This window comes from Cricetulus griseus, chromosome 4 (assembly GCF_003668045.3).
Source record: "Cricetulus griseus strain 17A/GY chromosome 4, alternate assembly CriGri-PICRH-1.0, whole genome shotgun sequence".
Lineage (NCBI taxonomy): Eukaryota > Metazoa > Chordata > Mammalia > Rodentia > Cricetidae > Cricetulus > Cricetulus griseus.
The window spans coordinates 122024058-122148155 of record NC_048597.1 but is presented as its reverse complement, the minus strand read 5'-3'; the positions used below and the strand labels follow the sequence as shown (position 1 = coordinate 122148155).

Sequence of the window (124098 nt, the reverse complement as noted above, 5' to 3'; positions counted from 1 at the left end):
GTACTGACGCAATCTAACCTTATGTCTTTAAGCAGTCCAATCCTAGGTACAGCTAGGATTACAGCACATGCCTGTAATCCTAGCACTTAGGAGATAGAGGCAGGAGGATTTTTGCAAGTTCAAGGCCATTCTGAGCTATAGAGTGAGTTCCAGGCCAGGCTGAGCTGGATATATAGTGAGACCCTGTCTCAACCAAACCAGCCAGGAATGGAGGCACAGTCCTGTAATCCTATCACTGGGATTTGAGGCCAGCCTGGACTACATCAGATCCTAACTCAATAAACCAAACAAAAAATTATAAAATGAACAAAATAAAACATAAAACTCCTTGTAACTTCTATGAATTTGCCTAGTTTGCTATGGCACACATTCCCATAGCAATGCCATTCTCAGCATTATTCTTTGGGGACTCGGTGACTTCTTTTAAACAGAAGTTGACACTTCTTTTATACAAGATACCTACTGACCTTTTCTTCTATACAGTTTTTACTGCTCTCTCCAGAACATGTTCAACCATCTGGGCTGGGCACAGTGCTCCAATCCTCCTCCTCATCCCTTCTAAGGATCTCAAGAGCTACCAAAGTATCAATAATGAACAAGCTAGCTCCTCCTCACAGCTGATACTTCTGCTGTGAGTCTTTTGCTTCATGAGATGGCTTACAAACTACTTCCTGAATGTTTGGCATATAATGGATATAGCATATGGTGTTTATAGTCTAGTGGCAAGATAAACAGACCCCAATGAGGGGGCTAAAAGTGAGTTGGGGTTATTGAGATGGCTCAGTCAGTGAAGTGTCTACCGTGCAAGCATGAGGACCCAAATTCAATGCTCAATGTTCATGTAAAAACTGGGCATTATGACAGGTCCCTATAACTCTCTAATGCTAGGAGGGGAAGACACAGGTGCTTCCCCGCAGCTTGCTGACTGGGCAACCAGCATGTTGCTAGTTCATGGGGACACTGTCTCAAAATAAGTAACTAGACAGCAGAGATTGAGAGGAAGACACTGAACATCTGGCCTCCGCAGACATGTGCACATGCACTTTCAATGCACACAAACACATGTACACTATATGTACATACAAAGTGACTTAGTTTCTATTTATAAAGAAGGTGGAAAGGGAACCTAGTAAATTCATTTCCTTCACACCTACATCATGGTTTACTTTATAAAATCCTAGTATTTTAATCATCAATAAATGTAAAAATATAGGCTATTGTGGTGATATATTGTTTGTGATCTAATAAAGCCACTGGGGAGCAAAATACAAAGCTAGTCACAGGCATAGAGGCCAGGCAGTGGTGGTACCTTTAATCCCAGGACTCAGGAGACAGAAGATGATGGATCTCTGTGAGTTCAAGGCCACCCAGGGCTACACAAGAGTGAATCAGTCTAAAAGAATAACAGAGCTCACACCTTTAATTCCAGCTCTAGAGAGGTATAAAAAGAAGAAACAAAGTGTCTCATGTGAGATTTAGTTTCCAGACAGGGAGAGCATTTGTCTCTGAGGATTTGTGGAGACAGGATTGGAATTTCAGCTGGGTAGAGGTAAGACCTAGTGGCTGGTTGCTTTACTTCTCTGATCTTCAGCTTGAACCCCAATATCTGTCTCTGGGTTTATATTATTCATGCTACACAGGAGCTCAGGGTCTCATTCAGATATTCATCATTCAGTTTCGAGCATAGTGAGGACAGGATTACGTCAGTCTAAGGTAGAGGTAAGAGCTAGTAACAGACTGTTCTGCTTTTCTGATCTTCAGCTTGAACCCCAATATCTGTCTCTGGGCTTTTATTATTGATACATCAAGCTATAGTTGCAGGAGATTCTCAAAAATAATGATTCCATATACTTTACTTTCTTGATATATATTTTTTTCAGATTTTTTATTTGAAATAGAAACAAGATTGTTTTACATGACAATCCCAGTTCCTGTCTCCCTCCCGTCCTCCCCTACCACTCCCCCAACTAAAACCCTACCTATCACATATCCTTTCTGCTCCCCCTGGATGGTGAAGCCTTCCATAGGGGTCACCAGAGTCTATTATATCCTTTGGGATAGGGCCTAGGCCCACTCCCATGTGTCTTGGCTCAGGGAGTATTCCTCTATGTGGAATGGGCTCCCAAAGTCCACACCTATGCTAGGGATAAGTGTGAACTACTATAGGAGGTCCTGTAGATTTCCAAGGTTTCCTCAATGAAATCCATGTTCCTGGGGTCTGGCTCAGTGCCATGCTGGTATCCCAGCTATCAGTCTGGGGAGCAAGAGTTCCCCGATGTTCAGGTCAGCTGTTTCTGTGGGTTTTACCAGTCTGGTCTGGATCCCTTTGCTCTTCACTCGTCCTTCTCTGCATCTGGATTCCAGTTCAGTTCAGTGATAAATTGTGGGTGTCTGCTTCTACTTCCACAAGCTGCTGGATGAAGGCTATAGGATGGCATATAAGTTAGTCATCAATTGCATTATCAGGGGAGGGCATTTAAGGTAGCCTCTCCTCTGTTGCTTAGATTGTTAGCTGGTGCCATCTTGATATATTTTTAAGTAATGAAATATTTCATTGCTTTCAATAAGCATGTTACTGGGTATAAATTGGTATACATTTGTTCTATTTAAATATAAAAGAGAGGCCAGGCAGTGTTGGCACATGCCTGTAATCTCAGCTCTACACAGCTGTCTTCTGCCTGCATGTGCACGCCCCTGATCATAAATTAAAAATTGAAATCACAATAAATACCAATAATCCCGAAGGGCCAGACATGAATTGCTTTCCATATAGGAGCAGCAGAGGCTGCTCTTATGAAGACTGTACAAAAGACGCAAGATTTTATGTTTTCTCAGCAAAACTTTCTTAGTTGCTTGTCTCAGCACCATGACAAAAGTACTGAATGAAAGCAACTTAAAGAAGGCTGTACTTTGGCTCACAGTATGAGGGGCATAGTCTATCATGTAGGGAAGGCAGCTGGTTACCTGTTCTCAGTCAGAAAGCAGAAAGGTGAAGATTGGTCCATTTTAACTTTGATTCAGTCCAGGGTGGTTCCATGCCTCAGGATGGGTCTACCTTCCTCATTTAAACCCTCAGGAAATGCCCTCAGTAGACATGCCTACAGGTGTATACCTCCTAAGTGGTCCTAAGTCCAGTTGGCAATAAGACTAACCATCATACTGGCTTAAAGATTCACATGGTAAATTTTTATTTAAAAAGAAACAGGCGCTGGGTTTGGGGTCTGCATGCCTGTAATCACAGCACTCAGGAGGGTCAGGCTTCTGAGGCTACCCTTGGCTACATACTTTGAGGATAGCCAGACTACATGAGAAAGAGAAATAATGGAGCAGATGCTCGAGAAGGGCCCATCTGGTCTGCATTCTACGGATAGTTATAGCTATGAGCCAATAGGACTTTTTGATAAACTAATATTTGCATGATGAAAGAATCAGCTGGCCTGGCTTTGAGACTGTGATGGCTAGTAATTAGGCAAAGCTGTGGAAAGATCTAACAAAAGACTGTAGATTGGCCTGGGTCCATTTCCATGTCTCTGCCAAGTGCCTGGCAGCTTCCATTTTAGCAGACTGAGTGACAGCTTCGATAAACTATTACCAAGTCTTAAAATGAAAGCCCACTTACCCATTTCTTCCCTCTGCATTCTAAAATTCCAGTTTTCCTTATACCTTCTCCTCTCATCTTTTAGTTCAGTCTTCCTCAGAGTAACAATTGCAGCCAATGTGCATATAGTTAATTAATCAAAAAGAATTGCATATCATTTTTGTTTGACATTGTTTAATATTTTAGAGAGAAAGAGTAAAAGGGAAGTAAAATGAGCTAGAAACAAAGACAAAACAAAAATAAGCAAAAAAAAAAAAAAGCCAATACAGTTGGACTTTCCACTTCTAATACTGAGATCAGGAAAGAATTCTGGGAGCCACACATAGTGGTGCTGACTGCAAATCCAGGGCATAAAGGCAGTTACATGAAGATGGCTGCAAGTTTGAGGCCAGTTGGATCACATAGCAAGTCCCAGGCCAGCCAGGAATACTTAGCAAGACCCTGTTTCAAAAACACAAAAATAAGTAAAAGTTCTGAGCGGATTGAAGTTCTAAAGGGATGGCCTCTAAAAGAGGGAGGGACTATGGAGTTCTGCTCAGGGGTAGTGTTATAGGGCTCTTAGATCTACTAACCCACCACTTCCTAAAGGAAGCTAGAAAGCAAATGGATAAAGGAAAATTCAAGGGCTCTCTAGAGGCTCAGCCATTAAGAGACTTGCTGTTTGATTGTGAAGACTGGGGTTGGGATCCTGGAACCTGTACTGACTGGCATACACATCCCCAGTAGAGCATACACACACACACACACACACACACACACACACACACACACACACACACCATACCACACACCAATTAAAAAAGGAGGATGGATTCATTTACACTTTGGCCAAGTTACAGCAAAGGAGAATTTTGGTGTCTGTCTGCATCCATTGTAGCACTATTAACAATGTTCTAGAAAAGATGAAATAAAAGCCAGGAAAAAGACATATGCTCACTTAAGAACTGTGTAAAATCTCTTGGGGGGGTGGGTGGGGCAAGTTCCTTCTTTGCTGTCACCAAGGTCCCCGTCTTTCCTTTGCCTCAGCGTGAGACTCTGGAGGATGTTTTCAAATTCTCTGAAGTCCATACTTTCAACAGCCTGACAGACAATTGGAGGGGCACAAGTGTCCTGGCAAAGGCAGCTGCAGAAGACACCTAGTGTGTTCCCCCTTCCTGTCGCTGTGATTAAATACCAGGCAAAGCTGGCTCCACAGAAACAGACCTCACTTTTGCTCACAGTTTCAGATTACGATCTGCACTGGCAGAGGAAGTCACAGCAGCAGGTATGTGACATGGCTGGTCACATTGCATCTGTAGGACAAGAGAGAGACAAATGTAGTGAATTCTTGAAGTCAGTTCACTTTCTCCATCTGATATGATACAATCCAGGATCCCTGCCCAAGGAATTGTCCCACCCGAAATTAAGATGGGTCTTCCCCCAGGGTTGGAGAGATTGTTCAGTGGTTAAGGGTACTGACTGTTCCTCAAGGGGACATGCTCAATTTCCAGTACCCATATATCAGGTACACAACTGTAACTCCAGTCCCAGGAGATCTGATGCCTCAGGGAGCACCAGGCATGTAGGTAGTATATAGGCATACATGCAAACAAAGCATCCATACACATAAATATTTAAAATATTATGGGTCTTCCCACCACCAGTTATAATCTCCCACAGGCATGCCCATAGGTCGATCTCCTAGGTGATTTTAGATCATCACCTTGACATGGACACTAACAATCGTATTTAGATGCTAGATTTGGTCTCTGGCACTGGAACAGAAAAATGTTGGGAATCTGTGTCTGAATGCAAAGAATTTACTGCCTGGAAGGTCACTCTGGGGTGTTTGTCTTAGCAGAGGGAGAGACTTCCAAGTTTTGGGTGGTTGTGGGAAAAGCCCCAGGGACTTTCTATTGTTAAGTCCCTGGCTATTACCTCTCCCTTTCTTCTTTGCAGGAGGTAAAAGGGACGAGCCCAGTTTTCTATCTTGCTATCTTTCTAGTCTGTCCTTAGAGATTCTTGTTTCTTCAACAAGTTAAATAAAAGCCCTTGTGTCATTCTGTCAATGAGGGACACACGTTGCCAGCACCCTCCCCGGTGGCCTGTGCCACCTTATCTTAGGCCAAACCAGGATTTGTGGCTTTGGTATAGAAAAGAATTTCAGATCTAGCCAGTGAGGTGAAAGCAGTTGGAGATTTTTTGGAGGTTCAGAGAAGGAGAAACACTTAAGAAAAGAGCAAGATGTATCCAAGTGTAGGCACAGGCTCCTTAAGGGACAGTCACAATGAATTGTTTCAGCATTATCCATTTTAGTGGCTCTCAAATTGCACTCGGGAGGCAGAGGCAGGATCTCTGTGAGTACGAGGCCAGCAAGTTCTACAAAGTGAGTTCCAGGACAGCCAAGGCTACATAGAGAAACCCTGACTTGAAAAAACAAAACAACCCTCCCCTCCCCCCACATTTTGTTGTGTTTTGTTTACTTATATGTGTATGTGGTGTATGTATTTCTGTATGTGGACACAAACATGCCACAGCTCACGTGTGGAGGTCAGAGATAGAGAACTTGAGGGAGTCATTTCTTTCCTTCTACTGTGTAGGTCCTGGGGATCATCAGGTCACTGGCAAAGTGCCTTTGGTCACTGAGTCATATTGCCAGGCCCCTTTTACATCTCTTTTGATGAGTGGCTCTGAGGTGCCTTAGGTGGAACTACAATCCAACAGTGTGAACCCAGAGTCCACCAGTGTTGTTGCATAAAGGTTCAGAAAGTGCCCTTTCTCCACAAGTGGAGTGTTGTGAGGTATCCAGCAGAGAACTTGGACACAGGTTTAATCCAACAGGAAGTCTTCATAACTGGCCAGCAACTACATGTTTGGGACCCCAGTATAGCCCTAAGCCTTTCACGGGGTAACCTTTTAAGCACAAAACCATGTTCTGGGTTGACATACTTCAGTTAAGAACAGTTTGCCAAAGTGGAACTACAGAAGCCAAAAAGCAAGGATAGTACAGGTAGAGACTTCCCCAGAACTATGGATTTGGATGGATTAGGCCTTTGTTTTTGTTTTGGCAGGCAGTGCTGTCTGCGTGCTGAGTTTTACAGCCTGATTGGAATGGAGTCAGTTGTGCTACGTCTGGGGGAGCCTATGACAGGAGTTTCTGGTGAGTCCTAGGACTGCAGTGGAGTGGAGGAAGGAGGCAGCCTTGGGCATCTTGTTAGTGGTGCTGGAGTTCTAGTTTCTCTGCCCCTAAAAAGCTTTACTTGGTTTCTTGGGTCAGGGCCTGCGTTTTCTTTTCATGTCTTGTATTCTTTTTTCCTGCTCCAATTATTCATTGCATGAACATTTTTCACAGCCAGGGTTTCAGAAGCAAATGTTTCAGGTGGCAGAAAAAGATGAAATAGCTAGTGTGGAAGTTTTTAAAAGAGGAAATGAAGCTGCTAGAGATTTCGTTCCTGCTTAGTATCTGGTGCTCTCATCTGGGCCATAGACAGTGAATAGGGCTCACTATTTGCTCAACAAAAGTTTGAGCAGCTGAAAATAAACACACACACACACACACACACACACACACACACACACACACACGCACGCACGCACGCACGCACGCACGCACACACACACACACACACACACTAAAAATAGCAACCATGATGTGTTGGGGAAGTGTTAGGTACTTCAGAATAAATGGTTAGGGACTTCTGCTGTAGGAGCATGGAGACCTTGAAAACCCGGTCACTACAGTGCCAGCTGTGTGGGAGGGACAGAACAAGCGCCTGCATGTCTGGGGCTTACTGAGCAAGGGCAGCAAGATGCTTAGGCTGTGGGAGTTTTCACATGAGGAACCGAAACATTTACAAAAATAATAGGGGGCTGGGAGTATGGCTCAGTGGTTGGTGCCTACTTAGCATTGATGGAGCTCATGGACCCAGACCCAGACTACTGCAAACATTTAAAAAGAAGTATGGTGCTAGGCGGTGGTGGCACACACCTTTAGTCAGGAGGCAGAGGCAGGCAGATCTCTGTGAGTTTGAGGCCAGCCTGGTCTACAGAGCAAGTTTCAGGATAGCCAAGGAGACACAGAGAAACTCTGTATCAATCTCCCTATCGCCCTCCCCAAACAAAACAAAACAAAATATGGCAAGTGATTCAAGCACTGCTAAGTGAGGTTATGACTTACTATTATTTAGTTTTATTTATTTAGTTTTATTTCATTTTTCTTAAAACAAAACAACAGGGGCTGGCTCCATAACCTAGGTGGTTTGGTACTTTCTGCACAGCCCAGGCTGTCCTCAGACCCATGCAACTCTCCTGCTTACCTTCTGGGATTATAAGCGTGCATCACCATGCCCAGCCTGGGCAGTGACTAAGAGGTGGACTGCTTGCTTTTCTCATTGTTGTGACAAAATTATTGACAGAAGCAACTGCATGAAGGATTTATGGCTCACAGTTTGACGATTCCATCATCATAGCAGGGAAGTCATGGCTGTAAGCATTACGGCTAAGATGGAAAGGGATTCTGGTGCTCAGGAGCCAAAGAACACTTAAGTGTTACATCTCGGATGGAAACGTATTCTGGAAATCCGGAGCCAAGGAATACCACAGATCACAGTAAGAGTAACAGCTTACAGCCTTGTTCCAGGGAAAGCCTTCCCCCAATATAACAGCTCTGCTCTGGCAGAGGAGGGAAGCTAACAACTGTAAGTAGTTATAGTTCTTTCTGCTCTGGTCCTCAGGAGTATTAACAGCTCTGCTTTACTAGGGGAAAGTTTCCCCAGTGAAAGTGTTGTAAACCTGCTCTGCTCTGCTCAGCTGTGCCCAGGCTTTGTCTCTTCTCCGGGAAAATAAGGTCTTCACCCAAACCTCATTCAAGAGATTTATTGGGAGGGAAGAATCTAGGAGAGTGGCTGCCTCTGCCAGGGTGGAAGGAGACAATAGCAAAATGAACAGCACAGGCCTTTATAGGGCTTCTTAGGGGTGGAATTTTTTCAGGGAGATTTCCAAGGTGGGGATTGGTCAGATTTCAGTCCCTTGAGCTCAGATCGGCTAAATCTCATGCTCAGGGACCGGTTGGTTTTCTGCTCAGGGATTGGTTGTTTGGTTTTCCCTACTCGGGGACTAGTTGGTTTTCTGCTTAGTTGGTCAGGGGCAGATTTGACTCTGGTTTCAGGGCCAAAGTGCGTTTCTTTCACTGACCCTGTTTAGCCTTTTGGCTCTAATTTCGGGACCAGGGTATATTTCTTTCACTAGCTTTGATTCTAGGGCCAAAGTATTTCTTTTGGCTCTGGTTGCAGAGCCAAAGTATGTTTCTTTGGTTGGCCCTTTTTCCCTACAGTGGTCCCAGGTGCTTGAGTCAGCTGGTCACATGACATCACAGCAGACAGCAGAGGTAGATGAATGCAGACGTACAGCTTATACTCAGTCTGGTACCCAAGCTCATGGAACAGGTGAAACCTACATTCAGAGTGGGCCTTCCCTCCCTGGAAAACCCTCACATACATTGCAAGAGGAGTGTTTCCATGGTGATTCTAAGTGCAGGTAACTGGACAGTGAAAATGAGCCTTCACAGGAGGAGGTGTGGGGCTCTGAACTAGAGTGGAAGTAATGGAAATGGCAGAAATGTATTTAGGGTGTGTACTCAAAGTAAATCCAATTTTGGATATGGTGGCTGGGGGAGAGAAATTAAGAGGCCTCTTTGTGTTTGGGCATCCTAGTGTTAGCTCCAGACCCCATGTCCTAAAGTAGCCATGCTTTTGAGATCCTACCTTCATCACTTCTGGGTCTATTATGAAGCCCCCCCCCTTGCATGCATATAAAGATGTGCAGTATTGCCCAGAGGGAAACTGAGGTTCCCTCTTCAGGTTCCTAGACTTAGTAATATAATAACTTAGAACCAGACTCAGGAGGAAGCTCTTGAAACAATTTTCTTATAGAGTCTTGGAGAAAAACTACAGGGTGAATCCAATTTTGCTAGTGCCCACATGGGCCAGCTCACAACTGCCTGTTACCGTAGCTCTAGAGGCATTCAAGGGTTCCAGCCTCCACAGGCACCAGCATTCATGTGCATAGACACATCATTAAAAATAAAATCCTTAAAGAATACGAAAGCCAGTATCATAGTGAAGGAAAAGTACCAGCATTGCAGAGGAGAAGGAGGCTTCAGAGGATGAGAAATCCAGAGTGTCTGGAAAGCATGCCAACACTTTGATCAGCACCTGAAAGAAAAGGAGATAGAAAGAGGAAAGCAGGAAAAGTAGCTGAGTAACCCAGAAAAGCAGACAGGCCACAGTGCTGTGATGGAAGTTCAGTCAGTGTTACACAGGAGACAGGCCACAGTGCTGTGATGGAAGTTCAGTCAGTGTTGCACAGGAGACAACCACGGTGTAGTAAATAGTATTGCCAGGTGTGTGACTTTTGTTTATGCTGCATTTGTTTTTAACTCTGTGAAGCTGTGTGACTGTCTAAAACACCTGTTGGTTCTAATAAAGAGCTGAACAGCCAATAGCAAGGCAGAAACAAGGATAGATGGAGCTGGCAGGCAGAGAGTATAAATAGAAGGAGAAACTGAGAGAAAAAGGAGAGGACGACTTTAGGGAACAGCCACCTAGCCACCCAGCCACCCATGGAGTAAGAAGGAAAGTAAGATATACAGAAGTAAGATAAAAGCCCAAAGGGAAAAGGTAGATGGGATAATCAAAGATAAGAAAAGCTGTCTAGAAACAAGCAAAACCAATGCAGGACATTCATGACTAAGAATAAGCCTCTGTGTGATTCATCTGGGAGCTGGGTGGTAGGTCCCCCAAAAGAGAAGAAAACATCTTACCATACTACAGTTCTGTGGCAGAAGCTATGCCAGGGTTGCCCAGGAGAGGGGTTTCTAATAAGGATCTATGCACTATCTCATTAAGGGGATAGTTATTCCTCCCCATCTCCTTATCATGGTTTTAGGTGAGTCAGTCTTCCTGAGGAGTAGTCTTCTGTCCAAGAGATTGACAGGTCCCAGAAAGAGTGATTCTTACAGGAACAAAAAAATAGCCTGTAATGTTCTTACTTTGGAGCAGATCACATGTGATGTCTGCTCCCAAGGCCAGAGGCAGCTCCTACTTACTTCACTGGGAAATAGTGTTCCCTGAATGGGAGTCTATCTTCAAGTGCCACTGAACTGTGTAGCTCCAAAGCTACTGTGATCCCACCACCTCCTGAGGTGTAATCATTTTTCACATCTTTAAGCTTTAAGGGAGAGTATGGAACAGCAGCTGTGCCCCAAGTCTACTATGAGCCAGCAATAAAGTGTGGGTATTGCTTGGACTGAGAGAAGGGAAAATAAGAAATAGTGAGAAAAAGGAACCTGGGTTTGGAGGGTCGTAATAGTGACACGGGCTTTTGAAGCCACTTTTGCTGAAAAGCGTTGGCTCCTCAGGCCCACAATAACAGTAAGAAGGATCAATGTCTGCCATCTCCATTTATATTCTGAATCTATCTTTTTGACTTTGGTTCAGATGCCTCTTAACTCTGCATGGGCACATGAACCACTGTATCTGTTTACCTAGCCTTTCCCTTTCAAGGCTGAAAGCACAAACATAAAGCCATTGTCCTGAGTCTGCAGTCCCTTGGATTCCAGGGAGAGCAAAGCCTTTGAGAACAAACCCTTTCTCAGGTGAGAGCAATTATCCAGAGGGTGACACTTCACAAGATCAGAAGTCGCCAACTTGTAAGGGGTCAGATTGGCACCTTTGAAATGTGATAGTGATTAACAGATTAATAGTTGATTGGACTACAGCAGATGGCAACTCAGACAATGATGAGTTGATGATGGATGGACCATACCTTCAGCAGGAACTTGCTCTCTGGTCTGTTGAGATGCTAAGGAGGTAAGGTGTGGCTCTCTCCTTCTCTAAACCCAAGCATGTTGGTTAAAGTGAAACTTAATATCTCTGTCTCATGTCAGAAGCACCATCTGATATGGAACGGAAGAAAAATATTTAGGACTATTGTATATTGCTACTAATTTCATAATTTTTGTCATGATATTAATGGTCATATAGAGTACTAACCAATTCTAGAAAATGTTTTGTCTACCTTCATGTATATGGTTTCTGGTTTAGTCTCTATCAGTTTTCTACAGTGAACCATGACCACACCTAACAGTGACCTTTGAAGTCTCCAAAAGGAGGATGGGGCCCCACAATAACAATTTCACCAGGACTATGACAACACCATTTTCCTGAACAACACCAACTAAAGACAGCTTTGGACTACAAACCGTTCATAACAATTTCAAGGTGACTTGCTGAGATGATTTAGCCTCACAGACACTGCTAGGAATAATTTTGAGGTGGCCAGCTGAGGTGATCCAGCCTCACAGACTACATTAGCCAGGACTTGAGACAAGCCCTACACTTTTTCATTATGCAGAGACTGGACAACAAATATACAGCTTGACAATTAATCCAAACTTTATTTTCTGGATCCCCTAAAGATGCCATCACCCTCACACAGCAGGAAGTAACTTGAAGAACACAATACCCATATTACCAAGAGGCAAATGAGACACATCTGCTCCTGGTAGCACCAATCTATACTCGAGAAGATGATGGGCCTCGAAGAAACTCCACATGGAGTTCTTTGTAGCAAATGTAAGCCATTGGGCAAGAAAGTACCCTTGCCTCAACTGCTGACAGTATGCTGTCCAAACTGGACAAACAGGACACCAAAAAGAGTGACTGCAAACCTTGACAATACAAGGCAGTCCAGTCCTTCAGATTATTCTGGTTCACATAAATGTCTGTCAGATGTGCTAGGTCTATAAGCTGGAGATGGATGCTCAAACATTGCAGAGTGTCCTTGGATAACTGTCCAGGCAGCCAGCTGTTTCTGTCATTTTTCACATTTTTTTTGGAAGCTGCTTGCTTGCACTTCCTGTTTACTCAGTAAATATTATTTCCTTCTCGGGTCTCTGAGGGACTTGAACACTAGATAGTATAGTTATGGTTTTCCTTTTTTTACCAGATTCAGTAAAGAAAATCACTAAAGATGTGTTAAATGTAATAGGTTTGAAAGACATTAAAATAATTTGATAATGCAAATTAGAATAGAAAGTAAATTAGGCAGAAGACTTTGGACTCATCAAGAAAGAATAGAAAATGGAGTATTTTCTCTGAATTTGTCAAATGCTAATGGACTAGACATTGGTGATGTGTTTATTGCCTGTATAAATTATATATAGTTATTATACTTACTGTATATAATTTTTCTTATATTTGTTATAACTGTTTTAAAATTTTTAGACAAAAAAGGAGATATGTGATGATATCTTGCTTGTGCAAACACAGCCTGTTTGAAGGTCAGAAAATGGAGTTTGCTAGTAGCTAACCATAGAAGTCTGGAGGTCTGTACAGACAGACAGGAAGTGAGGTAACTGGGCAGAAATAGGATATAAGCAGGGAGAAACAGGAAATCACTCTCTTCTCTGTAGAGATGCTTAGGAGGTAAGGTGTACTGTGGTTTGCTCCTTCTCTCTGATCTCTCAGCATTTTCCTCTATATGTGACTCTGGGTTTTTATTACTTAGACCAATTAAGACTTCCATTTACAACTACCCCTGTTCTCTCCTCTCTTTAAAATTCTCAGATACTGATCCAATGCCTGTCTGCCATGTCTCCATGATGATAACAGAGTTAGCCTCTGAAACTGTAAGCCAGCCTCCAGTTAAATGCTTCCTTTTCTAAGAGTTGCTTGGTCATGGTTTCTCTTCACAGGAACAGAACAGTGACTAAGACAGTAAGGGAAAATAAAGGTTTTTTTTTTTTAATTCTAATCTTAATTACTAATACCAATTCTCAGATTACACCCTTTATACCACACAGTGTGTTTATTACATATAATCTTAGTTTCTTTTCCATATTCTGTCATAAGATATCCTGGCAAAAGCCACTTAAGGAAGAAAAGAAAAGCAGTTGGTAACAGCACACTCACAACCTTGATGAAGAGGGATAAATGCAGACTTTTGCTCCATTAACATCCTGCATTTATATAGCCCAGGGCCACAGTCACCCCTCAGTGCCACAGGGGAGTGGGCAGGTTTCTCATTTAAGTCAGTGTGCCCCCAGAACACCCATCTGCAGAATTGAATTCAGCTTGGTGCAAGTCCTTAACCACCAAGCTACTTCTCAGACCTCGAATGACTTCTTAAAGATTAATTTTTATTTTTACTTAAGTGTATGTGTTGGTATTTATGTGTATGCCAGGTATGTGCAGATGTCTGTAGGGACCAGAAGGATATAAGATGTCCTGGAGGTGGAGTTACAGTGGTTGAGCCCCTGATGTGGGAGCTGGGAACTGAACTAGGGTCCTCTGCACAGCAATACCTGTTCTTAACTGCTGAGCCATCTCTTGAGACACTCAAATGGATTTTAAGTTGTGTTTTATTTCAAACTTAGTTTCTTTTTTCTTTAATAAAAATTTTATTTATGTGAATGTGTGTGCATGTGTGCACACATATGTATATATAAGTATGAGTACATACCATACCTGTGTGAACATCAGAGGACAACTTTCCAGTTAGTTCTGCCCATCTTACTGTAGGTGCTGGGATTACAAATGTGTACACTGTGTCAAGCTTTTTACACAGGTTTTTTTTCTGGGGTGGGGGAATGTAGAGCTCAGGCTAGCAGGCTTGCAGGCTAGTTTTTTGAATCACTGAAGTTGTCTGCCTGGCCCTGAAGCAAGTTTCTTGGAAACCAAAACTGCTCTGAGATCCAGCCCCCCAGACTCTGTGACATGGAGTTGGGAAAACTATCTTCAAGTTCTTTGCTGAGCCCTTACTGTCTATGTTTGGTCTTGTTTGTCAGTGTGACACAAACTAGACTCACCAGGGAAGAGGGAATCTCAACTGAGAAAATGCCTCAGACTGGTCTCTAGCCAAGGCCAGGGGTGGGTGAGAAGGTGGGGGTGGGAGTGAAGGAGTGTCAGGGGTGTCTTGATTAGTGATTCATGTGGTAGGGCTCAGCCCACAGTGGGTGGTGCCTGGGCAGGTGGGCTGAGGGATGGCGAGATGGCTCAGCTGTTAAAGAGTAGGCTCACTGTGGTAGAGAACATCTTTAATGCCAGCACTCCGGAGGCGAAGGCAGGCCAATCTCTGAGAGTTTGAGGCCAGCCTGGTGAGTTCCAGGACAGCCAGAGAAACCCTGTCTCAAAAAACAAAACAGAGGAAAAGGCTCACAATCAAGAAGGAAGTAGGCTGAGCAGACCATTGAGCAGCATTCATCCCCAGTCTCTGCTTTAGCTCTGGCCTCCAGGTTCCTGCCCAGAGTTCTTCCCTGGGTTTGCTTTACAAGCTGTAACCTGGAAGTCAGGGAAACTCTGTCCTCTGGAGTCACTTTCTGTTGTCATCAGAAAGAAACTAGGACGGTGTGCAGCACCATAAGAAGCGAGGAAGCTCTCACATCTAGATAGACAATGCATTTTCTACACAGACAGCATCACAAAGGACCGTCACAAGACAAGGCCTTTAGCTGGACAGGGAGGAGAAATGAATGTGTCTGGATGCTCTTCTAGGACTTGTCCTTGGCATCAAGGTGAGTGAAATGAGGACTTGACCACGCCCAGGTCTGGATGAGGAGGTATGAGGGAGAGTCCAGACTGAACCAGGCCATGAAAAGAGAGAGGAAGAGAGCTGGAGAAGGAAGAGGGAAGAAGAAGAGGGCCAAGAGGGAGGGAGGGAGCAGAAACAAAGGGCAAAAAGAGAAAATGGTGGCGGTGGTGGGGGGTGGGGGGGCGATGGGCATAGAGGGAAGAGAAGCTGGGGGGAGGGAAGTGAAGCCTCTGGGCTGCAGAGGTTTAGGGTAGGGGGCAGGGTGGGAAGAACTGAAGGGAGCCATGGGTACTGTATGAGCCTGGTGGCTAGTGAGTGGGTTGTTTGTCTGTCTGTTTGGTATGCTAATAGGCACCACAGTCAGCATTTGACCCTGCCATTTGACTAAGGTACTTGGTATCTGTTATCTGCTACATCATTGACCATCTGGGGAAAAGGTCTAACTATGTAACTGGATCCCCTTTTGGTTTATTCATTTTAAAAATAAGGAATTGCCAGGTGTGGTGGCTGATGCCTTAATCCCAGTACTTGGGTGATGGGGCAGGAGAATCAGAAGTCTAAATCCAGCCTAGATACATTATAAGAGACAAAGTTATGTTCTAAGTTTTAGTTACTATGCCTAAGAGAGCCAAGAAACAAAAATGCCTCTGACATATAAGCCCCTTGCCCAAGGACAAATACTTCCTGAAATTCTGGTGGCTAGTGTTTATGGGAGATAACAAGCCACATGTTTTCACTTTCAGCTATACCAGATGTACTTGATCACATGTGGGCAGGAGGTATGTAGGCAGGAAATGTGTCAGGATGTATGCTTGCCCCTGATTGGACCTGATGGGAAATGCAGTGAATTGTGGGTTTTGCCTTTTTAATCGATCCCGCCGCCCCCACCTCTGGCAAGCCCATGACTTAAGGCCATTTCCCTGGGAACCTGGGTATGGACCTGGTCAGAGTCCATCAACCTGGCTAATATTTAATTACAGCTTGCTTCAAATTTGACACTAAATTGTGGTAGTGGTCTTATTCTTGACCAGTGGGATTAACAACATGAGGCCTTGTCTTGAGAAAGCAACAAATAAAGAACAATAATAAAAAGACCTGTTTGCACATATTGCTGACATGAATGTGAAATAATGTAGTCACTATGGAAACTCGTTTGGTTGTTAAGTACACAAGTATCATGTTGCCCAGTAATTCCACTTCTGGATACATACTCAAAGGATAGAAACAAGGACCAGAGGCTTAAAATGACTAAAATGTGAATGTCCTCAGCAACACTGGCAATATTCAAACAGTGGAGAAAACCCAAGTGTCTGTCAACAAGGGAATGAAGAAACACAAGGTGGTATTCACACATATGGACTACTTAGTTGTAAACAAGAATGGGAGTTCTTATATACACTCAACAAGAATAAAACTTGAAAGTGCTATCTAAGTGAAATAAGCCACACACAAAAAGAAACCACTCTTCACTCTGTTTACAGGAGGTATCCAAAGCGCATGAGCCAGAGACAAATAGCAGTTTAGATGTTTGTAGTCTGCATTGTATTGGTGATGTTTGCATACTGTTTGAGCTCACTGGAAGTGGACTCCGGGTATGTTTACTTCAAGCGTTCCCCAAAGGTCCCTTTCCTAGGGCATGCCAGTAGGCTAACTGTGCCAGGGAGAAAGGAAAATAACCAAGAGTTAGGTATTAAAATAGTGTGTCCTCAAGAACAGGAAGAAGGCAAACCATCACCACCGGCGGTAACTATTGTTTATTTCATGATCTAAAAATGTCTGTGGTGGGGTGCCAGGGAGAGCGCTCAGTGGGTAAAGCACTTGCCACAAAAGCTTGCTGACTTGAGTTTGATCCTCAGAACTGAGAAATGACTCCATAAAGTTGTTCTCTGACCTTCACACACATGCTTTGTTACACTTGTGTGTACTTACACACACACACACACACACACACACACACACACACACACACACTCACACAGAGAGACAGACACACACACACAGATAAACACACACACACACCAAGAGAGACAGACAGACAGACAGACAGACACACACACCAAGAGAGACAGACAGACACACACTCACACAGAGAGACAGACAGACACACACACACCAAGAGACAGACAGACAGACAGACAGACACACACACACACACACACTCACACAGAGAGATAGACACACACACATACCAAGAGAGACAGACAGACAGACATAGACACACACACTCACACAGAGAGATAGACACACACACACACAGAGAAAGACACACACACACACACACACAAAGAGATAGACACACACACAGAGATAGACACACACACACACACACACACACACACACACACACACCAAGAGAGACAGACAGACACACACTCACACAGAGAGACAGACACACACACAGAAATAAACACACACACACTCCAGAGACAGACAGACAGACAGACAGAAAGACACACACACACACACACACACACACACACAGACAGACACACACACAGATAAACACACACACACACACCAAGAGAGACAGACAGACAGACATAGACACACACACACACCAAGAGAGACAGACAGACACACACTCACACAGAGAGACAGACACACACACACACACCAAGAGAGACAGACAGACAGACAGACAGACAGACAGACACACACACACACACACTCACACAGAGAGATAGGCACACACACAGAAATAAACAAACACACACTCCAGAGACAGACAGACAGACAGACAGAAAGACACACACACACACACACACACAGATAAACACACACACACACACACACACCAAGAGAGACAGACAGACAGACATAGACACACACACACACCAAGAGAGACAGACAGACACACACTCACACAGAGAGACAGACACACACACACACACCAAGAGAGACAGACAGACAGACAGACAGACACACAGACAGACACACACACACACACACTCAAACAGAGAGATAGACACACACAGAGAAATAAACACACACACACTCCAGAGACAGACAGACAGACAGACAGACAGACAGACAGACAGACAGACAGACACACACACACACACACACACACACACACACACACACACACACACACACGGGGGGGAGGAAGGGAGAGAGAGAGAGAGAGAGAGAGAGAGAGAGAGAGAGAGAGAGAGAGAGAGAGAGAGACATTGAGTTGAAAAAATACCTGCAGTGGGAATGAAAACCTGGAAACTTGTTGAAGGAGTCCCAGAGTGGCGGTTTCTTCCCCAGCTGATTTCTCAGGTTGTTGTTAGGACGCAGTTTGATGTTACCTTTGTTTCCTCACTATGTGAGGCTACTCCAGTCATCTCCACTTGTGGTTTTAAGCACCTGATTTGGTGATGTTTTGCTACCTGCTATTTGCTTTTTACTTCTGCTGGCTACATACATAATACACTGAATGCAGAGCTATAGCTCCTTTCCACTGTACAGAACAAAATTACAAGGACTTGGGTGTGGGAAGGGGATTGCATGTTAAAACCTATCAGTTAAAGAGCCTTTGGTGGAGCCATGGAAGTTTTTAGGAATAGAACTATTGGTGATGGTCAAACGCACTGTGACTGTAATTAATTCATTGAATTAAACTTAAAATTGGCTAAAATGACAAAATATAATTTTAACATTTCCAAACAATAAATTGAATAGATATAATTAGGTACTAAGATATTCTCAAATGCCTTGGGCAAAGGGAGAGTGAACATTAGTGAGGAAGTAGACAGACAGACAGACCCTGTGCACCCTCTATTTCCCAGACACCATCTGGAATAGAACAACATGTTGACCTTGTCCAGCATGAAGAGCCAGCAGTACTCCGTGTAGATGGCATGGGTGGTGATTGGTCACACACTTTATAGGCTGTACAGTCAGTAGTCAAGATGAGAAACATAGTTCTACATCGGACAAGACTCAGGTTCTCCTATGAGAGGACCTTCTGTGCTGGAAAGGAAGTTGTGCTTTACAACTGAATAAGCATAGAGCCCACAGTGAAAAATAAGTGGGGCTCACCTGAGCACAGAATAAGGAAGTGGATGGAACAGCTGTCCCCGATGAGATATGCACTCACACACACTTGTACACACAGCACCCTTCCCTTCGCTGCTGAACCTGCCTGTAGATATTTATTTATTTATTTACTCATTCATTCATTCATTCTTTATATGATCTGTAGTGGTATGTCTCAGAATTGGCTACATAGCTGAGGAATTCCTCTTATCTCCATCCCAAGTGCTGGAATTACAATGTGAGCCACCGTTCCTGGCTTCAAGTTCCTTTTTTGTCTGGTTTTAGGCAGGCATTGTACCAGGCCATGTGTCTGTTTTTACACTGTCTTATCTGTAGTACTTGCTATGACTTCATGTGCTTATAACCTTAGCACTCAGAAGCTGAGATGGAAGGATCAGTAGTTCAAGGCTAGTTCGAGCTACTTAGTAAGTTTGAGGCCAGTCTGGGTTTCATGAGATCCTGTCTAAATAAAATAAAAACAAAAAAAATTCTTTTGTATAGGAGACCAAGAATCTGTAAAGGGTGCCCAGTGTCGTGTTGACCAAAGGCTAATGGAAGGCGTGGGACTAGTCCAGGTCTTGAAACGTGTTAGTATTTCTACTCAAACTTTGTGAACGTCCACTGATAGGTTACATTTGGCTTTGTACCATTCATAAGTAGAACAGTTAGGATATTGAAAAACTAGTTGGAATAGTAATTCAGAAGTCCAAATGTCAGTTTATTTTGAAATATTAAAAGATTAGATGGTATGGGACTTTGGCACAACACTGTGTGTGTATGTGTGTGTGTGTGTGTGTGTGTTTCTTATGCAGTACTGGGGATGGAAGCCTGAGCCTCACTCAGCCATGCAGGTTTTTTTTTTTTTTTCCTGAGATAGACTTTTATTGTGTGCCTTGGCTGTCCTGTAACTCACTCTGTAGACCAGGTTGGCCCCGAACTCACAAAGATCCTCCTGCCCCTGCCTCCTGAGTGCTGGGATTAAAGGTGTGCAGCCGAACTGCCCAGCATCTTTTTACTTTTTGAAATGTAGTATTTTACATTTACTCCTTGAGAATTTTAAACATATGTACAGTGTATCTCAATCATATCCATTCCCTACCCTCCAGCTCTTCCTAGATTCCCCTTAATGTCCTCCTCCCAGCTTTGTGGGCTCTTTTTTTTTTTTTTTTTTTTTTTTTTTTTTTTTTTTTTTTTTTTTAACCCACTGAGTCCAATTAATGCTGCCTAAATAATGCATTTGGTGGAGCATGGGCAGCTCTCATGGACCACACCTCTAAGGAAAACTGATTTCCCCTCCCTTACCAGCTGTTGATTGACTTACTCTCAGCTACCTCATTAATTTCTGGAAGTTGTGTTTGAATTTGTGAGCTCTGTATAGAACTATGACCAGGTAAGTTGCTTCTGAAAGCCCTATTACTGGCTTCTCAATTACTTTAACATGCCTACCACCCCACCCCCACCGGTTCCTTTCTTACATCATCTGTAACATGAAAATAACTGTTGCTGCACAGGGCACCAGGGTTTCTGAGATTTCTGTGTAACTGGTATAGACACGTATGAGCAATTTTGTGAGCCTGATGTTCTAAGGAATACTTAGAGATCATTCATGCATGCAGTTCCTGAAGACCCCATTTCCTGTACTCTGTAAACATCTACAGCTACTTCAATTTTTTTCATTCCAAAGGAGTCAAAATTATTAAATTAGTGTTAAAATTTTAAATATGATACAGAAATATGCAATGCTGTGGGATGATCCTTCTGTACACTGTGAATATGCATTACTCTCATTGGTTAATAATAAAAGCTGTTCACTCAATAACCAGGCAGGATAAGATCAGGTGGAACAATCAAACTGAGAATTCAGATGAGGAGGAGGAGACATGAGTCAGTCACCCAAGAAGCGAGATGCCAGACAACCCATAAAGCCACGGCCCTGTGGCAATGCATAGATTAATAGAAATGGGTTAATGTAAATGTAAGAGCAAGTTAGTAATAGGTCTGAGCTATCAGCCAAATATTTATATTAATTTGGGAAGCAGCTGCTGGGGATTTGGAAACAGGCAGGCGGGAGACAAGGCACCATTTACAGGCAGGTAGGACAGAGAAAACTCTGTTTACATTGTAGAATTAAAATTTAAAAAGTGCTTTGTTTTTCCTCATCATGGTTAGCATTTAGGTGGTTTTCTTTGCAGGTCTTTCTGCTCTATGTTCCTGTGTGTACATTCTCATAGGAAGTTGACACTAAGGCCCACAGATGCTTGTGTGGGTTAGCACAAGGCCCCAGGTCAACCCCAGCATTTTCTTTGAAATGATTGTGAATATAGTATCATATACACATATCTTCTTTCCCAATATAGAAATATTCTGCCCTTACTGCCTGACAAATTCTAAAAAACAGACTATCTTGGTCTGGAGAGATGGCCTTATAGTTATGACCACTGGCTTCTCTTCCAAACGATCAAGTCTCAGCACCTACAAGGCAGCTCACAAACATTTGTAACTCCACTTCCAGGGGACCCGACACCCTCTTCTGGCCTCTGTGGGCACTATACACCCATGGTACACAGACATACATGGAGGAAAAATGCCTGTACACATAAAATATTTAGACATAAGGGTATCTTTTATCTATTCTGTGACAATTTCACACATGTACCCCAGCTCCCCAGGAACCATGACTCTTCCCTCCTAATGCCCCCAGGCACTCCTAATCCCCTCTAATCACATACTCTCCCTTTTCAGTTAATAACCCATTGAATCCAGTTAGTGCTGCCTGTTGGAATGGCACCCCGCCCCCCTGTAACCATAGCTACAGTGAGTGGAGGAGTGCAATGACCATGGCATATCCTAAAGACAGGATTTCACAGCACCCCTGCCTATCTTCTGCCTCTCACATTCTTACTCCTCCAAGATGACCACTGAACCTTGGGGAAGGGCAGAGTGGACACAGATGTCCCATTTTGGGTTGAATACTCAATAGACATTTATTTTAGAACTTTGACCAGCCTCTAGTCTCTGGCTTTAACTGCTGACCACAGCAGAGATGCTTCTGCGTCTCTGGCCAAGGCTGAGGCCAGCACTCCTCTGTGGGGGTAAGCATAAATATTTGGCAACATGTGGTTTAGCAAAACAAAGTTCCTCAGTGTCAGGCCTGCATTCCTTCTTGTGGAGCAGGCTTCAAATCCAAGGCAAAAACAGTTGGTCACCCCTATACTGTTATGCTGCAACTGAACCTTTACAAACTCTTGGGAAGTATATCACAGCCATTTTCTGTGTTTTACAGATGGATTTTTCATTGTTATGCTTATCCAGCATTCAATGTAGATGTAATGGACTTAGAACTCCTCCTTTTGGCAACGATTTAGGTTATACCTGATTTCTACAAATATAAACTTAATAGCACTGTAGACATATGAGAGTCAGTGCTCAAGCTGGCATCTAAGGCATACTGCTGAATAGGAGATTGCTAAGAAAGGGCAGTTCATTCCAGGAGCATATGCTTTAATGTTCAATTCATCTAGGTGTGATGGCTCATGCCTGGGAGGCTGAAACAGGCAGACTGCCATTAGCTCAGGTCAGCCTGGGCTATAGAGTGAGTTACAGGATGGCCTGGGCTACAGAATGAGACCCTGTCTCAAAAAAAAAAAAAAAAAAAAAAAAGGATTTGGACCCATGTAACAAAGTGTCTGTTAAAATTCATGCCCTTCCTCTTGCTGTCCACAACCAGCATCTGTCTTTGCTCCTGCCATGGTGACTGCGATGTCTTGTTTAGTAGCATCTCCCTTCTTTTTAACTGCAATGGCATGCTCTGCCTGTGTCCCTTAGCCATCTGTATCTCCTCTTCCAGGAGTCATCTGCTTACATTCTCAGTTGTTTTAACGCCCACTCTTGGCCCTGGGCATGACACTATGTGGTCAGGAGAGCTGTGTGTCTTTAGACTAAGGGACCCTTTGGCTCTGCCTCCTGTGTTGGAGGGCACGGTTTTGCCCCTCCTGTAAAAGTTTCCTCTGGGCTCAGACTCACTGTCTAACAATGGTGTATGGACTTAAGCTTCTTATGCTCCCTCCACCTGTGAGTTCCAGGATTTGGGGCATGTGTCACCATGTGGTGCTGGGACCCAGGCTTTGTACATGCTAGGAAGCACTATCCAACTGTGCTACACTCCCAGCCCCTGTAAGGTTCCTGTTTTATGGCTCATAGACATCCCAATCATCAGACCGTCACCAGCAACAACGCCAGAGACAAGAATTCCAGGACTAATGAGAGGGGCACAAGGTGAGTTTATTAAGAAAAATTGGTGCACACTCGAGGAAAGGCAAGTTTAGGCATTAAGAGAGAAATCCAACCAGTGTTTGGCACATGCTTGGGATCCCAGTGCCCAGAGAGCTGATTTGAGGGGGTTGATGCAAATTCAAGGCTGGCCAGAGTGGTATGGTAAGTAATAGCCATCCAGGGCCTCTCTCCAAACAAAATCCCAAACCAAGAGAGGACTGTGCCCGAGAGCCTCAGAAGAGCAGCGCGAATCATGTGGGCTTTTGGAGCCAGCTTTCTCTGAGGAGGTGGCTAAAATCAAGGCTTTGGGAAGGAAAAAAAAATGTGCAGCTTTGTCATTTCCTTATTGACAGACATTTAAAGGCCAGGATTTGGGTGCCCTTGTTAACAAGACCGCAATGCTGTGGGTGGGTAAAGGGCCTGGGGATGAACCTCTCCGGAGAAGATTTCAGGGAACAGCGTCTGCTTTATTGTACGTGAACAACTGTTTATATAGCGGAAGCCTATCGACTATGACTGATTAGCATTACCCCGGACTGGACAGTGAGCGCTCACACCAGCAGGGTCTCCACGTGGAAGAAGCAGATAAAAGGAGGCGTGGAGAGTGGAGCCAGCCAGCTCCTCTCACTACTTCAGAATTCAGGGGTCTGACTTTGATAACACCCGGAAGCACCGTGTGCCGGCAGCACGGCGTGCCATCCTCCTTATTTAGAGGCACAGTGTGCCCGGTAGGCTGATTGCCAGCTCATGCCTGAGTTTCTCCTATAGTCGGGGGCTCTCACGCAGTCCAGGCTAGGCTCTGCCTTGCAGTGTGTAGCTGAGGATGATACTGAATTTCTGATTGTTCTGCTTCTGTGCCACCTCCTGAGCCTGGGAATCCAGGCGTGTGCTACCATGCCCTGGGTCTGTGGTGCTGGGCTTGGACCTAGGGCTCGATGCATCCCAGGCATGTTAGAAAGGTAGTGTGGATCTGCTGCTGGTGGCATTACACTGAGACCTAATGAGACACTTCATTTAACTGGATTTTGTCTTAGGGTTACGGTCACTGTGATAAAACACCATGACCAAAGCAACTTGGGAAGGAAAGGGTTTATTTGGCTTCCTCTTCTCTGTTCATCACTGAAGGAAGTCAGGACAGTAACCTGGAGGCAGGAGCTGATGTGGAGGCTGTGGAGGGTTGCTACTTACTGGCTTGTTCCTCTAGTTTGTTCAGCCTGCTTTCTTACAGAACCCAGGACCACCAGCCCAGGTATGGCACTACCCACCATGGGTGGGACCCTCCCCATCAGTCACTAATTGAGAAAAATGCCCTACAGCTAGATCTTGTGGAGGCCTTTCCTCAGCTGAGGCCCTTCCTCTCTGATGATTCTAGCTTGTGTCAAGTCATAAAACCAGCCAGCACAGCTTTCTTTTGTTATCTTGTTTTCCTGTTTCTTGTAGACTACAAATGTAATAATAATGAACTGACCTTGGAGAGAACACTTTTCAACTTGCTGGATTTCTGTGGATAAAACAATAGTTTGCCCATGTCAGTGAACTGGGTTTTCTTAGTACAGACCAGACATCTGACTCTAGGACTAGGAAGTACACAATGGGAGAGGGCCCGTATCTGTGGGCAGTGGGCAGCATTTTTTTTTTTTCAGGTCCAGGGTTCAATTCCCCAGAAAACAAACCAAACAAAACTCCCAAACAAATATTTATCGAGGGAGATAACTGGGGAGGTGAAAGCATTGCCATGCAAGCCTCATGACCCATCCCAGGGACCCACATCAAAGGTGGGAGGTGAGAACCAGCTGTACAGAGTTCTCCCTTGACCACCACGTGTGTACTGTGGCATAATGCCCCTCCCCTGTCATGCATACACAGGTCTGACTCACACACAAACCAATAGTAAATAAAATGTTAAAAGTCTCCTTCAGGATGAAGGAAGATGGGAAGCCCAGTAGTTAAGCACTGTTGGTAAGGTAAGGGTTGAAAGGAAGGGAATCTGGTCTCATTTCTTCCACTTCTATTTGTGAAGCACAAGCCACACATGTAAGAGCTCCAGTGTTCTCTGAGCAACATAGGAGGCTTCATTCAAAGAATGAGTGATTCATGTCCCAGGAAACTTCCCCAGATAGTAACAGCAACCCCAGAGCCAGCTCAGGAGACACGGTGTGCACGCCAGGGACGCATGGCTGCCCACCTTCCTATAAACACTCTGCTGCTGCTGCACAGGCTGACTTGATCTGTAAGTCTAAGTAAGCCATTTAACGTCTTAGAAATTCCATTTCACCAACTGGAAGGTGAAGGCCATAATGGTTCCTTGGTTGTAGGGATTCCTGACTGCACAGCAAGCATCCAGTAAATAGCAGGCCCATTTGGTTTTGTTTGTTGAGGTAAGGTCTCACTTAGCTGAGGCTGTTCCTGAAATCACAGCTATTGTCCTGCCTCAGCCTCCCAAGTATTAGGAATGGGTTTCTAGGATGAGCTACCACTCCTTAACAGCTTAATGTGAGTTCTTTAAACACACATCCTAGGTCTAGTTTCCCTCAGGTTCAGGGCTTTCACCGTTTCCCCAGAGACAGAGGAACAAACCTCTATGATGGTTTGAAAAGCAAAGGCTTCTTATACCAATCATGAGTGGCAGGTAGAAACTAAGATTTCAGCAACTCCATTATCATTACAATTTTAATTATATAAACTCTGTATCACTCTAACCTTTGGAGAGGCATATTCTAAGAATAATACTGCTAAGGAGTAGCAATATAGATGAGGAAGGTCAAGGTATAGGACACATAGGACACATAGATAGTTGAACCCAGGCAGCGTGAATCCGAAATTTGTGCTCCTCACTATTCTGCCTTATGAATCAACTTTTTTTTTTTTTCTGTTTTGGTTTGTGGATGTGGGTGTTTGTTGTGTCCATTTGCAAGGATGTGAGTACAGATGTGTGCACCCACATACGAATTTCAAAAATCACATCTGGTGTCTTTCCTTGAATGTTCCACCTTTAGTGTTTAAGACCAGATCTCTCACAGAATCCAAAGCTCATCCAGTGGATGAGGCTGTTGGCCGATGAGCTTCAGGGACCCATCTGTCTCTACCCCTATCTCGCTCCTCAAGGCTGGAGTTGCTGGCACACACCCAGCTTTTTTCTTGGGTTCTGGGGATCCTAATTTAGTTCCTCACATTTCTGTAGTAGGCACTTTAGCCCCTGCCCATCTCTGGGCCTTACTAAGTACTTGTATATATTTCTAAGTATGTACTTAACCAGAGCTTTGAACATTTGAAGACCTTTGAAACTTTAGAACAGTAACCATAAGACTTAAGAAAAACCAGATAAACAAATACATCTAAATATTTTACAACGGCTGAATGGTAGAGCATTTGGCTAGCAAGCGTGAGGTCCTGAGTTCAATTCCCAGTAGTCTTCCACCCCTAATCCACACAAATGAGAATAGAAAGAAAACATTAAATAAAGAAAACAGCTTAAAAATCACTCTGAAAAGGGACACAGCAGCCAGCCACTGACATGCTGCTGGCAGACCCAGCCTTGGTGAGCATGCACTGTGAGCAGGGAAACCCCAGCAGTGCTGGTGGAAGAACAGAAGATCATTGGGTAGTAAGATGTCCAGAAAATTGGTGAGGAAGTTGGGATTTTTCAGAGCTAAGTGAAAGCAGAAATAAAAAATGTCAGTAAAGGTGACTTTCACCGTGGGGATATTTGATGACAAATCAGCCTTTGGCTTTCATAGTCTTGGTTTTTATCAGGCTTATTTTTCTGAGAGTTTTGGGTGGCTTATGCTGGCCTTAAACTTGATATGAAGCCAAGGATGAATTTAAATGTCTTTTTTTTTTAGTTTAAATTTCTAAGAGATATTTGTCATTTAAAAGAATCTTGAAATGGCTTTCTTGTTGGATCCTAGCCTAGAGAGATTTTGTTTATTTTTACATTGGCATTTTTTAAAATTTATATTTATTTTTTTAATTCTTCTCTATACATTACATCCTGACCAAAATTTCCACTCTTTGCACTCCTTCCAACCCCTGTCCCACCTCCTCTCTTCCCCCAATCCACTCCTCCTCCATTCTCTTCAGAAAAGAGCAGGCCTCCCAGCAGTATCAACACAAACATGGCATAGCAAGTTACAATGTAACTATGTACAAACCCTCCTATCAAGACTGGACAAGGCAACCCAGTAGGACGATAAGAACCCCAAGACAAGGTGAAAGAGTCAGAGACAACCCCACTCCCACTGTTAGGGGACACACAAGAACAGCAAGCTACACAGACATAACATATAGGTAGAGGACCTGGGCCAGACCCATGCAGGTTCAGTGAGTGTTGCCTCAGTCTCTGTGAGTCCCTGTGAGCCCTGCTTAGTTGATTCTGTGGGCTGTGTTCTTGTGATACCCTTGACCCCTCTGGCTCCTACAATCCTTTCTCCCTGTCTTCCATCATGGTCTCTCAAGCTCTGCTTGATGTTTGACTGTGGGTCTCTGCATCTGCTGCCATAGGTTGGTAGATGAAGCCTGATGACTCCAGTTTGTGAGTATAGCAGAGCATCATTAGGAATCATTTCATTGATCTTTCTCTTCCTTTTCCTCTTCTTCTTCACCAGTCATATTTGGTTCTAACCCCTGGTTCCTGGCCATCCAAGCAGTGTCTGACATGGGCTCCCTTTCGTGGCATGGGCCTCAGGTTAGACCAGTCATTGGGTGGACACTTCCACAAGCTCTGAGCCACCATTGCCCCAATATATCTTGCAGGCAGGACAAACTGTAGGTTGAAGGTTTTGTGGCTGGGTTGATGTCCCAGTCCCATCATTGAAAGCCTTACCTGGTTATAGAAGGTGGCTGGTTCAGGCTCCCTATTCCCCATTACCAGAAGTCCTTGCTAGGGTCAACCTCATACATTTCATGGAGTTACCACTGCACTAGGTTTCCACACCAACCTCTAAATGCTCCCAGTTCCAGTCATTTTTCCCAGTATGCTTGGCCTCCATCCCACAACCTTACTTTATCCCTACCTGTCCTCAGTCCACCCTTGAAATCTATTCTATTTCCTCTTCCCAGGAAGATCCAAGCATCCTCCCCTCCTTGGAGCTTCCTTGTTACTTAGCCTCTCTGGGTCTGTGAATTGTAGCATGATTTTCTGTTACTTCACAGTTAATATCCACTTATACGAAAGTACATACCATATTTGTCTTTCCAGGTCTGATTTTTTTCTAGAACTGTCCATTTGCCTGCAAATTTCATGATGTCATTTTTTAAAACATCTGAGTAATGCTCCATTGTATAAATGTACCACAGTTTCTTTATCCATTCCTAAATTGAGGGATATCCAAGTTGTTCCCAGTTTCTGGCTGTTATGAATAAAGCTGCTATGAACATAGTTGAACAAATGTCCTTTTGGTAGGATGGAATGTTCTTTGGGTATGTGATATGCCCAAGAGTGGTATAGCTGGGTCTTGAGGTAGATTGAGTCCCAGTTTTCTGAGAAATTGCCATACTGGTTTCCAAAGTGGCTGTAGAAGTTTCTGCTCCCTCCAGCAGTGGAGGAGTGTTCCCCTTGCTCCACATCCTTGTCAACATGAGAGTTACTTGTGTTTTTTATTTTAGCTATTCTAACAGGTGTAAGATGGAATCTCAAAGTAGTTTTGATTTGCATTTCCCTGATGGCTAAGGATGTTGAACATTTCTTTAAGTGTTTCTTGGCCATTTGAGATTCCTGTATTGAGAATTCACTGTTTAGATCTGTACCCCACTTTTAAATTCAATTATTTGGCTTGTTGATGTCTTTGTTGATGTTTCTTGAAGTCTTTATATATTTTGGATATCAGCCCTCTGTCAGATATAGGATTGGTGAAAAAAATCCTTTCCCGTTCTGTTTTTATCCTATTGATAGTGTTCTTTGCCTTATAGAAGCTTCTCCATTTCATTAGGTCTCATTTATTAGTTGTTGAACTTAGTGCCTGTGCTATTGGTGTTGTGTTCAGGAAACTGTTTTGTAGGGAGCCGTCCCTGCATTCTCCATTACAAGATGGCGCCTGCATCCGGCAGGCACTGAATGTAAACAAGTTATTGCGCAGGCGCTGGGTAACTTTCCATTCCTTGATCTCTGCCTCTTCTGTGGCGTCATATGGTCCGATGAGCTGCAGCCAATCATGGGGTGACACGTCCGAGGCGGCAGTTGCCAGCCTTTATTAGGGGACGGGATTCTTGGCTCGGGGTCTCCGCTTTTGTAAGCTTATGCTCTCTCTCTCAAGATGCATAAAAGCTTTACTGCAGAAGGATCCGAGTGTCCTCTGTTGTTCTTGCTGGCGAGACAATCGCGAGGGACACTGTTTTCTGTGTTAATTCTGTGCTCAAGGCTATTTCCTACTTTCTCTTCCATCAGGTTCAATGTACGTAGTTGGTGAGGCCTTTGTTCCCCTTGACCTTGAGTTTTGTGTAGGGTGATAGATATAGATCTATTTGCATTCTTCTACATGCTGACATCCAGTTATACCAGCACCATTTTTTCATTGTATAATTTTGGTTTATTTATAAAAAATTGGATGTCTAAAGGTGTGTGGGTCTTTGATTCAATTCCGTTGATTAACCTGCTTGTTTTTATGCCAATATCATGCAGAATTTTTACTACAGCTCTGTAGTACAGCTTGAAATTAGGGATAGTGATACACCCAGAAGTTTTTCTATTTTACAGTTTTGTTTTAGCTATCCTGGTATTTTTTTCCATATGAAGTTGAATAGTGTCCTTTCAATGTCTGTAAAGAATTGTGTTGGGATTTTGATGGGGATTGCATTGAATCTGTAGACTGCTTTTGGTAAAATGGCAATTTTTACTATGTTGATCCTTCTTATGCAAAAACATGGGAGATCTTTCCATTTTCTGATACCTTCTTCAATTTCTTTCTTTAAAGACTTGAAGTTCTTGTCATAAAAGTCTTTCACTTGCTTGGTTAGAGTTACACCAAGATATTTTATATCATTTGTGGCTATTGTGAAGGGTGTTGTTTCCCTTTCTCAGCCCATTTGTCATTTGTATATAGGAGGGTTACTGATTACTTTTGAGTTATTCTTTTATCCTGCCACTTTGCTGAAAGTGTTTATCAGCTGTAGGAGTTCCCTGGTAGAATTTAGGGGGTTATTTATGTATGCTATCATATCATCTCCAAATAGCTATGCTTTGACTTCTTCCTTCCCAATTTGTATTCTCTTGATCTCTTTTAGTTGTCATATTATTTTAACTAGAACTTCAAGTTCTATACTGAATAGATATGGAGAGAGTGGACAGCCTTATCTTGTTCCTGATTTTAGCAGAATTGCTTTGTGTTTCTCTCCATTTAATTTGATGTTGGTTATAGGCTTGCTGTATATTGCCTTTATTATGTTTAGGTACGTTCCTTGTATACCTGATCTCTCCAATATTTTTGTCATGAAAGGGTATTCATTGATTTTTTGTATTGTTCTCTTGTTTCTATTTTATTGATTTCAGCTCTCAGTTTGATTATTTCCTGTTATCTACTGCTCTTGGGTGTGTTAGCTTCTTTTTGTTCTAGAGCTTTCAGGTGTGCTGTTAAGTTGCTAGTATGAGATTGCTCCAAATTCTTTATGAAGGCACTTAATACTACGAACTTTCCTCGTAGCACTGATTTTATTGTATCTCATAAGTTTGGGTATGTTGTGCATTTATTTTCATTAAATTTTAGGAAGTCTTTAATTTTTTTTTCTTTATTTCTTCCTTGACTCTGGTAATTCAGTAGAAAGTTATTCAGTTTCCATGAGTTTGTAGGCTTTGTGTTGTTTCTCTCATTGTTGAAATTCAGCTTCAGTCTATGGTGGTTTGATAGGATGGATGCAGTGGGTTATTTCAATTGCCTTGTATCTATGAGACTTGCTTTGTGATGAAGTATGTGGTCAATTTTGGAGAAAGTTCTAGGAGATGCTGAGAAGAAGGTGTATTCTTTGGTATTTGGGTGAAATGTTCTATAAATATCTATTAGGGACATTTGGTTTATAATGTCTGTTAGCTTCATTATTTCTCTGTTTAGTTTTTGCTGGATGACCTGTCAATTGGTGATAGTGGGGTGTTGAAGTCTCCTGCTATCAATGTGTTAGGGTCAGTATGTGATTTCAGCTTTAATAATGTTTCTTTTACAAACATAGGTACCCTTGCACTTGGGGCATATAAGTTAAGAATTGGATGCCATCTTGGAGGATTTTTCCTTTGATGAGTATGAAGTATCCTTCCCCATCTTTTTTGATTAATTTTGGTTTGAAGTCTATTTTGTGAGATATTGGAATGACTATTCTGGCTTGCTTCTTAGTTCCATTTGCTTGGAAAATATTTTTCCAATCCTTTACTCTGAGGTAATGTCTGTCTTTGATGTTGAGGTGTGTTTCTTGTATGCAGCAAAGGATGGATCCTGTTTTCTAATCCATTATATTAGTCTATACTTTTTATTGGGGAATTTAGCCCATTGATATTGAGAGATATCAATGACCAGTGATGGTTAATTCCCATTATTTTGTTGTTGTTGGTAGTAATGGTATGCATGTGTACTTTGTTTCTTTTGGTTTTTCTGGAATTAAATTATTTATTTCTTGTGTTTACATGGGTGTAGTTAACCTCCTTGGGTTGGAGTTTTCTTTTTAGTATCTCTGTAGGGATAGGTTTATAGGTAGATATTGTTTGAATTTGACATTATCATGGAATATCTTGTTTTCTCCATGTTTTGTTGGGTATAGTAGTCTGGGCTGGCATTTTTGTTCTATTGGAGTCTACAGGACATCCGATAAGGCCCTTCTGGCTTTTAGAGTTTCCATTGAGAAGTCTGGTATAATTCTATGCTTTCATATATTTCTTGGCCTTTTTCATTTACAGCTTTTTAATATTGTTCCTTTGTTCTGTGTTTTTAATATTTTGGTTATTATGTGGCAAGGGGCCTTTCTTTTCTGATCCAATCTATTTGGTTTCCTGTAAGCTTCTTGTACCATTATAGGCAGCTCCTTCTTTAGGTTAGTGTTCTGATCGTCTCGCCAGCAAGAACGACACAGGACACTCGGATCCTTCTGCAGTAAAGCTTTAATGCATCTTGAGAGACAGATGATCAGCTTCCGATTAGGGAGACCCCGAGCCAAGAATCCTGTCCCCTTATAAAGGCTCATAAGCTCCAAGCAGTGCGTGTACAGCTGGGATATGTGGAGGACTCATCACCCTATATGACGCAAGACTAGGCAACTGGGCACATGCGCACCAACGTTGTTTACTTGATCCGGCAGCGGATGTCAGCGCCATCTTGTAATGGCGAATGTGAGTGCGGCTCCTCACAGGTTAGGAACATTTTTTCTATGATTTTGTTGAAAATATTTTCTGGGCCTTTGAGCTGGTGTTATTCTCCTTCATCTATTTCTATTATTCTTAGGTTTGGTCTTTTCACAATGTCCTAGATTTCTTGGATATTTTGTGTCAGGAATTTTTTATATTTAATATTTTCTTTGACCAATGTATCTATTTTTTCTATTATATATTCAATGCCCGAGATTCTCTCTTCCAACTCTTGTATTCTGTTGGTGATGTTTATGTCTGTAGATCCTGTTCACTTGCCTAGATTTTCCATTTCCAGAATTCCCTCAGTTTGTGTTTTCTTTATTGCTTCTATTTCTATTTTCAGGTCTTGAACCATTTTATTAGTTTTCTTCATCTGTTTTTTCCCCTTGGCTTTCTTGAAGGGATTTATTATTTTCTCCATTTTTTGTTTGTCTTTCCTCACTTTCTTTAAGGTATTTATTCTCTTTTTCTTTAAGGACATCTGCCATATTCATAAAGTTGATTTTAAGTTTTTTTTTTTCTTGTGCTGCAGTTTCATTGGAATATTTAGGACTTGTTGTAGGATATCTGCGCTCTGGTGGTGACACATTGCCCTGGCTCTGTTGATTGTTACTCTGACATCTAGGCATCTGGGTTTGGTATGATTATAGGTCTAGGTGACGATTTCTGAGTTTGTTTTTGTTGGGTGGTGTTTTGTTCCTTGGTTTTTGTTTGCGCTCTGGTCTTTGGGTTTGTGTGGTCTGTGGTTGAGCAGGGGTTTTCTATCCCAGTTGGGGGGCTGGACTTCTGGTGGCTGGCATGGCCTCTGGTTCAGTAGGGAGTAGGCATCTGAGTTGGGGGCTGGGGGCTGGGGCCTGGGAGCTGAGACAAGGTGATAGGAAGGGAAGGGGGATCAGGGATAGAGAGGACACTCTGAGAAAGTGGGATAGGCCTATGGACTGCTGGCTTATCTGGAGTTCTGTCAGCTTGTTGTAGCCTCTGGTCCAGCAGTGAATGTCCACTTGTGTTTGCCACATGTTCTTCCAGCTGGTGTGGCTGCACTTGAGCAGGTGTGATGTCTACCTGAGTTGGGGGTGGGGACAAGACAGTGGGGGATTGGGATGGAGGAATGGTGGAGGATCTTGTCCATGGGAACTGTGGGAATGGGAGAGCTCTGCAGGCAGGTGGCCTACCTACCTGTTTTTTCTGGCTGGCATGGCCTGCCTTTTTTGTTGTTGTTGTTGTTGTTATTTTTAAAGGTTTATTTTTTTAAGTGTATATGTGTGGGTTTGTTGTGCCCCTGGAGGCCAGAAGAGGATGTCAGATCCCCTAGAGCTGGAGCTATAGGCAGTTATGGGTGATGGAAACCCAGGTTCCCTAGAAGAACAGCAAATGTGCTTAATCCAGTCCTAATATTTATGTATTTTTAAAACTTTGTGTGTGTTGTGAGGGGAGGTACACCAACACATGTGTGCCATGTACACTCATGGAGGTCAGAAGACAATTTTTGTTGGTCCTTTCCTTTCACTGTGGTTTTGGACTCCATGCTCTGATCTGAACTTCCTATCCTCCTGTCTCCACTTCCCAAGTACTGGGCTCATCATGCTCAGTGTATCCAGTGCTGGGGATAATAACCCTGGCTTGGTGCATGCTAGGCAGGTACTCTACCACCTAAGCTTTAGCCCCAGCCTCCATTTTTCAAATGCTTGAGGGCACCAGGGACCATGACGCCAGGCTCACTCTAGATAAAGGGCTGAAGAGCAGAGTCCCATCAAATCTGGAAGACTCAAAGATTGGAAACATTGGCATTCTTCTAAGAGGTCATTTCCTCCTCTCTAAGCCAATTATTTACCATGACCCATTTGTTTTCCAGGTATTTGTGGTGCAGGCTGTAACTCTTGAGCTCTTGACCTTGTCATTAGTGATCCATTGCAGTTTGAATTTCCTAGCAGTCTGATAGTTCTTCCTCCACCAGTCAGCAACTTCCAGTCTCTCTCCATATCCTCGGCTGTGGGCCCTCCTCTTTGTCTCCCTCTGCCATTTTAGGTGGATGGACTCATCTGTGTCTCTGAGAGTGAGCTTCTGCTGCGCCTGACTGTGATTGCCACAATACTCCTGTCCTTCAGGTTCTCCTCACACATCACCTCTTCTACAATGCTCCTCCTACTTAAATTGTTTATCCTTCTTTGTTTGTAGTTTTGAGACAGGCTCTTGCTCTGTAGCCCAGCTAACCTCTGTGACACCAAAGCCTGCAACATCATTGAATTGTTAAGCACTAACAAGCTATTGTTAATATGGTTTATGATCAGAGCCTGGGCCTTGGCAGCCATGGCAAGCTAGGCTCAGTCACCCTTTCTCAGTGGGCCAATTAGAGTCAAGCAATAGAGAAAAGTCGAGAAGGGTAAGAGGCACGTGGAGCTGAAGAGTCCTTCCTGGTCTGCTTGTCTATCCTTCAAGGTGAGCTGACCTGTGAGAACAGTGTGAGGTCACTTCCTGTCTGTCCTGCAAGGTGAGCTGACCTGTGAGAAGGGTGTGAGGTCTTTCCGGGCAGACAAGTTCTTCCTCTGGCTGGTGTCAGACTGTGGATGAACAGATGGCTAGTGAGCGAATTCTTTCTTCCCATGAAGAACAAAGAACTCTGCCTCCCACCTACTGAGCACTGCAGTCCATACCACTCACTGTTCTACCAGGAAGAGAGCAGGTGGAATAAAGGGCCTATTCCCAGCCAGCCTTGAGGTAGATGGAACTTCTCTGCCTCAGATCTCAACCAAGGGCTTTAGCAAGAAGATGTTCCAGAGAACAGGAGATGTGGCTGGAGAGTGGGTAGGAGGTCAGTACCTACAACTGTTAAATGTTGGGGACATAACGGGAAGACATGTTTCCTGCCCTCCTAACACTTGATTGTTTTAGTCCATTTCCAAACAAGTCACTGATGCTGAGAGGGCTGGGTAATTACCAATCACAACATTACTAGGTGTGGAATCTGCTTCCGTCTTCAGCCCTTGCTGGACCACTCTACAATGTTTAGTCAATATTTGGACCAGCTTTTGTGTTGCACGAGATAGAAATGGAATTCCATTTCCGTGGTCACGGAAGGGTTAATGAGAAGTCCCAACACCTTTCATGGTGGTAAATATTACCCAAAGAGCAAATGTTAAGTTTAGTGCAATGTCCTTGTATCAGTACTTACTGATAAACAGATCACACCCCAATTTTCAATTACTGTCTTGAGCACAGACATATATGCAGCCAAACATTTCATACACATTAAATGAATCTTTAAAATAACAGTAGTGTTCTCAAACTGTTGGTCTTTAAATCTCCATTCTTCTTCCCTCTTCTTCCCTCCCTTCTACACAGTTAGGAAATACCAGAAAACAAAATTAGAAAAATTGGCTCTAGCACTGTGTTCTGCAGAAAGATTCAGGCCTTTTGGGTTCTGTATTGCTAGAAAGTTATCTCAAAGTGGGGTATGGTATTACAGGCTTTGATGGGACAGCCGTTTGGCTGATGAGGACTCCTGGCCCTGAAAGGGGAGAGGGACACTGTCAAGCCCTCTAAACTGTAGCAGCTTTTTCTATTAAATCAATTAATAATTTAGACTCTGAAGGTGATATATGACTGGTCCTCTTTGTTTTTCTTGTACCTTTAAAAATTCACATGAAGTCTATTCTTAGTTCCAGGGTGATATAAAACTAGGCTGTAGGCCAGACAGGCAAGGGGCTGGTTTGCACATCTTCTGTAAACTGAATGAGGAGAGTCGAGGCAGTCACTAAAGTCATTAAGATTAGTGGCAGTCACTTTGTGATTATAAAGATCATTGTTGTCTAGGGAAGTGTAGTGGAACAGGACAAGTTCAAAGACTGTTTGAGGAAGTCCAGGCTGAATCAGAAGCAAGGAGACTAGAGGTCAAGAAGAATATTTAAAGGAATTGGTGACATTTGGCACTGAGCCATTGGACGGCAGCTACTATGCTTATACTTTTTGGCACCTGAACTTGTGCATAGGTCATACAAAAGCATGTTAAGTAGGCTGTCATAAGTATGAGCTGCTAATGTATCCTGAGAGCATGGCTGGCTGGTCCTAAGCAGATAACTGATGGCTTCTCTGTGTCTGTATATTTGCTAAGAATGTATACACATATGCGTTTGTACATATAGAGGAATCATGCATGTTCCCAAGGAGCCACCCTTTTTGTTGTTTTGAGAAAGGGTCTCTCATTGGCCTGTAGCTCTCCCATTGGGCCAGGCTGGCTGGCTAGGGAGTCCCCAGAAGCCCTCTGTCTCTGTCTCTTCCATACTGGGACCATAAGCAGGTGCTACCATCTCAGCTCTCTTACTAGGATTCTGAAGACCAAACTCTTCATGCTTCCTGTCACGTTCTTCATTGGCTGAACCGCTTTTCCAGCTCAAGCCTGCCAGAGACCTCACTTTTCTTTGTCATGATCCACCTCATTTTGACTTCTAGTTGCCAGTCTACTGGGAGGAACATGACTGTAAACATTTTGACAGCTCTGAAGCCCCACCCCAGTCACAAGCTCTGCCTGCACCAGGATTCTGCCTGTATCACATTTTTAGTCATCTCCACCCAGTGATCTTCCCAACACCTGGATCTGCACCATCCAGCCAGTTTGGCAGCTTGTAGCAGTTTCCATGACCCATTTAGTATACACCCAGTGCCCAGGGCACTGTAGCTTAGATGACCCAACTACCTCTGTCTGAAGTCTTACTGATTGCCAGGGAAATGTGGGGGGCAGAGCCTGGCTCCCTCCCCTTTTTATACTCTCAGATCTTGTCCCCAACACCTGCAAAGTGCCTCTAGTCTGGGCAAACATTTCTCCCTCTTGCTCTTTCACCCCATGTTTTCCGTCCAGGGTTCCTCAGATCCATTACCTGAAAATCATGTTCCTCTTTGCTCCAGGGAAGGGAGGAAAAAGTCTTCAAAGAGGAGGGAAGACATTTGCATTTCATTTCCCAGCTCATCAAAGAAAGGAGGTGAAATGGAAAGTTTCAATGACCTACTGAAATGGAGTGAGTATTTGTGCCCTGCTCCATTGTGCTGGAGAGGAAGATTAGCAAGAGGGTGGAAGAACCAGGGTGTCGTCATAGGACAGGCAATTCGGATGAGTAGTGGCTGAAGGTGGCATCATTGGACTTGGGCTTCCCAGATTTTCCATGTAGAGCTTGGAGTCGCCTTGCAGACAGAATGGACATTGGACTGGCTGCCTGGAGATGAAAGGCCCTGGACATTGCCAAGAATGAGATGTCAGGTTTGATGTATGTTCGGGAGATATACTTGTCCTCCAAGCCATTGAAGTGTACTTGATTTGCTAGCTGTCTACACATGACTGTGGAGACTGCTGTCCTCATTGAGACTCTGGTGGCCCTGGGTGTTGAGGTGCAGTGGTCCAACTGCAACATCTTCTCTACTTAGGACCAGTGCTGCCATTGTCAAGGCTGGCATCCAGGGTGAGACAGATGACAAGGACCTGTGGTGCACTGAGCAGATGTTCTGCTTCAAAGATGGACCCCTCAACCCTATTCTGGAGGATTGTGGTGACCCTACTAACCCCATTCACACCAAATACCCACGAATTCTGTCAGATATCCAACGCATCTCTGAGAAGACCATGACTGGGGGCCACAACCTCTATAAGATGGTGGCCAATGGGACACTGAAGGTGCCCACCATCAAGTCATCAGTGTCAATGACACTGTCACCAAGAGCAAGTTTGACAACCTCTATGGCTGCTGGGAATCTCTCACAGATGGCATCAAATGGGCCGTAAATGTGATTAATTTCAGGGAAGGTAGAGGTGGTAGCAGGCTATATGGTGAAGTGGGCAATGGCTGTGCCCAGTTTCAGGGCCTGAGTCATCATCACCGAGACTGAACCCATTAATGCATTGCAAGCTGCCATGGAGGGCTATGAGGTGACCACCATGGACAAGGTCTGTAAGAAGGGCAACATCTTTGTCACCATCACAGGCTGCATTGATATCATCCCTGGCCAGCACTTTGAACATAAGAAGGAAATGCCATTGTATATAACCCTGAACACTTAAATCTGAAGTAGCTCAAAGAGAATGTTATGGAGAAGGTGAACAGAAGGTGGACCACTACTGGCTGAAGAATGGGTGTTGCATCATTCTACTGACGGAAGGCAAGCTGGCCAGCCTGGGTTGTGCCATGCATGGGCCACCTTAGCTTTGTGATGAACAACTCCTTCATAAGCCAGGTGATGGCTCAGATTGAGTTGTGGACCACCCAGATAAATATCTCATTGGGGTTCACTTCTTGCCTAAGAATCTGGAGGAGGCAGTGTCTGAAGCCCACTTGGGCAAGCTGAACACGAAGCTGACCAAGCTGACTGAGAAGCAGACCCAGTATCTGGGCAAGTCAGTAATGGCTCTTTCAAGCCTGATCACTCCTGCTCCTGAGAGCTGGGCTGCCCTTCACCTTCCAACTGCCATCCTTGCTCCAGGATCTACCTTTCTTTCCCAAGAGCTAATGTCACCAGCTTTGTGATTGCTTTGCCATTGTTTGCCCTGCTGGGGCTATCATTCTATCTTTGGCCTCTGTTGTATCCCTCATACTGCTCAGCTGTGCCTAGGGGAACCAAGAGTCCCCAGTCAAGAGGTACATGGGAGCCATCCACAGGAGATGAGCTCAGGAGTCTTGGAAGTCCTGAGGCTGAATGTGGCTAGTGCTGGTCACAAGCCCTTGTTTACTGTCCGGATCCGTGTGCTTGGTTTCTCAGCCCGGAGGAGCCATTGGCGTTGAAAACTCCTCAGAACTTGGCTTTGTTACTCTTGGTCCATCTCTTAAATCTCAAAGTACTGAGGTTGGCACTTTTGATCCCTATTCCACAGGGGTTAGAATAGATTAAGAGATAACCAAGAAAGGAAAAGGTACAGCTAGAGATTGAAAAGGACCAGAAAAACAAGTAGACAAAGGTCCGTCACTGTTTTATACTTGATAGTCCTATCAAAGCCTGGGTCATAATGAGATTAATTTGGTTTATAATGCAAAAGAACAATCTTAAGCTGCAAGATGGTGAGGATGCTCCATGGAGACTCCTGAGACCATCATGGACATTCTGAAACTCTACCCAAGGGCACAGAGAGAAAGCTGATAGGTAATAACGGACATTTCCTTCATCATCGGGGAAGTAGAACTTACTCTGTTCCCAGTGTAGACATCCAGTGTCTCACAACCACTGTGACTCCAGTGGGACCTGATGCCTTTTTGGCCTCCGTGGGCATCTTCGTACATGAGGCATACACATAAGATACATATAAGTAAAACAAACAAACAAACAAACAGACAAATATTAAAAAACCCAAGCTGATAATTGTTTTCCCTTAATTTACTATCTACTTAAAATTTGGTGTGTGTGTGTGTGTGTGTGTGTGTGTGTGTGTGTGTGTGTGTGCTATACCCCATAGCACATGTGCAGAGGTCGGAGAACTTTTGAGAGTTGGTTTTCTCCTACACCACATCAGTCTAGGGATTGAACTCAGGCAGTCAGGCTTGGTGGTAAGTATCTTTTCTTGCTGAGCTGCCTCCTCTGGACCTCCCTCCAAGGTCAATGCAGCTCTAACTACAGAACTGGGAAGGTCTGAACAGTCTTACCTTGAGTGAGTTTGGTAGAAGGCAGTACCCTGTTTTCCTCTGTGGATATGGGAGAGGGGCCAGTTGCCTCTGACCCTCTGAAAGGGAAGATAATGCAAAACAAACAAACAAACAAACAAACAAAGAAACCTACTCTGTGGTTTTGCTTTTTTGTGGTTAAATGTGGTCTAAACATATTAAATGAAAAATTCTGGAAAGAAAGAATGTCTAAGCTAAATTACTTTTATTATAGCATTTTGTTATAGTCCTTCTACTTTAAGACTTATTGTTCTTTTTAAAAAAAGATTATTTATTTTTAAGGTTGTGTCTGAGTGTGTCTCTGAGTGTGTGTGTGTGTGTGTGTGTGTGTGTGTGTGTGTGTGTGTGTGTGTGCAGAAATCTATGGATACCAGAAGAGTCAGATCCCTTTGGAGCTAGAGTTATAGGCAATTGTGAGCTCCTAATGTGGGTGCGTGGGATCCAACTTGCCTGTGTACAAGAACTATATGTACTCTTAACTGCCGCGCTCTCTCTCCAGCCCCAACTTCTGCTGTAAAAAAAATCCAGGGCCCCAGACATGGTGGCAGTCAGTTTGCCTCTGGCTCACCCTCAACCTGTTAATATCTTACTGAGCCTAATTTTTAAATTTAATGTTACTATTGTGTATGTGTAAAATTACAGTATATATTAGGGTTTAATGCTATGTGCAGACCCAACTGTCTCCAGAGGATAAGGAGGCGACAAACGTGATCTACTTTTAAGAAAATTATTTATTATTTATTGTGTGTGTGTGTGTTTATTATACTGTGTGTGTTATGTATGTGTGAGTGTGGACAGGCATGTGGAGGTCAGAGGACACCTTTCCATACTTGACTATCATTCCTCCTGTTTACCCCTCAAGTCTTGCCATAGAAGGGCTGGGATTACAGACTTGTACCACTCACTAGTCTGGCTTCTTACGTGGATTCCAGGGCTGGGATTCAGGCTGTCAGGGTTACAAGGCATGACTTCTATACACTGAGTCATTTCCCTGGTTCATGTGTAATCTTAATCCAGATGTAAAATGTGCCTGTGCAGGACTCTGAATCTTGTATGTGGTATGTGGCGAAAGTTCTGAAGAATTCCTTGCAGGGCAGTGTCACTCACACAGAACACCAATCTTGCTTTCTGCACCGCATCCTAGCTCAGTTCTGTTTCGAGGTCCCCTCGGGACCTCATATTTTGAGCCTGCTTTTCTGGTCTTTTCTCTGATTCTGGGAATTCTGGTACATTTTCTAAGAAATTTCACTTCTTCATTAGGTTAGAATCTGTTACTGTGTCTTACAATCAAGCAATGGAAACTGGGAGAATTGACGATGTAGCTCAGTTGGGGTAATATTTGTCTAACATGTACAGAACCTGGGCCCCATCTCCAGTATCTCATAAACCAGGTGCATGCTGGTCATAGCACCCTGGAGGTGGGAGAAAGAGGGCCAGGAACTCAAGGTCCTCATTTCATAGTGAGTTTGAGGCCAGCCTGGGCCACATGAGATGCTACTTCATTGCACAGCAGAAACTTGGTGTTCCCCACCATTAATGCCTGGGATGGTGAATCTTCCTTCTTCACCAAGTCAAAACTGACTAATCCTTGTGATGGTGACTTGGCAAAGGACAACAAATTTTAAAAGACTGTTGTAAACCAGGTGTGGTGGAGTAAGACTTTATTTAACCTCTGCACTTGGAAGGCAGAGGCAGGCAACCTGATCTACAAAGTCAGTTCGAGGCCAGCCAAGGCTATACAGTGAGACCCTGTCTCATACAAACAAGACTATTCTCTTGCTGGGGGGGGGAATCAAACTCTGTTGGGGCCCACATAATATTTTAGAAATATGCTCTACTCACCCACAGTGCTGAGAGCTCAGAACTTTTATTGTCTTTTAGATATTTACTGATTACCTCCAGATACCTGGCCTCAGTGGGAAATTGCTCCTATTTCTGTATAGCAAAAGACCTGGGCCAGGGAGAGTCTACACCCGTAGGGGCACACCAATTATGTCAGAAAGGAGTATGGGCATTGAAGAAACTCGTTATGGAGTTTGCTTTCAACGTGGCAAGATTAGCCATTTAGGCAAGAAACTGCTCTTGCCTGGACTGTTTGTTGCTGTATAAACTGGACATGCAGGACCCACAAGAAAGTGACTGCTGAACTTACAAAACATGACATGAAGGGTTCCTGTTAAAATGGAGAAGTGTGCCAGACACACTGTGGCCTATAGGCTGAAGATGGATGCCCCAACGTTACAGAGGAACTTCGGGTGACTGTCCAGGTAGCGAGATGTCCTGTCAATTCTAGAGTTTATATATTATCCTTCTGTGGTCTTTGATAGAGTTGAAGACAGATAGTTATGGTTATAGTTTTCTTCAGTTATTATAAAATATAAGTTATCCTTTTTATTTAGACAGAAAAGAGGAGATGATGGGGGAAGTGCTTCTGTGTATGTGTTTGTCTTACTGGATGATAAATAAAATACTGTTTGGCCAATGAGACAGCAAGTTAGACAGGACTAGGATTCTGGGAAATGTAGTAGAGAAGTGATGATCCAGGCAGGAAGTGACATAGCAAGGAGACTCATATTTAAGCAAGGGGAAACAGGAAGGGTCTTTTTTCCCTCCGCTCTTCCTCCAGTGGCACCATGTGAGCTACCGGCAAGAAGGCATCCTCTATAAGACATAAAATATATAGATTTATGATAATTAAGACTGAGCTAACAGATGAGAATCCTAGTCATTGGCCAAACAGATTTTGTACCTAATATAAATCTGTGTATTATTTTGTCCATCCACGTGGCGGTAGAACTCGGGCGGCTTTTGGCGGAAAGATTTATTGTAACATACACCCACCCTGAGGTTTAGTGAGTACAAGCTGCTTAGAAGTGTCTCTAGGATTAAGGGAAATATTTGATTCCAGCCCTTTATACATGATAATAGATGTCTTCTGCCATTGCCCCCACCTTTGGATGATTACTTAAGATGATGCAACAATAAACTGTGGCCTTCACTATTGGGAGCCCTCCTGATATAACCAGATGTCTCTGACTCATCCTTAACATTGTCGGGTAGCTAGGCCCTCCCTCATCCACACTCCCCCACTCAGGGTTGGACCCAGGATTGTTCAGTTGGTCCCAATCACAGCCCCAAAGGCACCAGTCTGGAATAGATGGCCCCCGAAGTGTAGGTATAATACAGACAGGACTATGATATAGTGGGGCATCAATGAGGGGTAGACATAGATGGCACCGTAAAAGCTTGGTGACTTGAGTATGGTAGGTGGTCTGCCAGCAAGCCACATGCCTAGCTGTGCTGTTCTTTAAGCACTTAACACATCAGTTAATAATTAATTATTAAACCTTTTTCGTGGAGGGAATCAAACTCACAGGCTCACACCATAGGCAAATACTTTACCCTCAAGCTACATTTCCAGCTGTTGCTAAAATTCTTTCCCTGTGGGAGATGTAAACAATGTCTGCCTCTCCTCTGGAGGACCAACATGCTGAGGTGCGATTCCACCAAGTTTACCCTGGGGAACCTTACAGAGCAATGAGACAGGGAACAGGCAGGAACATGGGTGGCCTAAAAGCAGCTCTGCACCCAGCATGGATGATGGCTCCCAGCACTGAGGTAGACATAGCCTTCTCCCCTAGGGCTTCCTCCTCTATATACTTTAGGTACTTTCTAAGACCATGTGCAATCAGAGTAGAATTGCACACAGCTGGTTGGGAGGGGCTGCTAGATACTCAGGCGAGGGTCCCATGATCCTTTCTGTTTCCTCCTTCTATGAGGGAATTGTAACATCAACCTGGCTGTGATGGTTGCTTTAGAGGAGGGACACCTGAACTCCTGAAGATGGTGGTAGTTTGGCTGGAAGAATAGTCCTACACACACAGCCCATAACTCCATGCCTCTTTTTTTACCAATTGAAGTTTCAGCTGGCACCAGCAGATCATTGCTGACCCTTAGACAGAGGTCAGGCCAGAGTTCATGGTGCATGAACATATGCTTGCTGGTACCCAGAGGAGTTGCTGTTTCACACACTCCAAGTGATCAGCGAATCCCTGGCCAGGGCTCTTGTCTTATGACAGCCTTCTACACTTGCAGAAAAATAAGAAATGTACCACCAACAAAACTGCACTGTCTCCCTTCATAAGGGTTGTGGCCTAGAGACTTATCAGGACATTCTCATCAGCACCAAGTCCCTGTCCTTTTCTGGCATTGACAGCTGGGCCACAATGACAAATGATGGCACAAATGTCTGTTGCAGCCAGTATGCTTTGAGTTAGAATTAACATCTTGGTTTAGAAAATGCCTCTAGGTTTAAATAAATGGCAGGCATTTTCATAAGTGGAAGGGTGACCCCGTGTGGCTGTTTGGAGCATCACTATGAATTCCTTGGCTTTTCCTAATTCAAACTGAAGTGTGGACCACTCCCTTGTATTTCTGGATGTGTCTGATGTTCTAACTGGACTGTGGACCAGCTCCTTTAAATTCCAGACATGTCTGCTGTTTCTTTTACCATCAGAGTATGGCAGTGGTGGTGATGTGTGAAGGCAAAGGCACATCCAAAGAGATATCAAAATTAAATCATGATTGCTGGGGCTGGAGAGATAGTTTAGTGGTTAGAGCACAACTTGCTCCTGCAGAGGACCTAGGTTCAATTACTAGTGCCCACATGCTGTCTCACAGTCATCTCTAACTCCAGTTCCACGTGATCTGATGCCCTCCGCTTCTATGGATATCAGGAACACATGTGGTGCATGAACATATTTGCAGGCCAAACATTAATAAACAAACAAGCAAATAAATAAATATTTTTAAAAATGCTTGTATGTCAAAGATGCCACACACAGGCACTGTGGTTGACAGTCCCAGTTGAGCCCAGCTTTTCAGTTTCCTACTGGCAGAGAAGACACATGAGTGAAGCTCAGGAATCTTCCAATGCAAGCTGTCTGCTTTCCTGACCAGAAGGACCACCCCTGGGCCTGAGCTCCCAAGCCTCAGAACCTTGGGACATAACGCATGGCTGTTCTCAGGAGCCACTCTTGAGAGTTGTTTTTATTCAATAACAGAAAACTGAACACTTCTGGTGTCAGCTCTGGTCTTCTAACACTGACACCAAGATAGGGTTAGATTTGTTGGAGATCTAGGGGAGGCTGGTGAGATGGTGCAGAAGTAGAGACTCTTGCTTCAAGCCTGATGGCCAGGAGTCTCTGCTCACTCTGCTTTTCTCCCTTCTGAGGTATCTGGCTCTGTAGGGAGCCGTCCCTGCATTCTCCATTACAAGATGGCGCCTGCATCTGGCAGGCACCGAATGTAAACAAGACTATTGCGCAGGCGCTGGGTAATTTTCCATTCCTTGATCTCTGCCTATTCCGTGGCATCATATGGCCTGATGAGCTGTAGCCAATCATAGGGTGACACGTCCCAGGCGGCGGCTGCCAGCCTTTATTAGGGGACGGGATTCTTGGCTCAGGGTCTCCGCTCTGGGAAGCTTATGCTCTTTCACTCTCAAGATGCATTAAAGCTTGTCTGCAGAAGGATCCGAGTGTCCTGCGTATGATTTCTTGCTGGCGAGAAATACAGAGCGTGCGCGGGACATATGGTGCCGAAACCTGGGAACATATGAACATCTCCAGCACCGCGGAGACCCCTTGGCTACAAGGCGGATTCAGAACTGCAGGATGGTAAATTCGGAGAGGTATGTTTTTTCTGGACTTTGGCTTGGGAATGTTGCTATTGTGGGAGGTTAATATAGAGGCTTCTATGCTTTTACTAGGAGCTATTTTGACTTTTCTCACTGTTGTAACAATCTTAAAGAAGTCCAGAATTACATATCAGAAACCGAATGTGGTGAGAGATGGGGCGCGCCTAACAATAAAATATAAGAAAAAAGGACCTCCCGGAATGCCTAATGACAAGGGAGTGAATAATTTGTTAAGAAAAACAACAATAAATAAGAAAAAAGGACCTCCTGGAATGTCTACTGACAAGGGAGTAAATAATTTGTTAGATGATTCTGTAAATAAGTTTAAAGCTTTAAATCTTAATAGCTCTAATGACTCTAAAAGCTCAAGAGATAAAGTTTTAGAGGAAACAGCTCAGCTAGGTGAAAAAGAAACAAAAATGGAGGGAGAGAAAATAGGAGATAGATATCGGCTGCCAAAAATGCCAGCGGGTGTGCTTCCATCAGCACCCCCACTATTTGGTACCGACTCCTTTTTACCATCAGAGGAGCGGAGAAAATTACAGATGGCTTTCCCAGTCTTTGATAGGGGAAAAGGCCATACATGTTATTCAACACTGCTTGGAGGCCTGGGATGCCTGGGGAAAGCCTCATATCCTAAAGATGCTCAAGTAATTTATGTATGCTTGTTTTAAAATGTTCTATTTCCTGGTACGGCCATTTTGTAGCTGGTCACATGACTGACGGTAGCCATTTTGCTAAAGTTAAAAAAAGGATACTTAGACCGCCATCTTAACTAAAGGTGACCGCATGGAAATCAGAGGTACCATCTTAGAAACAAGTTTTTCAGTTAAGATTTAAAATGTTAATGCTTCTATATATTACAGAAAGACCTTAAGGGAATTTAAATTTCTTTTTAAAACCAGTTTTTCAAATGTTTGATTTTATTAATGTTTGTACTTAAAGAGCTTCAATTTAAAATTTTTAAGCAAAGCCTGACAATGTAAAGTTCTTGTTTTGTAAAAGATGCTAATCTATTATGTTGGTAGCACACACCTTTAAGCTCAGGGTGTTGGTGACACACGCCTTTAAGTTTTGGGCGTTGGCGGCATACGCCTTTAATCCCAGCACTAGGGAGTAAGAGGCAGATGGATCTTTATGAATTCAAGGCCTGCCTGGTCTGGCAGATCAAATTCAAGGACAGGCTCCAAAGTCACAAAAAAAAACCCTGCCTCAAAAAGAAGTTAAACTACTGTTTAAGGAAGTTCAGCTGTATTACAGAAATAAGACTTTACCTAGCCACCTATGTGCTTCTTAAAAACAGATAATGGGCCGGCTTATACCTCTCAAAAGTTCCAGCACTTCTACAGACAGATAAAAATTACCCATCTAACTGGCCTACCTTATAACCCTCAAGGACAAGGCATTATGGAACATGCCCATCGCACACTTAAGTCTTATTTAATCAAACAAAAGGAGGGAATGGGAGCATCCTTACCCTCGGTGCCAAGAGTTGCAATATCCATGGCATTCTTTACCCTTAATTTTCTAAACACCGACACTCAGGGCCATACAGCGGCCAAGCGTCATACCTCAGAACCTGAACGGTCTAAGGAAATGGTAAAATGGAAAGATGTCTTAACTGGTCTTTGGAGAGGCCCGGATCCTATTCTCATAAGATCCAGGGGAGCGATATGTGTTTTTCCACAGGATGAAGAGAATCCCCTGTGGATCCCGAAAAGACTCACCCGAAGAGCCCCTTTGGACCCTCAAAAGTCGGAACTCCACCCTCTCGCCGGGAGTTGAGAGCCGCTATTATCCAGTTTAACTCCTGTCCTTGACGGAGGGATTGTCATCATGGATCGCTTCAGCTGTCTCCTATTTTAAGGAATGGGTGGTGGTGGGATTGTTTGGTGCAGCCGTTTGCTGCGGATTGATGTTGCTTCTCTGGCTGGTCTGTAGGCTCAGGGCTCAAACTAAGAGAGACAAGGTGGTTATCGCCCAAGCGCTTGTAGCTTTGGAACAAGGGGCTTCCACTGATATTTGGATAACTATGCTTAAGCAATAGGCCGCTGGCCAGACAGCTCTTGCACACCCGGAGCCTAGGCTCATTGCACAGGGTAGAGTGCCTGGCTTGAGCAGCCCATGAGGGATGTCGAGCAAGGCATCACACAGAGAGTTGCCCAATATGCAGGCTTCTCTGGGAGGCATGTTGTCCTGCATAAGGGTTGCCTGCCCTAGTCTCCCTTTCCCAGAAAAACGGCAGAGGACAGGTCGAGAGTGCTTCGGGTCAAGCTAACAGCCTAGTTGCGACTCCCGTACACAGTCTTAATGTTTGATTTTGGGAAGGTTCAACCTCTGCCTCTATCCCTCAACATTTGGGTGACCTATTTGCTTGTAAAAATATAAAGCCTTATCATTAATTAATAAAAAAGGGGGATCTGTAGGGAGCCGTCCCTGCATTCTCCATTACAAGATGGCGCCTGCATCCGGCAGGCACCGAATGTAAACAAGATTATTGCGCAGGCGCTGGGTAATTTTCCATTCCTTGATCTCTGCCTATTCCGTGGCGTCATATGGCCTGATGAGCTGCAGCCAATCATAGGGTGACACGTCCCAGGCGGCGGCTGCCAGCCTTTATTAGGGGACGGGATTCTTGGCTCAGGGTCTCCGCTCTGGGAAGCTTATGCTCTTTCACTCTCAAGATGCATTAAAGCTTGTCTGCAGAAGGATCCGAGTGTCCTGCGTATGATTTCTTGCTGGCGAGAAATACAGAGCATGCACGGGACATGGCTCCAAATCTTTCCAAAATACTTTGTGTGTGTGTGTGTGTGTGTGTGTGTGTGTGTGTGTGTGTGTGCGTGCATGCGTGTGCCCAGGTATGCCTGTGGTGGTCAAAGGACAGCTTTCAGTCAGATCTCTCCTTTTACCAAAAAGGTCCTGGGGAATCACACTTAGGTTGGAAGGCTTCGTGACAGGCTCTTCTAACTGCCAGACTACATTTTATGATTAATAATTGGTCATCAGTTATGGAAGTGGAAGGACCATAAGTTCTTCTTTATAAAATGAGGGAATTATAACAGAGGATGGGCACTAGGGCTGTAGCTCAGTGGTAATCTGCTTGCCTAGCATGCTTCAGGCCCTGGGTTTCACCCCTAGCACGGGCGGGGGGGGGCACGGTGGAGAAGGTAAGCAGGCCATGATGGTGCAAATCTGAAACCTCAACAAGGAGGCAGGAGGACTATGAATTTGAGGCCAGCATGAAGTGCCCAATGAGTTTAAGATGAGTCTGGGATACATAGCAAGACCTTGTCTCAAACAATAACATAAAACAAGCAACAAAACTAAAAAGGGTGATTCAATCAAAGAGAAATTGGGGGTCATATGTCTTCCTTAGAAAGTAGAGCACGAGCATTCAAACAGAAGTTAGGGCACAATTGTTTTCTTTCTGTTCCATATGCTACTTTTGCATTAATAGCAACACCATAAGGGCAGTGGTGGTCAGCGTCTCACTGGGCACAGAGGGGGCGATGGACTCACTATGCATCACATCAATGACTTGATCTGGTCCTTGTTCTGGGCTCTATTCTTCTGGTAGGTTTCAAGACAAGAATGGTACATGAAGCTAATGAGAAGATGAGGATGTCAGTGACAAACCTAATGGATCACCTAGGAGACACATCTTTGGCCATTTCTAGAGAGCTTTAACTAAGTGGGAAGACCCATCATTATAGTGGTGGCATCTTCCAACGGGCAGTTCTGATACAACGAATTTGGAGGAAAGAGCTGAATGGGTCTACCCACCCCCATAGCCTCTCCCTGAATGAGCATATCCATTGTTTCGGCCACTGCCCTCCCTGCCTGAGAGCCCACTCTCTTTGGCCTTCCAACTTAGACTATACAGTGATGACTCTCCAGCAATCCATCAAGCCTCCAGCATCGGACTGGACCAGCAGTCATCCAGCTTCAGAACCCAGATGTACAGATGGCCACTGTTGGTCTACATAGTCTTTATTGGTTCTATTGCTCCACAGAACCCTGCCCAATGTGGCCTTTTCTTTTTTTAGGAGAAATCATGTCTTAGAGTATCTCAAAGGGAATTATTGGAGAGACACTATTATATCTTAAGAAGTCCAAATAATACTGAGCAAGATGGTTTTGGGCAGGGAAAGTCCCACTGTGCTTCTGGGGTCCTCAGCAGCTGCCAACGAAAGGATCTCTGCATTCCCACACTACACGAGCTATGGGATGCACAGTGAGTCAGTACTCTTGCTCTCTCTAGGGCTGTCACTTCCGTATTTGTGGTAAGTTTTTCTGCTCCATGTGCACATGATATTTCTTTTTTGGGACCACACCCTCAAGGTTAAAACAGTGCCTGGAGCATGGAAAACAATACATATTGAATAAATGTGTAAAAATTTGTGTTTTCCCAATGAAGGTGCCTGGCTGGCTCTGCTTGGGCAGGTGACTGTTTCTTTTCAAGTGACTATAGCAGGAGGTAGGATAGGACATACTTGGCCACCAAGGTCTCCTGAAGGTCAGGGGTACTTCTCAGAGAAGAAAGATGTGAAGAGAAAGGGCTGACGACCCAAAAGTAAGTTATTTATCTTTGATTTTGAAAGGCTGAGAGGCGACTGGCTTTTCTGGAGAGCTGACATTTAAAACAGGGATCACTGGGTCAAATTCAGGCTCATCTGTGCTGTGTCTAGTGTTCTGATCAGCATGCATGAGTGAGTTGGGATGCCATCTACTGAAGGAGGAATTATTTTTCTCTTTTTTTTTTAAAGATGCAATTTAATTGTCATTACCTCTTGTGTGTGTCTCTGTGGAGGGGGGGTATGTGCACATGTGTGCAGGAGACCAGAGAGGGCATCAGGTCCCCTGAAGTTACTGGTGGTTGTCAGCAGGAACCTTGCATGAGTGACTATTTCCCTACCATGTGTCTTAGGGACTGGACTGAGGCCAGCAGGTGTGATGGTGGACACTGTTCCTGGAGATATGAGCTGAGGTCAGTTGTGGTCAGAGGCTTAGAATTCAGTCCCTGGTTCTGCCTTCTGCCCTGAAACCTGGCGTGCATGGCAAGGCTTCTGCAGACTTGTGCATTTAGCAATCACTCTACCATTAGTCTTGGACTTTCAGGCCTCGGCTGATATGTTTCAGTTACTGGCTGTCTTAGGACTTCCAGAAATGCTTTTGGACCTTGTCTATTGCAGGCTTCTTCCCTTTCTACTTTGTTTCCTCATTACTATGAAGACAGAATGTCTGAAGGGAGGGCAAAGTATGTGCTTAGACCTTTCCTTTTCTCTCAGCGCCCAGCCTCCTTCTTCCTCTTCCTCTTTTTTTCTATCCTTCCATTGGTCAAGTGCCTCAATTTCCCAAGCGTTCCAGAAACATGTATGTCAGGGGTATTCATTTATAGTACCAAGTTCTCAGAAATCTTCTTAAATCGAAGTTTGCTTCCTTAAAGAGGTGCCAGCAACAGAGGATGAGGAGGAGAAAGAGGAGGAGACCACGTGAGCACACACACACACACACACACACACACACACACAAAACTAGTCTTGTGAAATTCATACAAACACAATATCTTGGCATTGGAATGCAGGTTACTTTATTCCCTAAAATGTAATATATTTCTCAAATGAGTTTTAAAAATGGCCAATGCTACATTAATTGTATACTGGTTTTCCTTTCCCATGGGCTGGTATAGAATTAGAGACTGGTAGGGTTCTTGTCCTTGCTGTGATGAAACACCAATACCAAAAGCAACTTGGGGAGGAGAGGGTTTATATCACTCACAATTCTATATAATAGTTCATCATTAAAAGCAGTGAGAAGCCTGGCGTTGGTGGTGCTCGCCTTTAATCCCAGCACTCGGGAGGCAGAGGCAGGTGGATCTCTCTGAGTTCAAGGCCAGCCTGGTCTCCAGAGCGAGTGCCAGGATAGGTTCCAAAGCTACACAAAGAAACCCTGTCTCCAAAAACCAAACCAAACAAACAAACAAACAAACAAACAAATAAAAGCAGTGAGGGCAGAAACTCAGGCAGGGCAGGAACCTGGAGGCAGGAGCTGATGCATAGGCCATTGGATGGGTGCTGCTTACTGGCTTGCTCATCAGGGCTTGCTCAGCCCAGGGATGGCCCTGCCCACAATGAGTTAGACCTTCTCCCATCAATCACTGATTAAGAATATGCCTACAGGCTTGCCTACAGCTGGATCTTATGGAGACATTTTCTTAATTGAGGTTTCTTTTTTTCAGATGTCTTTAGCCAGTGTCAAGTTGTCATAGACTAGCCAGCACAGCCCTCGAGGAAAAGAAAGATGCAAGGGACACAACATATAAGGCAAAAAGAATCAATTTTCTTTAGTGGTTTCTTTTAGTGATTTAAGAATCAGTAGTTCTTAAATGGGGGATTACTTCTCCTTTGACATTGGACAATGTCAAAGCATTTCTGACTGCCACAGCTGAGGGCATGTAGTGAGAGGTCGGGATTACTGCTAAACAAACCACAACACATAGTCAAAGATGCCCACAGAGGGATTGGAGAGACAGCTCAGAAGTTGAGAGCACTGTTGCTCTCACAGAAGGAAGACTGGGGCTCAGTTCTTAGCACCCACACGGTGGTTCGTAACTGTCTATAACTTCAGTTCAGTTTTATGGGACCTGATGTCCTTTTCAGACCCCTGGGGACATTGCATGCACTTACACAAATGCAGGCAAACCACTCATACAATAACATAGAAACATTTAAATCTCTAGGAAATGCCAGCAGTGCTGAGGCCAGAGAGTTTGTTTCTGCTGGGAATGTGGCTTAGTTACGAAGATGTTTGCCTAGCATGCAAACATTCCTGGGTTCTAGCACCAATACTGTATGACCAGGCATGGTGGCACACACCTGTCCATCACTGGGGAAGTGGGTACAGAAGGAGCAGAGGTTAAAAGTCAGTCTTGGCTATATAGAGAGTTCTAGGCTAGCCTAAGATACAGAAACCCTATCTCAAAAATATTTTTTAAGTTGACAATGTAAATATATCCAATAGCACTAAACTGTGTGCTTACAGTTAACACGGAAGCTATCATGTGATGTGCCTTTAATCACAATTAAAACAGAATCCAAGTCTTTATTTACTAAGAGATGCTCCATTTATAAGTGGTCTTTGTGCCATTTTCACTGAAGTAAGATTCTCTATGCTCAGTCAAGGGTGCCTTAATCGTTAGGATTCAAACAAGGGATGAAATATGCTGCAAACACCAGGAAAACCAGTCAAGCCACTGTGTAGGGGTTTGTGAACCAAAGATAAGAGCAAAAAACCAACGGATTGAAAGGCATGAGCCAGTCATGAAAACTTTGAAGAGAAGCCCTCACCTATATTATGGGGAGGGCAGGACACAGGCAACTTCAGATAACCTGGCAGGACCCAGTGGTGGTATTGTCAGAGCCCCAGAGCTAGATTTCAGCCCTCCAGTGTTTTGGGGAAGAGCATCTTGTAGGCCACTCCAGTACTGCATTCCCCTCCCAGCTGGGACAGCTTAGCATCCTGGCATTTGGACATGTGGAGGAAAGATTGGATAAGGAAAGAATAGGCAGCCATGCCAGCTGCAAGAGAGATTCAAGTGTTAAGACAGTGCAAGACAGAATGCAAATGTTAAACCAGCAAAAAGGATGCTTGATGCACGACTGCATCTGCTCATGGCGAACCTTACAGGCTGTTTTGTTGTTTACAAAATCAGGAACTTGAGTTTACTAACTTGTAACTTCCCATTCACCATTAGTGTGTTCCACTCTGTTTCAGTGTCTTTGATCTGCCATCTGTATATACTTTAGTGTGGATTATGGCTTCACCTTTATAATGCATTTCTAATGGCTATGCTGGTGTTTCTTAGTCATAGAGCATTGAAAAAATGTCTCTAAGTGAAATTGAAAAGAAGAATATACCTCTTTAGAGTGTATGATGGGGTCATAATCTATATCGGCAAAATGAAATATATTTCTGTTTCCTATTTCACAGGAAGAACTATGCAAACATTAGGATGAGGAAGGATGGAATGTCCAAGCCTTTGGCAACGGTGTCCTGATTCCCCACAGACTGCTTCCCAGAGAAGCTTGTTAATTAATTAGCCTTAAGGCATGAAATGAAGCACTGGCCAGAAACCGAGTTTCAGCAGAAGCCTAGCTTTACAAGGGTCTGAAGGTCACAGAGCTAGAGAGAAGTGGAAGGTTGCAGACAGGAAGCCAGTGAGAAATGGCTCCTGTAGGTTAAGCAAAGGACTCAAAGTCAGCAAATATACCCATTATTATTAGCCCCTCCCGTGTGTGTGTGTGTGTGTGTGTGTGTGTGTGTGTGTGTGTGTGTGTGTGTGTATGGGTATATGCATTATCATGTATTCACAGTGTCCAGAGGAAGATATTCAGTGTCCCACTCTATCGCTCTCCAACTTAGGTCTTACGACCAAGTCTCTCACTGAGTCTAGAGCTAGGGTAGCAATCAACAAGCCCCAGCCATCCTCCCTTACCAACACTTGCTCTTTTCTTGGGTTGTAGCTAGAAAAAAAGAAGGTGATACTGACATTTGGACTGGTAGAGGGCCTGGGAGAGGGAACCCAGAATGCAGCTGCACCAGCAGGGATATGGGGGCAGGAACTTAGAGCTGTTACTACATGCCTCAGGCGTTCTGTGGGAAGAACTTGGCTTCACAGCAGACTCGAGTGAGCCACAAGAAGGAAGTGTCATAACTTGGGGTAATACCAAGAGGTGGCATGTCTGCCTGCTCCATTTGCTGAAAATGTACCTGAAGAACCTCAAATAATATGGTTGAATTAGTTTTTGACCTTGTCTTTGATTTATCTTTTTTTTTGCCATTGAAAAGTTTTCTCAAGTATGAGTAATTTCACCACGGAACAGCAATGGGGTTATGTGTGCACGTAACATTTATTGGTGTCTGTCAACTCAGGGTCACTTGGGACTAGTCCAATCACCCAGTAGAGGTGACCTTCAGCGGGATATGCAGAACCCGCTCACAGTGCATGAAAGACTGAAGCAGGTGTCACGTGCAGTTCAGGAAGGAGTTTGCTCATTCTTACCGGGGAATGCAATAGAGAATCCAGGGAATGCACAGATAGTCTCCCTGAAGTGTCTATCTCTTCCACGAATCATTCCTCTTTCCTGGTAAGGAAGAAAATGAGAACATTAGATGTGCCATACATCACACAGGAAAATTCTACATCTGTACAAACACAAGCAATGTCCCAGGTTCAATTCCCAGCATCAAACAAAACCAAATCAAGCCCCCAAAGCCCTCTGTATTATCTGGGTAAGGTGTGTGGGGCACATGCTTCTAATTCCAGCAACAGAGAAGCAGAGGGGGTGGGATCACTGCACATTCAAGGCCAACCTGGTCTACAAAGCAAGAAGACAGCAAGAACAACACAGACAGAACTTATCTCAAAAACTATTACAATGTGTACTCAGCACTCTTTAGGATAGCAGGTAGTACTATGAATGTTAGGCTGCTGCAATAGCTTCCTTTACAAACTGCTGTCCTAGGAACACATTTCGGCAGATGTTGACCTGCAGTGAATTCTAGGTTCGGCAGATACTTGCATCCATTTCTTTTCCTGCAGAAATAATTTTCCCTGAGTCCAGGTCTCTCTTTTGATCATTCAAAGACTTCGATCTTATCATAATGTATTCTCATTCCTCATTTATGTGTGAAGTAGGTTTTGATGAGTATGGAATTCTGGATTCTTGGGTCTGTGTTGCTTTAAGAAGGTGAAGATGCAGAAACACATAACAACACCTGAAGTCAGGAGACCTGATTTGGCACCTGGAAACCATACATCCACCTGCACAAGTCACTTCTCCTTGAAACTTCTTTTCCTCATCTTTATCGAGGGACGTGGGTTATTTATTTATTTATTTATTTATTTATTTATTTATTTATTTATTTTTAATCACGCCTTTCATCTGTCCCCCAAACACTAATTCTAATGACTTCATCAAGAAAATACTGACTTTTGTTTTTTGATCATTTGATTTTGGAATGTAATCCCAAGAGAGACTGGGATTCACAACATTTAGAGGTTTCATGGGCACTGGTTTCCATAGTTGGTACTGTCTGTGGATGGCCACTTTTCCTACCTGTTTATACAAACAGGGAAACCCGGGGGTCACTTTTGACCATGCAGGGCAACTCCTTGGGAGTGGGCAGTTATGAATGATGCTTGGGGCATGGGCTCTTTTAATGCATCTGAGGTGAACAGAGTCAGTGATAACATTTCCATCCAACATTGGACTTCCGAAGCTTAAAGTGTGAAATGTTGGCGGCGGAGGGATGGCTCAGTGAATAAAGGCTGTATGCCTAGCCTGATGAACATGTTCAATCCTTGGGACCCACATATCAGAAGGAGAAAATTGACTCTTGCAAGTTCTCCTCTGACTTCTACATATGTGTTGTATTCTGTGAGCTTACATACACACACACACACACACACACACACACACACACACACACACACACACACTCACTCACTCACTCACATAATTGTGTAAAAATAAATTAAAAATAAAATGAGTGTCTCTTCATATGCATAGCACAGAACATCCTCTTCAGGAATGTAAGGCTGGCGCTTCACCTTGGAAGGCCTTTATTTGTATTTGATATGTTGAGAAATAAACCCAGGACCTCACACAGGCTAGCTGCCCCCCCCACACACTGGCCTACTGCATGGGTTTTCAGGTTTAAGCCCCACTGTATGTCTCCAAGCCACTCTCCATTTCATGGTATCTTTCTTTCAAGTCTGACATTCTCATCTGGAAAGCCCTAATCTTACCATATAACTTCTGAATGCCTTCAATGTCATCCTCTGTGAGTCTGAAGTCTTTTGGGTTGCCTTTTTCATAGGTAGGGTACATCACAGCCCCAGGAACGGAAGAGTGATCCAGACCCAGAGAGTGGCCAAATTCATGGGTGGCAGCACGCAGGAAGTTCACTCCTACAGCCAGGGAAGTGTGTATGGTAAATATTAAAATAACTGTATAAAGCCACGTGCTGTATCACATCATAATGAAAACAGTAGCCACCCCCCAGCCTTCCTTAGCTACTTGTTTCCACTTCTTCAAAAGTGGGGTGGACTAGAAGGAGAGTGCATCACTGACTTCTGTTGCTGTGATCAAACAGCTTAAGGAATAAGGGTTTATTTTGGCTCCTGGTCCCAGAGGGATAGAGCCCATGATGTCAGGGAAGTAATAGAAACAACAGGTGACAGGAAAAGGAACCTGCAGATCAGATTTCATCTACACACAGGATGCACACACGCACGCGCGCACACACACAGGAAACACACACACACACACACACACACACACACACACACACAGGAAACACACACACACACAGGAAACACACATACACACACACACACAGGAAACACACACACACACACACACAGAAACACACACACACACAACACACACACACACACACACACAGGAAACACACACACACACACACACACACACACACACACACACACACACACACACACACACACACACACACACACACACACACACACACACACACACACACACACACACACACACGGGGGCGGGGGGAGAGCATAAGATGGGTACTATAAGCCATCAAAGCTGGGTGACTCATTTCCCCCAGCAAGGTGCTGCCTCCTCAAGGTTCTAGAACCTTCCTAACAGTGCCACCTCCTGGGGACAAGTGTTCAAATACAGGTGCTCACAGGACATTACACATTCAAATCAGAACAATAGTAAGAGCCTTGGTTCTTGGGGAAAGGGACAAGATCTCCTGAGCTAATTGGGAGCATGGGGAGAGGGGAGAGGAGGACAAGAGAGAGCAAGAAGGTTGAGTCAGGGGAAGAATAGAGGAGAGCAAGATAAGGGATACCGTAATAGAGGGAGCAATTATAGGTTTAAAGAGAAATCTAACACTAGGAAAATGTCCAGAGATCTACAAGGTTGACCCCAACTAACAATCTAAGCAATAGTGGGGAGGCTACCTTAAATGCCCTTCTCCAATGAAATTGATGACTACCTTATATGCCATCCTAGAGCCTTCATCCAGTAGCTGATGGAAGCAGAAGCAGAAGCAGAAGCATAGATCCACAGCTAAGCATTGAACTGAACTCTGGAATCCAGTTGCCAGAGAGGGAGGAGTGGTGAGCAAAGGGGTCAAGACCAGGCTGGAAAACCCACAGCTGACCTGAACAAGGGGGAGTTCATGGACTCCAGACTGTTAGGTGGGAAACCAGCATAGGACTGTTCCAGAACCCCTAAGCGAGGATGTCAGTTTGGAGGTCTGTACAATTCATGGTACAGAATTTTAGTGGTACATGGTACAGAATTGTAGCTCTGGTAGTGGATCAGTATTTATCCCTAGTACACAAATGGACTTCAGGAGCCCACTCCACATAGAGGGATATTCTCTCAGCCTAGACACATGGGGGAGGGTCTAGGCCCTGCTCCAAATGAGATGACAGACTTTGATGATCCCCCATGGAAGGCTTCACCCTCCCTGGGGAGCAGAAAGGGGATGAGATAGGGGGTAGAGGGATAGGGGAGGAGGGGAGGGAGAGGGAACTGGGATTGACATGTAAAAGAAGCTTGCTTCTAATTAAAAATTGGTCTAATTACAATTATAAAAATAAAAAAAAATTAAAAAAAGAACACCTACCCTAAACCAACCTCCCTGATAAGAAGCCAAAAGGAGAGCAGAAGAAAGGCTCCAGTAGTTTAAGGAAACCACAGTTCAGGGAAAGAACAATACTTTGCTGGGAAACAAGGTCAGGAACTGGGAAAAGATCAAAGATGCAGTCCCTTCAAATCTTTGTGTGTTGAAACTTTTGTGGAGAAGGCCAGACAAGTACGTTCTCGGCAGCGTGTGGAAACTGTCCCCCTCCTTGGGCTACCAAGGAATAAATAATAATCAATCCACTGCATATTATTACTGTTGGGTTTAATTTTGTAGTCAGTTAGAAGCTGTTCCATGTAACCCCAAACTCCGAGGTAGCTAACTTCATTGTTATCATGAGTTTATCTTTTAGCTCCTGTTAGCTTTGGGCTAGGAAAGTACAGTTAATGCCCTCAGTTTACTCTCTATGTTTGTGACCAGTAGGGTGCTCAAACCCTCTTCTGGTTAATTTTTTTTAATTGTCTTATTTATTTATTTATTTATTTATTTATTTATTTATTTATCTTTACTTAGTCTCTCTCTCTCTCTCTCTCTCTCTCTCTCTCTCTCTCTGTGTGTGTGTATGTGAGTGTGTGTGAGTGTGTATGTGTGTGTGCCACAGCACATGTATGGAGGTCAAGGGACAACTTGTGAGAGTCACATCTCCCGTACCATGTGGTTTCCCACAAATACCACAATTTTTAAAAAAGAAGATATTAAATGAGATAAAATATTTACAGCATACACCCCAGTAGTTGGCACTTAAGGTGTCTCTAATTATTATAATTAAAGCAATGATCAAATTAAAGTTGGTGTAAGTCTGGGGTTTCTACAAAGGTATGCTGTAGAAGAGACATAGGATACTCTACCTGTGTTAGTACCGTCTGTCCAGTATTCATCATTGTCAAAGTGAGCGTCTCCTCCGAGGCCTGGCCCAGGCGGAAAGGCATGAGCTAGAGTGTTTCCTGGCCCATCAAATGGGTAGTTGTCTCCATGATCTGCAAGACAATGCAGTGATTTTTGTTAATTTCTCAGTTTTTCTCTGGTCATTTCATCTCTCCCAATCATAGTTATGCAGATTGGAGAGAGATGTCAGTCCAGTTAGTTGACTTCCTGATACCTATAGCCAATTTCCCACAAACAGGATGAGCTGTGGATCTAGTCCAGGCACCTGTCTGTCATTAGATCTACTGCTCAGCACTGGTGACCACCATGTGTGGAAGGCTCACTGGAGTCAAGACCTTGAAATATTGAGCTTGTGTGTGTGTGTGTGTGTGTGTGTGTGTGTGTGTGTGTGTGTGTGTGTGTTTGTGTGTGTGTGATGCTGAGAATTGAAACCAAGGCCTCTCATATGTTAAACATGTGTTTCACCAATAAGAGCCCTCTGTAGTGCTCATGAGAGGGTTTAAATCTTGAAAGGAGACACTGATACAAATAGTAAACAGGTAAAGCAGTACACAGGATTAGCCTGCAGTAGCTGTTAGGAATAAAATGTGTGGGGACCTTGGCTGGCTTCATGGCAGGCAAGGGTGATCAAGGCGGAGGGACAAACGTGCCAGGCAGACAGAGCTTAATGAGAAGTTTTATTAGAAAGGGGAGGAAGAGGGGAGGAAAGAGGTAAAGAGACACAGAGACAGAGAGAGGACAGAAGAGAAGGAGACAGGAAAAGTCTTGTCTGCCCCAGGAGAACAGCAGGAAAAAAAGAGCAGAAAGAGAGGAGGGAAGAGAGCAGTGAAAGAGAGCAGAAAGAGAGATAGCATAAGTGGGCAGAGGTCTTTCTTTTAAAGGGACAGACTATGCAACCATGGAACCCTGGGCTGACCAGGGCACTGCCTGAGTGCATTCTGCCAGGTGACAGGGGCAGGCCAGGATAGTGCCTGAATCCTCACAGTAGCAGTCCTTACCTCTGCTCGCGAAGTCAATCATGATGTCTGCAGTCCCCCACCTCACCCTTATGAAGTTCAGTGGAATCTGCTCACTCCACATTCTCAGAGCTTTTGCCACGATTTGATCCACCACGAGTTTTGGTAAGTCTGGCGTATAGGACATGATTCTGACAATACACAGGAAGACAGGGTTTGAATTCTCAGGAAAAAGGCTTCATTGCCGCCATCAGAAGGAGCCAAAGCAAGCCTCACCTGTAGGTGACAGCTCTGGAATACCATTTTGGACTGTTTGGTATTAGTGAGTATTTTGCAACATCTGGCACTCCACATCTGGGTTTCTGCATTATTTCCACGATTCGGGGGGTTATCTCTCCAGTCACAGGCAGGCCAAAGAACTTCTGCATCTCTTTGAGTTTGACCACTAAACTGTTGACCTCCTTTGTTTTAGAGTCACGAAGGTAAAATTTCCTAAGATAATTCTGGTAGACAGAGAGTAAAGAATCTTTTATTTGAAAACCTGCATCTCTTTTACCTGCTGTTGTTATAGATTTCAATAATTATTTGAAGACAGAATTGTTATACAATTAAGGGTATTGACAAGGAAGTACTGACTGCTGTTGCATAGGATGAAGAGAAGAATCCCTGAGGATCAGTGTATTCTCGATACATGCTTCAAGGAGAAATGCACCACCCACTTTCTAAAGTCTGAACTTATGTTTAGAGCAGTAGGAAGTGTCAGCATGTCTCAGGAGCACAGGAAAAGGCTGGGGAAAAGGTTCCATCAGAGAAGAGCTTGCCTCAAAAACTTGAGGGCCTGAGTTTGATTCCCAGACCATGTGAAAAAACTGTGTGTTCCTATAACTCTAGTGCTAGGAAGAGACAGGAAGGTCACTCCCAATATCAACCTCTGGTCTACACACACACACACACACACACACACACACACACACACACACACACACACCCTCACACAGAGTCACTCTTACACACAGCATGCACAGATACACACATATACATACGCATGAATATGAATATACAAACACAGACAGACACACAGACACACAGAAAGAGAGAGAGAGAGAGAGAGAGAGAGAGAGAGAGAGAGAGAGAGAGAGAGAGGAGAGAATGCACTTGAGCACTTAGTAAACCATTATCCAGGTAAGGGCTGCTGCAATCTGGCTGTTTACATTTCAGTAGGGAAGAAGAAATCAGATAACTTTTAAGTTAACTGATCCGAATTAGTCATCCAGGAAGAAAGTACAACTAACAGCATCCAAATGCTTTCTTTAGTTTCATAAGCTGAGCCAGTGGCGGACCTGGTCTGGACTCCCCTTATCTGCAGCCTCCTCTCATCCTTTCCTACCTTCAGTTTTTTCTGCTGTTAGCATACCTGTTAGGAGGTGGCAGAATAAAACAGACCCCTCCCAGATCTTCCCATGCATAACTGGATGTCTGAAAATCTCCAGGTGTCTGGGGATGCAGTGGGGGACCATCAGCCAGATTGGGAAAAGGCGGGTCACAAAGGCACTAAAGGCCCTTCCTAGGGGCAGGCTCACATTTACTCCATATTTATTTCAGTGAAACCTTACAACCACCCTGTAAAGCAGGGAAGGAGCTGTCACCTCTGTTTTATATATAGATACATGGCAGAGAGAGAGAGAGAGAGAGAGAGAGAGAGAGAGAGAGAGAGAGAGAGAGAGCAGCTGGAAGAGATCTCACGGGTATTTGTGATCCACTTCCAAAGAAGCTTCCTTAGGAAAAGCTACAGGCTCAGGGAGTCTGGAGGCTGGGGGAGTGTGCAGCTGGAGGCTGGGGGGAGTGTGCAGCTGGAGGCTGGGGGGAGTGTGCAGCTGGAGGCTGGGGGAGTGTGCAGCTGGAGGCTGGGGAGTGCAGCTGGAGTGTGCAGCTGGAGGCAGCTGGAGGCTGGGGGAGTGTGCAGCTGGATGCTCGGGGAGTGTGCAGCTGGATGCTCGGGGGAGTGTGCAGCTGCTGGGAGTGTGCAGCTGTGGGGAGTGTGCAGCTGGAGGCTGGGGGAGTGTGCAGCTGGAGGCTTGGGGGAGTGTGCAGCTTGGAGGCTGGGGGAGTGTGCAGCTTGGAGGCTGGGGGAGTGTGCAGCTGGATGCTCGGGGGAGTGTGCCTGTCAGTGATTTGCTGTCAGTATTAGAGCTCCAGGCAGTGGATATCTGTTTGAATACCTCCCAAGACTATGCATTTACCAAAGTAAATTGGCCAACTTCATACCCTCCTACCGTTGCCAGTGAGGTATTTCATTCAACACAACAAATTCTTATTGTTCACTCATGAATAAATTCTTTCTTTAAAATAAGTAACAAGCATTGTATTCCTTCCAGAGCTGTGGACTCCATGAAGACACTCTCTGGAAGTCATGTCTTCATTATTTTTTTACTTCTGTTTTTTGATTTGAGATAGAATCTTGTTTTGTAGTACAGACTATCCTAGAACTCACCATGTAGCTCAGACTGGCCTCAAATACATAGTTACCCCCTTTTATTAGACAATCTGTGTGCTAAGCAAAAGGCCTAAATACCTTGTAAGAGCATCTGGAAAAAAGCTGGATCAAAACTCCTAAAAGTGCTATTTGGTGAGGTAAAAACCAGTTAAATATTGGTCATTCCATGTGGTTAAATCTAGTTTGTCATTGGGTCTTTTAAAAAGTCAAAGCTGAATGTGAAGTATACTTCTGTTTTTCTTATGCTTAAAGCTTATCACTCATAATCAGATTTTACAAAATGACATTTTATACTTATTAATTATTATATGTATCAGCAATATACTTGAAGACACACCATTTCTGAGATAGAAAATCTTGTCCTGATGCCTGTCTCCATTGGCAGCAAGCATATGAATCAAGGGGACAGTTCTCAGCAGAGAGCTAGTGATCAAATGGCAAACTACGAGTTCTTTATGATTTGCAACCACTGCACAGTGCGACTTTCTATCATCATGTTGTTTGTCTGCTAGACTAAACCTGCTAGAACATGGATGGTGGTAAAACTTCTCTTGACATGAAAGAAAGTCACACCTTTACCCCATCGTCTCTTGACTGTGAGGCCTCATCCTTAGTGGCACAGTCCAGTACAGCTTATGAAAAGAATTTCAAGTCACAGCAAATAATAATAGCAACACTTCCATTTCCTGAGCACAAGTGGTATTTCAAGTACTGTAGTAAGTGTCGTATATTAGCTCCACTTGCTGACATCATTGTTATACTTCTCCAGTTTCTGAATTGGAAAATTTAAGGTCAGAAGTGGAATGACATACTCAAGTCCACCCAGGTAGCAGATGAATGATGTGGCACTCAGTCAGAGCTCTGCAAGGCCCTGGAAGGCAGCTTGCAGGGCTCTTCACAGAGTGTGCTCTGTTTCTCAAGCCAGGAACATCCCAAGAGAGCACGCATTGTCACTCTAATCCCGGTGGGCAGATCATTCAGAAACACACTTGGAATGCTGGTGAGGCCAGAGAACCCCAAATGAGAGGACAGATACCTGAGCTAGTTCCCACTGCAATGTGCTCACATCTCCAGCCTTCTGGGACAGTGGCAGGGCCAGGTGGCCTGGCAGCAGACACGCAATCCAGAACAGGGTGAGTTGCATAGCTGTTTCAAAAGCGATTGTTCTCAGACCTACCGGTTGCTTTGATGTTTTCTGATAGCGGTTGGAGGAATTTATATGACTTCACAGCCCCAAATGTGGAAATAGGTGACCTCATTTGCATGCTTTCTTTCTTTTTAGAATGCATGTGTCATTTTCCTTTAGTTACAACAAGGAAGTATTATGCTCTTATGTTGGCAGGAGGAACACATGGCATTTATCTTTTAGAGAAACCCCTCCCCTCCCCCCCCCCCCCCCCCCGGCCACCGTGTGCTGAATTCACAAGAAAACTCATTTTATTTGTTGGATTCAAATTGACAAAGTAGTTCTGGATCCCTCATTGTATTCTGTACCTTGCAAGGATTTTTCTAAAAATTTGTAATATGTCAAGAGTGCGTAAATTACAAATAACATCACCAAGCAGGTACTGCAACAAAACCAATGCCAAGAAAGAATATTACACTGAGGATGATGAAATACACCTAAAATCCAGAATTCAGGAGGCTGCCTGGGCAGGAGGATTGCAGGTTTGAGCCCACATAGTGGCTATATAGCTAGACCATTGGCAACATAGCACGACAATGATTAAACTAAGAAAGAAGGAAAGAAAAAAGGAAGGAAGGGAGGGAAAAAGGAGGAACTGGAGCATTTCTGGTATCCCATAATTCTTTGTGAAGGCTGAGACAGGTACAGGTGCAGGTTCTGTGTCAGTGGCCACCATAAAGCTAGTCTCTAGCCTTTCCTTTCATAGCTGGGCATTTCAGTGAGAAGCCCCTGTAAGTGCCCCTCTAGTCAGTGGATTCTTTTCTTAATGCTATTCCTAATTTCCTCCAGCTGAACACCCCCACCAAATCTCCAGGGAGAGTCATGTGTTATTTACATGTGTAATACATGAGTATTTGTAGACATGACCAGTAACAGGTGACCCATAATGCTATGAGGTGTTCCTTGATGTGCACTGATGTTTTGGAGTAAAATCGTGACTCTTTTCTTATCTCAGGGAACAAGACAAGCTACAGACTGGGAGAAAATATTGCAAAAAACATATACAATGAAAGGCTATTATCTAAATTATACAAAGAACTCTTAAAACCTAACAGCAAGAACACAAATAATCCGATTTTAAAAAATTCACCAGTGATCCAAACAGATAATTCACCAGAGAGACAGACAAATGCTAAGTAAACATGAAAAGATGTTTCCCATCTCAGTTACCAGGGAAATGTGAATTAAAATAACAACAAGGCAGCCTGGAGAGATGGCTCAGTGGTTAAGAGCACTGGCTGCTCTTCCAGAGGACCCAAGTTCAATTCCCAGCACCCGCATGGCAGCCCACAACTGTCTGTAATTCCAGTTCCAGGGGACCCGGCACCCATGGCAAGACAACAATGCACATAAAAAATGACAACAAACCAATTAAAACCCATTAAAATGATTCAAACAGTACATGGGCAATGCAGGACATGCTGGGCTACAAAGGTGCAGATACTGGGGAGCATAGTTTGGCACTTCCCAAACTAACTTCCTTTTAGCACATGATCCTGCAAGTGTGCTCTTTCCTAGCCACAGAAGAAATGAAAAGCTACGCCCATGTGAAACAGCAAATATGTGCTTACAGCACTGTCATTCATACTGTTCAAAACTTGGGAGCACTTGAGATGTCTTTCCATGGAGTGTGCTGCATAGACTGTGGTAAGCCACATAAAGGAATATTACGCAGCACCAAAGACAAAAGAGCTACCAATGATGGAAAGACATGGACGAGCCATAAATGGAACCAACAGCAAAGGGCTAAGTCTGTGATTCCACTAGATGCCATTCAATAAAAGAGGGCAGCAGGCAGATCAGTGATTACAGGGCCAGGATTGGAAAGGGAGGCTGAGGGTGAAGTGCTGAGCACACAGGACTCTTAAAACGATAAAGTACTCTGGTATTGTGATGATGAATGCATGTCATCACACATTTGTCTAAAACTATAGGATGTACGATGCCAAGTGTGAGCCCCAACGCAGGCTGTGGGTGGGGAAGAGTGTGCAGGCAGTGTGTTTGTGATGAGGCAATGAGGCTAGGAAGCTGACTGATAGTCAGCCTTGGGCATAAGGAGATTGGGATTCACCCTATGGGGCACAAAGAAATGTTTGAAAGAAGAAAGTACTGTGACTGGAATAGAAGTGTGAGAAAATGCTAGCGTTTGTTCTGAGGGATTATGGAAGGAAAGAAGGCTCTTTGTTGAGTGTCATTGAAGAGAGATAAGCAGAAGTTTCTACAAGAGCCAGGGTGACACAGGGAGACTAAAGGGAACAGAGGAAGGCGACCCAAGGCATGCCAGGAAACCAGGACTTAGCTCTTGCCCTGCCTGCTGCTTTGCAGAGGGAGGCAGTGAACTGACTGATAGCGCAGGCCAGGGCAGGTGAGTTCCTCTTGGGGAATGGGTAGCTGAGAACTGAGAGACAGGACCAGCTCAGCACTGCTCTCCTTGTCCTACCCAGAAGTTCTCTCGCACCATGTCACCCACACAGCAGGCAGCACCCCCAGACCTGCTGCTGGAGCACAGGGACAGCAGGACCTTCAGTATGAGGAAGATAACATAAGCCCAGGGAAACACCAATTCAGGCATGGTGTGAAGATCAAGTACATTCTGGTTTATGAATGTGGTAAGATCCAATGTGCAAATAGACATGCCCACTTTCACCGTCAGAGTAACCGTGGGTGGCACAACTTGTACTGTGAAGGTACAGGTAAGAAACTGGCAAAGGCTCAGAGGCCACCACAAACGTCTTGAAATCCAGGGTCAGTATTTGCTTTGCAGTTCCTGACTCTGTAGTGCCTGATCCATCTAAACAGCCGCAGAATCAGCTTAATTCAATTGTTTCATTACAGGAATTGCCTACTTATTGTGGCAGGCGACTTCCAGAATATCCCCTTTCCCAGGAAGGAGGCCCTGCCCATAGACCGAACTAGCTTGTAGGCTAGACTCATTTATGGAAACTGGAAAGGGAGACTTAAAAACCAAACAAGCAAACAACAACAAAATGAGCCAAGAGAGACACTGCTGAGAAATTTCTAGCCAAACTTAGTGATATTTCTCCAGAGAATCACACTTCTCTAATACAGGTTGTGGGATATTCCTTAGTCTGTACTTTTGCATTCCTTGAAGAATTAAAAAGAGCAATTTACTGAAAAGAAACCCTAGTCTTCTGAACATAGACTATATCGGCCTGCTTAGTGAGATTGCCAAGGAGCAAGTTTTTTTTTTTTTTTTAAATCGATTATTTACTTATTTATATATTTATTTATCATGTATACAGAGTTCTGTCTGCATGTATCCCTGTAGGTCAGAAGAGGGCAGCAGATCTCATTACAGATGGTTGTGAGCTACCATGTGGTTGCTGGGAATTGAACTCAGGACTGCTGGAAGAGCAGCTAATGTTCTTAACCACAGAGCCATCTCTCCAGCCCCCAAGGAGCAAGGTTTTAACATAACATTTGGATACAGAAAAACTGAGTGCCAATGGACAGTGTTAGTGTCTCACAGAATTGTCCACTGGTCCTAATTCCATGTGTCATGGCTCAGGCACAGAGTGACACTACCCATAATGCTCTGCAGGATTTAAAGATAATACCTGAAAGAAAGTAGGCTTGGAGCAACTTAATGTGTGTCTATGTGTCCAAATCTCTTCGGATTCTGTCAGTTCTCCAAATTTAATTGTCTCCTGGTAGTAGTTATTAAGCTCTTTCTAATGGTTCCAACTTTGCATTGGTAAATTATATTTATAAACTTTGTAGAGCCCACTTTCTAGGATAGGCAGGATATCCTATAGTAAGAAGAACCTGCATGTTTACTATGACAATGAAAACATAAAACAACTTCCAGTAACAGTCTTACTGGTGCTTAAGACTTTTTTTTTTTTTTTTTTTTTTTTTAAGCAAGGCTTTATGAAGTGAATTCTGTGGAAACCCATAAGAACTACAGAGTTGAAGTTTGCTTGTATTGAAGCCATTGCTAAATTCCAGGGAACATGGTGAGTCTACTCTATATTTTAAACCATGAAATAAAGATAAGTAAATAAATAAGCAAACCAGGATTTAGAGCAAAGAAAACAGAACAAAAACTTGGGACCTGGTCAGTTGCAGGATCGAAGAAAGAATCAGAGGAGATCTGAACTTAATGAATGGTGCTATTGTTGGGACCAGGCTTATAGATGAGAGGGTGGTCATTACCAGGGAAAGAGAACTGGCTGTGTCTAAGCTATTGGTATCAATATTGGATATTGAATTTGAGGGTTCAGATGAGAAATTATGCCCAGAACTCATGAGAGTGATGCAGTGTGCACACCCAGGCTATAAGTTAAAGGAGGAAAACCAGACTTGTGTGTGTGTGTTGGGGTTGTATAGAACAGTGTAAAATTTGTCATTTTAACCTTTAAAGTTTTATTTTTTATGTGTAAGAATTATTTACTTGCATATTTGAGCACTGTGTATGAGCTTGGAGCCCATGGAGGCCAGAAATAGATACTGGATCTCTTGGAACTGGAGTTACAAAATGGTTGCGAGTCATTGTGTGGAAGCTGGGAACTGAACCTCAATCCACTGCAAGAGAAGCCAGCACTCTTAACCATTGAGCCTTCTTACTAGCTCCACTTTCACCTTAAAAAAACTATATTATTTATTTATGTAGGAGTTGGTTCTAGCATGTAGGTCCTGGGGACTGAAGTCAAATGGTCAGATTGGCAGCAAGCATCTTTACCCACCAATCCATCTCAGCAGCCTTGTTTTCACTGTTTCTAAATGTCTAGTTCAAGGATACTAACATGTTACCATGTTCTGCAACTGTCAAGGGATTCATTTCCAGAACTTTTCATCACTTCAAACCACTATCATCTTTCCCCATTCTCTTGGTGATCTCTACTCTCCTTCCGTCTATATGATTCTGACCATTCCAGAAACTTCATTTAATGCAGTCATGATAATAACTTCCCTTTGGTGTATGTGGTTACTTCCCTTCCTCGTTATTTTCAATATTTTCTGATGTAATAGCCTGTATTAGGCCTCCACTCTTGTTTTTATAGACAAATAATACTCTAGCATTTGGATACAACAAACTTTGTCCATTCATTCCCAAACAGACATTTGGGTAACTCATGAAATAATCACGGGCATAAAAACATTTTTTTTAAAGTTCTGCTTCCAAGTATTTTGTGTATGTAGTTAAGAGTGAACTCTCTGGGTCTTAACAGGAAGTTTACATTCATTTTTTTTTTGAGGAACTGCCAAACTCTTATTTATAAAATTCACCATCTTAAATTCTTTTCAAAAAAGATTTTGTTATAATTATGTGAGTATATGGTTGTCTGTGTATGTACACATGTGACTGCTGGTACCTGTGGGGTTCAGAAAAGGAAGTTACAGATGGCAATGAGTTACTATGTGGGTACTGGGAATTGAACCTAGGTCTTTTGGAAGAGTAGCCAGTACTTTTAACTGTGAGCCATCTCCCCTATTCTGGGAGCTATGTGTTGTAATTTTCTGTTTCTTTCATTTCTTTGAAACTAGTGTGGAAATACGACAAATATAGAAGAAAAATAAAAGGTTGAAATGGCTGTGTCCCAATGCTCTTTATTGAAACTGTTAATGCTAATGTTCTCTGAGACATCAGGAAGTAACTGCTTTAAATATTACAGTGGGATGTGTAATGCCAGTCAGCGAAGGAGTCTCTTGTTTATCCCCTCTGTAAACAAGGAGAACACAGACTGTATCAGGAAGATGTCTGGGTACACAGTGTGGACAACAGAACAGGGACAAAAACAAGAAGACTGAAACAAGGCAAGCAAGATGTTAGGACAAGTGACCCAAGCCAAGTTTAAATGCCTAGAAATGTCCCATATCACAAGGATTGAGAAAGGGCAGAAAAGCAGTAGGGTTCCTTTGGAGTCCGTGTCCCTTCCACTATTTTTGGGTGAGAGACACTGGACAAAGTGTTGACACAGAAACTCTTTGCAAAAGAGATGTGAACTGTTACATCCACCTTGCTCCTCACTGTCCCCAAGGCTCATGGTGCAGCCACCACTGTCCCCAAGGCTCATGGTGCAGCCACCACTGTCCCTGAGGCCTGAGGCTAATGTGTCAGCAGATGGCAAATTCCAGAATGGGAAAGTACAGGAGGAAGGAACAGAAAGGGGAAGTGAGAGGAAACTGAGGGCAAGGGTGGTTTGCATGTTCATAGCCCCAGCTCAGAACCTCTCTGCTGAGGTGCTTTTTCCAGAGGAAGAAGGCAAAATGATGCTGCCAACAATTCTACCTCTCTTCCCACCCAACACTAGCCTGTTAAGGAGCTGGACCTTTTATAACCAAGCATATCTCCACACAAGGGAAGAGGGTAGAACAACTTTAGAGTGGGGCTAACCATTTGTTCTGCCAGTTCAGGTTTTATAGGTTGTCCTCCAGGAAGAAAGAGAGATGACTGCCCTTGTCCCATTCCAAACTGTGAAGCTGCACACACTTGGTATGTCTGGCCTCTTCCACAAGAACTCACAAGAAGTAGTCCTGTGGGACAGTATGGATTTTACTAGAGAATAATGAGCAGTGGAATGTAGGTTACAGCCCCATGTGATAAACAATTTAAAAATTCATAGTCAGTGCTCGATTCTAAGTAAATAAACATTTCAATGATTAGAATTTCATCCTGCCTTGTTGCTGGGACTTTCCTATTTCTTTTTGCTTACAGCCTTTAATCCCAATACTCAGGAAGCAAAGGCAGGCAGATCTCTGTGAGTTCGAGGCCGGCCTGGTCTACAGAGTGAGTTCCAGGACACAGGGCTACACAGCAGGGGTGAGGGCGGCTAGGGGTGGGGGAGGGAGGAGGCTAAGCAGAACCCAATTCAGGCTTCCAGTCACGTCATTTAACCAGACCTGAAGAGAGCTGCAACCACTCAGACTCCCTAGCTATGGAAGGCAATGAAAGTCTCCCATATCTCTTGTTTGCTTTAGCAAAGCTAATATGGGTTGGGCTTGAGGACACTTCAGCCAACTAAGTCCTGTGTGATATCAGAAGGTATTGTTTCATCTTCCAAAACTCAATGGCTGGGGCTTGAGCCCAGACTGTGACTCCCACACTCCCTTTCATATTTCACACTGTCAATCACTCATTAATTAGATAGCTCATTCAGTGACTCTGCAATCATGCATGGTGTGTGCTATGCTGGCTATGATGCTGGCTCTTAGAACTAGACAGACATGTGATAGACTTCTGATGCTCTTTTACTTTTTATTTTTTGCCATTGTAGTGCTCATAGACATGGCAATGGATGGTAATTGTATAGTTTCATCAGCACAATTACTGCCTGTTCCAATTTTTCCTATAATTAGAGCCCAGTAGGTTGGTCACTTACTCTTGTTTACTGTGACACAGCATGCCATGGGGGACAAAGGCCAGGAGAGTATAGGAAGCAAATGCCACTGTCCAACTGATGTTCTTAGCATCCCTCTTCTGAGTGTCTACATGACTTAGGTTCATTCACATACTGACCAAATATCCATAGAGCACATGCAGGGTCTTCTGGTCCTATAGAAGGTCTGGGGACATGAAGAGTAAGACATGGTGTAGTATGATAAATAGAAGACCCAGAGACAGATATTAGGGTTCAAGCCTCAAGCTGAAGATCAGAAAAGCAAAGCAGCCAGCCACTAGCTCTTAGCTCTGCCTCAGTTCAGACTAAAGGGGTGATCCTCAGACTGCTCCTGATTTCATTGCTCCTCAGATTCACTCTCACTGCTATGCTCTCCAAAATGTGGCTGGAGTCTAAATCTCAGACTGAATGCCTCTACCTTTAATACCTCTCAAATCCTCTTATTAAAGAGCATGAGCTCTGATTCACTCTCCGGCAGCCCAGGGTGGTCTTGGACTCAGAGATCCATCCACCACTTAATCCTGAGCCCTGGGATTAAAGATGTGAACCATCACTGCCTGATCTCTAAAGCTTGAGGCTGGCTTTGCTTTCTGAATCCTCAGGCAAGCTTTTTTTTTTGTTTGTTTGTTTTTTGTTTTTTGTTTTTTGAGACAGGGTTTATCTTGTAGCTTTGGAGTCTATCCTGGTACTCGCTCTGGAGACCAGGGTGGCCTTGAACTCACAGAGATCCGCCTGCCTCTGCCTCCCGAGTATTGGGATTAAAGGCGTGTGCCATCAATGCCCGGCCAGGCAAACTTTAATAAATCATAAATAGTATATCACCACAACATGGAATCTTTCCTCAGCAGCCAGAGTTTGTGGTTAAGAGTGCTTGCTGGCCTTCCAGAGGAGTTGGGCTCCCAGCACCCATGTAGAAGGTTTACAACCATAACTCCAGATCCTGCTCCAATGCCCTCTTCTGGCCTCTGAGGGCACCCACATGCAACACACACACACACACACACACACACACACACACACACACACACACACACACACACACACACACACCCAAGCAAATCTTGCAAAAGAAGCTGTCAGTTTGGCTGAAAAAGACACAGAATGACAATACAATGTAGTCTGTGTAAGGGAGTTTCAGATGAAGATTCCAACATCAGGCTCAGCGACTGATACTCTGAGGGCAGAGAAAGCAAAGCTACATTTAGGAAGCCTGTCGGTCCTCAGCAACATGAATGTCTTCTCCTGTGAGAGGTGATTTGGTGCTCTTGTTGAATGATTGTTTAAGGATTTAAGGCTGACAATTGAGACCATCACTGCTACACCGCCATCGCTGTATCATCAAGTGGATCAGCTGGGGCTCACTAACAGCCTGGAAACCTCTCAGCACCAGGGCTGTGTTGTTAGTGGATACATTGTGTTCAGGGGCTGAGGTGAGAGGCTGGCTACCTCAGGGCTCCATCCTCAGCAGTTGGTCTGGATGCACTGAGGGGAGGCAGAAAGATCTGCACATCATGGGCTTCCTTCTCTAAGTTCACTCAGCATCACTTTCCCAGAAATCTTTGTGTGTAATCTTATAACCTGTTTATCTTCCAGGCCCCAGAGCCTGCAGCTCCCCAGAGATCTGTGTGTATTCTTACCTGTGACCACTTCACTTTGCCTCCACACCAGGGTGGTGGCTGCTCAGGGTTAAGAGCACCAGGTGCTGCCAATGCTCTGCCTTCCTGAAGCCTCCTTCTCTCCTCTGGCCTGTTAGTGTGCTCTGTGTGAGGCTAGAGGGTAGCAGGTCTACTGTTAGAGACCATCCAGGCATGAATTCTTTCCCCCTGGTGGGCGAAAGGGTAGTAAATCACCATGCTCTTTGCCGTGACAGTAGGTCTATGTTCATCTCCATCGTTATGCTACAGATGAAAGCAACCAGTTAGTAAGTGGTTGAGATCAATTGTAAGCATAGTCCCGGACCTCACCCCCCCCCCGTGTGTGTGTGTGTGTGTGTGTGTGTGTGTGTGTCTATACGTGTTTCTGTGTGGGGCACACATGTGTGCACCGATGCACGTAGTGGCAGAGGTCAATGTTGGGGTCTTTCTCAATCACTCTCCACCTTACCTTTTGAGACAAGGCCTCTTACTGAACATGGAGTTAATTGATTCAGCTGGACTGAGAGCCCCAGGTATCCTCTGCTCTGCCTTCCAAGGATTAAGATTTCCATGGTGGGCTTTTAAAGTGGGTGCTGGCATCTGAACCCATGTCCTCACACTTGCACAAGTAACATTTACCTACTGAACCATCTCCTTAGCCCCAAAACCTAGGTTCTTAATTATTCAGACTACATCTCTCAGGCATTACTAAAAATTTAGGCATATATGTATATGAAAATTATAGTTCTAGGAGTGTAACATCCCCAAATATGACTGTGGGAGACAAGAAGGTGCCACCTAATTTGATCTCACTAGCATATGGATTAATTTGAACTTTTGATTTAGGGAAACAGTACTCTCTCTCTCTCTCTCTGGGTTTTTTGAGACAGGGTTTCTCTGTGTAGCTTTGGAGACTGTCCTGGCACTTGCTCTCTAGACCAGGCTGGCCTCGAACTCACAGAGATCCACCTGCCTCTGTCTGCTGAGTGCTGGAATTAAAGGTGTGCGCCACCAATGCCCAGCTCAACAGTAGACGCTTAAGAAACTACAAGTGAGAAGTTACCCATAGTAGGTCAATGTCTGTCTTTAGAAGAAATCTTCATCTGTAGGGTTGGTCCTATGTCTGTACCAGGAAGAGAAGGATCTTTCCATCATTGGAAATTCTTGTCAGTCGGGAAGATGGACAGACCTGCTTTGTAGTCCTCACCCTTCTACCATGCTCTTTCAGGACCTTCCCCACTATGGCCCCACCTTTACCAGCCATGTACAAAGCCACCTGCGGCTGACTTACTTAGTTCCCCCTGCTGTCTGCATGAGATCTACTGTTGTTACCCTTGTTTGTGTTTTCTCTAATTAATCTATCTTTTGCTAAGTGGGTCTACCCCAAGGAAGCACTGGGAAAGGTAGGAGAAATACAATTTCTCCTTCTGTAAGTACAAGCACTTATATGCTTTTGAGAAATTAAAAAAAATGTGACTAAGAAGCATGAAATAAAAATTGATTTTCTATAATGAAGAGGAAATTTTCAACTGCAAAATGCGTAATTTTCAAGAATACCTAGTAGATCTTAATTCTGTTTTTATAAAGTAAGTTTATTGAAATGTATTTAACACCATAAACATCCATTAGCAATGAGTTTTTGTTTGTTTTTATGGCTTTTTTTTTAAATAGAGTCTTTCTATGTAGACATGGCTGTCCTGGAAATTATTATGTAGACCAGGTTGTCTCAAACTCACAGAGATTTATTTGCCTCTGTCTCCTGAGTGCTGGAATTAAAGGAATGCACCAGTATGCCAGGAACTTTTGTGGCTTTTGAGACAGGCTATGAAGCTGGGAACCTTGAATTCCTGATTTTTCTGCCATTAATTCCTAAATGCTAGGATTGTAGATGTACCATCATGGCCAGCTATTTATTTTATTTTACACACACACACACACACACACACACACACACACACAGAGAGAGAGAGAGAGAGAGAGAGAGAGAGAGAGAGAGAGAGAGGAGAGAGAGAGAGGGAGACAGAGGGAGGGAGACAGAGACAGAGAGATATGTATGGTGTATATGTATATATTTTTGTCATCAATTCCTAAATGCTAGGATTGTAGTCTTACTACCATGGCCAATTATTTGGTTTATTTTATTTTACAAACGCACAGATGTATGGTGTATGTGAATGTGTTTATATACTTGAAATCAGAGTCTCATACATGCTTGGAAAGTGTTCTACCAATGAGCTACATCCCCAGGCCCCAGTTAATTAAAAAAAAAGTTTAGAGTTTGGCTTTAGCACATAAACGTCTTCAGATTTACTATGATAGTTATCTTGTGTCAAATTGTTTGGTTCGGTTAAACTCATCTATAACTATTTAAACCCCCTTTAGAGGAGAAGGTCTTGGGAGAGTAAAGTTAGACATGTGAGAAGTCCCCTGCCTACCCCTGAATGTAATAGTTGGTGGTTTTGGTAATTCCCAATTGGTTTCTTTTGGCCTTTAAAAATGTGTGTGTGTGTGTGTGTGTGTGTGTGTGTGTGTGTGTGTGTGTGTGTGTGAGTGTGTGCGCACGCCCATGTTTCTGCATGTGAACACCACATGAGCGTAGGTGCCCAAGGAGGCCAGAAGAGGTTGGAGGAACTGGGGTTCCAGGTGGCGAGCTGCCTGATGTGACACTTAGGTTCCCTTGAAGAGCAATCAGCGTATAACCACTGAGCTATCTCTCTGACTCCACACTCTTGGCCTTTCCCCCTCCCATCATTACATTAGTCAGCACCACTTCATGGTTTGAGTATGTGTCTGTTAAATAACAGATTCAACCCTTTGGCTATTAGGATTTTCTCTTCCCCCTTTCTCCTCCTCCCCTGCTCTCTTCTTTCCCCTCTCCCCCTTCCTCTTTGGCATGCTGACCTTGTCACTCCCCTCCTCCTAACTGTGGGTGTTACAGGCTTGAACCACCATACCTGGCTTCTTTGTCTTTCCCCCTACTTGTTTGATTTGAAGAAATTTCATTCAGTTGTAAAGAAAGAACATTCTCCTGTTTATTGCACTCCTTCAGTGGAGTCACAGTACAGAGTCTTGCTCTAGTCATTCTAGCCTGAGGGCTTTCCACAGCACTTTGCACAGTCAGAGGCGTTCCCTTTGGTGACTATGAAACTCCGCTGTTTCTTCTCTCCTGAGAAGCACACTGCTGCCTGGACTTCCCCACCCCCGTGTTCCACCCTCGTCCACACTGACCTGAAATGACATCATGGATCTGTACATCAGAAAGACTAATTGTGTAGACACAGAATTTTTCTTTGGGGCTTGAGTTTGGTGACCACTTAGGAGACGACAGACCCAAATCTCTCAAGGGAATGCCCAGATCTTGTGCTCTTGATCAAGCTCTACCAAGATTGATGTTACCTGAAGGATTATGGCATGATCGTGTTGAAACTGGGAACTACTTTGGGCTACTAGGTTTTGCTGTGTCCTACTGTTGGCTGACATGTAGGCGATATAGCAGGGAGACATAGCACGACCATGGACTTGGATTCCTATCTTAATTTTGCCACATGGGCAGGTCTTACTTCTAAATCAGGTTAATAGAGAAATTCTTGGACTTCCCTGTCTCAGGCCCCTGGTTTCAGGCCTGCCCTCCCCCCCACCAAGGGAAGGACAATTTAGTTGTCTCAATGTTAAATTTACATGTTCCAGTCTGTGTCTCACGGCTTTCTATAAATAATAAGATGACCATAGGTACAGGACAGGAAATTAGATGTCTGTCCCATTTGTCCGAACTGTCAATATCTCTTCCACAATTTATAAATATAAATTTCAAAATATAGGGAGTTTATACCTATAATGTGTCCATGTGCTTGGTAACTCTTGGCGTGGGCCTGTAATAAGCTGTTACACCATGGCAGAAATGAGTGGGAGAGAAAACCACTGGCACCTTAAGCCATAAAGCAGAGAGGATGAGAAGAGGGTCCTACAAACTATCTAGAGAAGTGTTCATCTAATGTGCAAGGCTGGGGTATGCCTTGAATCTAAAACAGCAGTAAAAACCGTCTGACTACACCTCCTATTCCTCTTTCGAGGGGGTCAAGAGTCTGTGCAGGGGGGAAATATGGATGATCTGTGCCCTGAAATGTTCTAGTGTGCACTGTGGGAAGCTGGGAAATTGCCTCAGAGTCTCAGGGCACTCTGCCCAGGTATACCTGAAGTTTGCAGGCAAGGCTCATTAAAGAGACTATTGGCATTTTAAGAGGAATTCCCAGCAGAGTGGTGATCTCAGCAGGAGCAAGCGGAAGGAGGAAAAGAAGCAGAAAATCAGCACCCAAGAACAAAGGCTGGAGGGTCAGGGTAAATAGCTGAGGAGCAGTGCCCAGGGAAAGGTTAGGTATCAGGTACTGGGGTCTGTCTGCATGCTTCTCAGACAGTTCTAGAAGAACCAGATGACTCATTGGCAAAGTGAGTCACCTGAGTAAGGTATCAGTGCTGAGGGCAGAGTTGGGGGCAGGCTCTTGGCTCCACTGGGCATTCCCTTTCTCACTTGCCTTACCAGCCCCCCACCCCACCCCACGCTTCTCCCCACACCAGGTCAATCTGGGAGCTCCCTATCTGTTCACCACTCTCAGCAGGTTCCACAGAGTGGAGAGTTGATGTGTGCACAGAACAAAGCATCATCTCTCTTCCTTTATCATCCTGTGAAGACATCTGCCACATGGGTCTTCTCTGGTATGACGGAACTCACATGGTCTCAGGAGTTCTAAGAGCATTGGACTTAGGTTCCACTCCTAGCTTTCTCTTTTTTAGCTCTGATAGCTTAAGTTCACTTATCTTGAAAATGGAGAAAGTAACACTCATCTCACTTAATGTGAAGATTAATGACCTGCATAACTCAACAGTGTCTGCCACACAAGGAGTGGTCTATAGAAAGGATCATTTAATAAAACTCAATGAAAATGCTCACTTGTTATGGGTGGAAATGTACAATAGTATAATTATAATTACCTTGAAAATGATTTAGTGGCACATATGAAAACTCAATCCATGCACAGATTCCTTTCTTAGGTATGTTCCCAGATAAATATTCTCTCAGAGGCATAAGTGCTGGTTACCTATGAATGTACTGCAAACTCTTACTTAGGAATGTGTCCATAATGTAACTTCAGGCTAATGTTGTCATTGTATTATTAATGTTTATCATTGTATTATTATTATCCCAAGAATAATCAAGTTGTTATTTCACACCAACACATGGCTTCCCTACTGTGAACACCTGAGAAGGATTTACATGTTCTCCTGTGATTTCTCACTGGTTCCTTTCTTCTGTCTTTTGATCTCTCCTCCAACTCTTGCCAGAACAACTACATTATGCAAGAAAAGTTTAGTTTTATCCTCAAACATGTTAAATGTCACATTGGATTCGAGAAAGGAAGTAGATTGAAATTGAGAACAGATTACAGTGAGGATATGAACCCTTGAAAACAGGCGAATTTGTTCCCAAAAGTCATTTTCTAATTTTCGAACTAAAATTTATTTACCAGAAGATTCCCAGTTCTGTTTGCATTTCAATTCCAAGAGTCTAGGTAATGAGGACAGAGCTGGGATTATGGAATTTGGGGGACAAAAAGATGCCTTTTAGTCTGACCACGTTATCGAGTCACAGTGAGGAGGGAACAACACTAATGGCTCGCTTGGCAGGTGTGAAACAACTGAAGGATGCCGTATTTGTTCAGGCCCGTTGGGGGGAAATACAGATTTTTTTCTTGTTCTTGTACTGGGAGCCAGAAGCTATACCCCATCGGGCAGTACTATACAATTTTTCTCAAAAGGTACTTTAATGGATATTTTAGTTGTAAATATTCATGAAGACCCTTTGGTACCATTGTAGAAAATGATGAAAACAGAAATAAGGACAAAACATGGATGTGTCTCAATGAAGACATCCTGGAGACCTTCTGAAAACTCAGAAATATATGTTCAGAGTTCTGAATAAAACCCTGAATAGTTGGTTTAGCATCTACTTTGTGACCTAGAAACCTGTGCTGTCTCCCAATGCTTCCCCAGCTAACTTGGGGCTGCTGTGTGGATGAGGTTAAGTGGAAGAACGCCTAACTCCAGTCACAGGACATTTAAAGGGAGCAATTGGGGAAGCACCACCAGGTGGATCTGTGTATCTTCCAGTGGGCTTTCTGGTGCTTGCAGAGAGGGCTCTGCCCACAGTCTCCATGGAGGTCAGCAGACAGTGGACTGTTACAGGATGGCAATCTTCTACTTAGTTTCCCTGAAGCTAAGTGAGAGCTGTGTCTCTTGGTTTCAGAGATTGGATGCTGACTCCATGGATAACAACATCTAGGAATGTACAGGTTCCTCCTGTAAAAGGTAAGCTATACGCATGCTCACATACAGTTTAGTCATCTGTTACTTATAATATCTAGTAATGATATGTAGGTAGCAGAACGGTATCATTTCAACAGACAAAAATACATATACTCAATATGTGGACACTGTCACTCTATCTCTGTTTGGTAAATATGTAAGAAGTTCGAAGAAATGGAAATCTCACTGAATGTTAAAAGTTATTTCTCCAGTACTTATCCTGTCTAATAGGTCAAGTGCCATAACTAATGACACAAAAACTGTCTATTATGTTCTAGAGCTCCCTATCTTCCCAAAGTGTACATAAGTTATAGCTGAGAGCCAGGATGCCTCTGATTCAACAATGAAATGGGGACAATTTGAGAGACTTTCCGGGGGTGGGGGCATGGAGTTAACCACAGTCAGTATATTTTCTAGTTTTTTATTTAATCTAAAATTTAGAAAGGAAAATTCCCAGGTTATCAGTTCATGTGCTGTTACAGGTCACCAGATCTTGTGAGAGCTCAAGGGAAGTCTGAATTCTCCGCATCTCAGAACTAATCATCTTAAGCTAATCATCTTAAGAACAACAACTAGTAAACCCTTCAGACTACAAGGAACTGTTCTCAGAACTTCGTATAATCTGAGTCATATTTTAAGTCCCCAACTGTCCCCAGGAGGTCTAGAGCAAGTCTTATCTGTCTTGCAAAGGAGGAAATCACGAACAGATCAGAGAACGGGAGCAAGGTCATGTAGCTGGAAGCAAGCCCTTGGTTTTTGAGTGCAGCCAGTCTGTCCCCAGAGTATATGTTTTATTACTTCCTGGCATCCCTCTGCACAGTGCAGCATCTTCAGTCTTCCCTCTCTTGGGTAGTGCTGGACAGAAAGAAGGTAACCATCTGGTTGCTCATTACCAGATGTCTTCAGTACAATGCTTCATTGCTCTGTGCATGAATTTCATGGCTCATGACATCACTTTGATCTCCTTGCTTATTTATGTTTTTAATAACAACTTATCAAGACAGAATTTATAAATACATAATTCACTCATTTAGAATGTACAATTTGACAGCTTTTGTATCATCACAGAGTTGTACAACCATCACCACCATCAGTTCTAGAATATCCCAATCACCCATTGAGAAACTCTGCACCTTGGCTCCCTGATGCCTGACAAGCACCAGCGTTTCTGTCTTTATGTATTTTTCTATTGTCAACATTTCATATACATAGAATCATACAACATGTGATCTTTTGTGTCCACCTTTTTTAGCATAATTTTTCAAACTTCATCTGTATTATAGCATGTCTCAGCACTTCATTCCTTTTATGGTTTTCTAAACATTCCATTGTCTGAAGCTACCACATTTTATTCACACCCATATCATGTGATGGACACATTCCCACTTTAGGCTATTGGAAATAATGCTGTTATGGACATCCGTGTACAAGTTTTTGTGTTTTAATTTCTCATAGGTATATACACAGTAGTGTAGTTGCTCAGCTTCTGGTTAGCATTGTGAGGGCTTGCCACACTACTTTGATCTTTTCTTGTTTTTTAAACAATTTGCTTATTTTTAGTTTTGTGTGTTGTTCCAATGTGCACATATATGTTCAGGCTCACAAGGGGGCCACAGAGAGGATCAGCTCCCCTAGAACTTGAGCTAACATATGGTTGTAAGTTTTTCATAACTTGGGTCCTCTACAAGGACAGCAAGCATTCCTAGTCTCTGAGCCCTATAGCCTATGGGTTTTTTGTTTGTTTGTTTGTTTATTGAGATTAAGATGTTCCCAATCTGCTCATGATAAAAAAGAAATGGCTCTGCTTCTTAATCTAGCAAAGATACCAAATGTCTTCAATAGTCAGCATCTGGTTGGGTATGCACTATTACTTTCAGTAATTAAACCTCAATGGAATGCTTGTAGTCACTGTATTGTCTTCTAATGAGTACATGAAGCAAATTTAATAAGCGATGCTAACAATAACAGCTTATAGATGTTATAACTGTAGCTCTTCTAAGCAGCCTATGAAGTAAAATATCATCAATTTCAGAACTCCTAAAATGTTGTAGAGTTTCTCTAGACTGGCTCTAGAATTCACTAGGCTAAAGTTTTAAAAACTGTAAGACTGGTAGCCATAATTATGTCAGTGTTGTTAGCTGGGTAGAACTGGGAAGAAAAGTTTAGTTTAAATAAAAATAACAAGCAAACAAACAAACAAAAATCCCTAAAACAACAAAAACTCTCCTTATAGAAAACTATTCAGAAGAAACCGAGGTGGAGCAAAGATGTCTCCACTGGGGGTGCTAACAGGAAGAAGGAAATAGATCAGACTGGGCTATTTTTCCTGGTTCTGTGTACTTATGATACTATTGTTTAAATTTTCTACAGGTACAAAGAATTTGTTGCCAAATAAAGCATGATAAGGGCTAGTAAATATTAACAGAAAAGAGAAATGAGGAACTGTTCTAATACAACATTTTTATTGGGTTTTGTTAAAAAGGTTCCCAGTTGCAGAGTGTCCAGCTGTTGGTGAGCATGAAAATTAATTTGAATGTTTGTCTACCAACACACTTCAGAGACCAGCGAGGGACACAGAGAACAACCCAAACCAAGAAACAGACCTAGTATTGCATTTTGCTCATGATATATTCAAAATATAAATAGGTGCATTTACACTCATCATGGTAAATGATGGCAATTGTTTTTAAAGGATAATTATAATTTGTAAGGTAATGACCTTTCTTAATGAAAGAATTGTGTGTGCATGTGCACATATGCAGTCTTTTTTCTATAAATAGAAACCAAACTGATCAATTTACTTTAGTATAGTAGGTTAAAAAAAAAAGAATGTTTAACCAAAGGGTATATTATATGATTCTGAGTAAAGGTGGCTTAATTTCTCATTTGGATTAAAATTATGAATGAATATTTAGGAAAAACAATGGAATTATTATTATTTTCAGTGAACTTTAAATCACCCTTAGGGCTGAAGGCCAGACGAGAGTGTTCTCGGCTCTTTGCTTAGTCCATAATATTCAGTCATCAGTTGCTCACAGTGGTCTTCATCTCTGTGGAGATACTAACCCTATGAACTTAGCAACCAACCCAGGAGCTAGATTTTACCACACTAACCACGTCTTCCTTCTCTGTGTCATACTTGAATGTTTTGGGTCCTGAAAAGAAGTAAATGTAGCCTAGAAGAGACAAAGTTGAAGCTGTGGTTACTGGGGATGACTTGTGACTCTCTAAGGGAGGAGTTCTAACTGCAGCTTTCTTGGGTGGTGCCAGTGAGGAACTAGGATCTGTCAAATGGCATCTAGCTTGTCTTCTGCACAGCTCCAACAACCTGACACCTCTAACTTCTCAAGTCATTCCTCATCCTGTCCTTTGCTCTAACAGGGTAAGGTCTTCACTCTGGGTCATGTGATAAGGTTTTATGATTTTACTTAATCCTTCTACCTTTTTTGTACCTGTAGCTAATGTCTCATCATGAAGTCATTGGGAAGCCTATTACCACCAGTCAACACTAAAGCACAGACTTCATGTCTCCACTAGTTTCATCCGTGTGGAGTAGGCATTTCCCAAAGATACTCAACATCTCATGAGAATAGGGGCCACATATGGAATCTCCTTTGTATTTCTGAGCACTGTCTGTCTCTGTGCTACATACTTAACAAGAACATGGTTTGAAGGAAGCAATTAAATTCATTTGACATGTATATAATACTCACGTCTACTAACTTCCTTAGCCATGTGTTAGATTTCAGGAGTTGGCTGATGGAAAGGGAAAAGATACTGGGAAGCCCGAGACTACAACTACTGGATTTCGGTTACATTGTGGTATTGTTCATTTTTGAGAAAGGGTCTCACTATGTAGCCCAGACTGACCTCAAACTCTTCATCTACCTGGTTCAGCCTCCTGAATGCTGGGATGATAGGCCAGAGCTACACTCCTTGTATGTTCATTTGAGAAATGGACTCACACATCCTAGGCTGTCCTTGGACTTGCTATGTATCTGAGGATGACTTTGAACTTCTGTTTCCCAAGTGCTGGAATTACAAGCCATATCCCTGGCTTATGTTGTGCTGGGAATTGAACCCAGGGCTGTGCACAAGGTCAGGGTCAGCTACACTTCCAACTTGAAGCTATACTTTAAACATATCTACTAGTAAAGGAAGAACATACTATTTACTTTTTATTTACTTAATTTTTAACAAGGGATTTTAAAAATAATTCCCCTTTCTCTAATGTAGCCTGGCTATTTAAATGTATGAAACCAAAATAAGAATGAGTGACTCCCACTGAAACCCATTTTCTATCAAGCTAGAGCAGAGCCCAGATGTCTTGTAGTTTCCTAGGGAAGACTTCCTGTGGAGACACTCACCGTTTAATTCCACAGCAGCGTCCACTTGGCCACTCACTCCTGAAAACTCCTCTTCAGTGGTTTTTGGGTAGTCTTTTTCCATTTTCTTTTTTCTTTCATCATAGCTGGAGGAAATCGTATTCAATAAATAAGTTACTGTTGATTGCAGGTGGCATGAAGGGGGTCAGGAATATTATTAGCCAGCCCTGATTTTGAACATACTCGAGAAAGTCCCTTCTGTGGGAGCTCAGAGCTTGAGCCAGGGCATTCCCATGTGTACACCTCATTGGTAGGTCAGGTAATTTTTTTCTGGTGGGTTACTGGGTAGTTTCCTATGGCAAATTATGCCCACCATTTCCTGAAATGTGCCCCTGTCTCCATGGGACAGGGGAAAACAGCTGTTGAAGTCTGAGGAGAAACAAAGCCTTCACAAAGAAGTGCTCAGGCACTTCTGAGCCATGCTGTTCTCTAGAGTGCAATGGGCAGGGGAGAAGCTGACACCCCCAACATATCAACATCAACTAGGACCTTGGATGCAGACATAGGACCATGGTGCTTTTTGTTTTGCTGAGTAAGGACATTATCACTAAGTTACCTTGTTACTGCCTATTTCCACAGCTATTTCATGAAGAGGGAAGCTAGCTATCACTAAGAAAGGCAGAAAGGTATAAGCTGGGAATAAAAGATGGCTCTTGCCAAGGACCTTCCCAGTGCTGACACGCTCCCCCTTTATGGCATGGTGCTCTTCTTATTTTGTTGTAAAAACTTGGTGATGATCTTGCCCTTTGTGGACCAATACTTGGGAATTCCAGCAACAGAGCAAAGAACTTCATACCTGTATGGTTTGGCTTTTTGACTCTTATCTACCCAAGGTGTAATCAAGAGAATATGAGAATATGCTCAGAGCTGTAAGTCTTCATTTGGAAAAGAACCACCATGAGGAGATGACAGTTCACACATGCACAAACACAGTCCCATATGCCACCTTCCCTTGCCTCAGGTGGGAGCCAAAACAAGCTCCAGCCATGGACATTGTGGTTTATTTTGATCCCAAGAACTATTCACTCTGGCTTCTTAGTATGACGTCTAGCAGACTCTGTAATTTTTTGATCTGGAATCCTAAGTCATCAGTGAATTTAATTCTTAATTTCTCTTTCATCTTTCCTTTTTCTTTTGTGCCATGTTTAGTCCTCAATCTTTAAAACGATGTCAGCAGATCACATTTTGCACTAGGCAAGGGTAAATGAGGTGGATAGAGGGTGGGAGATGGTAGTGTTGCTCCTGAGAACCAGGCCAGGCAAGGGTTTGTGCTGAGGATTGCAGAAGAAGAACTTAGGTGTAGTACAAGACTCACAGGCTTTCTGACTCAACAAATAACTGGTGAAACAATCTGAAGAATCTGGCAGACCAAAAGGCCATTGCATTTGGATTCAAAGCATACGTGATACGGCTTCCAATGGACCACTTCCTAGCTGTGCTAACATTTACCTGAAAGATGTCCTCTAGCCGCCCCCTCCCCCCCACAAGCATAAATAAAATGCTTTATTAAACTTTCTTGTGGTGTCCTTTGAGCAGAAAGCTTCTTAATTTAATGCGGCCCAGTTTGTCTGATTTCCCTGTGTGTGTGTGTGTGTGTGTGTGTGTGTGTGTGTGTGTGTGTGTGTGTGTGCCCACTGAATGTCCTCAGCAGAGTGAGAGCCAACTTACCATAGCCATATGGAAAAAATTCTAGGCTCCAAATTTTATTCTATTGATCTATACATCTGTTCTTATGATGGTCACTCTTCTCTGTTTGCTGCTCCTTGTAGTGAGTTTTGAAATCAGGAAGAACATACTGTTTATATAAATTTTCCTCATCCCCCCCCAAAGTTTTAGTTATTTGAGAGCCTATGAAATTCCAGGTGAAGTTGAAGTTCAGCATGTTACTTTCTACAAAGCAGAAAGTGACACTCTGATATTGTGCTCAAGCTGCAGATCAATTTGGGCAGTACTGATGTCTTCAAACAGAGGGTTTGCAGGCCACGGACTGGCAACACTTTTCCATTTAGAGCTCATGTGTAACCTCTTTCAGCAATAGTTCAGTATTTAGACAGCATGTTTTTTAATTTCTTTGTTTATTTTAAAAAATATTTTAGTCTCTTTGATGCTATATTATATAGTTTATTTTCCTTTCATCCCTGCAAACTTGTTGAGTACATTTGTTAGTTCTAATAGTTCTGAGTCTTAATTATGTTTTTCTATTAAAAGATTATGTCATGCACAATAAGAAATAGTTGACTTTCTCCTCTGGATGCAATGCCTTTCATTTACTTGTTCTTGCTTAATTGTTCTGCTTGGCACTTCCTATGAACACTTAACATGAGTGGGAGACAGACTGGGGATTCTGTTTTGTCCCTGTACTTAGTGGGGACAGCCCCAGTTGTCACTGCTGAGTCTCATGCCAGAGGTGATTCTCTTTTCCAGTTCAGGAAGTTTCTCTCTATTCTATTCTGTTTCTATTACTGTCATGCTTTCTTTTTATCATAAAATGGTGCTGGGTTATTTTAGTTAAGTGTGTGTGTGTGTGTGTATGCATGTGTTAGCATTACAGGTATCAAGGAACATTTTTAGGTACAGTTGATCACCACAAAAACTGTCAATTATTTTTATAAGGTTAAATAAACTTGGCCAAACACAGGAGCTGACAGTATGTGCAAATGTACACTGTATATGAAGATCTTCTGTGACAGCCACCACCAGGCATGATTAGTGACCTCTTAAGATGCAAGTGTGGGAAAAGTGAGCAGAGGTGGTGTGAAACCGCCAAGCAAGACAGTAGATTCAAAATTATTAGTAACTCAAAAACATGGACAGGTTTTGCTATAGTTGCTATCAACTAAATGTTTTCTTATTAAAAAAAATACTAGCTGGGCACGGTGGCACATTCTTGTAATCCTAGCACTCAGGAGGCTGAGGCAGGAGGATTTCTGAATGTCTGAGGCTAATGTGATCTGCATCGAGAGATATTGTCTAAAAAAGCACCACCTCCTATAAACAAAAAACAAATACTGTGTCCATAAGCCACTTATCAGAAAATAAAGCTATAAAAAGATTGATATTAATGAGTATAAAAACAACATGCATATGTTAATAGAACAATTGTAAGGACAGAACAACAAAAACCATTTACTCCCAAAGTAGGAACAAATCACAATGTTAATGGTTCACTCCATCAGTTGGATGTATTTGTGTTTGTAATAAGAAGCAATGGTTGATGGCATGAAAGGAGAGCATGGATTGTAACACTTCTGGATCAAGTAGGGACGGGGAGAAGCAGAGGACAGACACCTGAATGGATTGTTCACACTCCAAGCTCCAGATGACAGACACCTGAATGTATATATGTCAATTAAATTGATTTTCAAGTCATTTGAGAAGACAGGAGAGGAAGCACATCTATGTTATTCTGTTATTACATAATTATATTTTCTGGTGCCTTGTGAATGAGTGAACAATGTATGTGTGTATTATTTAGGATCACTTGCTGTCAGCATAAGTAACTTCATTATTTCTTGTAAGGCAAGTCAGCAAGCCACAAATTTTCTTAGATTTTGTTTCCTTAACAATATTCTGTTTCTCTTTATCTATGTATCTATCCCTCATCCCCTATCTCTTTTAAAGAGACTCTCACTATGTAGCTCTGGCTGGCCTGGAACCTGCTACGTAAACCAGGCTGACCTTGAACTCACAGAAATCTTTCTGTCTGTGCCTCCCAAAGCTGGGACTAAAGGCATGACCATCATGCCCCATCTCTCTTTGTGTTTAAGTGACAGCTTCATGATGTGAGCATATTTGGTTGGGAGTTATTTCTTTGAGCATTTTGAATAGACTTTCTGTGGTTTCAGTCTCACTCCCTTGACTTCCAGTCATTCACATTGTTGACAGATTGACATTCTATGTCCCAAAACATGCTCAGTTAATCTCTTATTTAAGATATCTAACAATGCTCCCTTTCTACAGAGTTGACACAGGTCTTTGTGGAAAGCTGTGGGCCCTCCCCGATCTGTTCTCCCTGATTGTCTTGGACCGGTCTCTCATCACATTGAATGACTCACCTGAGGTTTTCCCTACACTCACAATCTATTCTTGCCTCTGTGCTTTACCTCAACAGCTCACTCTGCCTGGAAGCCACTGGCCCCCACCCACTCCTGCCTGGGAAACTCCCACACAGCTCTCACAGAGGGCTGGGGTGCGGTCTTCACTTCCGTTGGGGACTCTTTCCTGATACCTTTGTCAGACCACCTGTTTCCTCTTTGATCTGGGTTCCCTGAAAGCCCTGCTGTCTCCCATGAGGGTGCTCTTGCACTTGAACTTCTGTTAATCATTTATCTATAGATCTGTAGGATGATATATGAGTATATTTTGGGTGATGGAATCACACTGCTTTTCTCTTTCAATTTGGTAACTCTGTGAAGTGAGTACAGTTTCTGCCTCTATTTTGCAAATAAAGAAGTGGAGAGGTTGCCTGATCATTGCTGGTCAACTTGAAGTAAACACCAGGGCTCCCTTGCTGCTGCTCAAACCTCTTGTTTGTCTTGTATTTGCTACACTGGGGATTGAACTCAGGGCCTCAGCTTGCCAGGGGAGGGCAGAGGGTTGAACTCCAGGTTCAAACTTGGTGAGGTAGTGCACTGCTTCTGAGCTATGTCCTCAGTCCTGCAACACATGTTTAGCTGGAAAGCACACCTTCTTTGGAGTATCAAGATTCCCGTAGCAATCATAGGATGAACTCATATGTGGAAACTAGGCCTAATGAAGTGATTCCATAATGAGTTGTTTAATTTTAAGACATTCACAAGTAACTTTAATTTTACTTTACTAGTCCTACTTTTTCCACTTATAGTAACTAACCATAAAATCTTTAAATGAGAATGTCTTTCAGTATTTCAGGGGCATCAGAATGTGGGAAATGTGTCCTTCACAGCCTCAGCCTACCATGTAGACAGCCTGTGTCTTCACTGCCAGTGTGAAGGAAAACAGTGTGGGGCTGGGATATGCAAATCAGTCCACATAAATTCAGAAACCACCGATCATATCAAAGAATGATAGAGACAATGGCACACTCACCCCATGAGAACCCCTAAATACCATCATCTTGTTGCCATTGATATATAAAAGAGAGCACTGAAGGGGAGAAATTAGCCATCGATAGATAATGGAAGAATAACAAAGAGAAATATTTGGCTGGCTCGGTAGGGCCTGTTAGGAAGAAGGGAAAGAATGAAGGTAACAGGGTGTGTGGGAAACAGCTCTGCTTAGCCAAGCTTAATAGGTTATTAATTTAGTACGTCCTGTAGTTTGCCTGTGAGTTCTTGAGATGTGATCTGGTGATGTCAGCCCTGTGTATGCCACTTCCTTTTAAGTTGCTGCTATGTGATACTCTTCAGCCTGCACTAAGTTGCCCCAAGCTAATTCTCAGTCCCCTATGGAGGAAATTCTTCAACCATTTCCTCATGTACTTCATGTACCAGACCCAAATCTTAGGCATTTTTCCTAAGAGGCATAATTTAATTTTAGTTTTGTTTGTATCTCAAACCTGAATTAGCATGGAGACTGAGACAGAACCTGACAAATAACTAAGGTGAATAAGTTCTAACCCATAGTCTATGAGTAGGCATGAGACCCCCACTCCATGACTTGAAGCATGTGGCCTTCTGGGTATTTTAGTGTGGCCCCATGCTTGGCCTGAAACTTCATTTATTTCTTTTGCCTTCTCCAAATTTTTCTTTTTAGAAGAAAGAAGTATTGAATAAACTCCTACCAGCCATCTCAAATCCTGAGGCAACCACAATAATGAAAGACTCATATTAAGAATGTGGATGGCAGATCTCTGTGAGTTCAAGGCCAACCTGGTCTGTAGAGCGAGTTCCAGGACAGCCAGGGCTGTTACACAGAGAAACCCTGTCTCAAAAAGTCAAAAAAAAGAAAGAAAGAAAGAAAGAAAGAAAGAAAGAAAGAAAGAAAGGAAGGAAGGAAGGAAGGAAAAGGTATGTGGATGACTCAGTGTGTAAAGGCACTTGCTGCTGAGCCTGGCAACCTGAACCCAGTCCCCAGGACCCCACGATGGAAGAAGAAAAGGACTAACCTCCACAGACTGCCCTCTGACCCCCATGTGTGCATTTTGGTGTGCACCTACCCTCTGTAGAAAACAAACAAAAGTGTAACAAAATAAAGCATATGTGGACAAGATGTTCAAAGAAACTGGGATCCTAGTGACCATGGAGTCACCATCCAGCTGGAGTTCTGCTCCAGCTGTTTGATGTATATGAAAAAATAAAAGGGGTTAGATAATCCTAGAGTGGAGGCAGGGGTGGGTACCCCTGATTCATGCAAATGACCATACTTTCTAAACAACATCCGGGTGTGTTATCGTGGCAATTGTCATGCGTGCGTGAGGCTTTGCAAAGCTTTACCAACAGGGCTGTCAATAGTTTTTTTTTTTTTTTTTTTTTTTTTTCTTGAACTTTTCAGTTGTAGGTCAGTTTTTTTTTCTTCTTTCTTTAGTACACACAGCAGAGCATAAATCATCAGGTTCCTGTCATGCATACCTGTGTCTCTGCTTTGGCAACTGCAATAATTTCAGCTAATGCTAGACTTCCAACAGTTTAGAAGGAACTTCCTTTGATCTGCTCTTTGCCTTCTTTGTTGCCCAGAGGGATGCCAAGGTTAAATTAATCATTTTTTTTGTTTTGTTTTGTTTGTGTTTTTTGAGACAGGGTTTCCTTGTGTAATCTTGGTTGTCCTGGAACTCACTCTGTAGACCAGGTTGGCTTCAAACTCACCTTACTCTTCTTCCTGAGTGATGAGTTTAAAGGTATGCACCATCACCGCCTGGCAAACTAATCATTTGCTAATGGCCACACATTTAAAAGTAACTACTTGTCAGTTATGATTTTTTTTTTGTTGCTTTGTTTTGTTTTTGTTTTTTATCACTGAAGACTTTCACTTTCTGAGCTCTAGACCCTGTGCTGGGTGTCTGAACTCATGCCACCTAACACCCTGGAAGATGGTGTCCTTCCCGAAGGGACTAACATTTAAATTAGTGTCCCAGATCAACCTGGTAAAGGATTCTCCTAATGTAGATTACTGAAGACTCTTCCCTGGTCTAGCAGATGGCTCAGCAGGTAGAAGCCTGCCTGCCTCACTAGAGTTAAATCCCCAGGACTCCCATACTGGAAGTGAATCTGAGCTGTCCTCTGACCTCTACATGGTACCATGGCAAACAAATAAATAAAGACTCTTCCTTCATAGGTAACCATGTAGATCCAGCTCCAACCGAGGGCATTAGAGATCATGAAACCAGAGAAGCTCTCCTTCCCTAATCTCCAACTCAGAGAGAATTTGATACTTGTGTCCTCATCAAACCTCATTCATGTACTTTACCAAGTATTGTGGTGGGTCACAGACTAACATGAAGACAGACTGTGATATTGCAGGTAATCGCTCCAATGAGATCAGGCCCTGAACACTGAGAAACAGACTGAACAATCCTCATGCGTACTCCCCCCACCCCTGCTCATACAGGCACCTATCCACCTGGTTCATGGAAGATCCACTATGGAAATCAGGTTACTGGCCCACTGGCCTTGTCAGCACAGTGCTGGTCTTGGAGGAAGCCTGCGAAGCATACTCTGACCTGAAGATACTGATGTGTCCTTTGATGAATTTTAGGAGTATGTTTCAGATAAGCGTTCTTGAGAAAAGGAGCTGGCATAATGGTGTGTGCTGGACCTGCAGCCACAGTTCTCTCACGAATGACAGTGCTTTGTGCAGTGCCTCCAGGGCTCCTGTGCTGTCAGGAGTCAGTGGGGTCATAAAATAATAATAATAAAATCCTCATGAAGTATGTGTGTGCTCTAATTGTGTTACTTCCTTTTGTTCACATTGAAAAGGAAAAGCTTTATTTGTTTGTTTTTGTCAATTTCTTTTGCAAATGATTATTTAAGAGAGAGAGAACATAAAATGATGCCAGGTATAGAGGCACACACCTTTAATCCCAGCACTTGGGAGGTGAAGGCAGGAGGATCACTGAGTTGGAGGCCAGCCTGATCTACAGAATGAGTTCCAGGACAGCCAGGGCTACACACAAAAATCCTGTCTCAAAAAACCAAAGCAAGCTAAATGAGAGATAGAAATAGATAGATACATAGATTAGATGATAGATAGATACATAGATTAGATGATAGATAGATACATAGATTAGATGATAGATAGATGATAGGTAATAGATGATAGATTAGATATAGATAGATGATACATACATAGATTGATGTTAGATAGGTAGACACATACATAGATGATAGATGACATTAAATGAAACTAAAGCTCTCTCTACAAAGTTGGGCTCTGTTCCCTGATTTCCTTCAGAGCCGCACATGGACACACGGTGTTTGTCAACAACCACCTGCTTAGAACCTGTTTTTGCTTCTTGTTTGATGTTCATGAAAATGAGCAGCAACACAGCAAGAATGGGAGCAGGGTTGGTGGTGTGGGGGTGAGGTGGTCTTTGAGGGTGCTTGATGGAGAGTCTCAATCAGTTCTCAGTACCAGTTAATTAAAGGCAGAACTGTAGTAGGTAGTGGTGTGGCTCCATGTGCAGTGACTGGATGCTAGGTCAGGCCTTATGCAGATCTGCTCATTTTAGACCTCTGCAGGACAGCCAAGGGATTATACATAGTTCCCTCACGTGAAAAGTTCTAATTTGGATAGAAGATTTCCCTGGAGGCCTTTCATTTAAGCAGAACTCTCTTCCAAAGAGTGCTACAATGTGACCACCTCCACCCTGACCACGTCCACCCTGACCACGTCCACTGTGACCACCTCCACTGTGACCACCTCACTGTGACCACCTCATTGTGACCACCTCCACTGTGACCACCTCACTGTGACCACCTCACTGTGACCACCTCCACTGTGACCACCTCACTGTGACCACCTCCACCGTGACCACCTCACTGTGACCACCTCACTGTGACCACCTCCACCCTGACCACCTCACTGTGACCACCTCCACTGTGACCACCTCACTGTGACCACCTCATTGTGACCACCTCCACTGTGACCACCTCACTGTGACCACCTCACTGTGACCACCTCCACTGTGACCACCTCACTGTGACCACCTCCACTGTGACCACCTCACTGTGACCACCTCCACTGTGACCACCTCCACCCTGACCACCTCCACCCTGACCACCTCATGATTGATGCCATGTCAGAGGTTGTGTTCCTGTGGGTTTGTCTCCTGAAAACACAGGGGCTTGTGTGACCACCTCCATTTTTGCCTCAAATCACAAAGATTTCTACGATCTCATGTGATGGTGGAATCTGTTCCCACTCTGGCATTTCTATATGGTGGTGATGAACCTGGAGACACCATTTCCACTCTTCCAGGCCACTGAAGCCAAGTTCTGCTGGTCCTAAAGATGATTGACTACAGATCTGTGTCTTCCAGACCTCCCTGAGGTCAAGAAGTCAGCAGACTGCTGTCAAGTTACCTGTCCTAGTTTTTGCAGTTTTTCTTTTTTCCTTCCCATAAATTATATGGGAAAAAATTAAGGCATAAAACCTCACCTGTAGTATTCCTCTCCCACAAAGAAAAGGGTCTTTTGAGGCTTCTTGAGGTAGACCGCAGCATCTATTCGCTGCACATGCCTTGGGAACCCGAAGTCATAAATTGTCCGTGGAGGGCCTTGCATCTGGAATCCTCGTGTGATCCAGTAGTGGGGACCTGGAAACAAAGGCTAGAGTCTGTAGCACTCATCAAGTCGCTTCACTCATGAAGACACTATTCTGGATATAAATGGGGCTAGTTCATGTGGATATAAATATCTAGTTACTCAATTCGAATAGCAGTAGACTTCAAACTTCCCTGGAGGCAAGGCTATGTTTGTCCCTTGAGAAAGCCATAATATCGATACATTTTTGTCTTCTTACACTTAACATCTTTATGTTTTCAGTATATCTTGTATCTATAACTTCCTCTCACTTTCATATATGCACAAGGAGAGGAGACAAGTGACATCTAATGACGTTTTTCATGTAACAACAGTCTTATGTGTCAGCGAGGCTTGTTAGTCCATGTGTTCCAGGTAGCTTTGCTTGGCTGTCTATTGCTGAGACATACATTTACGATTGATGCCATTCCAGTCACTTTGCAAATGAGAAATGAAATCTCACGGCAGGTGGAAAAGCCTCAATGCTATTTAAATAGTGAATCTTTGAAGTCAGAGGTTGTGTTCCTGTGGGTTTGTCTCCTGAAAACACAGGGGCTTGTGTCCCACCAGCTGCTCTAAGCATGACTTTGTAGTAAGGATTTCAATTAATGTTAAAGGATCTCATTAGAGTGTGCCATGCTGTTCTTAACAGAGAAGCTTCCTAGCCCTGGCCGTGTAGCATAGTGTGTATTAAACTCCAAGGCTGGTCCTTGGGACAGCTATAGCCACTGCCATTCCTTCCATGGCTACAACAGTGTTGAGTGACATTTAGTACTCAACCTGAGGAGGAGCAAGTGAAAGTGCTCCCAAGACCACCCAGTAACACAGGTGTGGCACTGAGGCCCTGGCGTGTCTCTCTTTGAGGGATCTGCAGATACCTTTGAAGAAGAAAGCAATGCCTCGCTCAGGCACTTCATAAGCTGCATCCACATTAGACATGAGCTGGGGGAAGGAGCTGGTGATGGTGTTGGGCCGAATCCCTGCTGCCAAGTGCACCTGCCTTCTCCAGAAAATCCTATTGGGTGGGGCCGAAGAAATCAATGTCAAGGATTAGTTGAGATCTTAGATTGCAGAGACTAAAACGATACTATAAGCCACATGGCAGAGAACATAGTGACATCCCCAATGCCTGTTGCTGTGTTTTAGAGAGTAACACATACTACTACTACTACTACTATCTCCATTATTATTATTATTTTTGAGACAGGGTCTCATGAATCCCCGGCTGGCCTCCAATTTACTAAGGATGACTTTATATATCTGATGCTCGGGTTTCCACCTCCTGTGGGCTGGGTTCCACAGGTGTGCTGTCATGTCTGGTTTTCATCCTTTAACCTTGAAAACCATTCCTTCTTTCTTATTGTATTAGCATAGCACCTCTGAGACTTCACTTATGTTCAAAACAGATGGGAGAGCAGTGGGATATTCATTAAATACACATCCTTACTCCCCCAAACCACCACATACAAATTTCTCTTTTGTATTCTCTTCTGGAATTTCCAGAACTAAAGTTTCCAAAAGAAATTGCATAATGAACAAATGACTAGGCAAAAATGAAAGTCTGCTTGTCCTCTGAAGGACACAGATGGGCAACTATGATGCACAGCAGGGCAGGGTTAAGAGGGCAGACAGCCACAGTGTGGCTTTGGAGCTTTCCCCCGTGTTAGAATCTTAGTTCATAGCAAGTCATTTGACTTAAGCTATTACAGACATTGTGAGGACTAACCTGGAGCAGAGTAGTCATTCTAATTCAAATATTTGTGCCTCAGGGAACACAAAATTTGATAATGTGTGGTTACAATATTGGTTGTCCTAGCTGAGGCTGGAAAGTGCTCTCAGAATTAGTAGTAGCCAATGTATGAGACTTAAGAGTGGCTTACAATATCAGTAACCCCAAAGATAGGAGACATTGTTTTAAAGAGTCCTATTACAATGTGCTATCTATTGCTTATGTAAATTACCACAAAAACTTTTCATAAGATAGTGGGTGAAGAAAACTTATGCTTGGTGGATAATAAAACAGTAGAGCATTGATTCAGTGTATTAAAGCAAAAGATGAATTAAAATTGAACAAAAATTTAAATGGAACTTCCTCCAATCTAGAGACTTGTTGGTAGAGACAGGTTAGGATATACAGGAACTATGCAGTGTAACAGATGGATGCCAACAGTCCATAATCTAATCTTTGATAAGGATGGAAAAACAGTAGAACTTGATATCACCAGCCAGCTGATATTTACTGCCACTATTTATCTTTGTGCATCTGGTAGCTATCATAATCAAGATGCAATAAACATTTGTCAGCTGATGCCAGAGGGTTGAGCAGAATACATTAGATCAATGAATTTCAGAGTTTATGAAGTGCACATTTCCTGTTACTAGAACTCTAACTAATTCATTAAATTTGAGATTAACTTACTGATAGCCTCTCTCTGGCCTTTGCTTTGTGCCTGTTCTGAAACACTGAAACTGGGGCGGGCAGGATCATGCCTCTCACCTTTTTATCCTGGGGCATAACATAGTGCTGGTACATCTGACTCCTGTTGTTTGCCTGTTGTCCTTGTTTTTGTTTTTGTTTTTGTTTTTTTTTTTCCCTGGGTATTGAATTCTGGATCTTGCTAAGTCATAGAGCTACCTTCCAGGATGAATGTTTTTTCTTAAAAATTTTCCCATGTATGACCCTGTTACTTCTGAGAAAGATTTAAGCAACCCAGGTATACAGGCATGTAAAATACCTAGACAAATTAAACATTTATTAATGGTGAAAACAAATTTGCCCTCCAGTGAGATGTTTGGACTGTCTAAGGTAGAACAGTCCAAAGATACATTGATTTGCTACCTCCATGAGAGGGATGACTCTAGGAACATATTAAAAATTGTTGTTTTCCATAAACTATTATAAGAGTATAAAATGCTGTATGTACCATAATAACACAGAAATTCAATAGTCTCAAATCTGAGTGAAGGTATCAGGCCATGTCCGTCGGCATCACATACTGAGATACCAGGCCCAGTGTAATCTGTGCACTTAATATGTTCAGAACCAAGGCTATGCTGATTTCACATAAAACATGGGTGAGGGCTGCCAGACACATCTGGGATTCATTACATGTTTGATTTTTAACTAAATTTTTGGTCACTGCCTGTTGAGAAACTTTTTACTGTTGATAAGCCATTTCTTCTACATTCAGCTGCCCTCCATATGAAGTCACACCTTTCAGCTCAGAACTCTGTGACCATCTTTGTTCCGAACCTGTCCAGGCAGAGCCACATTTTCCCTTTCAGAAGCCTTCTTCACCGAGTTTCACAGACTGCCATGGCGGTCCAGCTTGGGCTGCACCAGAGCTCTTGTCTTCCACCCACATCATCCCCACACCCTCCCGAGTCTGCCTCTCTGGTATCCTTTTCGTATGTTCAGGGAGGAACAGAGGAAGGGGAGGGGCTGGGGAACCTCTCTTCTTGGCATTCAGCCAAAGCAGCTGAGCGACACCATTTTAAAATGGTGGCCTGGCTACCCTAAAGGAAACAGATTCTCCTGGAACCATACATTCTTAGGACCCAGAGCAATTGCCACTGGAGTGCATAGGAACTGTGGCCAGCCCAATACCGCTAGACAACCAGGAGGGAGGTTTTGAGTGAGAGCATGCAGTATTCAGTGAGGAGGAGGAGGTCTGGTCAGAGCGGAGGTGTGGCTGCTACTCACAGTCCATTGAGGGAAGGACTGCCCAGGGGTGGGATCAGAATTGTCAGCCAGACTTGTGAAAGGCTGCCCATAGCATGAATAGCATCTGCCAACAGACCTGGGGAACCCAAGAGCTGGGATAATTTTAGGGTATCCAGTTGTATTTCTGTACCTGTTTTCCTTTTTCATTCCACCCCTAGCCAAAGCTGCCTCATCTTCCCTGACCTTGCTTTATTGTTCTCCTCTGTCTCTTCTCTGCCACCTGGGCACTAACCGCCCACCTCACCCCGCCTTTTCCTATCAACTCTCTAATTTCCCAGGGCACACAGTGGTTTTGGTCTCCTTTACTTCCTAAAATGATTGATGGTGATGGAGTGACTGCATTGTAATTGACCTTTACTGTATTTTCAAAATCAGGTTACCCTTTGATAATGATTGTTTTGCAGCCAGCAGTAACCCTCAGAGCGGTGCTGCGGTTGAGCCTGATGTGCAGAGCTCATGGGCTGAAGGTCTAGCTACAGAGAAAAGCGATAACTTCAACTCTATTACAACTGGCGCCTCTTGAACATTGCCAACACGTCCCCTAAAAAAATAAGTGGAGTTTAAAAAAGAAAGTGCTTCATAAACCCCAGTAGGCACTTAGGATTATTTGTATGAAAATTTAAAAGATGTTTTATTCTGCAAAGTTATTAATTGATGCTATGTAAAATTGAAAAGATTTACATGATCTGAAGAGAACCAGAGTGTGACTATGTAAGTTTTTAACACAGTGTTAACCAGTACAAGTAAGACTCCTTCAAAACTTGTTTCTGAAAACTTTGAATTATGTACTGTCACATTCGTGGGTGGGAAGGCATTCATTCTGGGGTTCACTAATCAGATTGCTTCAGAGGCCAGAAAATCAAGCATATTGTCTAGTTCCCTGAAGCGGTGAATGTGGAGCTTACAAATACCAGTGTGGGGAGTGGTGTGGGTTAAAAATAGCCAAGATTATAAATCAGAGCCTCAATAGTTCTCAGCCATGCGAGGAGCAAGGGGATGCATCCTTCATAGGCTACAACTCATGAAGACAAGGAGAAGAGAGCTCCACAGTGACAGAGTCAGTGGTCTTTGCTCACCATCTGTCTTTTTGTCTGGGCTCTTACATACATGGAAACTAGTCTAAGCACCCTGCCACTGCCTGCTTTTCTCCATTCCTCACCCCTGGACACAGCTCTGCCTCTTGAATATCCCCTCCCCCTGCACACAGCTCTGCCTCCTGAACACATCCTCACCCCTGCACACAGTTCTGCCTCCCAAGCTTCTGCATTGCAATGATGAAAAAAATCAAGACAGTTTCCCGTAGCCTGGCTTACCTCAAAACTCATTATATAGTCAAGTATCTCCTTGAATTTCTGATCCTCTTGACTCTACTTTCTAGGGCTGGGATTGCAGATATTTACCACCCTGCCTCGTTTATGAGGTCCCAGGAATTAAACCCAGGGCCTTGTGCGTGGTAGGCAAACACTCTACAACTGAGCTACAGTAACCCTGGCTTTGCAATGTGTTTTGAATGTTTTCTCTCATGAGGTGTGCCAAGGCAGATTTGCTTCTGAAACTTTGGAGAGTTCTTAGTACCCAAATGTGGACTCAATAGACACTTTGAGTACCTTTTCCAATGAAGAAAAAAGTTACACACATATTCCAGGGACCCTCTGTCTATTCTGGTACTATTAAAGTTCCTCTTCAGTAAAGGAGAGAATATGAGTGAATGTTACTATGTTTCTATTTTTCTCCATGGAGTCATGGAGGTAAGATGACTGTGAGACTCTTTCAGAAGCCAGAGTATGGGGACAGAAGATATCTATGATGACAGCTGACTGACATTGAAATACCTGAAGGCCTTGAAAATGAGTTTATGGAGAGCTTTTCCTTAGAGTTACCTACCTATGTATGTATCCATTTGATCATCCATCCATCCATCCATCCATCCATCCATCCATCCATCCATCCATCTGTCCATTCATCTATCTGTCCATCCATCCATCTGTCCACCCATCCATTCACCCATCCATCATCTTTCCATTCATGCATACATGCATTCATCCAACTACTTATTTGTTCAGCTAGCTAACTGTCATTCACCAAACATTGATTGAACCTTTTACTGTTCCTCTCACTAGGCACATAACAACAAACGGTAACTCAATACACTTGGACTGATGCCTAGGGAGACCAAGTTGCTACCTTTCAACTATTTTCTTCAACTGTACACTGGTGATTCTAAACCCTACTATGAAAGCAGTTAGGACAAATACTGCAGCTGTTAGGAAAGCACCCAGACCACAGCAGGCACTCCACGAACAGTTGTTTGTGCAGCTGTGTATCTCCCAAGACCCCACGTCTACCCTACTTCCACTCAAGGTACCATTTCTGCACCATCCTCAGCCATCGAGACTGATGCTGGTTGGCCTAGGCCTGGGGCATCTTGGGCTCACCTGTCCTTGAAGAGCAGAAGCTCCTTTCCCAGCATGGTCACCGCATCAAAGGATGAGCTGGCGTCACAGAGGTCTGGAAAGGATGGCTTGTGAGGTGGGATATGGGGCACAGTGGGCTTTCCTGGGAACGTCTTCCGGGGTCCTAGGATTCAAGGTGTAAAATGATGCCAGCAATTCAGAATGTGCACATTTCTACTCTTGAGCACTCTAGAAGTCTGCACATATTCCCACGGATCTGCGTTTGAATCTCAGTGTCTCTAGCTGTTATTTGTGTGGTATAAAACAAATAATCTAACTTCTTAAAGCTTGGCTACATCAGTTATAGTAGTAGGATCTACCTGAAAATATTGTGTGAAACTTAATATCCAAAAAACACAATTAGAGTTGATGACTACTGGAAAGTCAGTTTTGCCTATGGGTGTGGTCTTTAGTAGGTTAAATGTGCTCTAGTATACTGCAATACAATTTGGACTTAGTGGGTTGTAAAAAAAAAAAAAAAGATGGCATGGAGTTAGGAGGAGGCTGTGGGGGCCTGTCTAAATATGGGAGGAGAATGTGGGAAGTGAACATGATCAAAAGGCATTGTATACATATGTAAAATTCTCTGAGAATTAATGAAAAATTTGCCTAAGAAGTGCTTGCTTTTTTTTTTTTTTAACTGTTACACATAACCAATTTGGTAGCTAAAGATGTCTTAGGATCGTACTGCTTTTAACCTTTAAAACCCAGTTATGAAATACGAGTTTATACAACCATGTCATGAAAAAGGCATGTATGACAACTGTAAGTGAGTGTCATCAGTAACAGATTGTCTATATGGTTGAGTGGTAGAGTTATTAGCATCATTATTTCTGTTTTTAGGGCTCTAAGACCACTTATCTGTAAGTGTGTGTGTATGATAAAGTATAATTGCTGTCTTCTATCTTCCAATGCATAACTTTTCATCTGCTTTGGAAAATTGGACAAATGGACCATTTTCCTTGGCTTTTCAGGGCCAGAATACTCTGGAGGAAAGAAAACAGAGCAATGCTTTCAGCTGGTGCATGCTCTTCCGAGGCAGGTGTGACTCTAGCTTCCTCTCCCTAAGCAGCTAACTCTTGGGAAAAGGCACTTTTTCTAACCTGGAGGCCAAATGTCCGTCCTCTCGGGTTAGAGAGAATGGAGAGCTCATACCATATAATGCTTGAATTCCTTTCACATCATCTTTGGGGAGATGAAACCTGTAGGGATTCTGGTACTTGTAAGTTGGGTACATAAGTGCTGATGGATCTGTGGAGTGGCCCAGGCCCAGAGCATGGCCAAATTCATGAGCAGCGACGGTGAATAAGTTGAACCCTAAACAACAATAGAGAAAAAGCATCAACACAGTTTTATTTTGTCATACAGGAGAATTTGTGCCTGCATCACAGTTATCTCTCCTTTTTATAACTGGATTCAAAGGTTGGTAGGTTAGCCTAGCACTTGGCTTCTCTGGCTTTAATCTCTTGGTTCCTTCACCCTTGTGGGGAATAAGGGCAGAGGGAAATGTAAAACAAGCCATTCTCCCATTGTCAGTGACCAGTGACAGAGGGATAATAACAAAGGGTCTTGTAGCTAGTAGTGGTGAAACATTTATACTAATGCATAGCTTTGGATCCTAAGTACTTGAGTTACTTTCTGCTGTGATAGCCTACTCCCTTTTCATATTATAAATTTTTTTAAAGAAAAAAGTCACTGAGTAGAAATTGAATGTAGTACAATGCAATCAAACTGTCTTCTGCTCTAGGCAAATTAAGGGCTTACACATAAAGCTGAATTCAGTTATAAGAAGGTTAGCCTGCTGCTTTAAAATAAATCTGTTTTCATACAACTCAGTATTATACACATTTAACATTTTAATCAATGCTGTGGGGAAACTAGGTTCAGAGAGTTAAAGTAATTCATCCATGATTACAGTTAACAATTGGTAGATACAGGAATTGAGATTTTAATTGAATTGACATCAAAGCTGGAATTCTAAGGACTATACCTAACAGTGTGTGGTGAACCAGCTTCCTCTTTCATTCATGTTTCACCCTTCCAGATGACCCGCATGCCATTCTGGGAACTTTAACCCTCCCCCATCACACTCCTCAGGGGTCATCTTTAAATATAGTCCATTTCCACACACAGGTAGGAAGCCATAAATTTTGTACACCTGAAGGAGAGGTTGGCTGAGCATTGGGATAGGACAGGCTCTGTAGATTAGATGCCAAGAGACAGAGAGCCGGCTAGTCTACAGCATCAGCATGGGAGGGAGGGGCTTCCCCTGTGTGTTCCCTTCTGGATTTTTGGCTTACTTGTTTTTCCTAGCCAGCCCCCCTAGTTAAAGGGTGGCTTGGGACGTTGAACCTCAAGGTTTCATGATGGAGGCCCAGAAGAAGGTACAATAGTTTCCAGGTTATGGTGAATTGTGCATATATACCATTCATTCCCATAGTCCACTTCTCAGCATTGTCGAAATGTGTGTCTCCTCCCAGGCCTTCTCCAGGTGCAAATGCATGGGCCAGAGTCCCTCGAGGCCCATCAAACGGGTAGGAATCCCCGTGATCTAAGTAGGAAGCATCAATCGGATTAAGGTGTAATAATTCTGGGGGGTCACAGAAGGTCTCAACAGCATTGACCCTTAAATGCCCTTTCAACATTCATCTTTTAAAGATCTACTTTTAATATGTGTATGTCATGTGTGTGTGTCCCTGTGGGAGTGAGCACACATGAATGCAGTGCCCAAGGAGGCCAGAAGAGGGTGTCAGATGTCCCTGGAGCTAGAGTTACAGCACAACAGCTGCTCTTAACTGCCAAGACATTTCTCTAGCATTAATATTCAGTTTAAAATATATATAAGGTCAAGGAATTGAAAAATAAACATATTTTATACTTCAAAGAGGCATTACAAATAGATAAGCATTATTATAATTAAAAAAAAAATCACAGCACACAGTATATGGTAAACACAGATTACAGAAGGAGAAAGAACTGAGGGACATTTGATATCAACCAGGCTCCCTGACTATATGAACCTGTGGACAGAAAGAACTTTCAACATTTGATTCCTCGGGGGCGGGGGGGGGTGGTGGTGGTTAGTAAACTGAATGTGTGCTTTCTGTTTACACTGCACAATATAATTAAAGGGCCCAAACTATCAAAAGAAAATGTCATTGTAATTTTAATATCTGAACATGTAAAGCCTACGAAAGTAAAGGTGGTCAGGAAAACTCTGACACCTTACGTGGGGGAGCTAGCTCTCTCCTTCCACCACACAGGTTTCTGGAGTCCACCTAGGGCTATCTGGCTGGCTGGGTCACCTTACTGGCCCTATCATTTTTTTTTTTTTAAAAGCTAGCCCTCCCAAATTCAGTATACTATTTCTCAGGTCTCAGGTGATGCAGCTTAATGAGGTCTGTGTGTTCTGAGATGCTGATGAGATGGCTGCCTGGTCTCTATTCAGCCTTTGTGCTAGGGGACAGAGTACCAGCTTGAAAGATAGAGTCACCAATTAGTTCCACACCCCCCTAACCTACCGTGAGTTACACTGTCCTGCCATTTCCCCAAGTGCCCTTGGATGTCTGGCAGGAACAGGACCTGCCGGTGGCCACATCCCACTCAAGGCCATTTCCTGACACTCTTTACCTCCTCTCCCCTCCCTCCTTGGCACATTCCCCACAGCAACACCACTGGGATAAGCCCAGGGCTCAGAAGATCTCGAGCACTGAGCAACATTAGCTGGGCAGGGGGAGAGCCAGTGATATTCATCTTCACTGTTGGAAGTTGAGGAGGGGAGAGTTTCAGGGACTTCTTGCTTCATCTATTTCCTGCATGTGTTTCTCTGCAAAGGGCTCAGAGCTTTACCAATCATGTTCTACTCTAGCAGGCTGTGTGAGAAAGTGGAGAAACAGGCAGGTAGAGGCAAGCTTCACAAGTACTTCTCAAAAGCAGTGTTCAAGCATGGGTGAGACCTGAATGCTGCTTCTGTAGTCTGGGCTACTACAGGGTCCCTGGGAAATTGACTTCCTCAGCGGGACTCCATGTGGGAGAATCTTGGGCAATATGGAACCAGGTAATAGCCATGAACATTATTATGGAAGACTGGAGTCATCTGGTCCCCTAGCCAGTGGGAAAACTAAAGCTGACAGAACTTGCCCTCTCCTGGGGCGGAGCCACAGTGAAAGTGCACCTCAGGGCGTCTGTCCCACGGTGGAGGCTACAGATGACAAACAGTGCTAAGACTGCTACGTTCTACCTTCTGGAAAGATGTTCGTCTTTGCTATGGTCTTGGCTCTGCTCATCTCAATGCTGTGTGATGGAACCCTGTGCTAATCACTCCATAAGTCTGCCAAAGGAGCAAGTTTGGGGTAATTCTCCTTACCATTAGAGATAGAATGCAAGAAATAGTACAATACCTCCGGTTTCAAAAGATATCATGATATCTGCTTCCCCAGAGTTTATTCTAACGAAGTTCAGAGGAACAGCGGTACTCCAGGCACGCAGGGCCATCTCTACAGCCTTGTCCACCTCAGCAGGACTCATAGAAGACGTATACTTAGAGACTCTGGACAAAGGAAAAGCAGATGTGTGTGCTTTAGTGACAGCTCCCAAACAGACAGGAGGAGGGAATACCCAGGCTGCCCACAGGTGCAAGCCCCGGTCTCCATGGCACAGACACAGGTCCTGATCTCCATGGCACAGTTCTTTTCCTGAATCAGTAGTTCTTACTCTGCTTTGGAACATCTCGAATTGTCTCATTCCAACAGGACAATACAGAGAGACCCACAAGGCAGAGACAGCCCTGGGCTTCTGAAAGTTTAGTTTTCATTGTTATTTGAGGGTTTGCCACCTCAGTTCTTTATCAAAGGCTAATTTCTCCAGGGTTGGGGATTGGCCTATCCTCGAGTGTGTGTGTGCGTGAGAGAGAGAGAGAGAGAGAGAGAGAGAGAGAGAGAGAGAGAGAGAGAGAGAGAGAGAAAGAGAGAGGAGACAGAGAGACAGTTTCTTTTAAAATTTATTTTTAAAAGGTTTATTTTTATTTTATGAGTATTTATGTTTTCTGTGTGCATAGCGTGTGCAATGCTCGTGAAATACAGAAGAGAGCTGGTTGTGAGCTGCCCTGTGGGTACTGAGAATTGAACCCAGGTCTTCTGCAAAGCAGCGGGTGCTTTTAATCGCTGAGTCATCTCTTCAGCCCTGTGTTGCTTTCCTTGCAGAGGATGGGCTAGCCTAGAACAGAGTTCTCACTGGGGTGAGAAGAGAAGAGGGCTGAGTACTTCAGGGAGTCCTGAGTGACAACACAGGAGGTTTTGGACACAGGTGTGTGGACACAGAGTTGGTAGACCCGGGCTCCTTCTGATCTGTAGCACGGAGGTTGGGGTTCTGCCAGCACGAAAAGAGGGGCAGGGAGAAAATTCCATCTGGGGCTCTGGGCTGGTCTGGGCAGGTGTTCAGCAGCCAACTTTGGAGGTCTCTGGCTTGGGCTCCAGTGTCTTCCATACATGAGGTGTTTGGCAATGGAAGGACAAAGGCTGGTGGTGTAAGGGTACTCTGGGACTCTCCACTTTAGGATCCAAAACTGTTCAGCAAGCTTGTTGAATGTACTGGTTTAGTCCTGAAATCTGTATTTTAGCAAGTATCTTAGATTATTCTCATGCAGGTGATATGATTCCAACCAGCATACAAGACCAAAATCCTAGGCACCAAAAAGAAGGACCAAGAGAGAGGATGGAAAATCACTCAGGTAAGGACTATTTAATGATTTCCAAATATGGCGCACCCCTTAGTCATATAAACCTATGCTTCAGGGCCAGGTTAGATGGTGATACTTTCCTTCTTGCTATAGGCAGAGCAGTTGTATCCTGGAGTTGATGGTGTACCAAGTTGAGATAGTAAAGATAAGGATGGAGAAAAGAGTAACACCAGAGAAGAGAAGTGGAAAAATTCCTGACCCGGGGTCAGGATTGAAAACACATGAGCTGATGAGAACCGTAGGCAACATTCTTTGAAGACATGCTTTGTGCTAGACAGGGCTCCGAACACTTTTTAATGTGGTGTATTATCTAGCCCCCACAGTCCCGAGGCAGTCAGTAATGATGATGATCAAGGCCTGCACCTTGTGGTTAGCAGGAGCCTAGTCCTGCTCTGTCTGCCTCCAAAGCTTGTGCACAATCTGCTGTGTGTTTCCATTTTTAATCATCTGGTGTTTGTTACAAGACGTTATTCTGACCCCCAGAACTATAAATTATCAGGACAGCCTCTAGGGGCTTGGGGAGGAGTGGTGATGACAGGGAGTTTGTCTTGAAGCAAGGTTGCCTGGGTATTGAGAGTTATTTATCACCAAATATTACACATCTCCAAGTGTCATACTGTCTTGATTCATATTCCTGCTGTTCACTGTGTATAGTCACAGCCTAAAATTCTAGGGCACAGTTGAAGAAAATTATGAAAAGATGTCATGAACTTACTTTTTTTTTTATTATAAAGGTCTTGAACTCTAGTTGTTTCTCAGACTGTGGATAACGTTTCACAGATGCCCCCTTGTTTTGTTTTCTTTGTTCTGAGCGGCACCTTGTGGACGGGGAGTCTAATAGCAGTTAACAAAAGTCTTTCCCCCCAAGTTCTCCTTTCCTGTGTCTAATCACAGGGTCTGTCATAACGGTTTAACAACCCACTTCACCAGGGAACACAACGATCTGGCCTGCATGGCTTGCTGGCTTCTGTATTGTAAATAGTGACTTCCTATCAGGGAAGCCACATTGGTAACAGCCAAGAGGCCATTGTGGAGTGTGGAAACTATTCAGCTAAAATAGACATAGATAAGCTTGTGAATCTAGGTGATGGCAAAATGTAAATATAAGAAATAATGTGTTTTGGCTATCTTTGTTTTAAAATGCAATTTAACTGTAAAATTAATAATCGAATATAGTCATTTCTTATCACACAAAGCTCTTGGAACCATAATGACAGACCCCAGATTTCCTGTCGTTGCAGTTGGCTCCTGGTAAGGAAGCTGCTCTGCTGCAACCCTCTTCAGTTTGCAGCAGCCCCACCCTCCTCATCTCCTGGTTTAATGAAGGTGGGCTGATCCTGGGACTGTAACCTGTTCCTGGCCTTCCCAAAAGCTACTCACATTGCCTCACCAGCCTTGGTTGGTTCCCACCACTCTCTTGCTATGCCCTCTACCCCAGTTTCAGTAGTATACATGGGTATTGGGACTGAAATGTCACTCATCAATAATGCACTTGGGTATTGGGACTGAAGTGTCACTCAACATGACAGCCCATTTCACTCAGCTTGCTTGTTGGGTTTCTGCTTGGAAATGGCCTAAGTTCTACAAAACTCTGGTGCAGAACTACCCAAAGCCACACACACTAGGCCTATGTGAGGCCCAAGCATGGCAGCATCACCCACTTTCAAACCCACTGAGGCTGTGGAATGGGCATCTTGGTCAATACACTTTAGACTGGGCTAACCAGTGAATAAGTTCTGGAGTACAACAAGGAAGCCAGAGTGGGAAATTTGCTCTCCATACCCAGAGCCCAAGAAGAAAGGACAAAAGCTCCTGTTGGACAAGTCTCCTCAGTCTAAACAGGAAGATGCCAGATGATGGGTTAGTGCCAGCCTGCAAAATGGGTAAATGGGGCTTTGGGTCAAGTGTCACTTCTGTATGCCTGATGAACTTGATGGCTCCTCACACTGCTGCCCCCAGAGCTCATGGAGGTCTATGAGGACAACTCTTTCTCCTGTCCATGCCTATCTCTCCTTAAAGACGAGGAGAAAGATGAGCCATTTGCCTTTATATTTCATAAACTGAGTGACAACAGTAGTCAAAAGTCATCAGCAAATTATTTGTGGAGTCAATGAATGAATCTTATTAATGAGTCTTTTTGCAGTGTGTGTGTGTGTGTGTGTGTGTGTGTGTGTGTGTGTATGTGTGTGTGTGTGTGGTGGAGTGGGGTGGGGGCAGAGGCCAACCTTCAGTGTGGAATCCATCTTGTTTTTTGGAGGTGGTTTCTCATTTGCCTTCAAGTCTTTCATTTGACTGATTAGCCCAGCTGGCCAGCTTAAAGGGTTACTGATCCTACCACGGGTTACTTAACTGTAAACTGTTACTGAGGTGTTCCTAGCTGGTCAGGTTGGTAATGGGGAGGGTGGACAGTTACCCTGAGATTATAGTTTTCAAACAAACAGCTGGTGAGTTTCTACCCTTTCTTATGGCTATTTTGGATTCTACCTTGTATACAGATCAAAAGCAAGAGGGCTTGGAAAGATAAGAAGAGGGTGAGGTGTGTCTTTCTCTTTGAATTGGGAAAGACTCAATCTCATTACCTGTATGTCAAAATATTTTTTTTCCATTTGGGTTCACCTGGGAAGAGGCGGTAGTTGGCCACATCAGGAACTCCACAGCGAGGCCTCTTGATCACATTCATCGTGTTCTGGTCCAACTTCCCAGTGACTTGGAGGCCAAAGAAAGATTGTAGCTCTTTAATCTTCCTGATCATGGGGTTGCTTTCTCTTGCCACCATCTCACCAGCCTGGAGGCCTCCTTTCTGTGAGTAATACTTGTCAAGATATTCCTGAAATGGAGAGACAGGCTGACGCAACTATGGTGTGGTTGGAGAACACTCATACTCAGTTAAGATAGGGGATGATATTCTTGATATAAAAATAGGGTATATATTCTTATGTTTAAAATTTAGGCATATTTGCATAGGTGAAACAGGTATGTCCAAAATGACTGATGATTACCTTTGAGCACTGAAGTTTGGAGACTGTTATTTCATATCCTACAGTTTTTGGGCATGTGTGTGGTACACACATGCGTGTGCAGGTGCACTTGCTTATGTGGCTCATGTGGAGAGCACAGGTGGTTGTTAGTAGGTCATTTTAATCACATAATGTAGAAAACATAATGTATAATGTGGAATAAGTGTTTTTTTCCCCTTCAAGAGGACTTATGCTTCAGCCTCTCATTAGACACAAAGAGACCAATGTGTGGGCTGAAGATCTTAAGTAGTGTGCTAGGTTGTGGCTGACCTTTGTTTTCTGAGGGTGGATTTCCTGAAACATGTTCAATACCCGTTGAGGCAAAGAAAACAAGTCATAAATTATTAGGCTTCTTGCCTATAAGGCTTAGGGAATATTATGGAACAGGGGGTGGAAAGACTGGAAGAGACAGAGTCTGAGAAGGTGTAGGGTGAAACGGTGTCCTTTGGATACAACAGGACCACTGCCTGTGACAGTTGCAACTACACAAAATCAAGCGAGTCAACATTCCAGCATGGATGCAGGAGAAACATGTGAGCCCTTCCCTAGCTGAGGTTTTGACCAATGATGGCTGCTGAGGGAGGGAAGGTCACTTTCTTTAGAGGAGTGCCTCCTTGTGCTTTGACTATGCTCCAGTGGGTGGCCCTGTACCTATGTGCATATGAGTAGTGGCAATTAGGTGCATATGGTTAAAAATAGAGAGAAAAGAGGACGTGAAGTTGGGAGTGAGACTGGGCAAGAATCCAGGAGGAGTTGGAGGGAACAGTGGGGGATGGCCATGGTCAGAATAGATTACATAAATGTAAGAAATCCTCAAAGAATATAGAAAAAATACTAACTCCCTCCCTACATGATCAAGTTTCACTTTCACACACAGACTTCAAACCCCTTAGGATACCTTGATCACCACTGTGGTGGACGTTCCATCGGGATTAGGGTGACCTGAACTGCACAGGGCTACACAAATGCAGGGTTGAGGCCCATGCTTGGTCCAGGAATTTCCGCTGTTCAATGCAGCTACAGATTTAGACATCTTCTATTTAGTTTAGTTGACTAATTATTGTATGTCATTTTTATAGCTCTATAAAATATGTAATAAATAATATGTAAATAAATAAAATATGTATCTCCACATTAACCATAGATTTAATTATCCATAAACCATGCCTATTATGCTAATATATTATATAAATAATTTAATATATAAATATTTAAATGTTGGAAGCAAACTTAATGTTTTACAACAGGGGGTGCATTTGTTTTTAGTGCTGGGGAGTGAACCTGGAGACTTTGACTTACAGTGCAAGTACTCTACTGCTGGGCTGCACCCCACCAACAACCTTCAGAATTAAAGTACATGCAGTAAATGTCGAAGGGAGGTAGGGATGCCCGAGTCCCAGTGTTGGTTGTCTGTGGGTGGGGCAAGCGCCGGCAACTTTGCCTTTCTTGCTGTCTTACATCCACACGTTTCTGTGTTGAAGTTGCTGTTGTTATTGTTCATGCTCTCTTTTCTTATCTGCATCCTGCCTCTAAGAGGAGGTAACTTTGCTGGTGATTGCCCCTTCAGAAGTTTAGCTCAGGAGCTAGAGGGTTGGTCCAGCAGGTAGGGGGTGCTTGTTGCTCTTCCAGAGGACCCGAGTTTGGTTCCCAGCATCCAGGTCGGGTGGTTCACAACCACCTATAACACCAGCTCCAGGAGATCTGACTGCCTCTTTGGCCCTTTGTGAGCACACACATATATGGCATACACTTAGACAAACACATACACGTAAATAAAAATAGATCTGAAACAGCTTTTTAAAAAGTTTAGGCCTTTCAACTTGGATCAGGAGCTCTGACACTCGGTGATTCTGAGTCAGGCTCCACCTCCATCTGTGGCAGGGGTTTTATTTTTATTTTTATTTTTATTTCTTTTTGAGAATGAAGCTGCATTGAGGGCTTCTAGTTTGTGTGCAAACGGATGCTGTGGCAGCTTGAAGTGATGTCTCAACTATGCTCCTTGGAGAAGAGAGCCTAAGGCCAGATGCTCTGTATTTCTGAAATGGTTTCAGTTTCAAGTATTTTCCTCCCTTGTTTGAGAATGTATTGTACTTGATATTCTGATATCTGCTATATGAGATGTGACCGTAGAAGGGGGATATTTATGATAAAATAGGCAAATCCCGTATTTACTGCTACTGCTAAAGTGACATAGTCACAAACAAGGACACAGGGAAGCCAGTGAGAAGTTATTAAAGACTCAACTAGCAAGAACAAAAACACATTTGTACCAACACTGGACACCCCCCCCAAAATCAATGCAAAAAATCCTAAGAAACCCTCAGACTTTTTACATACTAACACAATTGTATGGGGAAGGAGTAAACAGTGGCCTGAGACCCCCAGCCCTGGCATAGGAGGGGGAGTCAGTGTTCTCAGTGGTGTGGTCCCTGGCAGGTTGGCCTTGCTTCCCAGGATAGCACCACACCTGTGCTATGGGCAGCACTGAGTGACTCAGTGGGCCATTTTTAAAAACAGAGAAAGTGTGAAGTTGGGGTGGGGAATGTTGACAGGATCTGGGAGGAGCTGGAAGGTGGGGTGAACGTGGTTGAAATATATTGTTTTGCATGTACAAAATTATCAAAGAATATAAATAGAAAGTTTAAAAAAACCTAAGCCTCAAAATGAAAGGCAGGACCTTGCTTGCTTTGTCCAAAGCCTCACCCTGAGTTAGTGGGGGTGTTGATTTGAAAGCTACAGACTAAGGAATTAACAGTGTCTACATGCTGATGATGGGACTCAGAGCATTTCTTTCTTTCTTTTTTGATTATAGTTTTTACAAGTTTTCTCCTATGAATCTACACAATGTTTATAATGTTTTGCTTTTCCTTTAAAATGTGCATGGGTTGCCAAACCTTTAATGAAATAAACTCAGAAGTTATTCCTACTTCATAAAAGAAGAAAACCTTGCCAGTGAAATGGCACCAAGGAGATTTAATGATTTCCTTGGGCAAAGTATGAAGCACAGCTTTGGAGGACTGTCATATGTTAAGTTAGGCAGAGTCTGGCACAGAGTCTGGGGACTTTCTTGCAGAGCTGTTGACAAGGCTTTGGCACCCTTTCTGAAGTCAAGATGTTCCATTTGGTACTTAAAGGTACATTTAGAACCGTTCTGTTTTCTAGGACAACTTTGATGTTGTCCCTTGGTCACAGGTTTCTAGTTTCACTGGCACCCCCCCACACACCTTTTACACCTCCCTGCTAGTCAAATCACTAAGTTTTCACTTCAAGCAGTCCTCTGCCCTCATTTTGCCTAGTGTTTAGCAGATATAAAAGTAACAGAGGCTAAGAGGGCCTGTTTCTGCTGGGTGGTGGTCCAATCTTCCTGCCAACATCTTAGGACATTTAGAAATAGCCCCTGTGAGTGTCACTTGTCTGAGGAATGGCCAGGGTCTGCTTTCTTCAACATTCACTCTAAGAGTCACCGAGAGAGAGAGATCTGTAAGGACTTTGGTTCTGTCTGAATGCAGGCAGTACACAAACAGGCCAGGGCAAGTCTTTGAATTTCTCTCACTTCAGTTTTCTTGCCAGCTTCAGCCTTCCCAACTGTCTTACCTACTGAGCACACCAGTGTGAGGGTAACAATGTGTTTCTTTAACCAAAGAAATGGGCAAGGAAGTGGTAACTTACCTATGACCAGAAATGTCTGTGACCTTTTTGATAATTAAAATGTTTTAAATATATTTTTTACTCTATGTGTATGTGTGTGTTCCTGAGTGAACAAATGTGCTGTGTGCATGCGGGTGCCTGGAGAGGCCGGAAGACAACACCAGGTGCTCTGGAAGTGGAGTTGCAAGGCAATTGTGAGTGACCATGTGGATGCTGACTGAGACCTGAACTCTGAGCCATCTCTTTAGCCCCTATTTGTAACTCTTTAAAAAATAAAGTCATGGAAATAGCTTAAAGTCAAAATGTTCCTATGGTATAATATTCAGTGAGAAAATTAGAAGCCAAAATTTAAAAATACCAATTAAAAATTATTTATCAAAGAAAAGAAAATGGTATCAATGGTTCCAGAATCTAGGAGTTTCTTTTGGATGGTTTAATTTTTCATAATCATGTGGTAAATGAGAATTTATACTATTTTTAGAAACACTTTAGAAGCTTGTCTTAAATATTATGTCAATAACAGCAGGCAGTTCCCATGTTCCAATAGGCTGAGTTAAGGAGTTTTCCCTCTTGGTGTTTTTCTAAGCTGGCAGTGTGTGGTGAGGCTCCCTGTCTGGATCCTGAGCCTCAGCCTTGACCACAGCTCCCAGCCACACAGCACCAAGCTAGATACCAGCTGGGACACAGTTGGCCGTGTTGTCAAACAATAGCTTTTGGTAAGCTGTTGGACTTATGTATTTTGAATCTATGATGAGGTTATCAACACAACAATAAACAAAGAAACATCTGAACTATTTTAAAAAGCAGATAGTCATTATTCCACCCCCCCCCAATGTGTATTGCTGAGGATTGAGAGAAGGATCTCAGGCATGTTAGGCAAATGCTCTCCCCAGCTCCACTTATATCTGCAGCCCCTTTCTACCAATTCAAAGCCGTAACTCAGATTAACAAGCCAGAATTTAAGGATACAACTGGACATTAAATAAATCAAGAACTGTTTAAGTTCTCCAGTGCAGATGTTTATGCCTGTGGGTTTGGGGACGCAGGTGTCTGCAGTTGTTATTTCTTAGCTAGCGATTTAGAAAGAAAAGAGCAGTGAGAAAGATGCTTCCTGGTTGCCGGTGATCTAGTGACCTCTTCCATGGTCTCTTGGCTCTAGCCACACAGTGATTATACCCCACCTCCTCTATGCTGGAACCTGCACTTGAGGATGTTCTTGCCAGTCTGCCCTGTCTCCAGGATTTTCCAGAGCAAGCTTATTCTACAGTTGAGTCTCATTCCACATGTGGTGGTCTCTGAGAGGCTTCCCGGATGGCCCACAGCCCATCAGGCAATCTTTTTCTGTTATCTCTTCCCATGAGAGACCCAGCTGTGTACTTGAGTGACATGTCTGCCCCCTCACTGTACCCTCCTACCTGTCCCATTATCTTCCTGTCAGCACTACCCATGCTTCTCACCCATGCTTTGCAACATATATTGTCTAGAGGCAATCAGTAACAGTGCAAGCTGCTTGTTTGCATTTGTGATTCTATAAGCTCACAAGGCCAGTGGATATTTCTGTAAGCTACAAGGTGGCACATAAATCATTTCTAGTTTTTGGGCTTAGCATGAGACGTCTGTTCTCATCTTTGTGGCCAGCCTCCTAAAGAAAATGCTCTTCTCAGAATGGATGCTCTGTGTGCCAAGTGACAAGGTATGGACAAGTTTTCATGACTTCAAGGGCATAACAGAGACTTATGGAGAGAGAATAAAATAAGGGTGTCTTAACAGCCCCGGCACCCCAGTTACACCATTCTTTTGAAATGTGCCCCTACCCCACAGCTGGTCAGACTAGCAAAGATGGCTTCGCCAAAACTTTCTGACCTTAGTCCTATTTAGAGTGGGACCATCTTATTCCCTCTGTAAAGGGCTGTGGTCAATATTGATTCTGCATACTCTGGTAGAAACTATAGTACAAGAGTCTGTAGTCTAATGGTCTGGCCAGGATTTGCTGATAGAATAACATTTGCCCAAACCCTGGACCAACATCAGAACCTCCCACTGGCTCAGATCTGTTCTGGCTGAACACCACCTGCTGAGTGTGTACCAGGAAGTGGATATGACAAAAGCTTGATAGTTTCTGAATTAGAGAACCATGAATCTGGAGGGGAACTACATTTGGAGGGAAAGGACCCACAGAGTACCAGTAAAACACAATTTATAATCTTAGTACCTGGAGTTACTTTGAATTGATTTCATCTACCCATGGGCTCTAGTAAAAAAAAAAAAGTTTAACTCAAGTGGGCATCTACTATTAATGTGGGCATCTGTGTGTGGTGTGGGCATCTACTGCTAATGTAGGCATCTGCTGTTGATATTGGCATCTTCTGAGGAAGTGGACATTTACTGTTGAGCCGATCTTGCTTATTTATATTCAGGGATACTACTGCAAATGCTGCCAAAATTCTCTCACGTTATAAGAGAAATTGATGAGCTGGAATAGGTAAGTGGAAAAACAATTGGTAGGCATAGTCCAGGGTACATAGGTGACAGATCTCTATCCCTTAGGCTATGGGTGCATCTGGACAGGACAGTAGCCCCCAGGCAGAGATGGAATCACATGCATGCTGTATTTTCATCAGACTCCCATGAGAGACCCAGGTGGCACATCTACAAACACTTTCTACTGTAGCTAGCGATTCTGTCTCTAGAAATCTGTTCCTGCAGGTTAGGACTCACTGTTCTCCTTTAACCAGCTTCTCTGTATTTAGGATGATTTTCAGACACAAAATCTTTACAACATTATAATATAATTGGTTGTACCCGATCCTCAGCCACAGTCAGTTCCTTGATATCACAGTCAGGTGCAAGAAACCACAAGAGGGAAACGGAAGTTGAAGTAAGGGTCGTGGAGAAACAGCTTAGGGAGGAAAGACCCTCTGACAAGAAGAAAGCTTGGCCTGTCTTAAATTCTGACCAAGGTTACCCTGAGCACAAAAGCCATTTTTCACAATGGGAACCCAAGAAACTTTTCCCTTGTATGTTGTATACTTCCACTCAAGTAGTACACCTATGCAGATAATTATTCAGCCATTAGTTCATCCATGTAACACATGTACCTAATAAGCACCAGACATGGATCTTAGATGGTGCAGTTATTCAGGCTTCTGTGGAGTTTAAAGTGATTTTTAACAAGAATAGATTTTTGTTTACTTTCTCATTATACCCTGTTAGTGTTCTGGGTTAGAAGAAGGATGAGGGAATGGGACAGACTCACAAACCTGTGCGATGTGGTAGTTGCTCCTGAAGGTCCTAGGGGCGGCTGCAAACAGGGTGGGGGCTGCAGTGGCAAACTTTAAAGCTGTGACAAGGACAGCAAGGCCAGAGGCAGGTAGCACCTTCATCTCCCCTCGGTGGCTTGGTAATTGTGTCAGCCCAGGGGATGGCAGACAGTGCGCATCTGCACCTGGACTCGAGCTCCTTTTATAGAGTCACACAGGCCTGGGCCTTGCAAGTGATGATTCATGTCTCAAATGGTAATTACACAGCTTGATTCTCTCCCTGATGATGGGGTAACAGCTGTGCACAGGGATCAGGGAAAGCTTCACTCTTTGTGACTGACCAAGTCAAAAAGGAGAGAAAGGGTCACTTCTAATGAAGCTTGTTAACTATGTACACACACTGGGGGGAGCTTGATTGATTTGACTCCTACCCAACTGAAACATTTGGTTAGTCCTATTTTTTGGACCCCTTTTCAATTCTGATTACAGAGAAAGTAGAGGCCAGTGACTCTTTACTGAGTCTTTACTTGCACCTGCTGGCAGACTTGATGACCTGGGTCTCTGGGATGCACACGGTGGAAGGAGAGAAATGACTCTTCCAAGTGGCCCTCTGAGTTCACATGCATGTTACAGCACCTTCTGCATGTCCCCCTATGCATACACGAATAAATAAATAAATAAATGCAATTTTAAAAATGAAAACAGTCAAATGATTAAAGCACAGTTGGACTGTGATACAATTGAGCTGTCTACACATTCAAGTCAACCTCCAGCACCCTGCATCTCCCATGACGTTTCTCAGGAAAGAGTGCTGCAGCAGCAGCTCCTGTTGCTGTTGGTGGTTCTAAGACACACAGGGTCTTGAGTCATCAAGGCAACTTTATGTGATATCATGCCAGTGAGGGTGGAGAGTCAAACATGACTACCAGAAGACTTTTCAATGAGATAACACCAGAGTGATGTGGAATATTAATTTATGTTACATATATTTACACTGTGGAACATTTGTTTAATGATGCAAGGATGTGCTACATTCTTTTATGTTGCATTTGTTTAACTCTGTGAAGCTGTGTTACTTTGCCTGCCTAAAATGCCTGATTGGTCCAATAAAGAGCTGAACAGTTAGTAGTGAGGCAGGAGAAAGGATAGGCAGGGCTGGCAGGTAGAGAGAATAAATAGAAGGAGAAATCTGGGAAGGGAAGATCACGGAATGAGAAAAGAAGGGGAGAGGACATCAGGGACCAGCCACCCAGCTACACAGCAAGCCATGGAGTAAGAGGTAAAGGCAGGTATAAAGAATAGAGAAAGAGAAAAGCCCAGAGGCAAAAGGTAGACAGATAATCGAAGTGAAGGAAATCTGGATAGAAATAAGCCAAGCTAAGGCAGGGCATTTGTAAGTAAAAAATAAGTATCTGTGTATTTATTTGGGAGCTGGATGGTGCCTCCCACCCCAAAAAGTCGAAGAGTAAAAACCAACCAACTACACAAGAGTTATGTCTGTTAACCAGAATATTAGACAATATTTCCTATTTTCAGTGCATCCTGGTTACCTTGAAGTCATATTTGAGTGTGTCTTCCTGTGCAGGTACAGACATACATGTATTTGGAGTCCAGAAGACAATGTTTTTTAAACAAAGCTTCTCACTTTCACGGAGCTTGTAAACAAGTCAGGGTGGGTGCACCCTGGGCTCTGGAATTACTAATGCCTGCCTGTCCCGCGCACGCTGTATTTTCTCGGCCGGCAAGAAATACACGCAGGACACTCGGATCCTTCTGCAGACAAGCTTTAATGCATCTTACCAGAGCGGAGACCCTGAACCAAGAAAACCATCCCTTATAAAGGCTGGCCAGCCGCCTGGGACGTGTTACCCTATGAATGGCTTCAGCTCCTCAGGCCAAATGAGCCACGGGATAGGCAGAGATCAAAGGAATGGAGATTACCCAGCGCCTGTGAAGTAATTTACATCTTGGTGTCTTCAGGCACCATTATTGTAATGGATAATGCAGGAACCGGCTCCCTACACCTGCCACCTTGCTTGACTTTTTTGTTTGTTTGTTTTGGGGGACTCAAAGCACTTACTTTATTGAGAGGCTTGGCTAAGGGCTGCAGAGGGCTGTGTGATCATTGAGGCCTCCCTGTTGCTAAGGGGCCATGCCTGGCTTTTTAAAATGGGTTTGAATCCATGGTAACATGGAGAAAGGATGGTGGGCCAGAAAGACTGGGGCTAAATTGCAAGGTGTTTCTTAGCAGCATGAGTTTGGACAGATTAGGAGCATTAGTTATTTGTTTCACATCTGCAGAGACTGACAGCACCCTGGCATGTGTGAACTCTTCAGTGTTACGGGGCAGCACTGGCTACAGAATGGTATCTGCTAGTGCCGCTTCAATTCTAGCATTCCAGGTCTGAGAAATGGATGAAGTCACTCTTGTTGGATTCAGCAAAAATGAAAAGCCCGGAAAACACGAGGGAGAGAAACTGATATTTTATTTGTGACCAGAAGAGACTTGGGACAGTGGACAGCTCAAACATAAAGGAGGCAAACACTGACTGACTCCTCCCCAGCATATCCTCCACACTCTACCTGCACTGACTCCTCCCCAGCATGTCCTCCACACTGCAATGACTTCCTTTTGACATGATTGAAGGTGTCACCCATTCAGAGAAGAAGCCTGTCCTGAGCATTCCACCACAGGAATAGCACCAGCTTTGGCCTTAGGGGACCCAAACTAATATATTTTGCAGCCAAGCACCTTATGCCTGTTTCTCTCTTTCTTTTTTTTTCCAACAAAAGCTTCTTACCCCTCCCTCCCTCTTCGGGTGCAGCACACTCCTGTGGCTTGCCCTGCCATGTACCCTGGACTGTAACCCTTTCCTCAACCCTGCGAGAGATTCTTTGTGCTTGTAGATACTTTTCACCCAGAGCTATTATTTATATTTGTTTTATTTATGCTTTTTTTAAAAGCTTTGCCAGTTCAGATCATAATTCTGACTCATATGCATGTGATCTATCAGGCTGATTCATCTCTTTGTCTGTGATATTTTCATATTTAAAATAGGGAATGGCTGGTTCTGTGGCCCTGCTCAGGGATCTGATGCCAGGGGTCTCCTCACTGGATCCAAACTCGGCAGTGGGATCCAACACACCCAGACACTGCCAAGGCCCCGTAACAGTTCTACCTCCATCCATGAGAAGAGGACAGACATCAAAGTATTGGAACTGTTTGCATCTACCAGAAGGGAACCTTGGTCCCATACACACCAGGAGAGGAAGAGACTCCTGCTGCACTCACCAGAAGAAAGGATGAGAAGAGGACCATGTAAAAGCACATTCAACAACAGAAAATCCAATATGACACCATGGGAGACTAGGAACCATACACCAACAAGACCTGAACATCACAATGCAGATGAAGCAGAAGAATGACCTTAAAAACATCTTCAGGAAAATGATAGAGTACCTCAAAGAGGACATGAGAAAATCCCTTAAAGAAATGGAAGAAAAAACACACCACAAAATACAAGATATCAACAAATCTCTCAAGGAAACAGTTCAAGACCTAAAAACTGAACTAGAGACAATAAAGAAAGCACAATCACAGGGGAATGCTGGAAATAGAAAAGCTGGGTAAACGATCGGGGACTACGGATGTAACCATAACCAACAGAATACAAGAGTTCCATTTCAGGAGTTGAAGATACACTAGAGGAAATAGATTCATCAACCAAAGAAAATCTTAAGTGCAACAAATCCCTAACACAAAATATCAAGGAAATATGGGATACCATGAAAAGACCAAACCTAAGAATAATAGGTATAGAAGAAGGTGAAGAAATCCAACTCAAAGGCACAGAAAACATATTCAACAAAATCATAGAAGAAAACTTTCCTAACCTAAAGAAAGACACGCCAATGAGAATACAAGAAGCCTACAGAACACCAAATAGACTGAACCAAAAAAAGGTCTCCTCCACACATAATAATCAAAACACCAACCGTACAGAATAAAGAGAAAATATTAAATTTTAAACTAAAATCAATCAAAAGAGGAGGTCACTTCCTACTCATCACAGGAGAAATCCATTAGGATGAAGTCTCAATTCTGCCCCAAATTCAAAGGTATCCACGTTTGTAAAAGAAACATTACTAAAACTCAAATCACGCATAAAACCCCACGCACTTATAGTGGGAGACTTCAACACCCACCTGTCACCACTAGACAAGGAACACCAGACAGACACTTAAAAAAGAAACAAAGGAACCAATAGAAGTTATGGCGCAATTGGACTTAATAGATATCTATGGAACATTCCATCCAAATACAGAACAATATAGCTTCTTCTTAGCACCACATGGAACCTTCTGTAAAATCCTCCACATACTTGGCAACATAGCAAACCTCAACAGCTACAAAAAATTGAAATAACCCCCTGTATCTTATCAGACCACCATGCTTTAAAGTTAGAATTCAACAACAACACGAATTGCAGAAAACCTACAAACTCATGGAAATTAAGTAACACCCAATTGCACAATTCATGGGTCCAGGAAGAAATAAAAAAAGAAATTAAAGATTTCATAGAATTCAATGAGAATGCAGACACAACATACCCAGACTTATGGGACACTCTGCAAGAAGTGCTAAGAGGAAAGTTCATAGCTGAAAGTTCCCACACGAAGAAACAAGAGACTAATCACACTAGAGAATTAACAGCACAACTGGAAGTTTTAAAACACAAAGAACCAATACACCATGGAGGAGCAGATGCCAGGAAATAATCTAATTGAGGGCTGAAATCAATAAAATGGAAACTAGGAGAACAATACAAAGAATCAATATAAAGAAGAGTTGGTTCTTTGAGAAAATCAACAAGATTGACAAATCTTTATCCAAACTTACCAAATAGCAGAGAGTGAACATGCAAATTAATAATATCAGGAATGAAAAGGGGGACATAACAACAGACACACAGGAAATCCAGAGAATCGTTGGGTCGAAAACCTATATTCCTCAAAATTCGAAAATCTAAAGGAAATGGACAATTTTCTGGACAGATTTCACTTACCAAAATTAAATCAAGAACAGATAAGCAACTTAAATAGACCTGTAACCCCTAATGAAATAGAAGCAGTCATCAGAAGTCTCCCAACCAAAAAAAGCCCAGGGCCAGATGGTTTCAGTGCAGAATTCTACCAGAAATTCAAGGTACAGCTAATACCAATTCTCCTCAAAGTATTCCACACAATAGAAGCAGAAGGGTCACTGCCAAACTCTTTTTATGAGGCTACAATAACCTTGATACCCAAGCCACATAAAGACACAACTAAGAAAGAGAACTAACTACAGACCAATATCCCTCATGAACATTGATGCAAAAATCCTCAATAAAATACTGGCAAATCGAATCCAAGAACACATCAGAGAAATCATCCATCCCGATCAAGTAGGCTTCATCCCAGGGATGCAAGGATGGTTTAACATACGAAAATCCATCAATGTAATCCACCATATAAACAGACTGAGGAAAATAACCACATGATCATCTCAGTAGATGCCAAAAAAGCCTTTGACAAAATCCAAAACCCCTTCATGATAAAGATCTTGGAGAAATCAGGGACAACAGGAACATACCTCAACATAATAAAAGCAATATACAGCAAGCTGACAGCCACCATCAAATTAAATGGAGAGAAACTCAATGCAATTCCTCTAAAATCAGGGACAAGACAAGGCTTCCACTCTCTCCATACCTTTCAATATTGTCCTTGAAGTTCTAGCTAGAGCAATAAGACAACAAAAGAAGATCAAGGGAATACAAACCAGAAAGGAAGAAGTCAAACTCTCACTATTTGCAGATGATATGATAGTCTACATGAGTGACCTGAAAAACTCTACCAGGGAATTCCTACAGCTGGTAAACACCTTCAGCAAAGTAGCAGGATACAAGATTAACTCAAAAAAATCTGTAGCCCTACTATATACTGATGACACATTGGTGGAGAAAGAAATCAGAGAAACCTCACCCTTTACAATTGACACAAACAACATAAAATACCTTGGAGTAACACTAACCAAAAATGTGAAAGACCCGTACCATAAGAATTTTGAGTCTCTAAAGAAAGAAATTAAAGAAGATACCAGAAAATGGAAAGATTCCCATTCTCTTGGATAGGTAGGATCAACATAGTAAAAATGGCAATCTTGCCAAAAGCAATCTACAGATTCAACACAATGCCCATCAAAATCCAAACACAATTCTTCACAGACCTTGAAAGAACAATTCTCAACTTTATATGGAGAAACAAAAGGTCCAGGATAGCCAAAACAACCCTTTATACTACAGGAACTTCTGGAGGCATCACCATCCCTGACTTCAATCTCTATTACAGAGTTATAGTCCTGAAAACAGCTTGGTATTGGCACAGAAATAGACAGTTAGACCAATGGAATAGAGTTGAAAACCCTGATATTAACCCACACACCTACAAACACCTGATTTTTGACAAACAATCTAGATTTATACGATGGAATAAAGGGAACATCTTTAACAAATGGTGCTGGCATAACTGGATGCAGACATGTAGAAGACGGCAGATAGATCCAAGTCTATCGCTATGCACAAAATTTAAGTCAAAATTGATCGAAGACCTCAACATAAATCCAGCCACACTGAGCCTATTAGAAGACAAAATGGGGATTGCCCTTGAATTAATTGGTACAGGAGACCACTTCCTAAACATTACACCAGTAGCACAGTCACTGAGATCAACAATTGATAAATGGGACATCCTGAAAGTGAGAAGCTTCTGTAAGGCAAAGGACATGGTCAGCAAGACAAAACCGCAGCCCACAGACTGGGAAAAGATATTCACCAACTCCACATCTGATAGAGGGCTGATCTCCAAAATATACAAAGAACTCAAGAAGCTAGTCTCCAAAACTTCAAACAATCCAATTAAAAAGTGTGGTACAGAACTAAATAGAGAATTCTCAATAGAGGAATCTAAAATGGCTGAAAGACACATAAGAAAGTGTTCACCATCCTTAGCCATCAGGGAAATGCAAATCAAAACAACTCTGAGATACTATCTTACTCCGTTAGAATGGCTAAAATCAAAAACACCAGTGACAGTTTATGCTGGAGAGGATGTGGAGAAAGGGGAACACTGCTATTGCTGGTGGGAGTGCCAACTTGTACAACCACTTTGGAAATCAGTATGGCAACTCCTCAAGAAAATGGGAATCAGTTTACCACAAGATCCAGCAATTCCACTATTAGGCATACATCCAAAAGAAGCACATTCATTCAACAAGAACATCTCTTCAGTGATGTTCATAGCAGCACTATTTGTAATAGTCAGAAGCTGGAAGCAGCCTAGATGCCCCTCAGCTGAGGAATTGATAGAAAAAAAATGGTACATTTACACAATGGAGTACTACTCAGTGGAAAAAAAATGGAATCTTGAAATTTCAGGAAAATGGATGGAACTAGAAGAAACCATTCTGAGTGAGGTAACCCAATCACAAAAGACAAACATGGTATGTACTCACTCATATGTGGATTTTAGACATAGAGTAAAGGATTACCAGCCTACAATCCACACTGCCAGAGAAGCTAGTAAACAATGAGGACCCTAAGAGAGACATACATGTCCCCCTGGAGAAGGGGAAAGGGTCAAAATCCCCTGAGCAAATTGAGAGCATGGGAAGGGGGGGGCGGGCTAGGAGAATGAGAAGGGGAGAAGAGGAGGGATGCAGAGGACATGAGGGAACAGAAAGTTTGAGTCAGGGGAGGAATAGAAGAAAACAAGAATGGAGATATCATAATAGAGGGAGACATTTTAGCTTTACAGAGAAATCAGGCACTAGGGAAATGTCTGGAGATCTACAAAGACGACACTAGCTAACAATCTAAGCAACAGATGAGAGGCTACCTTAAATGCCCTCCCCTGATAATGAGATTGATGACTGACTTATATGCCACCCGGTGGCCCTCATCCAGCAGCTGATGGAAGTAGAAGCAGATACCTACAACTTATCACTGAACTGAACTGGAATCCAGTTGCAGAGAAGGACGAATGAAGAGTAAAGGGGTCCAGACCAGGCTGGTGAAATCCACAGAAACAGCTGACCTGAACATCGGGGAAGCTCTTGGCCCCCAGACTGATAGCTGGGATACCAGCATGGGACTGATCCAGACCCCAGGAACATGGGTTTCAGTGAAGAAACCTTGGAAATCTCCGGGACCTCCTGTAGTAGTTCAGTACTTCTCCCTAGCATAGGTGTGGACTTTGGGAGCCCATTCCACATAGAGGAATACTCCCTGAGCCAAGACACACAGGGGTGGGCCAGGCCCTATTCCAAAGGATATGATAGACTCTGATGACACCCTGTGGAAGGCCTCACCCTCCCTGGGGAGCAGAAAAGATACGTGATAGGTAGTGCTTTAGTTGGGGGGGGGGATTGTAGGGGA

The 124098-nt window shown here is 43.4% G+C and overlaps 2 protein-coding genes and 2 pseudogenes across 2 annotated transcripts; 2 read left to right on the top strand and 2 right to left on the bottom strand.

The window, feature by feature from the left end:
- Positions 1-20571: 20571 nt before the first annotated feature.
- LOC118238738 lies at positions 20572-39286 on the top strand (annotated as a pseudogene).
- Positions 39287-55223: 15937 nt separating this feature from the next.
- On the bottom strand, positions 55224-64290 carry Mmp7 (matrix metallopeptidase 7). The gene is made up of 6 exons (XM_027415188.2): positions 64183-64290; positions 60929-61155; positions 60695-60843; positions 59660-59788; positions 56920-57081; positions 55224-55252 (listed from the first exon to the last, which is right to left on the bottom strand). Exons 1-6 carry the CDS (start codon positions 64288-64290, stop codon positions 55224-55226), a joined length of 804 nt encoding a protein of 267 aa, XP_027270989.1.
- Positions 64291-65741: 1451 nt separating this feature from the next.
- On the top strand, positions 65742-67924 carry LOC100760247 (annotated as a pseudogene).
- Positions 67925-82759: 14835 nt separating this feature from the next.
- Positions 82760-115747, bottom strand: Mmp20 (matrix metallopeptidase 20). The gene is made up of 10 exons (XM_027415186.1): positions 115625-115747; positions 108279-108526; positions 104363-104511; positions 102388-102513; positions 101118-101279; positions 99945-100086; positions 94664-94800; positions 93643-93799; positions 84052-84155; positions 82760-82860 (listed from the first exon to the last, which is right to left on the bottom strand). Exons 1-10 carry the CDS (start codon positions 115745-115747, stop codon positions 82760-82762), a joined length of 1449 nt encoding a protein of 482 aa, XP_027270987.1.
- Between the last annotated feature and the right edge of the window lie 8351 nt (positions 115748-124098).

Bases quoted from the DNA above. Each gene is read 5' to 3' on its own strand.
- Mmp7 (XM_027415188.2), bottom strand. From the start codon at position 64,290: ATGCAACTCACCCTGTTCTGGATTGCGTGTCTGCTGCCAGGCCACCTG. The intron at 59,789-60,694 runs GTAAGGACTGCT...ATTGTCTTGCAG, and splicing joins GATTGACTTCGCGAGCAGAG to ATCATGGAGACAACTACCCA. The intron at 55,253-56,919 runs GTAAGATTAGGG...CTTCCTTACCAG, and splicing joins AGGCATTCAGAAGTTATATG to GAAAGAGGAATGATTCGTGG.
- Mmp20 (XM_027415186.1), bottom strand. From the start codon at position 115,747: ATGAAGGTGCTACCTGCCTCTGGCCTTGCTGTCCTTGTCACAGCTTTA. The intron at 108,527-115,624 runs GTTTGTGAGTCT...TCTCCATTTCAG, and splicing joins GCAACTACCACATCGCACAG to GAATATCTTGACAAGTATTA. The intron at 94,801-99,944 runs GTGAGCCCAAGA...CCCACCCAATAG, and splicing joins CTTCTGCTCTTCAAGGACAG to GATTTTCTGGAGAAGGCAGG.